Below are 109,987 nucleotides of genomic sequence, written 5' to 3'. Positions count from 1 at the left end.
AAACATAAATGTACACCTTGGACTGGTGTGAAGTAAGTAAATGCGTCTTAGTCATGGAACATAACCAGACCCCAAAAAATTCCTGAGCACCCAGATGTGTGTGTTGCTCTAATATTTAATTTTTTTTGAACAGGTAGTCCGGAAGATGAAAGTTTCCCATTCTTGACCCACAGCTATTCATTGTCCCCTGAGGTTACCCATTTCTTGTATTTCCTTCCAGAGCTATCCAGGCAGAGAAAAGCAAGTATTATTTTTCCCTTTGAGAACAGGTGGAAGCTTTTCTAGCTCCTGGTGCTTCATTCTAACAGATTAACTTGGAGATTTCATAATAGTAAAAATCCTTTTTTTTTTACAACTTCGTAATATTCCAGCAAATGAATGTGCCAGAGTTCAACCAATTCTTTATTGATAGTGTGAAAATTAATAAAGGAAACACTCACTAAATGGAGGCCAGAGGCCAGAAGGGGGAGTCCTTATACACGTAACCAGTTCACCTCGCTATAGATCCCAAGAGAAAAAATGTACTTTGGACCTCAGGCAGGAAGTGACAGGACTTTACTGCTGCCAGCTGGAGGAAGAAAGTTTTTCCCCTTGCCTGGCAATAGTGCAGCCAATGAGAAACTGTCCAACTAAGCCAATGAAAAGCTGCTATACTTCAAACTCCCAATTTCCTCCTATGGACTTTTTGTTTATAACAGCCTCTCCCAACTTCCCTTTTTCCTCTATAAAAGAGCTTCCTTTATAAAAAGTTTTCCTTCCTGCAGAGGTGTGTGTAGTTGGCATTAATTGCTGTCCCGTGTTGTAATTCTTTGCTGGTAAAATAATTGGCTCTTAAAATTATTTTAGGTTAACAGACTTTTACGACTGAAATGGAGGCTGCCTTCATCTAACCTTTTGCTTCAATTACAGACAACATTGATTCCCTCTGTGTCCAGGCCGAATCAATTCCTAGAAGTGGAATTGCGAGGCCATAGGGTGTGTGATTTTGTATAACTCAGAGAGCTCCAAATTTTCCTCCATGGAGGCTGTACCAGTTTACACTCCCACCACCACCCATCTTCACATGGCACTGAGGCAGGATATCATCCAACATTTTTTCCCCTCTGAAACATGACAAATCTCAGTGCCCCCACCGGACTCCTGTGCCCCTGCTGACCTCTGGCCTCTCCTCAACTGGGAGACCCACCCAGAATCAAAGTGGGGGAGGTTGACATTCCAGGTTGTGCACTTTCCTTGGAGGGCTCTCCAGTTAGCTCCTACCTGCCTCACACTACTAGACCATTCAGGTATGACCTAAATCAAATCCCTTATGACTATACAGTGGAAGTGAGAAATAGACTTAAAGGACTAGATCTGATAGACAGAGTGCCTGATGAACTATGGACGGAGGTTCATGACACTGTACAGGAGACAGGGATCAGGACCATTCCCAAGAAAAAGAAATGCCAAAAAGCAAAATGGCTGTCTGAGGAGGCCTTACAAATAGCTGTGAAAAGAAGAGAAGCGAAAAGCAAAGGAGAAAAGGAAAGATATACCCATTGAATGTTGAGTTCCAAAGAAGAGCAAGGAGAGATAAGAAAGCCTTACTCAGTGATCAATGAAAAGAAATAGAGGAAAACAATAGAATGGGAAAAACTAGAGATCTCGTCAAGAGAATTAGAGATACCAAGGGAAAATTTCATACAAAGATGGATTCAATAAAGGACAGAAATGGTATGGACCTAACAGAAGCAGAAGATATTAAGAAGAGGTGGCAAGAATACACAGAAGAACTATACAAAAAAGATCTTCACAATCCAGATAATCACAATGGTGTGATCACTCACCTAGAGCCAGACATTCTGGGATGTGAAGTCAAGTGGACCTTAGGAAGCATCACTACAAAGCTAGTGGAGGTGATGGAATTCCAGTTGAGCTATTTTAAATCCTAAAAGATGATGCTGTGAAAGTGCTGCACTCAATATGCCAGCAAATTTGGAAAACTCAACAGTGGCCACAGGACTGGAAAAGGTCAGTTTTCATTCCAATCCCAAAGAATGCTCAAACTACCGCACAATTGCACTCATCTCACATGCTAGTAAAGTAATGCTCAAAATTCTCCAAGCCAGGCTTCAGCAATATGTGAACCGTGAACTTCCAGATGTTCAAGCTGGTTTTAGAAAAGGCAGAGGAACCAGAGATCAAATTGACAACATCCACTGGATCATCAAAAAAGCAAGAGAGTTCCAGAAAAAACATCTATTTCTGCTTTATTGACTATGCCAAAGCCTTTGACTGTGTGGATCACAATAAACTGTGGAAAATTCTGAAAGGGATGGAGATACTAGACCACCTGACCTGCCTCTTGAGAAACCTGTATGCAGGTCAGGAAGCAACAGTTAGAACTGGACATGGAACAACAGACTGGTTCCAAATAGGAAAAGGAGTACGTCAAGGAGGTATATTGTCACCCTGCTTATTTAACTTATATGCAGAGTACATCATGAGAAAGGCCGGGCTGAATGAAGCACAGGCTGGAATCAAGATTGCCGGGAGAAACATCACTAACCTTAGATATGCAGATGACACCACCCTTATGGCAGAAAATGAAGAGCAACTAAAAAGCCTCTTGATGCAAGTGAAAGAGGAGAGTGAAAAAGCTGGCTTAAAGCTCAACATTCAGAAAACTAAGGTCATGGCATCTGGTCCCATCACTTCATGGGAAATAGATGGGGAAACAGTGGAAACAGTGGCTGACTTTATTTTTGGGGGCTCCAAAATCACTGCAGATGGTGATTGCAGCCATGAAATTAAAAGACGCTTACTCCTTGGAAGGAAAGTTATGACCAACCTAGACAGCATATTAAAAATCAGAGACATTACTTTGCCAACAAAGGTCCATCTCAAGGCTATGGTTTTTCCAGTAGTCATGTATGGATGTGAGAGTTGGAGAATAAAGAAAGCTGAGCGCCGAAGAATTGATGCTTTTGAATTGTGGTGTAGGAGAAGACTCTTGAGGGTCCCCTTGGATTGCAAGGATATCCAACTAGTCCATCCTGAAGGAAATCAGTCCTGAGTGTTCATTGGAAGATCTGATGTTGATTGGAAGATCTGATGTTGAAGCTGAAGCTCCAATACTTTGGCCACATGATTCGAAGAGCTGACTCATTTGAAAACACCCTGATGCTGGGAAAGATTGAAGGTGGGAGGAGAAGGGGATAACAGAGGATGAGATGGTTGGATGGCATCACTGCCTCAGTGGAGATGAGTTTGAGTAAACTCCGGGAGTTGGTGATGGACAGGGAGGCCTGGTGTATTGTGGCCCAGGGTGTCACGAAGAGTCAGACACGACTGAGCAACTGAACTGAACTGCCTCACACCCACCTCTCTGCACATCTGGAGCCAACCTGGGTGGAGCTGCCACAAGCACGCACGTTACCTAGGAGGGCCACTCAAGCCTGGTTTGAGCAAGGAGTTGGAAGTGCCTTGGCCTTTGCCAAGGAAGCAGCTGTCCTGAAGGAACACAAGCAAACGGGTAACGTCGGTTACATGTGACTCATGAAACTAGTGTCTTTAAAAGTCTGTACACTCTGCTTCCCCACCACCAGTACTGAGCAAGGCAAAGGGCAATCAGGTTCAGAGGGCTCCTTTCACCTGCCGAAAGTAGATAACGATCGACCAGTTGTTGCATTGATAATGACATACCACTGCCAGCGACATACCTGGGTTATTTCACAAAACATGATGGTGAGTGAAGAAACCAGTTGTGAAAGAGTTATAGAGTCACTGTCTGATTCTATTTATATAAAGGACAAAAAGAGGAAACTGAGCTAAGTTAGTGCCAGGGTGGTGCCTGGGTTGGGGGTGGGAGGTTGGTAGTGACTGGGAGGGTCACAAGGAAGCCTCTGTGGGTGATACTGTTCAGTTTGTGAAGGTTTACTGGGTTGTACTCCTTTGACTTGTGTTATTCTGTATGCGTTTTATAATAAATAGCATAGAGAAAGAGCTCTGTTTTGTCCTGGACTAATAATGACGATAATAATAAGAATAATAAACAATAACTAACACTTCAGGGCTTACTGTTCTACATCCTTTACTACAAGTTCACTTAACACTTTGTTGCTGTTTAGTTGCTAAATCGTGTCCGACTGTTTGCAACCCCATGGATTGTAGCCCACCAGGCTCCTCTTTCCATGGGATTTCCCAGGCAAGAATCCTGGAGTGGGTTGCCATTTCCTTCTGCAGGGGATCTTGTCTACCCAGTGATTGAACCCAAGTCTCCTGCATTGGCAGGTGGGTTCCTAACCACTGAGCCCCCAGGGAAGCCTTCGCTTAACTCTTAGGAGCACTCTAAGAGATGGGTGGTATAAGGATTCCCATTTCATTGATGATAAGACTGATGCACACAGCTGAGTGTCAGAACTGGGATGCCCACTCAGTCTGGCTCCCAAGCCCTGGCAGGAGAGCTACCAGCTATACATGGAACTACAATTTGTCCAACCCATTACAATGTGTCCTGTGAGCACTGGAACAGATGGAGAGCTCCATACTCCCATCTCCAGTCTCCAGCCTTCTCCTGGGTCCTCCTCTCTCTCCTGTTGATCCAGGTCAGCGCTTGTTTCTCATTCAGCTGGGACTTCCCTGGTGGCTCAGAGGTTAAAGCATCTGCCTGCAATGCGGGAGACCTGGGTTCGATCCCTGAGTTGGGAAGATTCCCCTGGAGAAGGAAATGGCAACCCACTCCAGTATTCTTGCCTGGAGAATTCCATGGATGGGGAGCCTGGCAGGCCACAGTCCCTGGGGTCACAAAATGCTGGACACGACTGAGCAACCAACACACAGCTGGGAAAGCAAGGCCACTTCTGATCCCTTGAGCCTCAGCTCCCTTCCCAAGCTTCATTTCATCCAAACCTCCCCAAACCTTAGGAAGGGGATATGGTCTCATTTCATAGATGGGGAACTGGCTCAGAGAGGGTAAGTAGCTTAAGGACATGTAGGCAGTGAGGAATTGGGGACCCAATTCGAGGGTCCCGCCATGCTGCTCCACGGCACTTCTGCTGGGATTGGCTTTGGAACCAGACAGGCTTGGTTCCCTGTGCCCCTCACCTCCTGGCTGTGTGGTTTCCAACAGCCTCCAGGGAAGTCCTCAGACAAACCAGGGGAGAGGCGCCACCCCCACCTCCTCCTTCCCACCTGTCCTCTTCCGCTTTGCTCACAAGGGCTGAGACCACCTCCTCCACCTGTGCGAGTCCTCTTCTGACTCCACACTCCCTCCCTCCCTTCCTCCCTCCTGAGCGATCTCCTCCTCTCCTGGCCTCATCCACCTCACAATAACCTTCACCTCCTTTGTTTGGGTCTTAACTGGGAGCCCGGTCCTGTGGGATGTTCCAGATTCTCATTGAATCCTTACGGTCCTCTGAGGTCCGCCCTATTATTACAGCCCATTTTACAGATAAGTAAACAAAGGTGCAGGAGTGAGGTCAGATGACCTGCAAGGTCACACAGCGGGTCACAGACAAAGCCAGTGATAAAGAGTAGGATTGGCCCGACTTTCAAAGGTAGGATGCTGAAGGCCCTCAGATGTAAGTCTCCAGACCAACTGTCTCCAAGGCCCTTAGAATTGGCAGCGACCCTCCCGCTCAGGCACCGTCCATCTGGCAGCCTTCCTAGTCAACTCACCCTCTCAGTGCCTGTTTTGGCACTCTCACCACCTCTTCCTGGACACCCCACTCCTCCACAGGGATTAATCCCGTTTCCAGAGCGCACCAAGTGCTTCCGTGTCTGCATGCCTAGCCACACAAATTGCTGCTCACAGTCCCAATATGAAAATGTTTTCTGAACTGAAATAGTCGAACCGCCACCATAAGCTCACTCTTCGAAGCACAATGTACTTAAGGCCAAGCTCATCCTTAATGGGCACAGGGTTAATCCATTTTCAAAATTTTCAAAGAGATCTCTAGGTATTTTCAGTGTGTGCTTGCTGTTGACTTCCTGTTCGAGCTGATTAACTGGATCATTGCTGCAGCCACAAAGCCCCTCTGAGCCATGGAAGTGTTGGCTCTGCCATTTTCTTCTGGTTTATTGGTGTTTGCATTATTAGTAGTATCTCCCCAATCCTTAGTTACTTGGCAGGAAACTTCATGTCGCTTGTCCATTTGTGTGAGTTAACTTAGCTAAATGGATAAAACACGCAGAAGCCCCCCCTAAACGGGCAGTCACAAAAGCATGCCTTCTTCCTAGGCAGGGGAAGGGCCTCCCAGCTCCCCCGATGTGACGTTCCCACTCCTTCCTTGGCACCCACTTTTGGTGCAAGATCCTGACCCACAGACTGAAGATCCCGGTGCCAACCCAAGTTCGAAACAGCAAAGCTTAATTTGTGATAAAAGATAAAGACGTCTTGGAATTACCTGTGGTCCGGTGGCTAAGACTCTGCACTCTAAATGCAGGGGGTCCGGGTTTGATCCTTGGTCGGGGAACTAGAGCCCACAGGTCACAACTAATAGTTCGCATGACACACGTGAAGATCCCACATGCTGCAACTAAGACCCGGCACAGCCAGAGAAAAAAGGATAAAGACATCCTGTGCATCAAACTCTTAAGGTGTTTTCCCTGATCCTAACAGGGTCAGCACCATCATTAACCCATTAACCACATGGACTCATAGAAACCTCGCAACAGATCAAGAAGGAATACTATTATCACCCAGTTGCCAGGAGAAACTGATGCAGAGCAGGTAAGTAATTTGTCCAAGTGCGACTTACTGGGGTTGAAGCTACAGTGGTCTCTAGAAGAGTAACTTTAGAACTCATGTCCATTGGGTCAGTGATGCCATCCAACCATCTCATCCTCTGTCCCCAACTTCTCCTGCCCTCAATCTTTCCAAGCATCAGGGTCTTTCCTAATGAATCAGTTCTTCACTTCAGGTGGCCAAAGTACTGGAGCTTCAGCTTCAGCCTTTCCAGTGAATATTCAGGGTTGATTTCCTTTATGATTGACTGGTTGGATCTCCTTGCAGTCCAAGGGACTCTCAAGAGTCTTCTCCAACACCACAATTCAAAAGCATCAATTCTTCCTTCTGGGTAAGCCCCTACTATTCCTCCAAGGAGAAACAAGGGAGCTTGAGTGGTCCAAGTTCCCAAATTCAGAGCATGTCTGTAGTGGGACATGCTGGAGGGCAAGTACAGAGGATGCTCCCCCAGGGTGTCTGTCCTGGGACCTGGCACTCAGCTCCTCCTCTGCTCCCTGTGCTAATCGGTGTCCTTCCAACAGGCCCTCTTCCAGCTCAGGCTAGGGGGTCTCCTGTGACTCAGGGCAGTGCCCTTGCCCCCACGAGGCTCCCAGGGCTCCCTGACTGGCCCCGGCATTTTCACTCACTTCCTGCCAACCACCCTTGGCTCTTCACTCGTTCCACTGTGAGGAGACCATTTCCTCGTGTGCTGCTGTGCCTCCGTGCCCCCCAGCCAACTCCTGGTCACCTCTCCTGTCCCAGCTTATGCCTTTTTTTTTTGGCTACTCCACAAAATGTGGGATTTTAGTTCCTTGAGCAGGGATCAAATCTGTGTCCCTTGCACTGGAAGCTCAAAGTCTTAACCAGGGAGGTCCCTCTAGTCACAGCTCAATGTCACCTCCCCAGGCACATTTCTCCCAGGCCCCCGGATTTCCCTCATCCTAACACTTCCCGCACTTGTAGGGACCATGAGTCCCACAAGGGCAAGGGCCACCTTGTCTTGGCCACCTCTGAACCTCAAGCACCCCGCATAGAGTAGGTGCTCGATGAAGATGGGTGGGGAACTTCATGGTGGTCCAGTGGTTAAGAATCCGCCTGCCAGTGCAGGAAGACACGGGTTCGATCCCTGGTCCGGCAACTAAGCCTGTGTGCCACACCCACTGAGCCATGCTCTAGAGCCTGTGCTCTGCAATGAGAGAGGCCACCGTAATAAGCCTTCGCTCTGCAACTAGAGAAAGCCCGTGCATGGCAACAAAGAGCCTGTGCGCCTCAATCAACACCCAGCACAGCCAAAAGTAATTTAAAAAACAAGATACCAGGTGGGTAAAGATGTAGGCCAAGAAGAATCAAGTCCCTGGCTTGTTGAGACCTTAACCTCCAGGCACTGACCCCACCTGGGTGGCTCCCCATAGTCCTTCCCCGAAGTCCAGGAGAAGCCATCAGGTCAACATCCTGTGAGCATCTTCCCCTCCTGACAGCAGAGAAAGGCTGGCCAGGAGTGGCCAGGGCCCTCCTACGGGCCCGCACCCAGGGATGCAGTCAGAGAGACTCAATTCGGTAACATGTTATCATTTATTCCCAAAGAGAGAAGGCATGTGGTGTTCAGATACAACCACGTACAGTTCGTGTATCTGATTCCAAATAGCTTAAAAGAACCCACAGGTTCTCCTGAGCACCAACCTGGTCCAAGGGATGGACCCCAGGGGGCAAAGGCAAGGAACCAGCTAACCATCGTTTCTATTTACATGGAAAAATCTCTGCACAAGTTAAAAAAAAAAATTAAAATCTTTGGACCAGTCTGGTGAAGAGGTAATAAGGTGTTTATTAAAAACTTTTTCATCCGGAGGCAATTAACATTTATAATTTAAAACCCAACCCACTACAAAAGGGGAGGGGGGGAAGGGGGGTTCAAAATTGTGCAACATTAACAAAGGAACCAGGAGAGTCAGGGCCCGGGGAGGGACAGCCCCGGGCTGTGGGGGTCCCCACTCTCCTGAGGCCAGGAGCAGCGGCAGGCTGGACCCTGGGGTGCCCCAGCCCCTGCACGGCCCCGTGCTGGGCTCCTCCAGGTAGGCGGGGCCCCGCGGAGGGGCCCTCAGTAGTGTGATCACTGTGCAGGCTGCACACGCGTCCCGTTCACTCCGCTGCAGGAGACAGAACACCAGAGCGTGAGCCCAGACACGGAGGCTTTCCGGCAAGCGGGGGCACGTGTCAGGGCTGGGATGAGCCTAAGGGTCCAGGAGGGCGGGGACGGGGCCTCCTCCTCCTCCCACGCCCCCCAAGCCCGCAGCAGCGCCCAGGGCCCCTACCTCCCCCATTGCTGAGGCTGTACCCCACAGCCACTCGCTGAGAACGCCAATCGCCACAGCTCCTGCATGGGCAAAGTCGGGGCTGTCACCGTCCATGGGACTCCGGATGAGGACCCTCACACCCACAGCTCTCCTGGCACCTGGGGCCCGCCCCGGCGAGGCGGACAGTCACTCACCCTCGGTCTCCCTCCAGCGTGCTCTGGATCTCCTTCAGAACCCCTGCAGGGCAGAGGCGGGGAGCAGAGGCCCGGTGAGGACAGTGCAGGTGGGGCCGGATGCCCGCCTCGCTCCCCCTTCTGCTGACCTGGTGAACTGGCATGCCCTCTTCAGGAAACCAGCTCGCGTTTCCACCCTGGGCTTCCGAGTACCCCCCACCCCCACCCCGAACATCCCTCCTGCCAGCCCACAACTCCTGCCCCGACTCACTCTCGTCATTGAGCAGAGCGTGTTCCATCACAGGGCCCGACCTCCGCTCTGAAAGGCAGAGGCCAGGCCACGTGAGCCGTCGGCCTTCTGCTGCCCTGGCTCCCTCTCTGTGGGGGCGGGGGTGCTGGAGCCGGAGCCCAGGACCGCAAGGGAAACTGTGTGACCCCCAGCCCGAATGCCGCATGACCACCTGGGCTCCCCGACCCTCCCCAGCTGCCCTCGCCACACCTCTGCCCCCACAGGCCCCTGGCCCCAGAGAGACCTGTCTTACCCTCTCCATCACTCTGGCTCCCTGAATTCCTGTGGGGAAGAGACCGTAAGGATCAGGAGGCCATGAGGCTCCCCATTCTGGCTGGGAAAGGGTGGGTGGGGTGGCTGGCTGAGTTTCGGGGGAAAGGGACTCTGAGCAGCCCCAGAGCCGGCACCCCAGGGAAGGCGGGGCGAGGAACGGGTGGAGCAAAGGCCACCTGCCCTTCCACCCACCTGGCTCGGCCCAAGGACTTCTCGGGGCCTGATCCGTTGCGTGGGCGGCTGCGGTTCTTTGATTCTGCTGAATCCACCAGACATCGGGGCTCAACTAGCCACTTGGTGGAAAGAGAGAAGCGCTCAAACTCGGAGGGTGAGATCAGGTAGAAACCTGGGGGTGGGGTGGAGAAGGCTGGCAGGTGAGGGCAGCCCGAGTTGGCCCTGCAGCTGCCAAGAGCACTGCACTACCCACCCCCAATCCCCACACTGGGGGGTCATTAGGGATCAGAGCCTCCGAAAGTTCTCTGCCTAAGGAGCCTGGCTTTGGCCGAAATACCCCAGGCTGTCCTTCCCAGCAGCCCCCATGACGCAGTGGGAGCCCCCAAACCTGGCCCAGGGGGTGGAGGCCCCGCTGGGCCCGCCCCCCACACACCTTGGCCGTATTTGGTGAAGACGCACGAGGCGATGCCGCTGACGTCCTCCCGGCGGATGCAGCTGTACCGCACCTGGGGCTTGAGCAGGGGCAGTGAGACCACCTGGACGTCGCCCAGGTTGGTGAGGACCGCCAGGTGATGCTCCCCATAGTCCTCAGCCCGACAGCTGCCGAAGCGGGCTGCGCTGACCCGCCGTACCCGCGAGCCCTCCAGGGCGGTCAGCTTCAGCTTCAGCCGGGCACTGACCTTGGGCAGCGTGAACACCTAGGGCGCAGGGCAGCCAGTCACACCGGTGGCCGGACCAGTTCTCAGTGCTTCATCCGGCCAAGCGAGGACTTCTCGCGTCCCTGCCCGGTGCTGCTGCTGGGCCTGGCCCTCTGCCGCCTGCCCAGCTTCCTGGCGAGGCCTGCTCAGCCCCAGTGCTCCTGCCCTCGGCACTCAGACGTGTGGTTACTGTGCTTGGACTGTGAGGAAGCCAGGGTCTCTTAATTCCCTGTCTGCATCTTCTCTCCCTTCCACAGACACAAGTCCCGCTTCAGTGTCCCTACCACTGACCCTGCAGACTCCACCAAGACCTCGCTTCTCTCTGGTGCCTCTGCAGCCCTCACATAACTACATACACAACTTTAAAGGAGTCCCAGTGGTTGTCCTTTGTGGAGGGATCCCTGGGGGCCCTGCCTCCTCCCGTAAGGCACCTTGAACTGCTCCTCCGACACGACGAGCAGCTGGTGGCTTCCCTGCATGTCCGGGCTCTTTGACAAATCGTGGGCCACTTCCAGGGGCTCGGGAAGGGGCACGCTGTGTCCGTCCAGCACCAGGATGCCCACCACGGGCGCTCGGTGCATTAGCTGGATCTCCTTGGCTGCAGGATGGAGGTAGGCGGTAGGGATGGAGATGAGGTTGAAGATGCCACCCTGCCCCCAGCCTAGGCAGACAAGCACCCTCCCCCTGCCCAGCACTCACCCTGCTCTGCCCGCACTGGCTCATCCATTCTCCGCTCAGCAGGGGGCACGCGCAGGGCAAAGGCGTAGACAGTACCGCCGTTGGTGCCAGCCCACAGCGAGGGGCAGTGGCGGGAACCTGCCAGGAGGCCAAGGTTTACATTTAACCCCTGGCTCTGGGGCTCAACGGGAGCTGGGAGACCTGGCTCACTACCTGTGTGACTCTAAGTTCAAGCCAGCGAACTTCACAAGCCTCACTTTCTTCCTCTGTGAAATGGAGCTGCTGTGGGCCCTGCCTACGTCCTGACAGGAAGGGCCTGCAAGGCTCCCTGACAACCAAGGGCCCTGAGCAGATGATCCCAAGCCCAGGACGGCTCAGCCCTCGAGATACAGCAGCAAAGAGCCCTCGGCCCACCCTTGCCCTGGCAGGAGAAGAGACACAGTCAGACAGCTTCCAGAGGGCCTCATGCATGTCCCAATGCATGCAACCACTCTAGGAGGAAGCCGCGCCACCATGTTATAGGGGGAGAAGCAAGACCCAGAAAGGCTAAGTGACACATCCAAGGTCACGCTTCTAGAGCACAGTGGGGCCTGGGTATGAAGCCAGGGCGACCAGACTCAGGCCGCATAGAGAAAGAGGCAGGCGCGGGGGCTCCAGCTCTGCCCAAGCTCACGAAGGGGCAACCCTCTTAAGGGCAAATCAGCCAGCAGCTTCCAACACACCCTCAAGCCAGAGGATGCTTGCCTGGGCTCCCCCATCTCAGACTGGCCACTCACTGTCCCTCAGGTAGGTGTCGGCGAAGTAGAGGGTCCGGACGAAGCCTGTGAAGGAGTCCTCTGCCGACCGCGCCTCGATCTTGCGCTGCACGGGCGCCAGCTCCATGTTCTGCAGGCCGGTCCGCTCTGCCCTGCTGCTCCCCTCCTGCACCTGCAGCGGGTGGGCATGGCCTGAGGGTGGGCAAGGGCCTTCCTTCCCGGGGGGCATCGGATTGCTCCATGCTTCCCTTCCAGGGAGGACTGGCCACCGCGTCCCCCACCACCCGCCATCCGCCTGGTCTCATGGACCGAGGATGTGACCCCGAGGTGTTACAGAGACTGCCGTTCACACTTGGGGACAGAGAAGCACAGAGAGGCAGGGCGATAGATCCGAGGTCACGAGGTCGGGCGGGGGTAGATGAGCCAGAGCCCGTGGCCGAAGCAGGCACGACCGGCCCTGGCCTCACCTCTCCCGGAGGGCCGGCGGGCCGCCGCTTTCTGCTGGATGCCCGGCTGCGGCGGATCCGGCGGAAGGACTGACGCAAGGACTTCTTCAGGGACTTCACGCGGGACAGTGGGCCCTCCAGGGCGAGCTGGTCACTGGGGTGCAGCGTGCACCTGGGAGCCGGGGGGGACGTGGGGCCGTCAGCACCGTCATGCTCTGGGGGACTCCCTGCCGATTCAGGCGCCGATCCCAGACCCAGGGCCCCGGCCGCCCTGGGTGGGCTGCTCACTTGACAAAGACCTGCCGCCGCTGCTGGTGGTCAAAGAGGCCGAAGCCGTGGCTGGTGCCGAAGGCCATGAGCCGCCACTCGGAGTGCAGGGCCAAGGAGGTGACCACGGCCGGGGGCTGGCACTGCACCAGTACGAAGGGCTGGAAGCCGGGCTCGAAGTGCACGGGCCCCGGGCGGGCACACAGGCGCTCGTGGCCCTTCCAGCGGTAGCCCTCCTGGTCCCGCAGCAGGTCGGCCTCCACCTGCTCCACTGCGTGCTCCGCCTCCTCGTCGTTCAGCTCCAGCACGAGCACCTGGGCGGACGGCAGATGGGCTGAGCCACCCCGGCTCCAAGGGACAGCTGGGCCCGAGGACCTTGATGGCAGGGGACCCAAGACACACACCAAGGCCCAGGGTCACAAGTGCCCAACCTCTGGCCCTTAATTCTGGCTTCTGGAGGAGAAGTCACCATCCCAAAGGCCTCCTTCTAATGGGATCTGGGAACTCCTATTCACTGGGAAAAGTCAAGGGCAGGTGATGTTCCTGTCAACACCATCAGTGGGCACTCAGGAGACTAGCTCCTGGCCCAGCGTGTGCATGCTAAGTCACTTCAGTTGTGTCTGACTCTTTAGACCCCATGGACTGTAGCCCACCAGTGTCCTTTGTCCATGGGGATTCTCCAGGCAAGAATACTGGCATGGGTTGCCATGCCCTCCTCCAGGGGATCTTCCCGACCCAGGGATGGAACCTGGTCTCATGCCTCCTGCATGGGCAGATGGGTTTTTTTTAACCACCGAGTCACCTGGGAAGCCCAGGCTCCTGGCCTTGCTGTCCCCAACGCCCCCACACAATGCTGAGAAGGAAGCTCCTGGCCCTGGATCCTCTGACCACTCCTCCCCGCTGCTCCCCACGCCCAGCCTGGGATGCTACCTGCCCTGCTGTGCCGGCCACAGCCAGGTAGCCGCTGTATTTGCAGAGGAAAATCTTCTGGATGCCCAGCCGAGGATCGTCACTATAGGGGTCAAAGGAGCCCACCTGCCGAGGGAGAGGAGATCCCGTGAGTGGCCTTCAGCTCTGGGCCTGACCCGCCCCCACACTCCCTGGGGCCCAAGCTCAGGGCCTCACCTTGCGGAGGGGTGGCCACTCTTCCTCGCCCTGGGCACTGAGGCTCTCGTTGGGGTCTGTGTCGGTGAGGAACACCCGCACGGTGCTGAGTTTGTAGAGCAGCCGCAGGCAGACGCCCGAGGCGTCCCAGAACCGCACCGTGCCATCCTCATGCCTGTGGGCGGAACCCGCCTGCCGCCCGTCAGAGGGCTGCCGGGCCGGCACGCAGCCCTCTAGGCTCTGCTCCCACCCCGCACGTCCCATCTGGCAGGAGAAGACTGCCATTGGCATCACCTACCCTGTTAGCAGCAGGTCCCTCTGCGGCGGGGCCGGGGCCAGGCTGGTGCCGCCGTCAATGGGCCACTCCTGGAGGAGATGACGAAGTTCACGGGCTGGGTGGAGCCTGCGGTGGGGCGGGGCTGGCCCTGGGGGCGGGGCCTGCCTTGGGCGGGGCCGGGCCGGGCCGCACCTACCATGGTGGAGAAGTGTGTGCTCTGCCGGCTGCCAGCTGCTATGATGCGTTCCCACAGCTTCAGCGGGATGTTGGAGACGTGGTGGGAGCAGGTGATGGCAGAGCAGTGAAGGGAGGCCAGGTAGGGAGGCTGGACTGGAGGCCAACCAGCCGTCTGCAGGTCAATCACCACCAGCTCTTCCTCGGCCAGCACCACCAGGGCATAGGGGTCATCGAAGGCTGTGGGGACAGGCCAAGGGTCAGGGGCTGCAGGAGCCACAAGGAAGCAGTGTGCCCGGCCTGGCCCGGTGGAATCTGAGGCTCAGGGGCTGCAGCCAGGGAATCTGCATTTTACAAACAGGCTCAGGGACTTCCTTGGTGGTCCAGTGGCTAAGACTCCATGCTCCCAAGACAGCGAGCCTGGGTTCAATCCCTAGCCAGGGATTGAACTAAATCCTGAATGTTGCATCTAAGGATCCTGCGTGCCACAACTAAGACTGGGCACAAAAAAATACATAGATTTAAATAAATATTTAAAAATAATAAATTATTTAAAACAGGCTCCAAATCCAACAATGCATAAAAAGAACTATATGCCACGACTAAGTGCGATTCATCCCAGGTATGTAAGGTATGTAAGCCTGGCCCCGGCCCCGCCGCATATCAGGTATATCAATATTTGAAAATCAATTAATGTAATGTATTATGTCAAGAGGCTAAAAAAGGAAAATCACATGAGTATAACACTGGGTGCAGAGAAAGTGTTTGACAAAACCTGATACCCATTTATGATTAAAAAAAAAAAAAACCTCTCAGTAAAGAAAAGAATAGAGGGGACTTCCTCAACTTGAGGAAGACTAGGAAAAAACCTACAGCTGATTTAATAATTGATGGTGAGAAACTTGAAGGTTTCCCACTGAGATCAGGAGCAAGGCAAGGAAGCCTCCTCTCACCACTCCTATTCAAGCACTAGCTAACGCAGTAGGACAAGAAAAGGACATAAAAGCTATGCAGATGATTGGGAAGGAAGAAGGAAAACTGGTTTTGTTCACAGATCATCAGTATAGGAAATCTAAAAGAACTGACCCAAAACTGGCCCTGGCTGCCAGCACGCTGTCAGATGTGAGGATGGAAGGGGCTGAGAAAAAGAGGAAAAGCAGGTTCACAGTCTCCCTCCAAAGAGCTGCCGGCGAGGCCTGGAGAGCACAGCCCAGGGTGACCGAAGCTGTCCCACAGCCCCCCTCACCCGGAGGCCTCGGGCCTGTCCAGGGAGGAGTCATCAGGAGATCTCCCGCCAGGCCTCTCCAGATTTCGACACCGGCCCTTTCTGGTCTTGCTTGTCACCGAATTTAGGAAGCTGACTCAGCGCTCTGTTGGCCTGGCTGAGCTCCAGGAGGCCAGCTCGAATGGCCCCACACTGCTATCTGCCCCACCCCACAAGGAGGGCTTCACTATGTCCAAGTGAGTGTTAAACCCAATAGTGCAGATCTGGCCCCCTTTGGGCTAAGTCCCAGGTGAGCCACTGAAGGGCAAGGAGAGCTTTAGGGTGGGCGGGAGGTGTGGCCAACAAGGACAAGCCCCAGGCCAGCAGGGAAGGAAAGGGAGCAGCCCCCGGTGGGGCTGAGGGACTCAAGGGCGGCAGCGCTGGGATCACCTGCAGGCCCCCTCTCTTTATTTATAGGTGGGGACCCATCCTCCACACCCACTCCTGCCCACCTACCAGCCGCAGGGTCCACCTCGATGAGGACAGTGAAGTCAATGACGCGGGAGGTGAAGTCGAAGGCTGTCTGCTGGCCATTGTGGACCACTGAGATGCAGTGGCGGTCCCCGTAGCTGGCCCGTGGCATGCCGCCCTGGAAGATGGTGAAGGGCAACCTGGCAGGCACAGAAGAGCAGGGGTGGGCTGGGGCTCACCTCACGGCTGAGCTGGCCGAGGGGCAGTCCTGTGACTGGCCACCAGGGCAGGGCCTGGGAGGGTGGCCAGTCTCAAGGTGAGTGTGCACTCAAGGTTCCCAGGAGGGGCTGGGGCGGACCCCTATCTTGTCCCAACTCAATAGCCTGGGAGAACGTGGGGGTGAGCAGCAGGGCACGCAGACTGTGGGCTGAGTCTCTGCTACCAGGCCCACTTCAATCAGATCCCATCACCCTTTTATGCTTCTGTATCAAGTTTCCCTGTATGATTCTGTTTGGTAAGACAGAGTTTGGAACCTGCTGATCTGAATTCTCTCTCCAGGAGGGTGAAAGGGAAAGAAAGGGAATATTTTTTTCAGGAATTTGCCAGAGAGAGGTATGAATGGCCCCCTCTCTGTTGCCTGGAGGCCCAGATGTGGGACCCAAAGGCGTCGTTTATGCACCACCTTCCCCAGGAAGAGGCCTGAGCGGCCTTTTTAGCTCCCCAGGAAGACTCTAGCAAGGGAATAGGACAGGGCACTGACACCTACCCCTGCTTGGTGGTCAGCCAGAAGATTTTGGTAATAGCTTTGCAAGGAAAAGGACCTAAAAGAGAAGGAATGAGCTCGAACGCTCCTCCCGCTTTCAGAGGCCCGTGGGCCACAGCACAGACCCCCGCGCACCCACGGAGCACATCTAGGCTTAGGAGTCTTGGCCGGAGCAGTCCCCAGAGAAAGCCACAGAGTGGGTGTCAGAAAACCCGCCGTGTGGCTGCCATCACTGCCTTCACCCTCCTCACCCTCTCCGGGCCCCGGCTTTTGCTCCTCTGAGCTGGGCACCTACACCTGGAAAGCAGGAGATCGCCTGGGGACGGGAGAGGACACTGCCCCGCTCACTGGCGGGAGGCCCCCGGCGGCGGGCAGAGCACTGACCGTAGGGCACACAGCTGCGCAGGGGCTCCGGCTGCGGGCTGTTGCTGGCCACGCGCCACTGGCAGTAGCTGCCGTCGGAATGGCAGCTGACGATCAGGCGGCTGTCCCGCTGCCAGAAGACGTTTTCCAGTTGCTTCGCGGCGGGAAAGAAGAAACAGCGCGCGTGGGCTGGGGTCGGGGGGCAGTCCCATTGCCTGCGCCCCCTGCCTCAGACAGGGGCTGGATGTGTCAGGTGGGCGTTGGGGAGAACTGGGTGGCACCCCTACCTGGCTGCTGAGGAAATGAGAGAGCACACGGCTGCCCTGCAGGTCCCAGATGACGACGAGGCCCCGGCTGTAGCCGATAAGGATCTGGTTGGGGTCCCGGGGATGCTCCTGCAGAGCCTCCACCATCTCAAACGCCCGCCGGTGGCGGGCCTCCTCTGGCAACCTGGGCAAAAGGACAGTGTGAGCCAGGTCACCAGCCACTGACGCAGCATGGCTGAGAGTGTTGGCCACCCATTAACTACATACACGGCACCTGCAAAGCAGTGGGCGCTGAATGTGTCAAGCATGGAAAGGCTGCTAGGACGCATTGTCAAGGGGAGAGAGAAGTAATGCATAGAGAGGGACAGTAATGCATAGAGATGGAGAAAACCCTCCAGGGATGCAGACACAGGGGGTACAACCACCAGGACAGGCAAGGACGTGGTTTCTAGGAAAGTCCATGTGGAGGTTACCTCTGGGGGAGGGAGGGAGCTGTGACTGAGAGGGGCAGGAGGGGGATCCTGGGGGAGGGGGGTGGGGCTGGCAAAGTTCTGTCTTTTCCCAGAGTTGGCTGCATGGACACTCGCTTAACAAGAATCTGTTAAAACGTACATTCAAATTTAGTGCATTTCTGTAAGGCACTTGCATTCCATAAAAATAGTTTTTGAGCCCCACAAAACAAAACTCTGTTATCAGTTCTTGTGGCCTTGAGCCCCTCCTTTTCTGGGCCTGGAATGCTGATGTGAAGTCTGGAGGTGCTGCAGCCAACAGAAGCCTATGAGGCAGCAGGCACGGGACCAAAAGCCAACAGCAAGGATGAAATGGAAACAGCCCGAATCCTGAGGGCGCTTCTATGCTCAAACCCAAACCTAACTTGCTACATTTAAAACAAGGATTTAGACTCATAGGAGGGATTCCCAGGGCACTCAGGCTAGGAAAGCCCAGCAAGGGCTCCTCCCTGACCGACTAAATGCCCACTGGTGTGGGTGAGGTGGGCGCTGACTCGGCCACACTGAGGAGCAGGTCCTTCCACTGTCCTGCCTGCAAACCAGGAGGCCCTGGTGAGCACCAGCCATGCCTGGCCCCCTGCAAACAGTCCTGCTCCAACCATGGTCACACTGCCCAGTGTGTCTACCCTGCCCAGTGCTCAGAGGGACCCAGCCCCAAGCAGGAATCTTCCCAGCCCAGCAACACCCAGCTCGGCTTGACCATCACTTGGGGCCTGAGGACTGCGAGAACAACAGGCCTGGGCCAGAGCCCTGAGGAAGCTCGAGCCTGAAGGGGCTGCACATCCCAGCCCTGCCGTCTCCACGGGCTCCTGCTAGACTCCTCCATTGCCTCCCTTTGGGACCTGGCACCCCCTCCCCACCCCCAGACCTGATCTGAACTCCTCTCTACTTCAGACACCACCGTCCAGGAGCAAAGATTCTGAAATGATCCCAAGAATCCTACAGGTTGTGGCCGTCAGGCGTCTGGGGCCGTGGAGCCTGCCTGTGAGCGAACAAGTAGCCGAGACTCCAAAACGCGAGCATCAGCGGAAGCTGCCCATTCGACCAGGGAAGTCTGGGCCTTGTCCGCCCTGCGGCGGAGCCCCTAGGCTTTGAAAGGGGCGGTACTGGTGCCAGGAACACCGGGCTGAGAGCAGTATCGTTACACGGTCTTTGTGAGCCTCCTTTTCCTCCCCTTTAAATGGGATGACAAATACTCCCAAGACCCCTTTTGGTGCTAGGGTGCTAATACTTTGGAGGACAAGATTCTCAGTTTGGGGGACAGGTTGGGGGGTGCTCAGAGTCTGCCCTCCTGTCCCCACAGACTTTCCAGGAGAGAAATGATAAGCTCCTGAGGCATCACTGGGGCGGAAGGGAGTGGGCCGTGTCCACCCCGAGGGCATGAGGGGCCTGGGGCTCACCGGTGCAGCACAGCATCCGAGCTGATGGCCCGGTCCTCCAGCGTGCGGAAGGCCGGCAGCTGCACCGCAAAGACATTGCCGCTCTCGGTGCCCAGGTAGAGCAGCTGCTGGGAGGAGTGTGGCAGGACCACAGTGATCTGCGTGGCGCTGGGGGCAGCCCTGAAGACAGGAAGGACAGCCTGTGAGCCGGCTGCTGCCCAGGCAAAGGGGGACCCACAGCGGGGGCAGGGGGCGGAATCCCCTGACTCCCTCAGTGGCGCCAGGGATGCCCAAGCCTGGGGTGCCCTTTAATGGCGTTCACGGCGATTCAGACTGGATAAACATATTTACTCTTTTCTGCCAAGGCTGCAGACCGATGGCAGAGAGCTGGGGCTCCGAGAGGATGGGGGGAGGCGGCCCGCAGCCCAGCCCGCTCCCTGGCTGGGGGCAACAAGACGAGTTCTCACCCTGGGGGGCCGCGCAGCGTGAACGTCTCCTCTTCCTGCAGCTCCGACACCCCGCCTTTGACCTCCAGGCTCCACAGGTGCAGGCTGTTGTCATCCAGCAGGGTGACCAGCTGGCACTGGGGAGGGAACGGGGCGGGGGTGGCCGGTCTCGTTAACCAGGGCAGGGCAGCGTTCCCGTGGCCTCGACACGACACACCGTCACACGGGGGCTGCCCAGGGTGTCATTTCAGAGATGCGGGTCATGAACTGCGGCCAGGGAAGGGCAGGTTTGTCCCGGGTTCTCTCATTAGCACCAAACCCAGTAAGAAGGGTGTGGGTTGGGCTCACCTGGCCAGGCAGGAAGTGGATCTGCACCACAGCGTTGTTCTCGCGGTGTAGGCCCATGAACTCCACACCTGGGGCGCCATAGCTAGGAGGAGAGGGCTCAGGAAACAGCTCCAGAAGGCAGGACCCCCAACCCCCGGCCTGCCCTCGGAGTGCAAATCCTCAACAGAGAAGGGCTCCCCTTCCAGGCAGCGGGACCCCTCTGTGGGGGGCGGGTGGGGAGGACGCAGCAGTAGGCCAGCCAAGGACAAGGTCCAGCAAGCTGACCCCGAGGGGGAGGCCAGCCAATCAGGGAGGGCTGCCCTGGCAACTGTCAGCCTGCCCACTGCAGCCCCCAGCCTCCCTGAATCCCAAAACCTGACCTGTAGGAGACCATCAGCCACCGCATGGTGGCACCGTGAGGAGACACACAGCGGGCACCTGTGGGCCCACCCACGGCAACCGGGGAGCGCGAGTCTTAGCACTGAGAGCTGTAACCAGGATATGGCCGTGGGGCGGCAATGATTAACCAGCTGAGGGAGGGCTGAGCCCTGTGGGACCTGGCTTCTGCCCCCCTGTTCGTACACCAGCCCCTGCCTAGCTCCCCGCCCCCATCCGGCAGCAGAGGAGCAGGAGGGAGTTTCAGCTTTGTCCAAGGAGGTGCCAGCTGGGCTCTCCCCATGTGAACCCTACCCCCACTTCCCAGTCCCCCTGGGTCCCACCCTGGGGGCTCAGGTCAGATCCAGGGTTGGGACTTCCAGACTTGTAGCCCAGCCCAGGCCAGACGGCCTGAGCAGTGATCCCCCGTCCTGGCTTCTGAAATAGACCCACTGGACCATGTCGACCCTCAGGCCAGGGAAAGACTGTAGGGACAACCAACCTGTGTGTGTGCGTGTGTGTCTGGGTAGACTGTCCGTGCCAGTGTGTGTGTGTGTGTGTGAGTGCACATGATCAGGGGTAGAAACTGGAAGAGCAGCTCCCTTAGCACAGCTCCTCTGACCCAAGGCCACCCTGTCTCTAGCTTGGGGCCAGTCGGTTGATTCTTCCGGGGTAGGGGTGGGGAAAGAAAAACAACCGCAGCAGCACTGCCTGGCCCACCCCTGGCCTGCACTCGCTGCATTCAGGGCTGACTCCTAAGAGGGTACTTGCAACGTCCCTGGAACGAGAGGGCTCATCTGCAACTTCTTTTTATATGGACAGTGGAGGAGTCTTTTCTCGAATCTCACCCAAGGCCAAGGCCCCCAGCCTTTCCAGGGCCTCCCTGGGTGGGAGCCGGGAGGACAGAAAGGATACAGCTTGACAGCTCCGGAGCGGGTGCCGATGGCCAAGATGCGCAGGGAGGGGCTGTAGCCGAGGGCGCTGGGCTGGTGGGGGAAGCCATGCTCCACCGTCTGCAACGAGAACCAGGCGTGCACGGGCCTGCAGACACTTCCCCTCTGCCCCTCCACAGCTGGGGGCAGGGGTCAGCGTCGGAGGGTGGAGCTGCAGGACAGAGCCACCCGTAGCAGGAAGGAGGAATTCAATCGCATCCCGGTCCCTAGCTGGACCCTCCTGGGCCACACCCTCTGTCCATTCCTGACCTGGTCCTTGGCCACGTGGCCCTCACTGGGAGCTCATTCTCCCCAGACGCCTCAGGGGCCCCCTGCTATCCAGGAACTCTGACACGGTTACTCCACCGCCTACACTGTGGGGAGCCCACCCAGCCCTCCTGCCAGGGTGTGGGGCAAGTCTGCGGGGCCGGCACAGGGGAGGCACCAGGCAGTTTGGAAGCCCGGCTGCATCACAGCTCCAGGTGGGCATGTGGGGTCCGGCAGAACCCACAGCCGCCCTTCCTGACTCTGGGTGACCCAAGGCTCCTCCAGGGCTGAACCCCTGCCACTGTGAGCTCTCTTCCACCATCTTCCCCCAGAGGAAGCTTCTGGAGTGCTTGTCACAGACACATGCCTTTGCTCATTTCTCTTTCTAGAAATAATACATGTGCTAGAAAACCTGGAACATACAAAGGAGCCTGAGAAAGAGAACAAAAGTCACCCACACTCTCACGACTGAGCAACCCTTGCTAGCAAGGCTGCGTGTCCCACTGAAGATGTGTGTGGCTCTATACTTGCAGACAGCGACCTCAGAGGAAGGCAAACACTCTATGTTGTCACTTATATGTGGAATCCAAAAAAATACAACCAACCAGCGGACATAACCAAAAGAAGTAGACTCACAGATATAGAGAACAAACTAGAGGTTACCAGTGGGAAGGGGTCAGGAAGGGCATTCAGAGGTGGGGAGTGCGCAGTACAAATGACTGAGTCTAAGACAGGCTCAAGGACGTATCATACAACGTAGGGAATAGAGCCAACAGTTTGTAATAACTGTGGCTTCCCCGATAGCTCAGTGGGTAAAGAACCTGCCTATAATGCAGGAGACCCCAGTTTGATTCCTGGGTCAGGAAGATCTGCTGGAGAAGGAATAGGCTACCCACTCTAGTATTCTTAGCCTTCCTTTGTGGCTCAGCTGGTAAAGAATCCGCCCACAATGAGGAAGACCTGGGTTTGATCCCTGGGTTGGGAAGAGCCCCTCGAGAAGGGAAAGTATGCTGGCCTGGCAAATTCCATGGACTGTATAGTCCAAAGAGTAGGACACAACTGAGCAACTTCAATACTTTGTCCAGTTCAGTTCAGTCGCTCAGTCGTGTCCGACTCTTTGCGACCCCATGAATCGCAGCACGCCAGGCCTCCCTGTCCATCACCAACTCCCGGAGTTCACCCAGACCCAAGTCCATCAAGTCAGTGATGCCATCCAGCCATCTCATCCTCTGTCGTCCCCTTCTCCTCCTGCTCCCAATCCCTCCCAGCATCAGAGTCTTTTCCAATGAGTCAACTCTTCGCATGAGGTGGCCAAAGTACTGGAGTTTCAGCTTCAGCATCATTCCCTCCAAAGAAATCCCAGGGCTGATCTCCTTCAGAATGGACTGGTTGGATCTCCTTGCAGTCCAAGGGACTCTCAAGAGTCTTCTCCAACACCACAGTTCAAAAGCATCAATTCTTCGGCGCTCAGCCTTCTTCACAGTCCAACTCTCACATCCATACATGACCACAGGAAAAACCATAGCCTTGACTAGACGGAACTTTGTTGGCAAAGTAATGTCTCTGCTTTTCAATATGCTATCTAGGTTGGTCATAACTTTCCTTCCAAGGAGTAAGCGTCTTTTAATTTCATGGCTGCAGTCACCATCTGCAGTGATTTTGGAGCCCAGAAAAATAAAGTCTGACACTGTTCCCACTGTTTCCCATCTATTTCCCACGAAGTGATGGGACTGGATGCCATGATCTTCGTTTTCTGAATGTTGAGCTTTAAGCCAACCTTTTCAGTCTCCTCTTTCACTTTCTTCAAGAGGCTTTTTAGTTCCTCTTCACTTTCTGCCATAAGGGTGGTGTCATCTGCATATCTGAGGTTATTGATATTTCTCCCAGCAATCTTGATTCCAGCTTGTGTTTCTTCCAGTCCAGCGTTTCTCATGATGTACTCCGCATATAAGTTAAAAAAGCAGGGTGATAATATACAGCCTTGACGTACTCCTTTTCCTATTTGGAACCAGTCTGTTGTTCCATGTCCAGTTCTAACTGTTGCTTCCTGACCTGCATACAGGTTTCTCAAGAGGCAGGTCAGGTGGTCTGGTATTCCCATCTATTTCGGAATTTTCCACAGTTTATTGTGATCCACACAGTCAAAGGCTTTGGCATAGTCAATAAAGCAGAAATAGATGTTTTTCTGGAACTCTCTTGCTTTTTCCACGATCCAGTGGATGTTGGCAATTTGATCTCTGGTTCCTCTGCCTTTTCTAAAACCAGCTTGAACATCAGGAAGTTCACGGTTCACGTATTGCTGAAGCGTGGCCTGGAGAATTTTGAGCATCACTTTACTAGCATGTGAGATGAGTGCAATTGTGTGGTAGTTTGAGGATTCTTTGGCATTGCCTTTCTTTGGGATTGGAATGAAAACTGACCTGTTCCAGTCCTGTGGCCACTGCTGAGTTTTCCAAATTTGCTGGCATATTGAGTGCAGCTCTTTCACAGCATCATCTTTCAGGATTTGAAAGAGCTCAACTGGAATTCCATCACCTCCACTAGCTTTGTTCGTAGTGATGCTTTCTAAGGCCCACTTGACTTCACATTCCAGGATGTCTGGCTCTAAGTCAGTGATCACATCATCGTGATTATCTGGGTCTTGAAGATCTTTTTTGTACAGTTCTTCTGTGTATTCTTGCCACCTCTTCTTAATATCTTCTGCTTCTGTTAGGTCCATACCATTTCTGCCCTTTATCGAGCCCATCTTTGCATGAAATGTCCCCTTGGTATCTCTAATTTTCTTGAAGAGATCTCTAGTCTTTCCCATTCTGTTGTTTTCCTCTATTTCTTTGCATTGATCACTGAGGAAGGCTTTCTTATCTCTTCTTGCTATTCTTTGGAACTCTGCATTCAGATGCTTATATCTTTCCTTTTCTTCTTTGCTTTTTGCTTCTCTTCTTTTCACAGCTATTTGTAAGGCCTCCCCAGACAGCCATTTTGGTTTTTTGCATTTCTTTTCCATGGGGATGATCTTGATCCCTGTCTCCTGTACAATGTCATGAACCTCATTCCATAGCTCATCAGGCACTCTATCAGATCTAGTCCCTTAAATCTATTTCTCACTTCCACTGTATAATCATAAGGGATTTGATTTAGGTCATACCTGAATGGTCTAGTGGTTTTCCCTACTTTCTTCAATTTCAGTCAGAATTTGGTAATAAGGAGTTCATGATCTGAGCCACAGTCAGCTCCTGGTCTTATTTTTGTTGACTGTATAGAGCTTCTCCATCTTTGGCTGCAAAGAATATAATCAATCTGATTTCAGACTGTAAATGGAAGTAACTGTTCTAAACAATTTTTTTTTAATTTTGGGATTTCCCTGGAGGTCCAGTGGTTAAGACGCTGTACTTCCACTGCAGGGGGTACAGGTTTGGTCCCTGGTTAGAGAATACATATGTATACATATAAGTTTAAAATTTTTTTAATAAAAATATAAAGTATAAATTAAAAAAAAAAAAAAAAAAAAAGCAGAGACTTAGGTGGGACCACACCACATGGATATATGCACACACATACAGCTCTGTATTCGGTCTTCCTACCTAAAGCCAGCCCAGGCTGTTCAAAGCACCCAAATGACTTTTAAAAAAATTATTATTTTATTTAAATTTTTGCTGCACTTTGCAGCTTGTGGGATCTTAGTTTCTCAACCAGGGATTGAACCCAGGCCATGGCAGTGCCAAGTCCCAACCATTAGACCACCAGGGAACTCCTAAAATGACTTTTAAATGGTTGAAGAATAGTCTTCAGGGGGAGGAACCCTAACTCACTGGGCCTCTATTATTGAGTATTTACTTTGTTACCCGAGGTTTTGCAACTGACGGTTACACTGATGACTCGTCTTGCTCTCTTATCTCTGCCTGTAACTAAGTATTTCCTTAGGCAGATGTCCTGGGGTGGAATTACAGGTTAAAAACCTATGGATGTAAACACTAGAGACTGAGATTGACAAACCATCTTCAGGAGGGTTTTCACCTGTTTCTTAGTTGGCAAACCTCAACCCCTGGTCCCCACCCCAGGGGATACTGAACCTGTAGAGCTAGATTAGAGTGGGACACAGGATGTTAGCCAGCTAATTTGAAGATTTTTTTTTCTTTTAAACCATGGAGACTGTCCTGCAGAAAAAGGCTTCCCCAGTGAGGCAGCTCTCTGTAGGCCCAAGGCTCTGCTCTGGGCTTCACTTGGCCTGCAAGGAGCAGAGAGAGATAAGTCCTGGTGACAGGTGGGGCGATAGCTTAGCAAACCCAACTGCTGCTGCCTGCCCGCCCCGACCAGTGGATCCAGGAAGGAGGCCCTGTGCTGGGGTCGACCAGGGGACGAGAGCTCCAAAGAGTGGCTATTCTGGGATACATAGATGTGGGCCCCCGCAGGCCCGGTTCTCTGCCAGGGACACAGTCTGCCCTCTAAGTGGCTGTACCTGGAAGGGGGCGGCAGTGGGACGGCAGGAACCCCCACCCGCTCCAGTCCAGGTTCCTGTTCAGCTATGTAAAAAATGCAGAGCCTGGAAAAGCCTTGGGGAGATAGCAGGGTATCTGGAATGTAAACATTTCCCAGGAAAAGGAGGGTGATGCGGTGTGTGGGAAAAGCTGCCCCAGAAGCCCCCCTCGGCCGGCCCCAGGTTGCTGGGGCCTCCCTGGGCTGACAGCATTTTCCCATCACCACCACCAGCAGCAGCTCAAGGCCAAAGCCTCTGGAATTTGGAGGACTCTGGAGGAAGCACCCAGCAGGAGCCTGGTGGGGGGCCCAAGCCCTGACGCCCTGTAAAATACGCACAAGCCACGAGTAGATCCTGCGCCCTCGCAGTGTGGCTACCGCCACTAAGGAACTGAACTTCTAATTGTATTTAACTTCAATTCAAGGATGGGCCCTCACAATTCAGTCATTAGAAAACTTGCCAGGTTATGTTCTTGGGTTCCAGAGCAACAGGGGCTGGAGTCAGGCAGACCAGAACCTTGAATTTCCTTTTTCAACTGTAAATCTTCCAAATGCTAAATATAGATTACATATTCGAAAAGAAAACGTAATGGCCAAATTGAGATGAGTGGTAAGTATAGAATAATCCTTTTTATTTTAAAAAATAATTTAAGAAAATCTAATATCTGTTGACTACATGTTGAAACAATAACATTTTGGATATATTGGGTTGAATACCTCATCAAAATTAAATTCACTTGCTTAAAAAACTGTAATGTGGCTCCGACATCATTTTAAATTGTGTACGTCTCATATTCCCATCGGACCAGGGTGCTGCCTTAGACATGTCTACCTTGGGACATTGGCAGGAAAGTCAAGCCAAAGAGAAAACAGCTTTCCGTCAGGGGCTCAGGCCACACGTTATCCTATCAATGCATCAGCAGGAAGTTCTCCTAATATCTCACCCGAGTCACTCCTGCTGCAGGTCACTCTTTCCTCCAACGCAGCGGGAGATAAAGGTCAGGTCTACGGTTCAATCACTTGTACTCATAGCTCATTTCCTTTCGGGTCCTGAGGACACTATGCCACCCTTCCCTCCCAAACCACATTCTTTCTCATAGGCTGGTTTAGAAAGAACAGGAACTGAGTCAGGCCCACGAAACTTAGAATCCTCAGCTACCACTTAAAAGGTGTTTGCAGCTGCGCGGGCTACATTGCCTCATCTCACGTGTGGTCCACAGGACAACCCTAAAGACTGCATTGAGCAGGGCTGCCTTTGGCTTGGACAAGATAAGCCTTAGGGCTCAGCTGGCCTCACAGGGCAGAGGCCTGCTCCTTAAGGCCCCTGCCTCCTTCAAAGATTCTCTCTCATTCCCTCATATCCCTCAAGGCGTCTTCTCCAAGTTGACAACTTGGGAGGGACCAAAGCTCCCTCAAAAACAAATTAATGGAGGAATTCCCTGGTGGTCCAGTGGTTAATACCCCATGCTTCCAGTGTGGAAGGTGTGGGTTTGATCCCTGGTTGGGGAAACAAGATCCCACATGCCTCACAATGTGGCTGAAACAAAACAAAATGGGAGAGAATTTAATGGTGACCCTAACTGGCTCAGTCAATCCTAAAGGAAATCAATCCTGAACAGTCATTGGAAGGACTGATGCTGAAGCTCCAATACTTTGGCCACCTGATGTGAAGAGCTGACTTATTGGAAAAGACCCTGATGCTGGGAAAGACTGAAGGCAGGGGGAGAAGGGGACGACAGAGTATGAGATGGTTGGATGGCATCACCGACGCGATGGACATGAGTTTGAGCAAACTCTGGGAGATGGTGAAGGACAGGGAAGCCTGGCGTGCTGCAGTCCATTGGGTCGCAGAGTCAGACTGAGCAACAACTAACTGGCTGGGGCCAAGAGAGTGGATTCGAGTGTAATTAGTGTGGAGACGGGGGCTTCCTCAGGTCCGGGAGTGGGCACAGTGGCCCTGCTTCCACAGGAAATATGACCCACGAACCCCTGACTGAGGCAAAGCAACATGAGAAATATGTGCTCGGGGACCCAGCAGAACAAGGAGCCGTGGGGACCCCAGGCCAGTTATGAGGGGCCCTGGTGGTCTTGCTGGGGTTTGGATATGGGGAGAGAAGAGAGGTCAGTGAAAGCCTGGAGGGGAACAGGGAGGGGGTGGACCCTCAGGGCCGGAGACACTGGGAGAAGCAGAGGCTTCCACGAGGCACCGTGGCCTGCGCTCTGGCTGCCCCTCATGCTCAGGTGCCCCTCCCTCCAACTCCTCTCAGCCTTTGAAGACTCGATTCCCCCGCCTGGAGCACCGGGCCCAGGTGGGCAGCGTTCCCCCAGGCTGGCGGAGGGTTTAGGCACAGTTCCAGGACCCCAGAGCACAGCAGGTATCAGACCTCCCTTAAGGGAAGCAGCCCCCGGGTACGGGAGGGGCTCAGCCCTGGGGTTGGGGGCCCCTGTGTGGACTTATAAGGCACAGAGCAACCTCCATCAGCCCTCCGCCCAGGACGCAGGCCCAGCCCTCCCAGCCGCCTCCAGCTCCAGTTCAAAGCAGAGGCTGACCAGAGCCTGGCAGCCGTGGGCTGTCCTCCCCTACCTCCCGGGCCCAACATCCAGCCTACCTGGCACTGTCCCCGCCCTGCTACCTGCCTCAGGTGACCTCTGCCAGGAGAAGGGAGAACAATGAACGCTTTTGACAGGGAGTTGGGAAAGGAGAGATTTGTAGGAGCTGCCAGACTGCAACATAAGCCTGGTGCAGAGAGAAAGCCTGTCTGTCTCATTCGGGTTCCCCGGAAGGGAGAGAGCAGAGGTCCCCCCTGCCCCCAGAAAGGGAGGACCCCATCCAAGATCGAGGGCTGAGGAGCCCCTAGCACTTGCTGGGGGCGGGGAGGAAGGCTGCCCAGGGGCGCCTGGGGGTGTGCTGGGGGGCGGAGTGGGGGACAGGGAGGCACTGGCCCAGACTGGGTGTGGTCAGCCCAGATTCCTGGCGCTGGCAGCAACCTGGCCCTCCCTGGGAGCCTGTCACCTGACACCAGGGGCCCAGCCATGCAAAAGCCAGGACCAGACCGCCCTGGACAGGGGCAGCTGGTCAGGAACACACTGTTTGTTCAGAGCCTGGGGTGGGGGAGGGTGGTCCCAGGCAGGAAGGGCCCGGGTGCCCTTATCAGCCGGCTGGCAGGTCTCACTAGGGAGGCCGGGCCTCGAGGGATTTTTCAAGGAAGAGATTTTACTTGAGTGACGTGCCCTCGGGGTCCCTTCCTCCCTCCTGTGGGTCCCACAGTCCCTACATGTGGTCCCCGGCGGCCCTGCTGGCATGGCCAGCTGACTCCTCTGTCCTCCGACTGGCCCGAGGACCCAGCACGAGGCACGAGTGAGAGTCAGGGCCAGCACCCTGAGGCCTCGGCTGTGGGCAGGTGGAACTGGGTGCTGTGTTCCGAGTTGGTGCCCCTCCAGGTGCTCAGGCCGTGCAAGCATGGAGCCCTCAGTTTCACCTGCAGAAGTGGGAACACTACCACCTGAGTTGTCAGGAGCAGGCGAAGACGAAGCTGACTCTGTAGGGCATCAGCCATATGTGGGCGCCATTCAAAGCAATTTAACTCAGTCAGCATACCACCTGGGGTGGAAGGGTTACTATAATACCCACTTTGCTATGCTATGCTATGCTATGCTATGCTAAGTCACTTCAGTCGTGTCCGACTCTGTGTGACTCCATAGACGGCAGCCCACCAGGCTCCCCCATCCCTGGGATTCTCCAGGCAAGAACACTGGAGTGGGGTGCCATTGCCTTCTCCAATGCATGAGAGTGAAAAGTGAAAGTGAAGTCGCCTAGTCGTGTCCGACTCTTAGCGACCCCATGGACTGCAGCCTACCAGGCTCCTCCGTCCATGGGATTTTCCAGGCAAGAGTACTGGAGTGGGGTGCCGTTGCCTTCTCCGATAATACCCACTTTACAGATGAGGAAACTGAGGAGCAGAGAGAGACGTTTCTGCAGTCACTCAGTGAGCTGGCATCTAGACCCAGACCACCTGTCTCCAGAGTCCTGGCCCTGAGCCCCCGGTGAACCGGAGCTACCCTTCAGACAATCAGCCCCCAGCAGGGGCTTTCAAGCATCTGTCCACAGACAGAGCTCCTTCCCCAATACACAGGACATGCTGCTCTCTCTGAGGCACCTCCCTGGCAGCGAGTGTCAAAGAGTTTCGCCAGAAGGTGCTGGAGGGAAAGACCCAGCACTGGTTTAGAAGTGGGCATCTGCAAGCCGCCTGGGACTGGCCGATGATGGTGCCAAGTCCCACTTCCCAGCTCGGTGCCCTGCAGACCAGCCCCTCCAGGGCAGACATTGCCTGCTTCCCCAGATGTGAGGCTCTGAGCTCCAGCTCTGTGCATCCCACTGTCTGCTGGGACCTGGTCACACACCTCTGCTGGAGGGTGCCAAGACCCTTCAAATTCAGCCTTGAGCCAGATAACATTCACAGCTGTGCTAATACTGGAACCACCAGCTACTTAGGCCCCTCGACTTACACACTAACTCATTTAATCCGCACACCAACACTGTGGGGTAGTTTCTACCAGCCTCTCCATTTACGGATGAGGAACTTGTCCAAGGAGGCGACAGAAGAGATGAGATGGCTGGATGGCATCACCAACTCGATGGACAGGGGTTTGAGCAAACTCCAGGAGATGGTGAAGGACAGGGAAGCCTGGCATGCTGCAGTCCACAAAGTTGCAAAGAATCAGACACGACTGAGTGACTGAACAAGAACTTGTCCAAGGTCACCTGGCTGGTGATGAACCCAGGAAGGTACCTGACTGGCACCACGTCTGGAGACGTTTCTGGTTGTCATGTCTTGGGGAGGCAGGGCCGGGCATGCTGCTGCTCCTGAAGGCCCCAAATGTCAACAGTGCCAAGCCTGGCGCCCCACCGCCACTGCTGGGCCCCACCCAGTCAATGCAACATCTCCTAAGGGCTCTAAGCTTACCTGCTTCAGAGTGAAAGGTTGAAAAAAGTCCCAGAAGCACCTTAGCTAATGTCATAAATGAGATCGCTCACACCCCAGCTCAAAACCCACCAGGGTCTGTTGTAGCAGACCCGCCCTCTCTGGACCTCACGGCTGGGGGCGGGGCTTGGGCTCCCCAATCACCGAGGATCCGACCTCACCCTCCAATCCTGACCCTCCAGGCTCCACCACTCACCCAGAGCCTAGATGAGTCTAAGGCCCTCACCTTCCCCAAAGATCTCCCAAGACTTCCCCCACTTCAGACCATCAGCCCTCTTCCCTCCACCAGATTATAAACATCCTGGAGGGCAAAGGTCTTATCTGAGATTCTCAAAGCCTCAGCCCTGGGCTGTGTATACAGTAGGTACTCAAAGCATGTTTCTCAGAAGTGAATGGAAGTAAGAAGGAATTCCAGAAGCCTCCTCTCCCTCTCCCCAGCCAGGCCTGGGGGTGGGGCAGCCGAATTTGGGGGCACGGTGGGGGGCCGATTCCTCTACCTTGGCCCCACCCCAGCTCCACCCTGTTGCTCCACAGTTGGAACTTGGGGCGGGGGTTCATCCCTCTTCGCTGAGCCTGTCTATCCGGTTTGCACTGGAATCAGCCACCTTTTTGGGGTGTAAGATCCCAGCGTCATCAGGGGCAATGGAAGGCAACAGCGATCACACCCAGGCCCCGTGGTGGGTGCTGAGGTTCTGAGACCCGCACTCAACACCCATGAGCTGTTCCCTTGGGAATGAGAATGGCAGCTCCCCCGTTCATAACACCTGCATGTGCACACACACACCCATCCCAAGGCCTAAAAGCCCCGCCCACGGCTTCCTTACCCCAGTGGGAGGAGGTGTTCCTTTGGGGAAGCCCTGATCCCAGAGGCAGGTACCCTCAGAGCCACAGGTCAAGAAAATTAGAGGAAAACGGCAGAGCACAATGGGACCCTGACCAGCCTTAAACACGCCCCTGGGAGCTCCCTCTCCCTGGGAGGCATGCAGCCCCAGAAAGCAGCAGCTGGCACTCCCGGGCCACTGTGCCCAGCCCTTAAATGATCTAATTCCACATGGTCCACATGATGGGCCTATGCAGTGTGTGATGGGCACTAGCTCCCCCCACTTCTAAGAGGCTAAGCTGGATTGAAAGCCCACCAGTCAGCATGGCCTGGAGGGATCCTGGGTGCCCCTCTGAGGGGAGGAGCACCTTGCTGCTCCCTTTCCTGCCGTCCGCCTTCTGGAGGGGAGGCCAGGGCCTAGATCAAAGCAGAAGTGAGAGGGGCTAATTACCCCGGATTGGCTTCAGATTGCTAGGTGGCCTTGGAGCTAATAAACCACGCTGTGCTCCTTCCCTTTTACAGCCCGGCTCCAGCCTTCCCAGGCCCAGCCTTCAAGGAAGCCCTGTGATCTTGGGAAAAGGACACTCACTTTGGGGAGCGGGGGGCTTAGGAGCAGGTTAGGGTGGGGACAGTCAAATGTCAACCCGCACCTTCTCACAGATGCCTCTCCCCACCCGCCCAGGCCTAGAACCTGCCAGAAGGAACCATGCATCTCCCCTGCAGGGAACACCGTGTTTTCCTTTGGGGATGATTTGAGGAGGGAGGACACAGCTGTAGCCTGTGGCCCCAGGGCTCCAAGGAAGCTGGCATCATGGGAACAGGACTACACTCTGCAGGACTCACTGACATCTCATCCTCCCTAGCCCTAAGCCTCCCCTATAACCCCGGGGGAGGTAGGCGGGGTGCATGGTTTTATCCCCACGTTACAGGTGGGGAAACTGAGGCTAGGAGAGATGGAGAGACTTGCCGAGGTCAGAGAGAGATGAGGGGCAAGGAGAGCCCACTGCTGGGCATCCTGCTCTCCTCGCCCAGGAAAGCTGCCACCCAGACCCCATTTCCAAAACCTAGGTCCCGGGGGCACGGTGGGTGGCACCAAGTAAGCACTCTAGTCCAGGTAAAGGCGACCCCAGTGCCAGCCCCCGCCTGGGGGGAGGGTGACACCTTTTGTTCGTTTGTTTGGCTGCGTTGCACTTAGTTCCCCAACCAGGGATCAAACCCGCACCCTTGGCAGTGAGAGCACGGAGTCCTAACCACTGGACCACCAGGGAGGTTCCTGGGGGAGGGATACTTTCATGCCCGCCATCCACACCCGGCCGGCCCCGGCTCCCCTTACCTTGTTAAACTGGAAGAGGTCCCTCTTGAGCCTCTCCCTCGCAGGGTCATGTCCCGGCCTCAGGAACCTCCTCATCGTGTTGTGCAGCCCCCTGGGGAAAGCAGGGAACAGCTGAGTGCCCGGCGAGGGAGGCCCCAGTGCCCAGTGCGGGCAGCCTCTCTCCCCGAGCCTGCAGGTGGCCGAGCCCCGAGCTGGGCCTGCTTCACTTCACCCTGGGCTTCCCCATGGCCCATCCCTGGAGTGCGCCTCCCTAACAGGAGACCAGAGGGAGGGAGCCCTGTACCCGGAGGCCCACAGCCAGTTAACACTCTGACGCTTGCTCCCGGCCACCTGCGGCCCTTGTAAAGTCAACGGGAGAAGCTGGGGGAGGAAGCCATTTAGCCCGGCTTTATAGCAACAAGAAGGGCCAGAGGCCCCGAGGTTAATTAAGCTTAATTGTTAACCTGTTTTCTGGAGAACCATAAAACTCTGGCTACCCAGAAAGGGAAACTTCACAAGCCTCTGTCTCCAGAACCAGGGGGAAGTGGGAATGCAAAGGCGGTCCACCTGGGCTCACAGATCAGAACCCAGATGGGAGAGAGGAAAGGTCCAGGGGAACTCCCGCGGCGGGTCAGCACCCCTGCACAGACTCTTCCTTCCGACTTCAGGGAAGGCTGTCCGGGGGCTCTGGGCTGAGGCTGCTCCCACCATCCCACCCTACACCAGGGACCCACGCGGGAGCTGGGTCCACCCCCACAGCTGCCGGGGCCTGCGCGGCCCCAGGCTTCCGCCCCACCTCCCTGTCTCATCTCTGGCTCTCCCAGGTCCAGCACCCCTGGGCTCTGATGGGGTGCGCTGGTTTTCCCACGGGCCCAAGTGGAGGCTAATCAGGAGAAGAAACCTGCTCCCAATAAAGAAACCAGCTCAAAGCCCCCAAACCGCCTGCCCACCACAGAACGCATTCCCCAGTCCAAGGGGAACTATTTCTGGCTCATCCTTGGGGAAGAGGGTGGGATCACATGGGCTCCCGCTTCCGGCTTCCAAGAGCACAACCTCCCACTGACACAGGACGCCAGGGCCTGTCCTTGGAAACACAGGGACTCAGGCCCACCCTGGAAACGGCTTCCCATCTGGGGGGAGCCAGAGAAGGCCCCACTCCTCCAAGGACCAGCAGGCAGTCGGGAAACTCCCAGGTGCCTGCTTGACCCGAGGCCCTGCAGCAGGTTTGCGGAACAAACATGGGAAAGTCCCGCAGGCTTCTGGGAGTGAGAACAGACCGGGTGCCGGGCTGCAGCAACCTCCTGGACAAACAGCTGAGCTGGTGGCCAGGCATTCCAGCTGTGGGGGAGGGTGCACCAGCTCATCAGCCGGTTGCCCCGGGTTCCTGGGGGTGGCACGCCCCCTCCCCCGGCCCTGGTCACTGAGTCAGAAGTCAGAGGAAGCCAGGAGGGTCGCCCCGGAGGAGAGAGGCCCGCAGACTCCAGGGCGAGGCTGCCTGGAGACTCTTGTAGGGGCTGGGGTCAAGTGGGCACAGGGCCGTCTGTACCGAGGACCCACACAGGTGCAAGGGTCACACTGCACAGCCCCGGGGAAGACGTGCGGGGGTGGGGTGGGGTGGGCAGCCCTACCTGGGAAGGGAGGACGGACGCTCCATCCACCCAGCTGCCCCTCGGGGCCCCAGCTGCCTTCTAGCACTGAAACACACTTTTGTGAGTTAGAACAAGGTGTACCCGAACCTCATCCTGGGTGTTCACCTCCCAGAAGACTCCTTGGAAGGTGAGTGGAATATCCCCACTTGGCAGACAAGGAAAGGAAGACCACAGAGGCTGGGCAACTCATCAAATTACTGGGAAGGGATGGACAGAATGCAGATTGCCCCCAGGAGTGGTGGATTCCCAACTCTTGGGGCTCTGGGAGGCAGCCAAGGAGGCATACGACAGGACAGAGGATGCCTGGTTACAGCCCCGGGATCAAAGGCACAGATGCACGTAGACACACTCCCACATGCCTTCAGCTCGGGGCCAACCAGGCAGCAGCGTGGCCGCTAGCACGCTGTGGCTGGGCCGGGCTGGGTGGCCTTGCCTGCCCCTGCCACTCACTCCACCGTGGGCTGGGACACCCGTGGCCTCGGGGGACGGAGTCAGGACCTCAGTAGGTACACACCGCATGTGCTCCTCACTCCAACCCACTCTTCAGAGGAGCTCCCAATACAGAAGCACCGCTCTAGACGAGGCCTAAAAAGAGCCTTCGCATCTCGAAGGAGGACAGCTCTGGGATGGGCTGGACTCAGCTCCAGGCAAAGCCTCGGCTCCACTCACCCCAGACAAGCAGGTTCTCTGCGGAGAAGCTTCAGGAACCTGGGCCTGCCTGGAGCTTCCGGGGGTGGAACAGATGCTATCGACTCAACCCAGTCCTGAGCGGGAGAAAAAGACGTCAGGGAAAAAGCCCAGGGCTGGGGACGCAGAGCTAGGGCTCAAAGCTGGGTGGCCCTCAGGCAGTTCCTGGAGGCCGAGAGCACTGGTCTTCTGTGAGCAGTGGGCGCAGTGCCAAACTCCAGGGCCTGGCACAGGGCAAAGCCCATCCTAGGACTGCACATACAAGATCCTCTGACAGCCAGACGAGATCCTCTAGCTCGCCAAGCTTACACTCTGGCAGGGGGGTGCGGTGACTCACAGGTAGACGAAATCAGTCAGCGGGCTGGTTTCAGGTAGAGATCAGAGCCTCCAGGAAAATAGGGGAAGACGCTTCGATGGAGGGACCAGGGTGGTCAGCAGGACCCGGTCAACCTTCCCGGGTCTGGGTCTCTGTGTCTGCTGTTCCTTCTGCCTGGGACGCTTTTCCTCCAGATGCTCTAGCGTCTCCCACCCTCGCCTCCTCCCCTGTGGAGCTCGCTGAATGAATGAATGGAGGTGACAATATCTCCACCCCGTCCTGGATGGCAGGAAGCAGTCAGCCAAGGGAGGATTCGGGGCAGGGCGTGTCAGGCAGCCAGAACAAGCTTGCGCGTGCCTGGGGGGGCCGGGCGCAGGCAACAGGAGGGATGCCATGGGTCGGAAGGGGGTCCTGGTGGGCCACAGCAAAGAGCTTCGGTTTGTGCCCACTGGGAACTCCCTGACAGTCCTGGGCAGGGGCCTGACAGGGTCCGCCCTCTCCTCCCCCACTGTGTCCCCCTCTGCTTGGCTCTCTGACCATCTATCTGCTAGGCACCCCAACATGAGTCCCATTCACTCTGGTTTCCATGCTTTTGTCTTCACGATTCTCTCTGAAATAACCTTCTTGCCCCTCAGGCAGCATATTAAAAAAATCACCTTCCATACAGCACAGGGAACTCTGCTCAATGTCATGGAGCAGCCTGGCTGGGAGAGGAGTTTTGGGGAAAATGGATACATGTATCTGTACAACTGAGTCCCTTCGCTGTTCACCTGAAACTATCACAATGTTGTTAATCAGCTATCCCCTAATATAAAAGAAAAACTTTTTTTTTTAATCACCTTCTGAAAGCATCTGTATTTGAACCCATCTTGACCATGCTCGCTCACTGTGCTCCCTCAGCGCTGGACCGCACCTTAGGCTCAAATGATGTCTAAAACCACTGGGGACTCAGGCACCCATTGAGCTCCATGGATGCCCTCCCCCACCTTGTCATGCTGGTCATTAAGCTACTAGGAAAAATCAGAGGCCACCTAAGCGGCCAAAAGCAGGGGACAGGTGAGGGGTGCTCAGCCCCATGATGGGAGGCAGACGGTCACAAAAAGGGCAGGAGATGATGGCTGTGGAAACATGTGTCCAATGTATCCGGGAGTCGGGAAGAATCTATTGAAAATATTTACATAAGTTGACAACACACTGGAGGGGTTATAGGATTACCAGCGATGTTTTTTCTCCTTTCTGATTATCTGCCTCCCAGAAAGGGTGATAAGAAGATCACACGGAGTGGGGGCCCAGGCAGCGGTCAGGTGTGAGGACAATCCTGTGCTCACAGCAGGCACTCAGTCCTGTTGGGGGACGATCGCCCCTGCCACCTCCCATCCCCCCGCCACTGTGGACCCCGAATTGAGAGCAGAGGCAGGGAGCAGACAGGTGGGTGGAACCAGCTGTGTGACCTCAGGCTTCAGCGGCCCAGGCCTGGGGTGAAAGGATGTTACTACTTTGCGGGCTGTGATCAAGGGTGGGGGCGGCCGTGAGCTTCAGCAGGAAGGCCTGGGAGGGGACTGGCGAGCTCTCAGGTGCTACATACATCAATGCCGCTTCTCCTGCGAGGGAGGTGGGAGAGGAAGTCGGGGCTACTCTAAGCTAAGGAGCCCCCTGCCACGTCTGATGCAAAGAAGAAAGTCACTCAGTCGTGTCCGACTCTTTGCAACCCATGGATTGTAGCCTGTCAGGCTCCTCTGTCCATGGAACTCTCCAAGGAAGAATACTGGAGTAGGTTGCCATGCCCTTCTCCAGGGGATATTCCCAACCCAGGAATCGAACCCAGGTCTCCTGCATTGCAGGCAGATTCTTTACCAACTCACTGGGGATGGAAGAGCTCTGAGGGTCCTGGTTTCCTGCACTGGGGGAGCTACCTGGCTAGAGCATGATCCCTGGCGGGGGCGTGGTGGGGAGCAGCTTTTTGAGAAGAAACACCTTCTCCATCCCCTGAACTTTCTGAAGACTGCCCAATAGAACTTTCTGAAGGCTCTCAAGAGGAGCCTGGTGGGCTACAGTCCATGGGAGGCAAAGAGTCGGACACGACTGAGTGACTAATACCTTCTTCTTGGCATCAGACGTGGGAGGCGCCTTAGCATTTAGGGGCCTCGACTTCTTCTCCCACATCCCTCATGGTAGAAGCAGCTCTGATGCGTACGGCGCTTGGTCTCCAATCCTGCCCACCACACCCTCTGTCTGTCACCCGACCCACCTGTGGGCCACCCTCCCTGCTCTGCCCAGCTCTCTGGCCGCTCGAGGGTGGCCGCTCAGGGCTTAGGGCCTGCCGGACCACGAGGCTTGCCAACCTGGGGCTCATTTGTACTCACTCTGCCCTGCAGGTCTGTGCCTCATGCCTGGAGCTGGCCTGAGAGGCCCCCACAGGCCACTGGCCTGGAAATCCCCTCCCTTTCACTGCCCCAATCGTCCAACACTACTTCTGGCTTAAAATTGGTCTCCCCTCAGCCTGATGCCCACCCTGGGAAAAAAAAAATAGGAGAGCTGTCTACTTGGCCAGATGTTTGTTGCTTAGTCGCTGAGTGGCATCTCTTTTGCGACCCCAGGGACCGTGGCCCGCCAGTCTCCTCTGTCCAAGGAATTCTCCAGGCAAGAGTACTGGAGTGACTTACATTTCCTTTTCCGGGGGATCATCCCGATCCAGGGATCGAACATGCCTCTCCTGCATTGGCAGGTGTGTGTGTGTGTGTGTGTGTGTGTGTTTAACCACTAGCCACCTGGGAAGCCTGCCTACTTGGCCACAGGCTAGTAAAATCACACCTGGTCTTCCCTTCCCATCCTCTGCTCAGACCCCACATGGGTGGGGGACCCACACACACCTGCTGAAGGCAGAGAAGAAATACACGCATGGGGGTGGGCTTGTCTTGGCTCCCTGCCCGAAGCAGCACTTCTGATTGTGTCACAGGGAGGAAGAAGGGGGTTGGTTCTCATAACAGACGGCTCGGCCCACGCTGGCATGGTTTGGGGCACCTGGGCTCATTTATCCCCAGGAAACAAAGGCTTGACCAAGCCGTGCCAGCCTGTCCTGGAGGTGTGTGATGGGCCAGCCCCCCCTAGAAGGTCCCTCCATGGCCTGGGCTGCTGGGAGAGCCTACATCTGGAAGCAGCACTCTGGACACCCGGGGCCCACGAGAAGGCTCCTGGAGCCCCGGGAGCATGTTTCCCCCGTTCACAATCGCTGGGAGCACGTCAGGTGTGGGGCACAGCCCCGGCTCAAGCCAGCTCCCCACAGCCTGCTGCTGCTGAAACCGCCCTCCCTTCCCCGATATCCTGTGTGAGGCCCGCGTGTGGCTTTGGCCTCCGTCTGCAGGGTGTGAACACGCCCCTGCACCTCCCACCCCGGGGGAATGGTAAGGCAGGGCTCTAAGCGCCCGGGGCAGCTGCTGACCCCTCCGGCATCTGCCCGTGCCAACTCAGATGCCCACGGCTGCTCTGCTGGCGCCTGAGTTGTCCTGGGAAACCCAATCCCCCAGAGGCATCAGGCAGCCCCTGGCCAGCAGCTTAGCAACCAAACCTTGGCTCAAAGGGCACCTCTGTGGAGGTGGGACTAAAACAGAGAGGAGGCGGCAACCACAGTACTGTCGTCGCTGCTGCTGTTAGGTAATAAAAGCGACAGAGGGAACTGTGGCCAGTTACTGCTTGAAGCACTCGACAAGCATCGTCTCATGTAATTCTCCCAACTACTTATGAAACTGCTAATTCTGAGCGCTAGCAAGCCTGAGAGGAGTCCAAGTCCCAACCTGAACTCCAACCAGACTGCACAGCGTCTGCTCAGTTCAAGCCTCACTCCCAGGACAATGGGGCTCCCCAAGAGCCCTCACCCTCCCTGGCTGGATCCAGGTCAGTCACATCCCAACGGAGCCACAGGCCAGTCCTCCAGCCCTGGGCGGGCCCTCCTGCTGGGTGCGGGGGTGGGAAGTCAGAATGCCTGCGTCTCTCCACATCCCCATTCTGGGGGACTCAGTCCTCACCTGCAATCTAACCCCAGCCTCCCTCCAGGGAAGTGACAGACTGGGACTGGCCAAGCACGGGGAAAAGCAAAGCCATTCTGGGGAGAAGACAAACGACTTGCCTGGGGTGGAGGTGGGTAAGCTGCCTGGTTCATCCCATCAAGCTCCATAACATGACCTCCAACTTGTCTAAAACTTGAAAGGCCAACCCATGGAGCTTTCAGGATCTGTCAGCCCCAGGACGGACATGCCTCACCTTCTATGGTCTTATCTCCAGTGCTTAGAGCCCTGAGACATGAAAGTGAAAGTGAAGTCGCTCAGTTGTGTCCGACTCTTTGCGACCCCGTGAACTGTAGCCTACCAGGCTCCTCCATCCATGGGATTCTCCGGGCAAGAATACTGGAGTGGGGTGCCATTTCCTTCTCCAGGGGATCTTCCAAACCTAGGGATCAAACCCAGGTCTCCCACATTGCAGGCAGACGCTTTAACCTCTGAGCCACCAGGGAAGCCTCCCTGACACATGAGAGGCACCGAATTTTATTTAAAGAACTCCCTCACTTCCTGTCGGGCTTCCCCAGTAGCTCACCGGTAAAGAATCTACCTGCAACAAAGGAGATGCGGGTTCCATCCCTGGGTCAGGAAGATTCCCCTGGAGGAGCGCATGGCAACCCACTCCAGTATTCTTGCCTGGAGAATCCCCTTGGACAGAGGAGCCTGGTGGGCTACAGTCCATAGGGTCCCAAAGAGTCAGACATGACTGACTGAGCAAGGCAAGGCACCTTCTGTAAGCCTGTACTCATGTGTGACCTTTTTGATGAAGCCCATCCTGACCCCTTTTAAAGTTGCAACCTGCCTCCCTCCCAAGGGGTCTCAACCCCCCCTCCTCAGTTCTTCCTCTATAGCTCATATTGCCTTTTAGCAGATTATTTATTACCTACACTTATTCCTGGCCACTCAAGATTCCCATCCTTTAGAACAGGAGTCCTGTGACAGCTGAGATCTTTGCTTGGTGCAAGGATTAGGCCTGGTGTCTAAGCCACACCGCACATACAGAGACACTAACAAATACCTGTTGAATAAATGAACAGCTGGGACTGAATGGGGATCAAGTAGGCAAACATGTTCTCCAGGTAGGAGCCACTGATCCCAAAGAGCACTGGGCTGGGGCCCCAGGGGAACTTCCTGTTCTCAACTCTGGCCAAGGCCAGGGCCATGTGCATACTACACCTGACATGGGGCTGGGGATACCCTTATGGACCCTGTCTTAGCCTGAAGTTTCAGAAGACCCGGCTCCTTGGCAAGGAGAGCCAACATTATTTACTAGAATCAAACAGTCCTGCGCCCAGATATCCCTCTCATCAAACCCTGGGAACACTGAGTCAGGTGTCTAGAGAAAAGTCTCCGGTCTCTGCTGGATTCCTGAAGGGTAGAGTCAGGTGCCTAGCTGCTTCCCTGTCCCCACGCCCAGAGGAGCCTCTCCTAGCTCAAGAATTCACTGTGGCTCCTGGGGAGGGGAAGGAATGGGGTGACTCCTCCGAGGACCAGTTTCCTCTGAGAGGCGGGGGGTGGTGGGGAGAGAAGGCCACCCCCAAGGGAGGTGGACAAAGGCCCACAGGGACAGCCCACAGGGAGGGGAGGCTCTCCCAGGGAACCCTGGGGAGCCGGGGCTGAAGAAGGGCAAACAGTGCCGGTGGCCCCATGGGGACCCCATCTTCTGTCCCACACCCCACTTCTCTCTGCAAAGGACTCCAGGGCCAGGAAAAACAATGTTGCCAGAGACCTGCCGAGCCTCGAGCCAGAAGGAGCCCTGATAGTGCTATCACCCGAGTGAGATAAGAAGGCCTCTCCGGGCTGAGTACTCAGGATAAGTGGGTCCAGGCGGCCAGTGCCGCTCAAAGCAGCCAACCCAGGGGCAGAGGCCATGGGCCTCCTGGGCCTTCGCCGGGCCCCTGATTCATGTGTCTCAAAAGCTGCGGCTGACATGTCTGTGAGGACCCTTCTGCAGACGCCACATTGCCCCTGACTCCCGCCAGGGATGCTCAATGTCTCCAGTGGGGTAGACGGTGGGGCGCAGGCTGATGGCAGAGGATCCCACCCTTCCCAGCTCTGCACACCAGCTTCTCTATGGGAGGAAGGGTCCCGGGGCCAGGAAGTCCTGGCAGGAGACATCTCTTCCCTGAATGAGGTTGACAGAATGCACGACGGAGTTCAGAGAAAAATCTCCTTAATGGCAACAGAGCAGCCCAGGAACACGCTTCCCCTACCCACTGACCCTGCCACCCACCCACCCACCCACCAGGCTGCAGAATGTGTAACAGTCAAGCCCTCCCCAGAGCACAGAGCAGAGGAGATTAGATTGTACACACACACACACACTCCCCCCAGGAAAGGCTGCCCCAGCTGGGGTCTGGCCATCAGGCCTCACTCCCGGCTTTTCTAAGCAACAGCAGAAATACCGAGAGCCACTGGAACCGAAGTGAAGTTAGGAGAGACCTCAGCTCTCCAAGAAGCAACAGCCTCATTCTCAAAGTTCTCATTCTCCAGAGGTTTTCAAAAATTGGGATTTCTGGACTGAGAAGCCAACTGCCCTCATGACCCGTCAGGGCTCAAAAGGCCCCGGCATCTGCCCTAAGGCTTGCTGCAAGTGATCTATGACTTTTATGCTTTGTGGGGAGGCTGAGCAGCCCACCCTCACCTGGCACCGGCCAGGACCAGGTGTCTATGATATTTTTCATCCTCTTGTCAACATCTGTAAAAACAAGGCTCACCGAGGTTTGGCATGGTTAAGTAACAGAGTCAAGGTCATGTAGTGAAAAATCAGCATGGCACAATTCAAAACTATACCTGAGTCTGGAAAGACACTAAAAACCTTACTGAGGGCTTCCTGGTTGTTCAGTGGTAAAGAATCCACCTGACGGAGACACAGGTTCAGTCCCTGGTCTGGGAAGATCCCACATGATGCACGGCAACTAAGCCCATCATTGAGCGTGTGCTCTTGACCTCAGGAGCTGCAATTACTGAGCCCACGTACTGCAACTATTGAAGCCCGTGCACCCTAGAGCCCGTGCTCCACAACAAAAAGTCACTGCAACAAGAAGTCTGCACACCACAGCTAGAGAGTAGCCTCCACTCGCCACGACTAGAGAAAAGCCCATGCAGCAGAGAAGACCTAGCACAACCAAAAAAAGAAAAAGCAAGCACTACACCTGAGGCAAGACTATGAAGCAAGAGGGAAGTTTTTCCCTCTTATTTTACTCTTTCTAAAATGCTTCATTTGCCCCAGGGAGCTCCTGTTACCTTTTAAATTTTTGAACCTATTACAGGTTATCTGGGATTAAGACACTTTTTAAACGCTACTAAGAAGTTGCGTTTCCCTTGTGGCTCAGCGATAAAGAATCCACCAGCCAATGCAGAACACGGGTTCGATCCCAGGGTCTGGAAGATCCCCTGGAGAAGGAAATGGCAATGCACTCCTGTATTTTTGCCTGGGAAATCCCATGGACAGAGGAGTCTGGCGGGTTACAGTCCATGGGGTGTGAAAAGAATCCAACAGGACTTAGCGACTCAACAATAACAAAGGACTAAGTTACTAAATGAATAAAACTATATTAATCTGCTGCTAAAGGGGATGCTTCTTTGACTTAGGTTAGGGATGCAGGATGACCCAGACCTTTTAAACAACTGCCCAGGGGCTCCCACCGAGACTAGCCCCATCTAACTTTAGAGAACAGTAGCAGGCACTTGAAGCACCCAGAGTTTGGTTTGAGTCCTCACTGATGAAAGTGAGCACTGTGTGCAGATGGTTGAAGAAAACCAAATCTGAATGCCCTGTGCATAACATAAAGAAGCTGGCCCATCTCTTCCAGGACCATTCCCACGCTTCAGCTCACAAAACCCAGACAGTCTTCCTCAGAAGCCACTTCTGCCCTTGGCTCCCCGCTGAGCTGGGCCAGGGCTCTTCAGTACTGCTGCTCTGAGCCTCCCACCTGGGGTTTCCTGTCTCCATGACACACAACCCCTTCTTCTTCCCCTCTCTGCTCAGAATCCCCTCCCCAGATTGAAAAGACCCTGAGTTGTAAACTCCGGGAAGGGTGCCTAGAGCCTAGGTTAAGATGCCCTGCATCTGGCACAAGGATCCCCAAGGGAAGGGCGCTGAGTCTACGCCCCGCCCACCTCACCCAAAGCTCACCTGTCTCAGGTGAGAGCCTCAGGGGGCCACTACCACAGCTCCTGGTAACCGTCAGTTCTCCCCGCAGCCCAAGCTCAGGGTGCCTGAGAACCGTCCAGCCCCGAGAAAACCAAGAGCAAACTACACTTTCTTTGACACAACAGAATTTCTCACTTCTCGCCAAGTCCCAGCTTCCCGCTGCGCAACCGCACCCCCGTGACTGTGGAAAAGAGGCTGGGTCTCCATCACGTCCCCCAAAGGGATCCAAAGCTGCCTGGGGCGGAGAAAGGCCCCAAGACCCAAGTACCTCCCGCGGGCTTCCTGCGTCCGGGGATTAGGAGGCACAAAGGGCCGGCAGGCAGAGGGCCCAGATGGCAGGGGCAGGGGCTAAGCCGCCGACGTAACGCGCTCCGGCCCCCGCGGGCGGAGAGAGGGCCGCCGGGGGCGCGCGTCGCCGGCCTCTCCGGCCAGGCGCCTTACACGTGGGGCCCGGGGTCCGGGGGCTCCGTCTCCGCCCGCGGTGACCCTCGCACTCTGCCGGGCCGAGCACCTGTTCCTCGGCTCTACCAAGCCAACACGATTGTGCAAGCCCGAAACCCAAGTTCTGCCTGTGATCGCCGGCGGATCGGGCACGGAAAAGTTCCCAGCCGCACTTTCTACAGGTGTCTGTCTCCCAGACGAGCGGGGCGACGGGATCCGGGGCAAGGCGAGCGGACCCGCGCGCAGCCCTCCCCGCCCGGGGAAGCCAGGGGTCCCGGCCCTCCCCTGCCTTCCCGCTCCGGCCGGCGGGCGCCCCGAGGGGGCGGCCTCAGCCAGGTGGGCCCCGGCCCGCGCTCACCTGGAACCCCAGGCCGGCCCCCGCCCGAGGCCTCCGAGTCCTCCTTTAGTCCCCGCCACCGGCTCCGCACGCTCCGCCGCGGGCCCGCAGGCTGCTGGGCGGCCGCCTCCTTCCTGCTCACCTCCGGCGCGGCGAGCAGGGGCGGGGCCGCCGCTATTTACATAAAGGGCGAGCCGGCCCTGAGCGCCGGGCCCCAGCGGCCCCGCCCCCCGAGCCTGGCCCCGCCTTCGGGAGTCCACGGCCGTCGAGGCGGGGGCGCCGCGCCGGCGCCCTCGGGGGGGCGGGGCCGCGCTCGGGCCAATCCGCGGCTCCGTCCCGCCTGGGGGCGGGGCCCCAGCCCGCGTGAATATGTACGAGGCACTGCCGGTCCGCCCCCAGCCTCACCTGCGCGCACCTTGGACCGCAGGACTCCCGCGCCGCGCCCAGTGTCCCGCCGCCTCCCGGAGGAGGAAATAGTTCCCGGAACACGCGCCTGCCCCGGGCTACCTCCCAGGCCCGGCTGCAGAGGGGAGCGGTCCCTCCCACGACCCGGCCCCGGGCTGCCCCGGAGGGAGGGGCAAAGCCCTGCCTGCTCTTCCTGAAAGCGCCCAACCCTATCAGGGAGGGTGGCCGGTGGACACAGGGCCAAGTTTCGGGACCGAGAGCTAGGTGCTTTGGGAACAGGGGCGTCGCCGAAGCACCTCCTCTCCGGGCGGGCCCCAAGCCTGAGCCCTCCTCCGAGTCGTCGACAGCGGCAGCAGCAGCAACCGGAGTTTTTAGCACAACGAGGGAGGGCAATTGGAACGACGAGAGGGGAGAAGAACGGGGGTGCGGAGGCCAGGCCCGAGGCCTGGGTCGTGGATGGCACGCTCCGCCGCACAGTTTGAAACGACTAGCGTTCGAGCCACGCTGACGTGGCGCCTCTCCGCCGCCCCTCTACCCGGAGCCGGCTGCGTGGTATAGTGCCAACCTCCCACCTCGGACTACCTTTCAGAAAGCCAAACTAACTAGAGGTCAGTGATTTCCCGGAGAAAGGCTTGGGGTCGCATTTCTGCCCTCCCACAGGCTGCTCCTAGATGTTGCACCAGAGAAAGCAGCGCTGTGGGTGGGGAGGGCCTGGGGCCCAATTCCGAAGGATGGTGGGGTAGGGAGGACTCTTCCAGTAAATCCAGCTACAGCAGTAAAAGGATATATATATATATGTATTTTTTAATGGCTTTGGCTTTATCGCATGAAGCAGGCACACTCTCATTTAAAGGCACAGAGTCTTCTCTTCTGCCCCACCTCACTGGCCTCTTGGAATCTAGTCCTGAATTCCAAGGGGATTACTGCAAGGCAGCAGTCTCAGACCTGGGGCTTGGAAGTGCTGCAGCGGCCAGGTAGTGGGGCAAGGCTTTGCTCTCCTGTGGGCATCAGACACCCAAGGCCAAGGCCCAGACTAGCCTCTGAAGCTACAGGTCACAGTCTGGGTGTAGGAGGCAACTGCGATGGTCCCTGAGAGTGGACAGTCCAGGTCCCCCAGGGCAGACCCCAGCTGGGTGGTCAGTGTTCCAGATCCCTGGGCAGCGTGAAGTCCCTGAAGCTGTAGAAGGAGATGTCTCCGTGATCCACCAGGGCAAAAATCAGAGGGACATCCCCACTCTGGTAGGACAACCGCTTGAGGGTGTGGAGGTCTGGGACCAGCTCATCAGATCTGCAAGAATCAAGGTTAGACTGAGACCTGGCCAGAGCCCACCCATAAGTTTGGGAAGCCAACCCTCCTAAACTCCCAGGGAAGGCCGATGTATGACAGGAGTTGGGGGGACGAGAAGTCTGGCCCCGGGCTCTCCTGTCTGTAACACCCAGGGCCCTGGTAGGGTAAGGAGACTGGGAATAGTGAGGGTCTTGCCTCTCTTTTAGCCCGGAAACCCCTTGTTCACATCCTTCTGCTGGCTGAGCCTGGAACTGAAATGGCCCAGGAGAGAAGCTACTCGAAAAGGACAGGAGTGAGAACTGAGGATGAGGAAGCTTGGGTTCCCGTAGCACTAACTGGCTGTGTGACCTCTCTGGACCACTGGTTCTTCTCAGGGACTGACAGATTAGCAGGGGGCATGGAGGGGACGTCCACGTGGTTTACAAGAGGACTCGCAGCCATGCTCACTGGTCTCGTACCCGCTAATGCACAGCCGGACATAGGGCTTGCCAGGGTTATTCTTTCGGAAGGTGGCCACGGCGTCAGCCTGGTAGACATCAAAGCTGATCTCCAAGCCACCGGGCTTCTCCAGCAGCCTGAGGACAGAGTGAGAAACCTTAGGAGACAGGGGCACTCCTCTCCCACCTCTTCTTTCCATACCACCTTTTTCCTCCCTGTTTCAGGGAGCAGCCTCCTCCAGGGAGACTAAGGAGGGGCAGTGACCCTATCTCAGAACCGCTGGGATAAATCATCAATCTACTTGGCTCTTACTCCTGCGGACATACAGGAGTATTATTACCAGGGTAGGGGCCCCTGAAATGATCCCCCAGCTCGTGCCCAACCTCAGGAGTCAAATCCCAGCTGCCAACTCCTGCTGGCGCCCCAAGTACTATAGAGGTGGGCACTACCTGGAGACTCACCGGGCACCTCCATCAGCAAGGTGCGCTGTCTGCAGCACAGAGATCTGCTGAAGGACTGAGGCTACAAGGACGGTGAAAACAAGGCGCTCGTGAGGAGAGTCAACCATCCAGACCCCCTGACATCTCTGAATCTGCCATCTTGTTCGGGGTTGCCAGATTTAGCAGATTTTTTATTTTAAGTATAGGTATGTCTCATGCATGGAGAAGGAAATAGCAACCCACTCCAGTATTCTTGCCTGGAGAATTCCATGGACAGAGGAGTCTGGCGAGCTCCAGTCATGGGGTCACAAAGAGTTGGATACAACCGGGCGACTAACACACACGTCTCATGCAATATCTGAAACATACTTATACTTAAAAAAAAAAAAAGTTATTTATCTGAAATTCAAATTTAACTGCTCTGGCAACCTCACTCTAGTTCCTTACAACACACCACATTCCCATAAGGATTGTAGTCCTGAATATATTAGCACTGTTCTTGTCTTATTCTCTACTCTTAACATGTAGGGTATATAGATCTTCCTTTCATTTGGCCAACATATCGCCCCCTCGTTCCCCTCTAACAGAGGTGGGAGAGCAGAGGACCACAGCCATCCACATGCATCTCGTTTATGATTTTAAGGATGCGGTTGTAGTTTACATTCCTCCTCGCCTCTCCTCAGGCACCGACCAGGCTGTTTCTAAACCTTCCCAGGAGCCTCTTCGCTGCTTCCCACAGTGGACAATCCCTGTGGGTTCCACTCCACCTACCGCTCTCTCCTCCCCCATCTTCCTTAAGCCTCCATCAGCTGCAGTCAATGCACGCCGCTTTTAAAGGCGTGTGATCCCTCAGCTGCCCGTGGCCTATGGCAGGGTGATGTGGTACCTGGGGAGTCGGCCTGACCGGGACTCAGCAAGGGGGTGACAGGCTGGTCCCACAGGTGTGGGGGACGGCTCTGGGTCTTCTGCAGGTGCCGCCTCTGCAGCAGCTGCTTGTACTCCCACCAGCTGGAGCAGCGCTGCACCTGGGGGTCGGCGTTCACATCCTCGCGGAAGTGCTGGGCCTCTGCCTGCCGCTCCCGTTCCCGCCGAGAGAGCTTCTCCTTCCGCTGGTTGAGCCTCTGGCACCAGGACTCGGCGTCCGTCTCCCGTCCAGCCACGTTGGCCGGGAGCAGCTCAGGAGCGGGGGCGAGCAGGAGGGTATGGCGGCTGTCTGCAGCCATGTTGGGGAAGGAGATCTGCTCAAAGTTCCAGCGGGGCTTAGGAGCCCCCGTAACCCCGTCCTCTATTTTGCCATTCTCTGGGCTGCATTGCGCCCCCTCCCTGCCCAGACTAGGGCAGGGTTCCAGGGACCCCAGCAGCTGAAGGGGGCCCATGAGGCTCTTTATGGGGCTTGACTCCTGGGGTTTCTCCTCTGGGCGGCAGCTGTTCTGGTTCTGGGGAGGTGGGCTGCAGGTTGCTGGGCTCTCGGGTGTCCCATCCATCCCCTGCAGGGGGTTCTGCAGGGCCTTGGGCTTCTTATTAATGGACCTGAGGGAGAGGAAACACAGCCCATCTGCTCCTGACTGCTGAAGTGCACGTGACCTCCATAAGCCCTACTGCCTCCCTGAGCCCCTGCGGGAGCCGCCCCAACCCAACTTTTAAGCCCAGGCATTCTCCAAGGTCCCGAACACCAGTACTTCCACAAAACTCTCCCTGTGGGGTGGCCACGCAGGGAGCATTACTGAGAGCTGGAGCTCCTCCTCTTCCTCTTGCCTTCCAGGCACTGGGCACCACCGTCCAAGTTCAGCTGCCGCTCGTAAGGGGACAGGACGGAGCTGTGGGTGAGAATGCGGTGGGGGGCAGGCAACTGATCCACCTCCTCAATCTGGTGCTCCCCTTGGAATGTGTGAGGGACTGGCCCAGAGTAAGTCAGCGGGCCAGGGCTGGAACCATAACCAAGGGCTGGAGCCCCAGGCAGACCCCACACAGAGTAATGGGGGCAGACACAGGGGCCTCCCTGTGCATCTTTGTCCAGGCCTCTGGGTCTCATCAGTGGTACCTTTGAACAGAGGTTCCCTGACACCAGGGCTCCTGGAGAGCCGGCAATAAATAATTAACACTGGTGAGAAAAGTCAGGAGAACTGGAAAACTTGGAAAATAAAGAAAAATGAAAATAAAACCCATGGATACCAAGGTAACATTTTGTTTCCTACAAACACACATATTGACTGTCTTTCTCCATATCTTTCTCTGTCAAAAATGACTGTACTAACATACTGCTGTTTGGTCCTTTTTATACTCAACAATATAGTATGGCCCTTTATTACAGCATTCTTCCCTGCCAGCATTTTTTCTTATGGCTGTGAGGCTGTACTGTCCATTATACTAGCCCTAGATACAAGGGGCTATTTAAGTTAAATTTAAATCTAGTAAAATTAAAAATTCCACACAAGCCACATATACTGGACAACACAGACAGAATATTTTTGTCACTACAGAAAGTCCTATCAGATAGTGCTGATCTAAGGGATAAACTCTAATCTGTGTGACCATGTTTTCCCTGTTTGGCTTATACGAGGTTTCCAAGATCACTGATTTTGCAAAGTGATGGTGTTTTGTGTAAGCTCCCCTCAACACAAGTTCTGTGGGGTAGTGCTTTTGTTCTCTGCTCTTCCTCAGCAGCCAGCAGAGGGCCAGCACCCAGTTAGTAGTCAGTGTTGTGCTTAGTCGCTGGAGACTAGGATAAATTCAAGGGAAATAAGACAGGGATTTACCTTGGTTGGAATCGTCGAACCACATAGCCGAGTCTCTTCAGGTGGCTGAAGACCTCAAAAAAAGAAACCAGAAGTCAGACGTCCACTTATGGAAAAAAACTGTTCTCCAGACAGAAGCCATTCACCACACCCCCAGATTCCAAACCCTGCTACCGGCAGGACCATACTCTCTAATAAACACCCTCCCCACGCTGAGGTCTCAAGTCTCTGAGTTCCTGTCTCTCACTGGCCTTACTCTGGGCACGAATGAAAGCAGTGTCTTGATTTAAATGCAAATCCCCAAAAGCTGATAGCTGATGGACCAGGGAAAAAACTATAAGCCAGAATATTTTGATACCAAAGCTGTCACAAGTAAAGCTCCTGACTACAATACAGACAAGACAACAGAGGGGGTGGACATCCTGCCGCCCCACAACACTTCCAAAGATGGCTGGGTTTTTGGATGAACCACATGTTCCTCCATGTGGCCCTGCGTCCATGTATGAGCGATGTACGCAGGTATGACCCAGCTTGCTTGATCTCTCAGTAGCATTCAACGTAGCCAAGCCCTTCTTCCTGAAAAGACCTTCTTGTGGTCTCTCTGATGCCCCCTCTCCTGGTTTTCTCCGTTGCTGGACACTCCTCACATCCGTTATCTTCCCCCTGACCTCCTCATGTTAGAGTGCCCCAGATTTCAGACACAGACCTCTACTCTGGCCACACCTCCCTACAGCCCAGTGGAGTCTGAAATATCCATGCCATCAAGATCTCCACATTTATGTCTCTAGCCTTGTGCCCCTCCTCCTCTGTGTTTTTCTTGGCACTCAACTCTGAAGTCAAACATCCATTTGCTTTCTTACCTATATATTACCCAAGTGCCCCCACTAGGATATAAGCCCTTGTCAGTCTTGGAGCCTCAGCACGTGGCTCTGTGTCCAGCACCTTGTTGTTGTTTAGTCACTGAGTTGTGTCTCTTTTGTGACCCCATGGACTGTAGCCCACCAGGCTCCTTCTGTCCATGGGATTTCCCAGGCAAGAATACTGGAGTGGGTTGCAGTTTCCTTCTCCAGGTGACCTACCGGTCGAACCAGAGTCTCTTGCATTGGCAGGTGGGTTCTTTACCACTGAGCCACCAGGGAAGCTCTTGTAGGTACTTATAAACGGTGGCTGATACCTGGTACTGCAGGAAAGTCACCGTGTCCTCAGTCAGCAGCAGCTGGTAGGCCTCTTGGATAGACAGCGGAAGGTCTTGGTGGAAGAGCTGGATGGAGCCCTGAAAGTGCAGCCCACAGCTCGGCTTGCGGCACGAGCCAAGGGAGCAACTTACCCACTCTGCTATCTGCATGTTACACCCCCCACCCATCACGGCAAGAATCAGGCCAGCCAGGAAGGGGATGGGGGAGAGGGAGGCAGCATCACTAACAGACTGGAAAGCCTGCTCCCTGAGTGACATTCTTGTCTCCTGCTCTAGAAAGCAGATTACAAGACCCACCCCCCCCACCCCCCACCCCCCCCCCGCAACCCGAATACTCGGTTGTAGATACTTTTTCCCCCAGAAGAAATGCCCTTCCGGTTCTTTGGTCACAATCCCCTTTCCACTCTCCCAGGGGCCCCACTCACACACTCCAGCAGATACAAGGCCTCTTCTGGATGAAGCCGCTGCCGGCCCTGCTCTGAGAAGCCCATGGTCTGCCAGAATTTACCCTGCGGGGGACCCAGAGCAGATGTCACAAAGGAGCCCGGGAAGGCAGAGGAGGCGGGTCCCCGGTCTCTGAGCCCCGCCGCTCACCGCAGGAGACTTCAACTCCACGAAGCCTTCTTCTGGTCTCCACTCGGCGGCCACCAAACTGCCCCTGGCGAGGAGCGGGGAGAGGGGTCCGTCTCAAGCCCACCGGATCAGACTTACGGGGTCCAGCCGCCCAGTCCGCGCCGGCTCCGCCCCCACCCCGGCCCGCCCCTCTCACAGGCGCTCCACGCGCTCCTCGGCCAGCAGCTGCCAGAGCTCCTGGCGGCACAAGCGCAGCCGCTCGGCCTGGGCCTCCGAGCCGTCGGGGAGGAAGTCCTTGGGGCCATGCGAGCGCTGGGGTAGCTTCTGGGACCGGGAACGTGCGGCGAAGAGTTCCGGGGCACTGGGGGAGAAAAGGCCGCGGCGTTAGCGCCGTGCAGTCAGGGCCGCTCAGCCCAGGCTGGGGATCCCCGGCCCGGGTGCCCCGGGCCCGCTTCCGCGCCCACCCCGTGGCCACGGCTCCCGCCCCACACCCACAACCCCGAGGCCCGGCCACGCCGCACCTGAGCACGCGCCCGGCCGGAACCTCCACGGAGGCCGACTCGGGCTCGGGATCCATCGGGTGGGGCTGGCCGACGCTGCGCGCGCACCGCCCTGCCCCACCCCACCCCCGCCCCGCCCACCGCCGGGAGTCCGCGCGGCCCTAGCGCGCGGGTTCCACCGCCGCTCCCCGGGGCTCCGGTCCACCCACCTGCTTCCCACCTTCCTGGGTGTCCTGGGTCCTAGCGCCCGCCGACAAATATGCGCGGCGATTACTAAGGGGCGGAGAGCTTGTTAGTTTCTGGATTTGTAGAAGCTCCCCCTCTCCTATCCCCCGCCCGCCTCTGGGGCTCCTCTCTAGTAGTTCTCGAGAAGGCTGGCGTTTGAAAGCGTCGTATGAAGAGTTATAAGCGTGACCCTCCCCTCCGCAACCCCGGACTGCCTAGTCCGCACCACCCAGGCTGGACCGGGAGGAAGGCGGGGTTAGAGAAAGGAGAATGCTGGGTTCCCCAATTCGGCTTCGCACACTGAGGGCCACCACGGGCCGCCAGGTGCAGGCTATGGGGGCCCGCAGTTCCTTCAGGTCCTTCTGTTGAGTCCCTGCCTGGGGGCTCGGAAGCCGGGCTTCCAGGACTTGGGGGGGCGGCGGGAGGCGCTGTCCGACCCACGACGGTGCTGAAGCGCCACCCCAGCCGGTCGTTAGCGCCTCCCGGAGCCTGGGGTCCCCGCCGCCGCCGCCTCGGGCCGTCCCCACACGGCCCACTAGGTGGCACCATCGCTCCGACCAGGGGCCGTCGGCCTGTGACTTCGGGTCGCGGGCGGAGGTGGCCGCGGGAGTCCCGGGAAGGACGAGGGGCGAGAAAGAAGAAAGAAGGGGGGCTCCCCAAGTGGGATTCCTGGGTCTCGATTCCCGGCTCCCATCACATCGCGTCCTCTCTAGCACCCCGTCACACACAGGGTGTCTCTCCCGTCCTTCTGAACTCCAGAGCCCCAGGTCGCGCCAGGACTCCAGTCTGGATGCCGAGGCTCGCTCTCTAGTCCCCGCCCCCTCCCCGCCTCCACCGCTTCACCTGGACGCATGCGCGGACGCTCGGGCCCGGGGAGGTGGGGCGGGGCCTCGCGCGGACCGGGGCGGGGCCCCGCGCGGATCGGGGCGGGGCCGCAGGCTTTGATTGACAGCCCGGCTGCGCGGCCGGGACGGTCCCTCCGCTCCCGATCCGGTGGGAGGGAGGGGGGAGGGGCGGGATTTCCTGCGGGAGGCGCCGAGCCGGCCTTGGAAAAGGAGGAGAAAAGGGGTGGGGGGGGCAGTGGGAGCCGCCGTCCAGGGGGCCAGGGACCGAGCAGGACCGGCCGGACCCCCGGCGGGGCGTCTGGGAAAGGTGAGACTGCGGGGCCTGATCTGGGGGTCAGCACTCTTGAGGGCGGGCACAAAGTAACTTTTCTTGCGGGATCCGCGGGCGCCTTCATCCGTCGGGTCTTTCTGTCCTCCTCGCTCCAGTACACCGTCTCCCCGCATCAATCCCTCCGGGCGCTTGGCCCTCCCGGTCCTTCTCGCCGCTTTGTTCCCCGGTCGGCCTGGGCTGGGCTGGGTTGGGGGGTTGCGCGGCGCTGGACTGGCATTCCGGGGGGCGGGGGAGCCAGCCCGACCCCATGCACTGCCAGGGGCGCCCTCCCCCAATGTCGGGCCGCGGGCTTTGAGCTGGAGTGCCATCTGGTTTGGGCTTGGGACTTCTGGGGAGTAAGAGGACCCCAGCTAGGGCCCCAGGCCTGCCGCGGGTCTCATGCCACGGGACTCGGGCAACAAATTCTCGGCCACTGAGAAACTGACGTAAGCTTTTCTAAAGTGAAGTCGGGACTGTGGGACTCAGATTCAGGCTTGGGAGGGCGGACAGCCCCATTTAGCAGCGGTACCCCAGCTCTCATCTCTGTTCTCTGCCCTGCTGCTTCTTCATCCCACACTAGGGGTGAGGATGGGCCAGCAACAGGTGCTGTAAAGCCTCACTGTCCTGCAGGCAGACCCTCCGCCAGAGATGGGGGGCCATAGCTCCCCACTCCACCTTCTGAATTCATTAAGAGCCCTGGGGCTAGGGCTTCTGGTGATCAGGGCAGAGCCTAGATGGGGAGGGGTGACCCCTGCCAGTCCGCCTGTGCCTGACCCTCCCAGGCCCCACCTTCTGGCCCACCACTTGTCTGTGGGTGTCAGAGCCTCAGGCTGTGGAGAACAGGCTGCTGGCCCGACCTGCCCCCGTGCGTCGTGCTGCCAGGGCCCCTCCTGCCCCGGGTTGAGGTGCTGCCAGGTGCCCTGGGGCCTCGATGACTCAGCCTCCCCCTCCCAGAACACCCCCTCCCCCCCTCCCAATACTCCTCTCATGCATGGCGGCTCCCTCCCGCTTAGAGTGGCTCAGCCCCTCCCTTGACTCAGAAGGGCAGCCAGGGTAACTTGGGGGCTCCCTGGAAGCCCTGTCCTGTTCTTTTTCTGAGCCCTGCTTCTGGAACCCTTACAGACCCAGCCTTCAGTAGACCCTCAGTGGATCACACCTTCTCCAGACCCCCGAGACCTGGCCGCCCCTGCTGCCCAAGGCACGAGGGAATGCTGGCTTCTCTCTCGGTGAGCACTGGTGCTCCTGAGCCACGTCGGGAAGATTGGCGCCCCCAGTCCCCGCAGTCCCGGCCCATCCCTGGGCTGTCGGAAGCTGCAAGCTGATATCCGTCCAGATTTCCACACAGCCTCCACCCCTTCAGAGATCAGCTTTCCTGCTTGTGGCGGCAGCTCACGAAGCACTTTGAAGGAGTACCCGTCAACGCCTACCAAGAAGCCCACTGCCTGGGACACCAGACACACTCCCCCGCACCGGACGCCTGGCCCTCCAAAGGGCCAAGGGATGGCACCCTGACACCTCAGCTTAGACCAGTTTCCCTGCCTCTGCCCTGGACCCCTGAGCCCAGAGTCCAGCCCAGGGACCAGGAAGGATGGGTCGAGAACAGGACCTGATCCTCGCCGTCAAGAATGGAGACGTGACTGGTGTGCAGAAACTGGTGGCTAAGGTCAAGGCCACAAAGACAAGTGAGTACTTGGTGGGGTGACTGTCTACCTGAGACCCTCCTCTGAGTGCCAGGCTATAGAGAGAGGCCTGGGGGGAGTGGTCACTCTGATCTGGGGACTTGGGGTGGGAGTGCCTCAATGTGGGAACGTCAGAGAGGAAGTTGGGTCCCCCTTGCTGTGTATCCTTAGGCAAATCTCTTAACCTCTCTGGGCCTCAGTTTCCTCACCTGTAAAGTAAAAGGGTTGAAATACATTCATTCTAATTTTGGGAGAGTGCCTACTGTGTGCCAGGCTCTGTTCTATGCTCTGAACTCCAGCAGTGAACAAAACCAACCCAAATTCCTGCCCTTGTGGATTTGCCTTCAGCAGGTGGTTTTTCCAGTGTGTTCTTTGGAGCCATGGGGTTTCTGGCAGTGGGTTGGGAAAGACTGAATAGGTAGCGCTCCTCCCCTGGCCCCTCAGTTCAACCAGAGCATCTCTGTGTTTTTATCAATTTGATGATAACATTTGTGAGATAGCTTTTTTATTATTATTTAGTCACAGCAGTGGGACACGTTTATTGTGGGCTCCTCTGAGTGTAAGATAGCTTTTTTAAAAGGGAATTCTGCTTAAAAGAGGGGTTTTCCTGGTAGCTCAGCTGGTAAAGAATCTGCCTGCAATGCAGGAGACCCCGGTTCGATTCTTAGGTCGGGAAGATCTACTGGAGAAGGGATAAACTACCCATTCCAGTATTCTTGGGCTTCCCTGGTGGCTCAGCTGGTAAAGAATCCACCTGCAATGCAGGAGACCTGGGTTCGGATCCCTGGGTTGGGAAGATCCCCTGGAGAAGGGGAAGGCTTCCCACTCAAGTATTCTGGCCTGGAGAATTCCGTGGACTGTATAGTCCATAGGGTCGCAAAGAGTTGGATACGACTGAGCAACTTTCACTTTCTGCTTAAAACAAAGTTCATTATCTAACCGGTTACTGAAGCCTGCTGGAGGTTGTGTGTCCAAAGTTAATTTCCTGAGAGAGCGGTCTCTCTGCAGCCTGGTGTCTCTAGTCGATAGGGCTGTGAGGGCTCCGTGTACAGGTGGCCACACCTGACTTCCAGCTCCTGAGTACCCCTGCAATGAGACTCCCCCCACAAGAAGAGTAGACCTCTGGGTTCAGGGCAAGCTCCCTGGACTGTCCCAGGAGGACACTGGACTTGTCCCCTGAGTTCCTCGACCAGCAGGGACAGGAGGGGAGGGAGGATCCTTCTCAAGTGCTGGGGCTCTAGCCCCAAGACACAGCTTGGGCCTTGCACAGGAAGGAGTCCCCTGGGCTACCCGAAGATGTCTAATTATCCCCACCCACACCTGGGAGTATGGGTGCCCAAAGGAAGGATTTTAAGGGCCTGGGAGTTGTGCACATGTATGAGTGCCCCCGTTTCCACACCAGGGCAGGACACCCAGGTTGTCGGGAGATGGAGAGGGTGCTCTCTGTGCCCTGGGGAAGTGGGTGCAGGGTGAGCCCAATAAGGGGAAGGTGCCAAGAAGGGCCCTAGAGACCCAAGAGTGGGAGCCACTCCCCTCCTCCCTGCACCTCGGTGTTGTTTTTGGCGATCTGCCCAGTGGGGCCTTGGCCTCGTAGCCCTGGGGCCTCAAAGTGAGGGCCTCAAAGTGAGGCCCTCAGGGAGGCAAGTGGCTAGAGGCTGCAGGCGGGAACTTTGCAGCTGGGGTCCTAGGCTCTGGGAAGGTCCCTGGTGCTCAGGGGGGAATGTCTGTGGGGGAAGATGACCATTCCCCCACCCCCACCCCCAAGGGATTTGCACAGACATAGAGTCATAGGGTCCAGGGACTCCCTGTCTCTCTGGGACTCCCTGTCTCCTCCTCTCAGAGGGAAAGCTGGTGACAAAAAGGAGATCCCAAAGTGACCTTTGCAGACCCTAGGGCTCTTCCCTCGTGGCTCAGTTGGTAAAGTATCTGCCTGTAAGGCTGGAGACCTGGGTTTGATCGCTAGGTCTGGAAGATCCCTGTATTCTTGCCTGGAGAATCCCACAGACAGAGGAGCCTGGGAGGCTACTGTCCATGGGGCCATATTGTAGTTGCCTCTATTCCCTGTGAGACAGGTACTTCTATATCCACTTTACACATAAGGAACTGACACTCAGAGAGGGTTAGTGATTTGCCCAAGGTCACACAGCTGTGGCATGGCAGATCACACCACAAGCCCGAGCCCCTCTCCCTGTGCTACCGCACTCGGCTGTCCCTCAGAATCACCCAGGGGTAGTTCTGAAAGTGCCGACTCCCTGGTCTCCCCCAGAATTACTGAATCATCACAGATAGCCCGGGACTTTGGAGAACCAGAAAGTTCTTCAGGTGATTCTGAAGCCCAGAAGGGTGAAGGGAACTGCCGGAAGGGAGGCGTCAAGGGCTCCCTCTTTCCCCTCTGGGCAGTGGCTCGAGCTTCCTGGCTGTCCAAAGAGGGGTGCTCCCTGAGCCTCCTCCGTTGGGTAGCAGGTCCTCCCTGCCCGCCCGGGTCCTCAGGGTGCAGGTGCCTGGGAGGAGAGGGCGACCGATGCCCGGGCCTGGCCTCCGCCCTTCCTTCCTCCTCCCTGCTCTGAGCTGTCCCCTTCTCCGACCAGAGGAAATGGAGCGGGCTGGGGGTGGCCCACTGAGCTCACATCCTCCGCCCGAGCCTAAATCAGGAGCGCGACCCTTCCACCCCCAGAGCCCGGGCCTGGGAAGAAGGTGGTGGCGCAGGGGAAGTGCCTGGAGCCGCTGCCAGGAACCTAGGACCCTCCGCCCTCCCCTCCAAGGTCCCCAGCCCAGTCACTCAGAGCCTCTCCCCCACCACCTTTCCGGCCATTGTTCTGGAAAAAAAAAACACACAGAGCCACCCAGGCTGGCCCTACCCTTGTCCCCGTCATGTTGTCCTGCCACTCCCTGGAGGGGCTGCCTCTCGGACCGTCCAGGCGGGCAGCAGGTGGAGGGACTTCCCTGTATTGACCTCCTTGCCCTCACCGAGGCCCAGAGAGGTCCAGGGCTGGCCAAGGTCACACAGCTGGGCAGAGGGAGAAGAATCTGAACCATGTGCTTCCTGCTCCTCGGGCCTCTGTTCTGTCCACTGCACTGAGCGGTTCTGTGTGACGAGGACTTTCCAAGGGGTCTGCAGGATGGCTGGGAGCAGCCTCCACCCCCTCGCGGCTTCGTCACGCCTTGGCTCTTACCTTTCTGGTGCAGCGCCATTCGGCTCGGCCCTAAACGTAGCTGTCCCCCCCTCCCTGTCCTGTGCGCCTCCTCGCAGCAGGCTTGGTCCCTCCCTATTGGAATGAGGCCCTGTCTTGCTGGGGTATTCAGGGGCCCACCGGGGCCTGGGGGGCAGGCCTGGACCAGCATGCTTGGCACTGTGCCCGGCTGGGTTGAGCCGGGCCTGCTCCTCCTCCTCCTCCTTCCCGGCAGGGGTGGGTTCCAGCAGGAGGCAGGGGCCGCCCGCGACAGCACTCTCCTCTCCCTGAGGACCGCCGCCCCCGGCCTCCTGCGCCCTGGCTCACACGTGGAGCGCACCTGCATGAACCCTGTCCCCGAGAGGGGACTGATCCGGTGTCCTACCCCTGCCCCCTGTTCCTCTTGCCACCCCCTGCCCCGGGGCATGGAGCTGTCTGCCAGAAGCTCATGGGGTGCAGAGTCTGCAGTTCCTCTCCTGACGGGGGCCGGTGGGGGGAACAGTACCAACTTTCACTGGAGACACCGCATCTCGGGAGTACGGGCTAACGTGTAAGGAGCGCTAAATGCTGATAGCTCCCGTCTTTTACGAGGATCAGGCGTTGTACTCACAACTCTCGTGCGTGGCTTCTGTGATCAGCCCGTTTTACAGATGAGGACCCTGAACCGAAGAGGTTAAGTGACTTTCCGCAGATCACACAGCGAGTGCCTGGCAGAGCTGGGGCATGGTGTAGGTCTGCATGATGCCGCCTTCCCCTCTAGCTCCACTCAGGGATGCCCCCTGGGCCGGGCACGTGGCCCTTGGGTTCAGCCCTGGCATCCGCCCTCTCACCCTCAAGCTTCTGGCCCCTCTGTCTTCTCTCTCAGCCCCCTCGGCCCATGAAACAATGAGACTGGCTCCTCAGCCCATTCAGGCAGGAATGCTAACCATGCGCTCGTGGGCCTGTCCTTTGAGGGCACGGCAGGCTGGGGGGCCCCCCATCTCCGCCCCCTTCAACTATAAACAAGTGGGGCCGGGGACCTGGGGAAGCTAGGCCACTGCGGCAGCAGCTCCTTGCAGTCAGCACCCTCCAGCTGATGGGCTGGGGCGGAGGGCCACAGGGACCAGACAGCTTGGCGGGCCATGGGACAGGTGCTTTTCTGCACTCCAAGAGGTCAGCGGAAGCCGAGCGGTGGGCAGGAGGGACCCTGGGTCAGGGGTGGGTACGGGTGCCCTGACACCTCTGCTCTAACCCCCAGAGCTCCTCGGCTCCACAAAGAGGCTCAATGTCAACTACCAGGATGCTGATGGGTGAGTGAGAGCCCCCCCCAGTCCCTCTTGAAAACCGCGTGGTGGGGGAGGGGCGGGGAAGGATCAGGGGCCTGGAGTCCCTTTCCTTCTCAAACTCGGCCCTGGAAGCGTGTTCGCTGAGTGCTCTGGCCTGTCTGCCTGCGTGTCTGCCCGTGGGGCTGCCCCTGAGTGCAGGGAGGGGGCCTCTCTGAGGGGCCTCCTTGGGTCCGATTCCTGCTGGGCCCCATTTTCTCCCTGGAGGGTAGGAGCCCTGGGGCTCCTGCTCCCACGGCCCCCTCCCCTGGGCCCGCTGAGGGGGAGGCCAGACAAACAGGCCTCTCAGCCCAGACACTAAGCCCTTTCATGCCGCAGCCCAGCAGCTCTGCGCTCCCACGGCATGGCTGGCAGGGTGTGTGTGTGTCGGGGGGGTGCGGGGGGGCTGCCACAGTGGGCAAGTAACTCAGCCACGCCAGCCCCCAGGATGAGTCTGCCCTGGAAGACCAGGATTTTGGGGGTGGAGACTGCTCCCTGACACCCCTGACCTGTGTCCCACCACGCCAGCTTTTCGGCTCTCCACCATGCCGCCCTGGGGGGCAGCCTGGAGCTCATCGCCCTGCTGCTGGAGGCTCAGGCCACCGTGGATATCAAGGACAGCAACGGTGAGAGCCCAGTGTGCCCCCCACCCCAGACCCTGGGGTCAGCGTGCCCCTGCCACATCACGGCAGTGCCAAGGGATGTGGGCGTGGCTTCTCGGAGCTTGCAGTCGCTGGACCTCGTCAGTCTTCACAGCCTATTGGGGTCGTGGGTGGTACTGACAGCCCATTATCCAGCTGGGGAAATTGAGGTTACAAGGCCACCAGATCCTCTGTGGTGGGCATGGTGGGCTTCTGGCTTCAGCCAGGCCTCTCCCTGGCCACATCAGCTTCCTCTGGGTCTTCTACCCTCCAGCCAGGGCTCAGTTCTTTCCCCCGACCCCAGGCTGTCCCAGGACCTCCCTCAGAAACCCGTCCCCTCCTGCAGGCATGCGCCCACTGCACTACGCGGCCTGGCAGGGCCGCCTGGAGCCCGTGAGGCTGCTGCTGCGCGCCTCTGCGGCCGTGAACGCTGCCTCGCTGGATGGGCAGATCCCACTGCACCTGGCTGCCCAGTATGGACACTATGAAGTGGTACGTGAGCCTGCCAGCCTACAGGGCACTGGGGCTGGGGGCAGGGGCCGGCACAGGGGGCCTGGCCAGACCAGACCCCTCATCTGGCTCCCCCCACCCCAGTCAGAAATGCTCCTCCAGCATCAGTCCAACCCATGCCTGGTCAACAAGGCCAAGAAGACACCCTTGGACCTGGCCTGTGAGTTTGGACGGCTCAAGGTGAGGCCTGCTGCCCTTGGGGTACTGGGTTCTGGGCGTGCGTGGGGTCTCTGGGGGGAGGCCCTACCCAAGTGCCGGTTGCTGCAGGTGGCCCAGCTGTTGTTGAACAGCCACTTATGTGTGGCGCTGCTGGAGGGGGAGGCCAAGGACCCTTGCGACCCCAACTACACCACGCCCCTGCACTTGGCTGCCAAGAATGGCCACAGAGAGGTCATCAGGTACCCACCGGGGCCCCCCAGCTTCCTCCTCCTCTTCCTATGGGACTGATAACGTCCCCTCAGTGCCCTGCCCTGCTGCCCCCTTCACCCTTGCTCTGGATTGCTCTCCCAGCCCCCAGCGATCAGCTTCCTCTCCTTCCGTACCTGCTGCCCCCCACGCCAGTCACTCGCCCTCCTGTCCGCAGGCAGCTCCTGAGAGCCGGGATTGAGATCAACCGCCAGACCAAAACAGGCACGGCGCTCCACGAGGCCGCGCTGTACGGCAAGACCGAGGTGGTGCGGCTGCTCCTGGAGGTGGGTGTGGACCCTGGTCACCCCGCAGATGTATACAGATCCCTGCTGGGTGCCGGATCCAAGACTGGCTGGGGAGGCAAGAGAAGGAGTGTCCTGCATGGGTTGGGGCCCAAGTGGCTAGAAAGCAGACAAACGTGGTTCGAGCCCCAGTTCTGCCTTTCACTGGCTGAGTGACCTTGAGCTCGTCCCAGAACAAATTTGAGCTTCCATTTCCTCGTGTAAAATATGAAAACAGTAGCTACTTCCTGGGTAGCTGTGGGAATTGGGAGCAGCAGCCAACCCGGTGCTCAGCACAGGCTGGCCCTGCTCTGTACACCTAGGGCGGGGTGGACGTGAACATTCGGAACACGTATAACCAGACGGCGCTGGACATTGTGAACCAGTTCACCACCTCCCAGGCCAGCCGGGAGATTAAGCAGCTCCTGCGGGGTGCGTGTGGTGGGGAGAAGACCCAGCCCAGGGGCTTCAGAGCCACTCCAGAGGGTCCCTGGGAGTGGAGGAGGAGCGGATGTCACATTCCTGGGGCTAGCCGCGGGGATGCTGTGGGGATGAGGGGGCAGGGACCTGGGGAAGGGTCATGAAGGGGCCTGGAGGGGTGGGAAGATGCCCTGGGAACCCTCAGATGACACCCGTCATCCTCCTTATCTCAGAGGCCTCAGGGATCCTGAAGGTCCGGGCGCTCAAGGATTTCTGGAACCTCCACGACCCCACTGCCCTCAACGTCCGGGCAGGGGATGTCATCACGGTGAGGACCTGATGTAGGCGTTCCTCTGAGAACACAATTGGTTGCCGTCACTTACTTGGGCACCTGCTGTGGATCAGGATTGGTGTTAAGGTCTTTATTTGCACGATCTCATTGAATTTTTTCCCGTCTAAGTAAGGTAGGCGTTCTTACCACTTTCTTTTTTAGAGCTGACAGAATTGAGGCTTAAAAGAATTAAAGTGATTTGTCCAGAGTCACAAGCTAGCCTGCAGTGGAGCTGGGGTCTGAACCCAGGCTGACTCCAGACTCTTTGTTTGCCCTGGAGGCAACCCTGAGGTTGGGCTGGATGCTGGCAGGGGCAGGACTGTAGGCCCACTTGAGCATCAGGGGGCGCTCCCTAGGGGGAGGGGAGGAGCTGGACCACGGCTGCAGGCTGGCCGCTTGGCGCAGGAAGTGACCATGCCCCCCTGCCTGTCTGCCACAGGTGCTTGAGCAGCACCCAGACGGCCGCTGGAAGGGCCACATCCACGAGAGCCAGAGGGGCACTGACCGCGTGGGCTACTTTCCCCCGGGCATCGTCGAGGTGGTCAGCAAGCGGGTGGGTGTCTTGGCACCCCGCCTCCCCTCTGTGCCCACCCCCCTGCGCCCAGGCTTCTCTAGGACGCCGCAGCCCCCTGCCGAGGAGCCCCTGCACCCCCTCACCTATGGCCAGCTGCCCCGGGGGGGCCTTAGCCCAGACAGCCCAGGTACGTCCTCCCCAGGAACGGGTAGGGTGATGCTAGGCGCCAGCATGAGCGTCTGGCTCTGGCCAGCTGCCAGCCAGCTGTGGGCAGGGCCCACCGGGGTTCTGACCGCTTGGCTCCTGCCCCCACAGCAGGTGACAGGAACAGCGTGGGCAGCGAGGGCAGCGTGGGCAGCATCCGCAGCGCCGGCAGCGGGCAGAGCTCCGAGGGCACCAACGGCCACAGCACCAGCCTCCTTATTGAGAACGCCCAGGTGGGTGGGGGGTGGGGGGCTCTTGGGACCAGGGCTGGACCCCTTCTCCTCCCCTTCCCCTGCTCCTACTGCCAGTTCCCCAAACAAGAGACATCGCCTTCCCGTCTCCAGCCACTGCCCTCTGCCGGAGAGGACCAGGTGCCTCCAGGACTACAGCCCGCATCCCTGGCAGGTAGGAAGGGAGGCAGGGGCCTGGGTGGGCCAGGAGAGATGCAGATGGGGCAGCCGAGGACCTGGCACCCCTGCATCCTGCCACCCTGAATGCATTTCTCTCTGTCCTCAAAGACAACCCGAACCACCGCCCTCTGGCCAACTATCGCTTGGGGGAGCAGCACTTCACCCAGGATGTGAGGCCTGAGCAGCTGCTGGAGGGGAAGGTGTGACCTCCACTGGGGAGGTGGCTATGGGCCCAGAGGAGGGGGCGGGATGGGCCTCAGGATGGACTTGAGTTCCTGTTCGGACCAGGCCCCTGGGGTGGGGCTGGGGTCGATGGCGGGGCTGTGGCCTTGGGACTCAGCCCCCTCCCACAGCAGGCTCAGTACCATTAACAGCACCCCCTCCCCCCAACTTGCAGGATGCTCAGGCCATTCATAACTGGCTGAGCGAGTTCCAGCTGGAGGGCTACACTGCCCACTTTCTGCAGGCCGGCTACGACGTGCCAACTATCAGCCGCATGACGCCCGAGGTCGGTGCCACAGCGGGAGGGCAGGGCAGGAACCCGTGGCCAGGGGAGGGGGCCTGACGGCATGACTTTGTGTGGCAGGACCTGACGGCCATTGGGGTAACCAAGCCTGGGCACAGGAAGAAGATCGCCTCGGAGATCGCCCAGCTGAGCATAGCTGAGTGGTTGCCCAACTACATCCCGGTGAGTGGGCTGCAGGCACAGGCTCCCACCGCCAGCTGAGCCCTCCTGGCTCAGGGGCTGACGGTGCGGCTCTTGCAGGCGGACCTGCTGGAGTGGCTGTGCGCTCTGGGGCTGCCGCAGTACCACAAGCAGTTGGTGAGCAGCGGCTACGACTCCATGGGGCTGGTGGCTGACCTCACCTGGGAGGAGCTGCAGGAGATCGGCGTCAACAAGCTCGGTGAGGACCACCCTGGGTCTTCTGGCTGGGCCTCCGCATGCCTCCAAGGGCCCCCAAGATGTTTCGGGGTCCAGGAGGGATGAGGGGCACCCTCTCCAGCCCCAGCTCACCCTGCCGCCTCTATCCGCCTGCTCTCAGGTCATCAGAAGAAGCTCATGCTGGGGGTGAAGCGGCTGGCTGAGCTCCGGCGGGGCCTACTGCAGGGGGAGTCCTTGGGGGAAGGCGGCCGCCGGCTGGCAAGGGGCCCAGAACTGATGGCCATCGAGGGGCTGGAGAACGGGGACGGGCCCCCTGCGGCCAGCCCACGCCTCCTCACCTTCCAGGGCAGCGAGCTAAGCCCGGAGCTCCAGGCGGCCATGGCAGGGGGTGGCCCCGAGCCACTCCCCCTGCCCCCTGCCCGCTCCCCCAGCCAGGAGAGCATTGGGGCCCGCTCACGGGGGTCCGGCCACTCGCAGGAACAGCCTGCCCCCCAGCCCAGTGGCGGGGACCCCAACACCCCACAGGAGAGGAATCTTCCAGAGGGCACAGAGCGGCCCCCAAAACTCTGTTCCCCACTTCCCAGCCAAGGGCCCCCGCCTTATGTCTTCATGTACCCCCAGGCCTCACCCTCCAGCCCAGCCCCCGGGCCACCTCCGGGCGCTCCCCGGGCCTTCTCCTACTTGGCCGGCCCCCCGGCCACTCCTCCGGACCCCCCGCGGCCCAAGCGCCGGTCCCACAGCCTGAGCCGCCCCGGCCCGGCTGAGGGGGAGGCCGACGGGGAGGCCGAAGGGCCAGTGGATAGTGCCCTGGGCAGCTACGCCACCCTCACTCGGCGACCAGGACGCAGCACCCTCACCCGGACCAGCCCCAGCCCGACCCCAACGCGGGGGGCTCCCCGCAGCCAGTCCTTTGCCCTCCGGGCTCGCCGCAAAGGCCCCCCGCCCCCACCCCCCAAGCGCCTCAGCTCCGTCTCTGGCTCCACCCCGGAGCCCCCACCACCGGATGGAAGCCCGGGGCCCAAGGAGGGGGCCGCAGGGCCCCGGAGGCGAACATTGAGTGAACCCGCAGGCCCCTCGGAGCCCACCGGCCCGCCCACCCTGGCCGGTGCTGCATCGGACACAGAGGAGGAGGACCCAGGACCCGAGGGGACACCCCCGTCTCGGGGCAGCTCAGGGGAAGGGCTCCCCTTTGCGGAGGAGGGGAACCTGACTATCAAACAGCGGCCCAAGCCGGCGGGACCCCCACCCCGGGAGACGCCGGTGCCTGCCGGCCTCGACTTCAACCTCACAGAGTCAGACACTGTTAAACGGAGGCCCAAGTGCCGGGAGAGGGAGCCACTGCAGACGGCACTCCTGGCCTTCGGAGTGGCGGGCACCACGCCCAATGCCCCTGCCCCCCAGCCCTCACAGACCCCCAGTGAGCCCCCCGTGGCCTCTCCCAGCCCTCCCCAGCCTGACCCAAGCAGCCTTCCCACCCCCGGAGCTCCAGCCCCTCTCTCTCCCAGCTCCCCGGCCCAGCCCCTCGGGCCCGCCCTGGAAAACAGTCGGCGGCCCGGGGAGACGGAGCCCCCGGCTGCCCCCGCCGCCCTCATCAAGGTGCCCGGAGCAGGTATGAAGCCAGGGCCTACAGGGAGAGGGTGGCGTGGGCAGGGCCTGTGTCCGGCTCAGCTGAGTCACAAGCCAACCTCTTTGTCTCTGCAGGAACAGCCCCCAAGCCTGTGTCCGTGGCCTGCACCCAGCTGGCATTTTCCGGCCCTAAGCTGGCTCCCCGGCTCGGCCCCCGCCCGGTGCCCCCTCCAAGGCCGGAGAGCACGGGGGCCGCGGGCCCAGGCCGGGCCCAGCAGAGACTGGAGCAGACCAGCTCGTCCCTGGCAGCTGCGCTGCGGGCCGCGGAGAAGAGCATTGGCGCTGAGGAGCGAGAGGGGTGAGGGTGCTGGGAGAACGGGAAACAGCTTCCCCACCCTCCGAGTCCTTCCCCTAGGGTCTGGGCATGATGGGGAGGGGACATCGGTGTCATGGCAATCAGATCCTCAGGCTGGGGGGGCGGTCCCCACGGGGAGGGGTCACGCAGATCTGGCCTGCAGGCAAGTGGCACTTAGAGGCAGGCGAGCTTGGACCAGTCACTTCTTTCTGTGAACCCCAGCGCCTCTGTGGGAGGAAGGGTCCGTGACTCCCATGACCTTGGGAAGTTGTGAGAAACGGGACAAGCTGCACACCCGGTGCTCACCCCAACCAGGCCCCATGCCCAGGGCCAGCAGGGTGTGCCCAGGGCCAGCAGGGTGCAGACCGCTGGCTCGTCTGACCTGGCCCTTCCCTGCCGCAGCGCCCCCGGCGCCTCCACCAAGCACATCCTAGACGACATCAGCACCATGTTCGACGCCCTGGCCGACCAGCTGGATGCCATGCTGGACTGAGCCGGACCTGCCAGCGGCCCTCGGTGGTGCCAACTGCCACCTCCCGCAGCGCCCACCGCCTTTCCCCCCCCAGCGCAGAAGACGCCCCCACCGCCCGAGCGGGGTCCCTCCTGCCGCCCCCAGCCTGTGGCCATCCCCACAGCAGCCCCGTGCAGAGCGGAGGGGACTTTTCAGAACCTGATGTCTCAGCAAAGCACCCCCACCCTACCCCCAGCATGTAATCTGAGGGGAGGACCCTGCTTCTCAGACAGGGACCCTGGTAAGAGCTTCCTGTCCTGGAAGAGTGGTGGCCGGGCTTCTGGGGTGCCTTCTCTGTACCCCCCCACACGTTCCCAGTGTCTCAAGTGCCTGTGCCAAGGTCCCCTGGCCGTCCACCGTGCGGTCCTGGCACCCTGAGAGGCTGGAGGCGGCAGTGTGTCTGGCCCGGCCCCCACAGGTGCACACAGGACGTGTCAAGGGCCGGGGCCTGCTCTCGCCATCAGCGGCACCCAGCCAGCCTCGGGCCCCGCCCCTGCCTGCCCTCAGCGAGGCAAAGCTGTCTGCAGCGGGGCCGGTGGGATTAACAGGTCCCTAGAACAGATCCCCAGAGTCCGAACGTTTCCAACTGTAAATGTTATTTTTTAAGCAGAGAGAAATGCATATATTTTAAATGGAATTTATTCTATCTATAACTGCCTGTGAGGACACAGTGGGGGAGGGGCTTCGGACCACAGCGAGAGCACCCACTGCCCGCCATGGGGCTGCAAGCCTGACCTGCCTGGCCCAGGCCCCAGCTCTGTAAGCATTTAACCTCTTCCCCCAACTAACACCAATGAAAGTGTCATTCCACGAGACCGTGCTGTGTGTGTTTGGATGTGCGCCGTGAACCTCTGAGCCCAGGGGTTGCGCCTGAGCCAGATCCGAGCGCCCCCGCCAATGTGCAGGGTGGGGAGAAGGCCTGGGACCCCCCAACTCACCTTCAGGAAGGGGCTCCCTCACTGGCCCGACCCTTGTGTGGGCCCTTTCGTGGCTGCCTCAGGGACCAGCCACAGGTTTTGCTTCAGGAGTTTATAAGTTTTAATACAAACCAGTCTGTATTCATTCCCAAAAGGCTCATTTCCAGTAAAAAATATACACCAGTAAAAACATTCTCACAGGGTAACTAGGGCTGAGGCTGGAAGGAGGTCCCGGGCCATGCCCCCAGGACTGGCTCCATGGCCTGCCCAAGGGTGGCCCAGGAGGAGGTTCTCGGACCAGGCGGGGGCTCGGCTCCATCTTCGGGCCCCAGCATGAGGCCCCCCACAGAGGAGGAGCGGGCTTTGCCCCAGGAAGACAGGACGACGGGAGCCCGGGGAGGGCGCCCTGCCGCCCCGGCCTCCAGTGGCGCCCTGGAGGACTGCGGGCACATCCCAGGACTGCCCTCCCACCAGAGGCCCCACAGTCCACGGCTCTGCCCAAAGGTCAGGGGTCCCTGGAGGGGGCAGCCCACAGGTGGAGGGGGCCGAGGGCCCCTCTGCTAAGCACACGAGGTCATACATTCAAGAGCCCGGGGGTCTCCCCCTGGCGAGGAAGAGCCAGACGGTCCTGGACTGAGGCTGCAGCTCCGTGTCTCCGCAGGAAGCCATGGGGCGGGGACCACAGCTGGGTCTGACACCGGGAGCTGGGGCTCCAGGGCCATGCGGCGCAAGAGCAAACCCTGAAACATTCATGATATCAACTCCCCAGACGCAGAAATGGGTGTGGCTTCAGCCCCAGAGACCACGGCATCTATGGCCACCATGGCCAGAGGCTCAGAAAGGAGAGTTCATGCCCAGCTTAGTTTCAAACTGCAGCTTCTGTCGCTTCTGGTAGCGGACACGGACTCTGGTGGGGTGGAGATTGAAGACCAGGTTAGCGCAGACGCCGAGGCCAGGGATGGACAGGATACAGAGGATGGGGTGCGGGCAGCAGGAAGGCTGTGGGGGGGTGAGGCAGGAGATGACCAGGGAACACGCCCGAGCCCAGAGGGGACACACGCCCGGTCGGTGGCTCACCGGATCTCGTGCAGCTTCACAACCTCATTGGTGACCACCACAAGGACCAGGGACAGGCAGCCCAGGAGCCACGTCAGCAGAGGCACATCCTCCAGGCCGAAGTGGACGTGGCTATCCTTGTGTGTCCACAGCTGCAGGTCCACTGCCGTCTGGGCCACCTGCCCCAGCAGCCTGCAGGAGGCGGCAGCCCCACATCAGCTGGGGCCCCCTGCTTCCTTCCCTGCCCTTCTTGGCAGGAGGCGCGCCTGGAGGGTGCTGTTCAGCCCCTGGCCCAAAGCCCACCTCGCATCACAGCCCCTCCCTGGCTCCCACCCTCCACCCCAGAGACTCACACCACGGGCACAGTCATGGCCCACCACAGGTTCGTCAGGGGGCTCTTCCTCCACAGGGGCTTGGTGCGGTGCACATGGGTGATGGAGATGAAGACTGGGGAAAACAGGGTCGTGGCGCGTGTCAGACCTCCCATGGCCAGAGGCCCTGTCCCCAGGGAGTCCCCCCAGCCCCCACCCGGCTCCAGGGCACCCCTCACCAGTGTGTAGGACGATCAGGGCAGCGGCAAGCTTCTGAGCCGACAGCAGCCCGTTGGTGAAGTTGTCAAACCAGGCTGGGGCCTTGTCGACGTGGCTGCCAAGGCAATGTGTGGGCTCAGCCTCCTCGGGGCCCCGGGGAGGTGGCCCCAGGGGTGAGGGTTCAGGGCGGGACCCACCTGGGCAGCATGATAGAGGAGCAGTCGGTGAGGTTGCGGGCCCGGGACCTGTCGCAGAAGCTCTGAAGTGTGAAGGCAAAGCAGATGAGGCACGAGCTGATGGTGAGGCTGAACTTCAGCAAGAAGCACAGCAGGAAGTAGTGCTGGGTCTGTGGGAAGCAAAGACCCATCACTCAGGTGCCTGGGTTCACAGGGTCCTCGGGAAGTGGGCAGGCCCGGGGGGGATAAGAGCAAGGAGCTTTCCCCACTCTATACCCGCCGCCCCCTTGGCCTGATGGAATCCCTCCTCGATCCCCCAGGGCTCAGCCCCCTCCACACTCACCTTCCTTGGGAAAAGCCCAGGCCCATGGGCTCCGTGTCGCTTACCTTCTTAGGAATGGACTGAAGGTTCTTCCCCGTTGCCATAGACATGATGGAGCTATGTGGGGGCTTTCCCAGTAGAGAGATGCTAAAAAACAGGGACTCGGTGAAGGATAGGAACTGTGACCCTGTGTCCCCCAATTCTCTTTTTTTTTAAATTACGCTTTTCTTTTTTAAAAATATTTACTTTTATTTATGTACTTGGCTGCACCAGCTGATCTAGTTCCTCAACTGGAATTTGAACCTGGGCCCCCTGCACTGGGAGCATGGAGTCTTAGCCATTGGACCTTCAGGGAAGTCCCCATGTCCTCCAATTCTTCCCTAGGAGAAGCTTTTCAGGAGTCCCAAGAGTGAGGGCAACTCTGCTGGGCAGACAGGCTACAACAAGGAAGGGAGCCCCCTGGAGCTGGGGGGCCCCCACGGTGGGGGTCACTAGCATGGCTTCCTGAACCTGGGCTCCTGGGGACACTCGGGGACATCCTGACCCTGGACATGGGGGGCGGCCCGGCCTCTCACCTGAGCAGAGGGTAGCAAAAACAGGACAGCCACAGGATGTCGGTGGTGCTCAGGATTGGCGGCAGCTGGACGAGGCAAGAGAGGAACTGGGCCAGGAAGAGCCGGGAAGCCCGATTAGGTTCCAGCAAAGAGTCAGATGCCAGGAGGCCTGGGGCTGCCTCGCCCTGTACCCAGAGGGCTGGAGGGGACACGATTCTGCCAGCGGGGGTTCTCAGAGGCTCTGGGGGCCCCTCAGGCTGTGCTGCCTCCTCCCAGCCTCTCAACTGGTCCCAGGGCACAGGAGCCGGCGGTGGCGGGGGGGTGCGGTGCCAATGCCCATGCCAGCCCCACCTCACCTGGATGACCACAAGCGTCAGCTGGCACTGCAGCAGGAAGAGGAAGCACTTGCGGATGCCGTAGGTGGCGTGCCGGGCCTAGGGAGCGGGAAGGGAGGGGGGTGGCCGCGCTCAGACCCTGCGGCTGATACGCTTCGGCCAGATATGGCAGATGTTCACATTAGTGAGCGGCCGGGGCAGACTAAACCTCCTGGGAGAGCTGCACCCGCAGGTGAAGCACCCCCGGGAGCCCAGGCGGGTCCTGCACAGCGACTCCCCACCCTAGCAGGCTCTGACCTCTGCCCCCGGGCATGCGAGAGCCCCCACCTGCTCAATGAGCCGGATGATGCTGATGGTCTCCTCCTGGCGGAAGGTCAGCGAGCAGGGCAGGCTGTTGAGCTGCCCCGAGAGCTGCAGGGGAGAAAGGCCATCCGAGGCCTGGGCCATGCTGGTGCTGGTGGCGTAGCCAAAGGTCTCCCAGGAGCAGCGAGACGGGTACAGGGGGTCCAGGGCGATGCTGCTCAGCATGGGAAGGGGAAAGCGTGTCCATCAGCTGGGGTCTGCCAAGACCCCATCCATCTCCCAGGGGACGGAGCCAGCGCCCCACCCCACCCCTGCTTCCTTCTCTCCCCGCCAGGCCCAGGCCGGTTATGGGGAGTCCTGGCTCTGGGCTGTTGCGCTGACCTGACGTCGCTCTGGAGGAAGAGGCAGCTGTTCCGCAGGTTGGCGGAGCTGCCCAGGCAGCAGGTCACCTCCCCGTACTCCTGCATGATCTTGATCATCTCACACATGGCTGAGGGGGCAGAGTTGGGGGCACAAGGGTCAGGCAGGTGGAGCCCCACGTGGGGCGCTGGGCAGAGACCCACAGGCCAGGGCAGGAGACGACAGAAATCAGGCCCCTCTTTGGAGCCATCCTACCCGCAATGTCATAAACATCCTACGAACACTGTCACTTCTGAGTCCCTAGAATGGGCTACGCTGGGCTCCTGCCCACGAGACTCCCCAGCTCCTCCCAGCCCAGCTTCCTCTGCTCCCTGCATGGGAAACCAACACCCCTCCGGAGCCCGTGGGGTGCCAGGGGCTGGCAGTGCTCCACCCAGGGCCGGGCTGGACAAGCGCCCAGTCACAGCACTCACTCTCGGGGGTACAGTCGGTGAAGAGGGGCACCAGCAGGGGCACGTTGTCGATGTTCTGCAGGTGGGGCCGTACCTGGTGGATGCCCCGGGGCAGCTTGGCCTGCAGGGAGCAGAGATGCGCATGGCCTCAGGGCCCCACCTCCCTCGCTGGCTCCCCTGCCCTGGACCAGCCCCGTTGCCAACCCCAAGGCTCCAGGGGCACAGTAGTACCCGGTTGCAGTCTTCCAGGAAGCTGGGGAGGTCGCTGTCCGTGGGCTGGAAGCTAATGAGGTCCGAGTGACCCTCCTCCTCCATTAGAAGGAGTCCTTCTGCGTCGTCTCGGGACGCTGCAGGGACAAAAGCCTGACCCTCACCATGGGGCCAGCCTTCTGGGGGCCTTTCCTAGCCCTGAAGATGGCGCAAAACTTCCTTCTCAAGCTCTCCTCTCCCCGCACCCCGTAGACTGTTAGCTACTGCAGGGGATCAGAGCCAGGTTCCCAGGAGGGATCCCGGGAGGTTCTTTCTAGCTGTTGCTCCAAGGAAGGGGGACGGCCCACACCCACCTCGTGTCCACACCAAACCTCTGCCCTCACCCTGGTTCAGGTCGTCGTGCAGGGAGCCAGCGTGGCTGGGGCTGGAGGGGGGGATCTCGGAGCCGGGCATGTCACCGTTGGGCGTGAGGGAGATGTGGCAATTCCAGCCCGTCTCCAGGCCCATCTTCTCTGCAAACACCTGCACCAGGCAGACGGTGATGACAAGAGGGGCCCCAGAGGCCGTGGGGAAAGGGGCAGCGGGAGCACAGGGGTCGGTGGCTCCCCAACCTTGCTTTTGAGCTCATCCTCCAATGAGAAGTAGACGAAGCGGATGCAGGCGTTGACCAGCCCGTCGATGAGGCGCACGATGTCCAGGCGGGCCTGGTACTGGGAGGACACCATGCCCATGAAGATCTGGCCGCTCAGGGCCTGCATGCAGTCTTCCTTCTCCAGCACCTCCCCGATCCCTTCTTCAGGAGGCAGCAGGCGCAGAGCCCGGCCAGGACACCCAGGAGCCGGCGGGTTCCAGGAGGCAGCCCGGGGCCACACACGTGGGCGCCACGCCCAGATCAATGAGCACACAGGCCCCAGGGGACCACACACATGTACAACCAAGACAGAAAAGGAGCCGACAGACACGGGGGCGGACGGGGATGGTGGGGGAGAGACAAGGAAAGGTACTCATCAGTCAGGTGACCATCCCTGGTCCAGGGCCAGGAGGCGGGCCCCACCCTCAGCCTTGGCTTCAGTTCACGGGCTCTTGGGTCACAAGACCCCGGAAGGCTGTGTGTCTGACGGAGTGGGGAGGGGTGCATGGAGCTCTGAATCCCTCTGTTGTAGCAGTGTTTGTGACCAGGTCTTTTGTCTGATTCCAATCAGGCTAAGGCTCTATACACACTGCTGCTGCTAAGTCACTTCAGTCGTGTCCGACTCTGTGCGACCCCATAGAGGGCAGCCCACCAGGCTCCCCCGTCCCTGGGATTCTCCAGGCAAGAACACTGGAGTGGGTTGCCATTTCCTTCTCCAATGCATGAAAGTGAAAAGTGAAAGTGAAGTCGCTCAGTCGTGTCCGACTCCTCGTGACCCCATGGACTGCAGCCCACCAGGCTTCTCCGTCCATGGGATTTTCCAGGCCACAGTACTGGAGTGGGCTGCCAAGACTACTGCTTTCCAACCTTCAGAGAAAGCGCTTTTCTATACGTCACCCAACTGCAGCAGTACCACGAGCCGTGAGCAGGGCACAGGTGACACTAAGGAACCTGCCCACATCACCAGACGGAGCCACCACGGTGCTCCAGGTCTAGTGCCTGCTGTCCCCTCTGCTGGGCTCTCATCCAGGCCCCCGCAAGCTCTCCCGGCCCCTGGCCCCTGGGGACGGGGCCCACAGTACCGTCTGAGCTCCAGCTGCCGCGGCGGGCACTCAGCTTGATGGGAATGGTGCTGGGCAGCTCGCATGTGGTGAAGATGCTGTTCTGGCCGGGCGCCTGCACCAGCTCGATGCACTTGCCGTTGAGCTGGGAGGACAGGGCACAGCTCATGGGCTTGTAGGCGAAGGCAGAGCAGTAGCCAGACAGGCAGGCTCGCTGGTAGAAATCCAGCACTTTCTTTCTGCCGGGGAAGCAGGGCGCAAGTGAAACGAGCAGTCCCAGGGTGTCCCGACCTCTGGGTACCCAGCCAGAGCCGATGGTTCTCACCTCTGGCCATGTGCCTCCTCACCTACCTGTCGGAACCCGAAAGAGGGTAGATGTCAGCTCCGTCCCAGAAGTCTGTGCAGGCCTCCAGGACCACGTCAGCTGTGCCGTGGGACAGCATCTGCTCTGTGCCTGAGGGCAGTGGAGGACCAAGCCCTGAGTGCCCCAAGCCACTGCCCCTCCCGCCAACCTCCAAGGACATACCGTCACCCCTGAGAAGGATGTTAAAAGGAGCCCCTGGGTGGGGGGCGGGCTGTGGGAATCCCCCAGGCATCATGGCAACAAACCTATCGGCAAGGCCACTGAGTGCGTAACATGGACATGAGGCCGCCAGTCCTCCAGACAGTCCCACAACCCACGGCGTCCACAGTCCCAGCCCCCATCCCCAAAGCCCATCTCTGTCACGTGTGAGGTCTCAGCGAGGAGCTAATGCTCCCTAGAGAGAAGACACCCTAAAAGAGCCCCGCCCCACCACATTCCCAGAAGGCTCACTGGTGGTGGTGTCCTTGATGAAGAGGCTGATCATGTGGCTAAGCGGGGGCCGCCGCTTGGTGACGCAGGAAAGCCTCCCCAGCGAGGTCTCCTTCATGGTCTCAGCGCTGGGGAGACGGTAGAGTGCGAGGTGGTTCCCCTGCTTGAAGAGCTCCTTGGCCCCAGGAGTGAAGCCTGCAGGATGGGTGGATGGATGAATAAAGAAATAACATGCAGATAAAGGGGCTGATCAGAAGCTCAAAGGGATGCTGGTGCTCTTGACCAAGGCCACACCTGGCCCCGGTGTTTGGAGCTGGGGTCTCTGGGGGGGATCCCCACCCCACACACCTCCCTCCCTTCCTGGAGGGGAGAGAACCCCAGTCAGGCCAGGCTGCTTCCCTTCGTCCGTCCACCCCACCGGCAGTTATCTTCCCAGATAAGGGAGCGCCGTCAAGCGATGGTGCCTGGTTAAAGGGGCTGATCAGGGAATTCCCTGGTGGTCCAGTGCTTAGACTCTGGGGTCTCATTGCTGAGGGCACAGGTTCAATCCCTGGAGGGGGAACTAAAATCCCACAGGCCACATGGCACAGCCACAAATAAATAAATGCATGGATGGGTAAATAAACGAATACATAGATGAATAGATAAAGGGGCCGATCAGAAGCGCAAAGGGTTGTCGGTGCTCTTGACCAAGGCCACACCTGGCCCCGGTGGCCCAGCCCCTGGGAAGAGTCGCCAGGCTGCATACCGATGAGGCGGGCGAGCTCGCAGAGGCCCCAGGGCACGCGCACGGGCAGCACGGCGCTGCGGCTCTCCTGCAGGGCGACGTTGCACAGGTGGTCTGAGAACCGGCAGAGCCGCTCAGTGACGCTGGCATCGCACAGGTTCAGCAGCACGTTGAGGCCCAGCGGCTTGAGCGAGGTGAGGTGCAGCTGCCAGTTGGAGTCGTCAAACTGGATGCAGGAGGGGTTCTGCTGGTCCTGGGACAGGCTGAGCATCTCCAGGTGGTAGTCACACACAAAGTCCTCGGCTTCGTAGGGCTCGCCCTCCGGCCCATGCTGGGTCTGGAGGAGAGGAGGAGGGGAAGGCGGGGAGCTTAGACTGAATTTGGAGGGGGTGGTACAGGCAGCTCCCCCGAGAGAAGGCACCCCCCCCAAGCAGGGCGTGCTCTCCCGGCCCTCCCCACACCCCTCTGCACCCATCTGTGCTCAGCCACACTGTCACCAGCTCAGAGGAGGCTGTCGAGACTGGGCAAGAAACGGAGAAGCCTTTCAGCCAGAGGAAGTATCTTTAGAGGGATATCTTTATTGGTTATCTGTCTCTTGAAGGCTGCGATCAGGAGGAAGGGTCTTGCCCCAACCAATTACCACCAAACCCGAAAAAGGGGGAGGGGTCTACTCTGCGGGAGAACCAGGCACGAGGCCTCCGGAGCTGAGAACAGGGGCCGGGATGTCTGAGCCCCGGGCTCCACCCACCCGGGCTGGGCGGTACCTCTGCAGAAGAGGCCAGGGTGCCCCCACGACGGATGAGGTGGCCGCTCCCCAGGACCCCCTCACCTTGCTGGGGTCGTCGTCTTCGCCGCCCTCAGTGTCCCTGCTGAAGCTCACGCTGGAGCCAGACAGGTGTTTGCTGCGGCCGTGTGCCCTGTGGTGAGGGTGGGGCTCGGGCGCCTTGGGACCGTCGCCTGGCCAGTTGCCGCCGCGCTCCTGCTCATTGGAAAGGTGCAGCGGGGCATTCAGGGAGCCAGCCAGGAGGGCGTCGCGTTCGTGGGGCTGAGGAGAACAAGGAGCACAGGCTTCGGACCCCGCTCCTGACGTCGCCTCGGGCCAGGAGGCCGGGCCGTTACGGCCCCCTGGGGCCCGTCTCCTGAGGCCTGAGCCCTCCTCCTCCTCCCGTCTCGCCTCGCCCCGCGGGAGGCCGCCAGCCTGGCCCAGGCCGCACCTCCTCCTCCACCTCGGGATGGCAGAAGGAGCGGGTGGACAGGTCGTCTGTGAGGTCCTCGTGGCTGCTGTGCGGGGGCTCCACCTTCCCGCTGAAGAACAGCACGGTCTCCGGGCTAGGGTTGGGCCACGACAGGATCCCCTGTTTGTCCACACAGCACAGGACCTGCAGGGGGAGATGGGGGTGCGGCATTCCCCAGGCTGCTGGGGTACTCCGGAGAGCCGCCTGCCGAGGCAGGGTCCTCCCACGGGGCCGCCCTCACCGTGACGGAGCCCAGGCTGTGCAGCAGGCTGGAGCTGTGGCTCAGTGTGGGCGACGTCCCCTGGATCACCCGCAGGAAGTGGCCCCAAATGCAGCGCAGCATCTCCTGGGGGCAGAGACAAGGTGCTCGGCCACATTTCCCTGGAGATGGCCTTGGGGACCGACAGAGGAAATGGTCTGGGGGAAGCGTGTGCCCCCCCCAGCAGTGACATGTTACCCACATGGGACGGGGGGCCAGAGGGGCTCTGAGAGGGAGGCTCAAGGCCATAATGCAGGGGCACCCGGGGGCTCCAGAAGGGGCCTTGGAGAGCTCGGGCTGGGGGTACAGGGCCAGCATCCATCCGGGTGAGGGTACCTGAGAGGACACGGCTTCCGTATAGCTGCTGAGAGTGTCCTCTGAGAACTTGGCCAGCTGCACAGAGAAGAGGGCGTGAGACTTGGGGAGGAAACTGCCACCATCCTGCAGGCCTTGGAGCCGGCAGGTGGGGGCCTCGCACCTCTCTGTGAAGGACACCGGGCAGCCCGGGAACCCCTGTCTGCTGAGAGCAAGGGTGGATGGACACCTGGCCGTCCCCGGGGCCTAGTCTGGAGACCCTGCTGGCTAGAGAGGCAGAGCCCTCAGAGAGCTGCCCAGAGCCGGCCATGTGCTGGGCTGCAGGGCAGGAGGTGGGGCGGCTGCACTTCTGCCCTCTTTGCTGGGGGCACAGCCCACTCTGTCTTTCTGTTCCTATCTTTGGCTCTTTCTGCACTGTCCCACACCCCCTCCTCGAGGCCCGGGAACTACTGACCAGGGAGCTGGGGGAGGCCTTGCTCATCTGGGCCAGGACGCGGGCTTCTCCACAGGCGGTTGCCAGGACCCAGAGGACCGGGAAGAGCAGGGGGAGGATGGGCAGAACGCCATTCACCTGGGAAAGAGCGAGCCCCGCTGAGGCACCTGGGGCCCTCCCCAGAGCAACAAGGACCGCTGGGGACAGCAGGCAGGAAGGGGGGAAGGAAAGCAGGCACTCCAAAGCGGAAGTTTGGGAGACCCCTGGGCTGGGGGTGGGAGGGGCAGTCAGGGCACCACGAGGGGACCCAGTCTCCGGGGAAAGAGGAGAGGGCAGTCTTACCTGCAGCTGGAGGAGAGTGTATTGCCAGGTGGTGACGCCCGGGGCGTTGAGCATGAAGCGCAGGGCGTTGGTGATGAGGAAGCTGGCCTGTGGGGGACAGGAGAGACACTGCCTTAACGCCACCCCCCCCCAGGGGGGACTCAGGCTCTAAGGCGCCCCACCTTCTGACCACTCACACTCCCCCACCCCCGGCGCTGGCCGGCTCACACCTGGACCCTCCCGTCTTTGCTCACAGGCTTGCCTGAGTTTGGCTCCCAGGGTCCTCGAGCCCCCGGCCCCCCGCTGCCCCCGCCACGGCCCCACCGCACACACCAGGACCACGGGCACCGCATAGCGCAGCATCACCGACTGCACTGTGAACCTCTCGTTGTCCAGAGCGGTCACCGGGCGGGACAGGGCCATGTCCAGGCACCACCTGTAGAAAGAGATGGTCCTACACTCGGGCGAGCCTTGGGTCCTGCAGTTCCCTGCTCCTCTCCCAGGCCCTGGCCCTGGGAGAATGGCCTGCTGGCCACTGTGGCCCATGGCCACCTCTGAAGCTGTCCCTTCAGAGTCCAGACTGAGAGGGGGTCAATCACCCAGTCGAACAATTCTCACGAAAGGGACTTCCTTAACAATCCACCCTGCAGTGTAGAGGACATGGGTTCGATCCCTGGATGGGGAACTAAGATCCCACATGCCGTGGAGAAACTAAACCCGCACATCGCACCTACTGAGCCTGCAAGCCACAACTAAGACCTGACACAGCCAAACAAACAAACTGGAAAAAAAAAAAGAATCCTCACAAGAAGCTAAAGCGAAGGCCCCGCAGATGCCTGCTCTAAGGGGCCCGGGTACGAACCAGGCTCCTTCCTGTCGCCATCGCCGGCTCACGGCTCACAGGGGGAGGCTCTGGGGGGAGAGGCTGGGGGACGGCGCAGCGCCCCCACCTGATGTTGTCGATCACGGGGGTCTCGAGGACACGGAAGAGCCGGTGCTGCTGGGGGCTCTGTGGCCCCTTCTTCACTTCTCCCCGGGGGGACGGGGGTGGTGAGAAAGGGGGGAACAGGTCTCCCGGCTCCAAGACGATGTGCTCGTCGTCCTGCCAGAGATGAAGAGGAGCAGGGGGAGGGTAATCAGTGGGTTCCGGGGAAGCCACTCTTCCTTGACCATTCCAGCGAAGCAGAGACATCTCACCAGGTTAAGGACCATCAGTGAGCAAGGAGTGACCTGGGGTGGGGTGGGGAGAGCCTGGAGGATGGGTTTCCTAGCAACTTAAGGATCACAGGGAAGGAAGAACATGATGAAGAGAAAGATGTTCCAGCTATTCTCCATTTTTCCTAGAGCGCATGCCAGGAAACCTGCAAGCTGGGTAGCAAGCGTCAGGATTAAGCCCCGGGACCCTCCCACCACTGCTGGTGGACGTTCCCACAAAATTTCCAGGGAAGGAGAGGAGCCCCCAGCTACCTTGATGCCCCGCAGGGAAGCAAAGGATTCCTGGCCTGGCCTCAGAGCTATGATGTCTCCTTCTACCAGCAGGCTAACCGGCAGGTTGACGAGATGTCCATCTCTATAGGCCCAGTGCAGAGACCAAGATGGTGCGAAGGGCATGTGGAGGTCTGGATACATGGCATCTGGCCACTTGACCTCCTTGCCATCCCTGAGGGCATCTGATGAAGGTGGAAAGACAGACACAGCCTCACCCAGAGCCCCGCACACACCAGCTGGATCCAGCACGCACCTCGGGATCCGGGTCTGCTCTCCTTGCTTCCCCAGAAGGCCTGTGTCAACCCGCACCACTCATTCCAGCACCGGCCCCTCTGCAGGTCCACGCCCTGCCTGGCCTCACCTTGGATTTGGTCAATGACGCCCCGCAATCTCCGTTCTACCTCCCGACGCTTCAGCCGATCTTGCCGCCCAATGAGGACGAGGTTAAGGAGCAGCAGGAGGAAGAGCGCTGAGGCGTTCACCAGCTCCACCCCGTGGCTGGCAGCGAGAGGGGAGGGCATCTTGGGGGTCCTGGCCAGTGGGGGGCGGGGGGCTCTGCAGCCCAGCCAACCCAGGGCCCCACACTGCCCTCCCCACTCCCTTCTGCTTCTGACAGCAGCTGGCCAAGCAGACTCTCTTTTGACCCAGGCTCTGACTGTGGGGGGCAGTTCCCTGTCTCCCGGGTGGGTACGGGGACAGGAGAAGGACAAGCCCAGACCCTGTGCTGCGAGAGGCAGGAAGAAACCCCACCCACCCACCCACCCAGGGCCGAAGGCTGCGTATACCTGCCAGCTGGCTGGCCCCCGCAGCAGGCGAGCAGCAGGAGCACGGCCAGGAGCATGAGCAAGGCGCCCGGCCAGTGGAAACAGGAGCAGCGGTTCCCATGGTGCAGGAAGCTGCTTCTCCACATCTCCTGGAGGGGAGGAGCCGGGGAGTGAGAGGCTGGGGGACAAGCGGGGGGGGCAGGAAGGGGCTGGGACTCTCTGACCTGCTAGGATCTGACTGCTTTCCTCCCTAGCCCACCCGATCCTGCCCGCCGTGGCTGCCTCCGTCATCTTGCTTCAGTCCCGGCTGGGGATCGGGACACCACTCTGAAAGGAACCGTGACTCCTTTTTGATTTTTAGGGATGCCTCGGTCTGGTCATGCTGCCCAGGAGGACAGGGTGAGTCCCGGCCCTGAGAATGGGCCTCCCAAGCTTTTCCGCCACCCCAACTGTGGAGCCCTATACCACGGCCACAGGTGTGGAGCCCTGGACCAGGGTCACAGGATAAAAATCTCTGGGACTGACCAAGCCCCATAGCAACTGTTGCCACGAGCCTCCGGATCTAAACCAGCCAGTCCCCTGACCCTGTATTAGGTCAAATACCCACCCTATTATCAGCCCTATGGCGTCCCATCACCTAACGCCATCATTCCAGTAGGAATTTTCTCTGTCTTGAGGGTATAAAAATTGGCTGCCAGCCTTTGAAAGGGTTCAGCTCTCCGTTGAGCCGGCCCGCTGTGCTCACAGCGGCTCCCACTCTAGAAAACTCTCTTCTCCTCTCATTCTGCCTCACGTCTGCAAATTCTTCTCCCACCCGCACACGGACCAGGACACCAGCTAGGCTCTGGGCTTCCGGGAGGACGCGTCACCTTCCACGTGAGACATTTCTTCCGCTCCTTCAGGTGTCCGTCCAGCACTGCCTCCAGCTGCTCCTTCAGAATGCTGAGGGCCTTCCGGGTGGACAGGCCCAGGGCCAAGGGCGGCTCGCCCTGGAGGGGAGAGGGGTGGCGCTCAGCATCCCACGGGAGGCCCAGGCCCCCTCCCCTCCGGCCTCCCCAGAACCTTCCTCCCTCCTCCCAAGGCCTCGCCCTCCCTCCCCCTCACTAGCCCCTGGCAAGTGGTAGGGGTCATGAGCATGTTCCCCACCGAGTGAAAAGATGTGCAGGTACACAGTCCCTGCTCTTCAAAGCCCAGTTTAACACAAAACTAGAGGGACTTCCCTGGCAGTCCAGAGGTTAGGACACCACGCTCCCAATGCAGACGGCACAGGCTTGATCCCTGGTCGGGGAACTAAGATCCTGCAGGCCACCTGGCGCAGCCAAAAAGTAAAATAAAACAGGACCAGAAACATACCTTTCTAGGCTCAGCGTCTTCTAACTCTCCTTTCACTCAACTCCTGACCCACTGCCATCAGCAGCCCAGCACCACTTGGGCCGTGCTCACCGCCCAGCTCCCCTTACTGCACTGGGGCCATCTTTCCCAGTTCTCTGGCTGGAAAATGTGGATTGTTTAAGTGTGAGGGGCTTCCCTGGTGGCTCAGCTGGTAAAGAATCCGCCTGCAATGTGGGAGACCTGGGTTTGATCCCTGGGTCAGGAAGACCCCCTGGAGAAGGGAAAAGCTACCCACTCTGGTATTCTCGACTGGAGAATTCCATGGACTGAACAGTCCGTGGGGTCAGTTGCAAAGAGCAACTTCCGCTTTCTAAGTGGGGAGAAGAGAGCTAATCTAGAGGTACTAGCTTAAAGTTCTCCTAGTAAAAACGTGAAGGAGAAAAACCCCACCAACGTCTGTTATCACCAGTTCATTAAAGGGAAGCTACTAATACTGACGGCAGGAAGAACACAAGCTCAGAAAGAGGTTGCCCCCAGGCTGCTCCCTGCAGCAGCCGCTCCCAGGAAAGGGCCTGTGCCGACCACAGCCCGCACTCCCGCTCGCTGAGGGTGGGCGAACGAGCCACGGACCAGGTGGTTGCTGGCACGTTTTCCTCTGTGGCCCCACAGCCTGACCTCTGCCGTTGAGACCCCCTCTCCTGGGCTTCTCGCTTCCTCCGTCCTGTCCACCTACCCCGCAGTCCCTCCTGTGACATCCACAACACTGTGTACATTTCCAGGGAAACATCAGCCACAGGGATTCGCCTGCCAGCAATAAGCTTCCAACTCCTAAATCTGACCTGTAGCCTGACCACTGTCCTAAATTCTGACCCGTTTCTGAACTGATCCACAGATCGTTCATAGGTATCTGTGAGTCGACACGTGCGAAACCCCGAAACTGCCGCCCAGCTCTCCCCACCAGAGCCAGTAGCCCTCCTGCAAGTTACCACCTCACCCAGGCATTTCAGCCCCTCCCCTCAACCCCTGCCTCCCCTTCCCGCCTCCCAGTGCCTACCTTCTATCCCAGCCAAGGAGCGCGCATCTGATCAACTGACACTGTTTCCCTTTAAAATCCAGCCCAGACTCCTGAGCATGGTCTGGGATCTTCTCCAGCCTCTTCTCCTGCTGTTCCTGCCACATGCCCAGCTCCGTGAGCTCATGTGCCAACATCTTCCTGTATTTTCCTAGCCAAGAACACACTCCCTGCCTCAGACAACTCTTACTTCTCTGAGACTCGGCTCAAACACCACCCGCTCTGGGAAATTTTCCCAAAACCCAGGGCTGCACGTACTGCGGGAGGCTTGTATTCCCACGGCACCCCAGGGCGACCTGGCTCACAGGCGGCGCCGCAGAGCGCTGCCATCGTAGGTGTGCCTGTCTGGCTCCCCCACCAGCCAGCCAGCCAGTTCCTTGAAAACAGGTGGTGATTTCTTCCATGTCTATACTCTCCTACCAGACACAGGGCAGCAGCTCAATGAATACTTGCTGAATGAATGAATGAACAAACGTACACGTAGCTTCACGGGTATCAAGGACACCTTAATGAGGGTTGTTAAGTGTTCAGCCACTCAGTTGTGTCTGACTCTGTGACCCGATGGGCTGCAGCCTGCGGGGCTCCTCTGTCCATGGGATTCTCCAGGCAAGAACACTGGAGTGAGTTGCCATTTCCTATTCCTGGGGATCTTTCCGAACCAGGGATAGAACCCGCACCTCTTGCGTCTCCTGCGTTGGCAGGCAGGTTCTTTACCACTAGTGCCACCTGGCAAGCCCAACCCAGGACCTATGGCAGAGCTGCCTAGAGCTTCTACAAATGTGCAAGTCTGGGTCCCCACCCCAGACCTACCCAATCAACACTTCTGGAGGTGAGGCCCACTCTGGGGGGATCTGAGGCACAGATCCCCAGCTGGGGGTCCACGGGAAAAGAAGGCCCCCGGGAAAGACAGGGCCTGGGGGAGCAGTGAGTCTTTCCCAGGGCAACCTGAAGAGCATCAACGTGGGCTTTCACCAGGGAAAGTTCTGAGCAAGGAGAGGGAAGGCCTAGCCCTGGGGCGCCAAGAGAGGGTCTGGGTTTATTCACTGGGTCCCGGCCAAGCGTCACTAAGCCAGTGGGGCCCTGGCTGCCCGGGTTCATAGCCCTGCCTCTCCGTTCCTACCCTTGGGGTCCTGCCCTGACTTTGTCCACTAATGTTTCTGGATTTCCTCCTCCCTGCGGTCTCCATATTCCCTCCACTCCATGGCAGCCTAGCCCCTCACCAGATACACATCTCCACCACTAGGGGTTGATGGCCTGAGGTGGCATCCCCTGGCTGCAGACTGGGCGCCGTGGGCCTGTCGCCAGCTCTCTCAGCCTGAGGGGTGAGGACGGACCCCAGAGCGGGTCCCACCCAAAGACCTCCCAGCTCCTTCGCTTGAACCTCAACCCCCCATCCCTGCTCTCCACAGAGGCTCTGGAGGATTATGAGATGAGAGCCGCCTCTTCCAAGAGGGAAGAACTGGTCATTTCAGCTCAGGAAGAAATGGGCCTCCAGGCAGGGAGCTGGCACCCCCTTCAGGGTAAACACCTCCCTCTGGCAGGGATCCGGGCCGAGAACCCATGGTCCAGAACAAAGGAGTACCAGGTAAGGCCAGCACCTCTACCTAGACTCCTGGCTGGAGAGAAGAAAGCCTCCAGGGACAGGAAGGAGGAAGAGAAAAGCAAAGGGTGACCAAGGGTCTGTCCAGGGCCAAGGGGCTGGCCCCGGAGGGGGATGCCTGCCCCTCTCGTCCCCAGAAAACCCCGGAAGAAGAGAGTCTGGGAGGCCCGCCTGTCCTCCCCCTGCCCCGTCCTCCCCCGGGCTCAACCCTCCGAACTCCCTTCCCCAGCAGGGAGTGCGAGTTCCCAGGGTGGACTTGCCTAGGCCAGGTCTCCAGAAACTAAAGTGAGTACACCTCCTGCGGGCAGGGGAGGGCTGGCTGGCAGAGGTGGACAGGCTGTGCGCCAAAGGGCAGGAGAAAGCAAGGGCTGACAAAGCCCATGGGGCTGCGGAGTCACCCGGAGAGCTGCTTGGGCCGGAACAGGTGCCAGGCTCAGGAAGGCTAAGGGAGCAGCCGGGGCGCAGCCTTCCTCTGGCCGGGCCTTTAGACCATGAACACTCAGCAACTGCCCTCTGCCTGCCCTGCAGCTGGCCTGTACCCGCTGCCTTATTTCAGGCACCCCAAACCCCCTGAGCCCCCCACCCAGCGATCGTTTAGCTCCTTCTCTGCCTCCAGGTTCTTGGAACCTAGAGTCTGCTCCCCTCCAGTGGTGGGAGGAGGGGCCAGAGGGCGGCAGAAGCTCCCGGGGCAGCGGGAGGTGAGCACGGAGCCCCCGTGAGTCAGCCCCCCGCATGTTGTGTCTGGTCTGGAGCACCCACTCCAGACTGGTGATTAAAGGCAACACAGCAAGGGGAAAATGAGCCATTGTAATTATATGTCTCCTGAGGAAAGCACCTGCCCGCACAGAGGCCCCAGGGCCCGACACCACCCTTCAGTCGACCCTCCGTAGCCCGCAAACCCAACTGTTGTGGCTGCACACGAGGCCTGATGACAACCCCCTCTCCAGCAGGAGAGCCCGGGTGTGGGGAAAACCACTGCTTCTCTGCTTTTCCCGAGGCTCTCCACCCACGAGGTGTGAGAAATGAAGCGGAGGAAATTGGTGAAAGAAAAGGCTCCCGGCGGCCCTTCTCAAAAGCACTGAGTGAGGCTGGGCACCCACAGCGGGTTCGGTGCAAGGCTGGGGCTGGTGTGAGAGATAAGAACCCAGGTCACACGCACTCCATCTAAGGTCTGCTCCTCTCCATCCACCAAGGCCAAGAAGGGCGAGGAGAACCTGTCCCGGAGGGATGCTCAGACGCTCCTCCTCCCCGCCCCCAGGCACCTCCAGGAGGCTTCGGGGGTCAGCAGCCAGGTCTCCACGCCAGAGGGGAGGGGCGGACCTGCTTCTTCCCCGACACTGAGGTTTTCTGGGCAGAAGCAACCATGTCCCACTCTCTGAGCTGCTCAGCCTCCACTCCCGAGGCCCCAGCAGGGGTGGGCTCAGGAGGGCTGCCACCACACCCCTCACTCCCTCTCCATCTCACCACCAAAGGAGGACACGGGTCAGGCCCGGGGATTCAGGGAGCAGCAGGTGGTGACGGATCTCTGTCTGGTCCAATCAGAACCTAAGGAACCTGCTCCAGAACCGAATCTGCTCCCCAGGGCCCAGAGCTAAGCATCTGGGTCAGTCTAATGAGGCTTCAAGAGCCAGTACACCTGGGCTGCCCTGTGCCACCATGGTCAGGCTTCTCCGGTGGCCCAGAAGCAGAAGCCCTCAGCCGCCCACTCCGCCCTGGCCCCCAGACCCGTCAGGACTCCTCTGAGGTTCCCTCAGCAAAGCAGCCGTCTTCTTTCCTGTTTGACCTGTTTCAGGAAAAAGTGGACTCAAGGTCCCCTAGACTCAGGGGACCAATGATGAACTGGCCTCGGCCACAGCACAAAGCCACTAATCGGAACCAGCTGACCCTCTGCCAGGTCCCCTGGGTCACAGCCTTCATGGCCGGTGCAGCGGGCAGGGGACCCAAATCTGGACTCCACAATGTTGGAATCACCGGAGCAGAGATTCGGCCACTGTCCTCCAGGACATATGACAAGCATCACCACGAATCTCATCTGAGCTGGGCCAGACAGACCCGAATCGACTCCACCGACAAGCAACTCAAAGCCTTAAGCGGCGGCCCCTCCTCCTCTTCCTCATACGGACCGGACACTTTCACCCATCTTCTTCCCCACCTCCTGCGGACAAGACCCAGGAAGAAACCCTTTCCCCCTCCCAGCCCTGGCGGCTCCTGTCTCAAGACCCATGTGGTCCAGGGGGAGACGCCTCCTTCACGGCCCCGAGGACGGGCTGGCATCCAAGCCTTGTACGTGGTGACCTGGGTCCCGGCATGCCGTGAGAGGGTGCCCCACGGGGAAACGTGGGCTCCCGTCCCGCTCTGGGTGACCATGGGTGACTCAGGGGCTGGGTGGGCGGGCTCCACACCCCGGCTTCCTGGTTCCCACTCCCAGGCTCCTTCCACAGTCCTTGCTCCCTCTAATGCAGGTCCAGCCTCCACCTTCGACCCCACCGTTAATCCAAAGCCTCCAACACAAAGCGGGGAAGCCGGGCGGGCGGGACGGGGCTGTCAAGCCCAGCCGGCATACTCACTTTGCCGCCTTTGCCCTGAGGGGCCGTCCACAGCTCTGCCCGCTTAAAGAGCATGGGGCAGCACCTGGGCCACAAGCGAGTCAGCTACCGGGCTGCCAACACTGCCCCCAGGGAGGGTGAGAAGGAGACGGGGAAACGGAGAGGGTGAGGGAGGGCAGGGGAGAACAGGGGAGAGGGCTGGAGCGCGTGTGAGCGAGGAGGAGCCGGTGCCGCGGTGGCAGCAGCGGAGTGGAGCTTCAATCTGCTGATTAATTCAGCCTGTTCCCAGTCATGCTGCAGATCGAGGGAGGGAGGAGGCGGAGGAGGAGACCGCCGGTGCAGGAGGGCGGGGCAGGGGTGGGAGAGAGGGGAAAGCTGGCAGCGGCTCTGCCAGATGTCGGGGGCTTGGCCCATTCAGCAGGGGAGGCACCGCGGGGAGCCCGGGGCTCGGGAGGCGCCCACCGGAGGAGAGGCTGGGCAGGAAATGGTTGCTGTCGGCCCGCAGCCCCCAGGGCAGCTGCCGGCATCAAGGAGGACCTGGCCTCTCACCGCCCCAATCCCTTTCCTGGGGCCCGTGTCACTGGGCGAGGTGAGGGCCCCTACCGGGGGAAGTCCCCCAGATCCCTGACACTCCAGCATGGAGCCACGCCAGCCGCAGCCCTCTCCTCTGTTCGAGCTGCGGGAAGGAGGGGAGGGGGACTTGAGAGTTATTAATAGCGGCACGTCCTAGGGGAGGGGAGAGGGCTGACAAGTGAGAAGACGAGCAGTGACTTCCAGGAGGGCAGAAACCGGGGGACCGGAGAGGGAGGGAAGAGCCCTGAAAGGAAGCCTCTGTGGATCCCAACAACGGACCAAACTCCTTCCCACCAGGTGGGGGGGCCTCCAAGAGCCACTCAGCAGTGCCATGCAGAGCTCAGCCAGCAGCCGTCCGCCAACTGCATGCAGATGCTCCTGCCCAGGTGCTGCTGGGACAGGACACCGGGCCTCGTCCCCGGAAGAAAGTGAGGCTGCGGACCTCCTGGGGCTTCATTCAGGGCCTGGGCATCACGCCGGGACCCCGAGTTTGACACACAGGAAGCTGTCAGAACGGACCCCCTGGATGACGTGGGGGCAAAAGACCCTGGGAATGGACAGGAGAGTTCTCTGCCTCCCTCCAGGCCACCCTAAGGCTGGGGCAGGAACACCTCGGCAGAGATGAAACGGCCTAACAAGTCCAAAACCTGAGTGCGGGCTGGACCTGAGACAGTCTCTCCAGGGCTCTGCTTCCTAGACAACACCATCTCCTCTGCAGCCAGCCTCTGCCCTCCCCATTCTCTAGCACAGTTCCCCGGGGGGCCCCACCCCAGGCCCCGCCAAACCCAGAGCTGAGTGGGGATAGGAAAGGAAGGGCCTGGGCTGTTCAGGGGTTAAGGAAAGGAAGTCTCCCAGAGGACGGGGGAGGAGGGGTCGGCTTCAGAGGCAGTCACACCGATTTTGGACAGCAGCTTTAGCAAAGTGCCCAGGAAACTCCTGACCCCCAGCCCCGGCTCCCAGGGCACACTCCCCTTTAGCTTTCTAAAAAGACACTGCTCTGGGGGAACCACAACTAAGCAAGCACTGTCTCTCCTGTGCAACAGCCCACAGGGTTTAACTCAGGTGCTCCACCGCCCCCAGCACAGCCTTCCGGTGTCCGGTCCCCCCTTTCCAACACTGTCCGCTGCAGCAAGTGCAAGGGGAACTTCTGAGAAGTTCTGAGAAGGAGAGACCCAGACCGTCACTGCCAACGGCACATCCACCACGGGCTGGAGACGGGAGAGCGGTGCCTGCTGAGCACACTGAGGACAGGTAGGTCACAAAGAGGAGGGGGGCGAGATGCAAAGGATCAACTGGCAACAGCCAAACGGTTGCCAGGCAATGACAGGCAGCCTCACCAACAACTCCCAGCATGTCAGCTCACCCACTCCCGTTGGAGGCCCCAGGGATCCACTTTATAAGCCTACATTTACACAACTCACAAGGAACCTCAGGTAGAAATGTCATCAGATCTATTACTTAGCTGCTTACCCTATAAATTCCTCAACTAGTCTGTCTGTAAGCCAAAGGCCATCCCCCGGGGGCCTAGAGTTCTACCAACCACAGGGAGCATTCCATGAATACAACTGATGATGGTGGTGATGGTGCTTTCTAGAACAGGAGAGCATCTATCCAGAAAGAAAAAGAAGACGATGAAGGAAAACAAACCCTCCCCAACAAAAGGCATCCAGCCTGGGTTCACAAGTGTTCTTTGGGCTTGAGAGAGAAGCCAGCCCCTGGACCACAGAAATCTGTTTCCCTGATTCAATAGTAATGGATGTTTCAGCCACAGGCTGGAACCAGAGGAAGATACTGTCCTCTGTTTTGGGGACATTCGACCTCACCTAGGCAGGCCACCTCATCACCACATCGTAACCTTTGGAGGGAGGGCGCTCCCTGGAATTGAGCAGTGCACGGCCCTTGCGACTGTACGCAGCAGCCTTGCACCCAGGCTGGGCGTGGGACAAGTGCAGCCTTGCCTGCGTGCCAATCCCTGCTAGGATGGACGCTTGCACAGCAGCCAGAGGCCTCTGTGAGCAGGAGGCTGAACACACCTGCCTTAAGCTCAGGTCCACAAGCCTGCTCCACCGCCCATCAAGAGGCACGTGCACCCTGGAGCTGAACATGTCAGCAGTCAGCCAGGTTCCAGTGTGTGGAGCCACGGCTCCTTCCCCAGACCTCCCAAGGTCTCTTTGGCAGGAAGATCACTATCATAAGTTCAAGTCAATAAATATTTACTAAGCCCTTTCTACATGCCAGGCTCTATGCAAGGAGCCAGGGACGCTGAGATAAAGCGGGACAGACAGATGGTGTCAACACGGCATAGCAAGGGCGACGGTGGAGGGGCTGTGAATGCTGGAAGAAGGGACTCTGGAGGGAGGAGCAAGTATCTGGAGAAGGTCATGCTTAAACCAGATCTTGAATGAAAGAAAAGTAGAAGTCTGGCAGGAAAAGGAGGGGGAGGGGATTAGGTAACAGCCTAAACACGAAGTGTGTACCCAGACTCTAAAGCGCTCAGAATTACCAGTGGTGGGACCTCCTTGGCAGTCCAGTGGTTAGGACTCTGTGTATCCACAGCAGGGGACACAGATCTGATCCCTGTTCAGGGAACTAAGATCCCAGAGGCCGCACAGCACACCCCCCAGAAAAAGAATTATCACTGGTAAAGGCCAAGGCAGGGGAGGTGTGGGATGCTGGGCCAATGGGCAGAAGTGGGAGTGTGGAGGGCTCTGGACCCCATAGTAAAGGTTTTGGCAGGCGACACAGTGACTTTTAAGCAGGAGCAACTAAAGGTCAGCTCTGTATTTTGGGTAGCTTTCCCTGCCCACCCAGTGGAGACAGGGGGTCAGAGACAGGGGGACCTGCTAGGAATGTGTGATGGGAGTCCAGGCAGAGATGTAGGGGAATCTTCGTCCCAGGAGAGGGGTGCTCGGATCGACGACAAATCTACCTCCGCATAATGAAGGTATATGTGGAGGCCGGGGGTGCCCGAGTCAGGCTGGGCGGCGGCCGCCTGGACCCCTGGGGGGCTTGCCCCCAGCTGATTCAGCAGCTGTGCCTGGAGTTTGACTGGGGAGCTCTTCCCTAACCAGAGAGAGGGCGCCGGACAATACTCAACAGGGCTCGGCAGGCTGGGGCAGAGAGCAAACAAGCGAAATTACACAGCCCTGGGCGAGGAGTGGAGACTGGCTGGGAGCCAACCCCGATCGAGAACTGGCTCCATGTGGCCACGTTCACTGGTCCACCCTCTGCCCTTGAGTCACAGCTCCCGGAATCTGTGCGTTCCGGCAGTCAATGGCCTCGTCGAGGGATCAGATCACGTGCTCCAAGCCCCAGAGCCACACACCCCACCTCTCACTTTCAGTGTCAAGCCCCCTCACGAGGACCTTCCAGGCAAACACAGTCGGGAAAGTCCAACAGAAACACACACAGTCCCCAGGAGGGCAACCATCACGGCCTACCTCGTGCTTCTCTTTCAGGTCCATGGGCCCAAAGTTCTGCAGGCATGCCCAGAGGAAGGTGGTCACCCCCGGAAGGAAGGTTCCTCTGCAACATGTACGAACCCCAGTGACTCTGTCACAGTCACCGTGACATCTGGGGGAAAAAAGAAGAAAGAGGTTCCATGGGGCTGTTTCTGTGAAACACAAGAGGATCACCTCAACAGTCGAGCAGGACATGGAGCAGACGGTGCCCTGACCGCTGGGCCCCAGCCTGTCCTGGCAGCTGGCAGCTTTGTGAAGTCAGGAGGGAGACAGCTACAGAGGGGATGCTGGAGGGCTGTAAGCTACCTCTTTTAACCTTCATTTTTGGAGGCATGTACGCTTTGTTCTTTGACTTGCTGCCTTTCAGCGAGTAGGAAAAGCCGTGGCTCGTTAGCTCTTTATTTTTGGAAGCACTGCATGGCATGCGAGATCTTAGTTCCCCAACCAAGGATGGAACCCGCACCTCCTGCAGTGGAAGTGCAGAGTCTTAACCACTGAACCACCAGGGGAGTCCCTCCTCGGCTCTTTAAAAGAGAAGGTATGGGACTTCCCTGGTGGTCCAGTGTTTAAGACTACGCGTCCACTGCGGATGGTGTGGGTTCGATCCCTGGTCAGGGAACTAGGAATCCTGCATGTCACATGGTGCAGCCCCTCCCCCCAAAAAGTGAAGGTAAACTGGAATCTAGATACAACTGGAATAATCAGGCAAATGGTGGAGAGAGCAGCAGAGATGATCGGGGTAGAGACATGCTTGCTCCACCTTGTGGGAAACACACACCGTAAGCAAACGCGTGCACGCCCAGGGCCGCGGGCCTCTCTTGCACCTGGTCATTGGGGCAGTGCTCAGTAGGCACCTGGGCGGGTGCCCCAGGCTGCGGGGTCCAAGGCAACAGTAATGCGGAAAATGAAGATTAGTCTCACCTCCCCACCTCCTACTCCCTCCCCATATACCCCTGACCCTCACCCATACACACTTTATAATTTCAGATGAGTGTTTGGGTGAAGAGTGTGTGTATGCGTGTGTGCAGGCTAAGTGGCTTCAGTCGTGTCCAACTCTGCGACCCTATGGACTGTAGCCCGACAGGCTCCTCTGTCCATGGGATTCTCCAGGCAAGAATACTGGAGTGGGTTGCCATGACCTCCTCCAGAGGATTTTCCCCACCCAGGGACCGAACCCGCGTCTCTTATGTCTCCTGTATTGGCAGGCGGGTTATTTCCCACTAGTGCCATCTGGGAAGGCCAATTAGCTGCGGAGAGAGCAAACTAACCTGCTCTCTAACAGTTCTCTTGGGGCCGACAGCACAGCCTTATTAAGAGGAGCTGGTCAGAAGCCCAGGAGAACTGTCTAGAAACAATTAAAAAAAAAAAAAGCTGTGTCCAGAGGACCCCAGGCAGGAGGCCCAGGCGCTGCAGGCACTAAATCCGACCCACGATCCCATCCGATCCCTCACAGGCCTGCATGGCTGAGTCTGCCCGTCCCTCTGCTCTGCCAAGCAGGGCTCACAGTCCCGGAGGTCCGAGGCAGCCAGCTGACATGGGATCCGGGGAGGCTGAGTGTGCATCTCCCAGAGGCCGCTCTGACTCGGGCACCCAGGCCCTGTTTACAAGGACAGCTCAAGGTCCCCATGACAGCCCATCCCAGCGGGGGCTGGAAGAGGCAGTCACTGCACAGAGAGAGGCATCAGGAGCCATGCGGAGATTCTGCTCAACTTCCCTGCCAACACTACCAGGGTGAGACGACTGTGCGGCCAGCTGGAACCGCAGCAGCTCCGAAAGGGCAGCCAGGGGCACGACATTCTTCTGTGAGTCTCTGTGTTCCCATCACTCCATACATGGGATTCTGGGAGACAGCCGGCCCTAACTGCCTAATCTGAAACCAGTAGCTGTGTCCTTAAAGGGCCAGGTCTACTCCCCGCCCATGGTGAAAAAACCCACAGGCTTCAAAGCCAAACACCGGTGGGTTCAAATCCTGGTTCCATCATGTGCCAAGTGCCAAATGACCTTGGTGAATCACCTGCCTCTCTGAGCCTCAATGTACTTGTTCAATGAAAGGGAGTGATGATGCCTATTTCACAGTATTAATATTGATACACACCCATACGTGTGTGTGTGCTAAGTCGCTTTACTCATGTCCAACTCTGCGACCCTATGGACTGTAGCCTGCCAGGCTCCTCTGTCCATGGGGTTCTCCAGGCAAGAATACTGGAGTGGATTGCAGTGCCCTCTTCCAGGGGATTGTCCTGGCCCAGGGATTGAACCCACGTCTCTGATGTCTCCTGCACTGGCAGGCAGGTTCTTTACCACTAGTACCACCTGGGAAGCCCAACACACATCCATAAAAATAACTAAAATGAAAAATACTGACAGTACCTACTGTTGGTGAGGACACGAACTTGAAAATTACTGGTGGGACTATCACATGGTATAACCACTTAGGAAAACGTTTTGGCAGTCTCTGATAAAGTAGAGGTGACTGCTGAAAAAGGCGGGGGTTAGAGGCACCAACCTCTGACACCACCACCTCACCCTCGGAGTGTAGTGGCAAGTCCACGTGTAACTTTACAGTCAGCCCTCCAATTTACAGTCCTGCCTTTATGGATTCAACCAACCATGGATCATGTAGCATTCTGGTTCGTATTCAGTGAAAGAAATACATATATAAGTGGACTCATGCAGTTCAAGGGCCAACTATAAACACTTATTAAATGACCAAGTAATCAAAATATACACCCTCACAAATATTCATAGCAATTTCATTCAAAGCAGCCCCAAATTGGAATAATGCAAATGTCCACTGAACATTGAAAAAACTAAGATCATGGCATCCAGTCCCATCACTTCATGGCATATAGATGGGGAAACAATGGAAACAGTGAAAGACTTTATTTTCTTGGGCTCTAAAATCACTGCTGACGATGACTGCAGCCATGAAATTAAAAGACGCTTGCTCCTTGGAAGAAAGGCTATGACCAACCTAGACAGCATATTAAAAAGCAGAGACATTACTTTGCCGACAAAGGTCCATATAGTCAAAGCTATGGTTTTTCCAGTAGTCATGTATGGATGTGAGAGTTGGACCATAAAGGAGGCTGAGCACCGAAGAATGGATGCTTTCAAACTGTAGTGTTGGAGAAGATTCTTGAGAGTCCCTTGGACTGCAAGTAGATCAAACCAGTCAGTCCTAAAGGAAATCAATCCTGAATATTCATCGGAAGGATTGACGCTGAAGCTGAAGCTCTAATGCTCTGGCCACCTGATGTGAAGAGCCAACACACTAGTAAAGACCCTGATCCTGGGAAAAGTTGGAGGCAGGAGAATTAGGGGATGACAGAGGACAAGATGTGGACATGAGTCTGAGCAAGCCTCAGGAGATGGTGATGGACAGGGAAGCCTGGTGTGCTGCAGTCCACGGGGTCACAAAGATCCGGACGTGACCGAGTGAATGAACAACTACCACTCACAGGTGAATGGATGAACGTGTTATGGTTAATGCGTATAATGGAATTCTACCCAGCAACAAATTCATACATGCAACTGATACGTACAACAATGTGGCTGAATATCAAAAACATCTGATGAGTAAAAGAAGCCACTCACAAAAGAGTGCCTACTGTATGATTCAATTTACATAAAATTTATTGTTGTTGTTTAGTCATTAAGTAGTGTCTGATTGTTTGCGACCCTATAGACTGTAGCCCACAAGGCTCCTCTGTCCATGGGATTTCCCAGGCAAGGATATAGAAATAGGTTGCCATTTTCTTCTCCAGGGGATCTTCTAGCCCTAGGGATTGAATCTGTCTTTCCTACATTGCATGTGAATTCTTTACCACTGAGCCACCTGGGAAACCCATATAAACTTTAGAACAGGCAAAACTAATCAATCATGGCAGCAAGCAGATCAGGAGTTGCCTGGGGTCAGGGAGAGGGAATGACCACAAACGACACAGAGATCTTTTGTTTAATATTGTGACTGTGAATGGTGGTTATGGGATGTATACATTTGTCAAAATTCTTTGAACTATATACTCAATGGGTTGGCAAAAATATTTGTTCGGGTTTTTCGCAACATCTTATTTTTTGGCCAACCTGATAAACAGGTATGTTTTATTGTATGAAAATAGAGTGCTTCCATAGAGCTGATTCTCAGAAAGTACAGTGGAATCTGAGGTACAGCCGATCTTTAAAATGAAGCATTTATCCAGGGCCGACAATGGCAGATACTTGGTAAGTCTAAGGAATGGTCCTGTTTTCAAAGAACTGTAAGATGAGGTCCCTTCCCTAGAGGGATTTAAAATACAGTGGTTTGGGCTATTCTGAAAAAAAGATAACTAAAATTCAAGTTGGCCTTGAAACACTAAATGAGAACTGCCAACAGGTACGTAGGAGGAAGACTTACTTAAGCAAGGGCCAGGAGTCCAACCAAGGCACCGAGGAAGAAATGCAGAAGCCTTTTTGAAAGACAGAGATCTGACCTATTCGGTTAGAGCAGAAGGCCTGAGTAGGTCAGAGTGAAGAAATAAATGAAGGACCACACAGGACAGGGAAGGCGGGAACTCTTGCAACAAAGGCACCCCGAGGAGTCACTGGAGGTTTCTGAGTAGGCCTCGGGATTTTAAGAGGGTAGAGAATGGATCAGAGGAGAAAGGGAAAGAAATTACAGGCAGAAGAGTTAGAAGAAAATGACAGTCACCCTGGTTCGCTATGACGAGTGTCTCAACAAAGGAGGCAAAGAGAGTGACTTGGTGGATGCTTCCTGGCTCAGAACCAGCGTCAAAAAGAGCTAAGTAAGTGATGGGGGCTTTCCGGGGGTCCAGTGGATAAGATTCCCCCGACAACGCAGGGGACATGGGTTCAATGCCTGCTCCAGGAGGATCCCGCAGGTCTCAGGGCAGCTAAGTGTGTGTAGAGCCCGTGCTCCACAACAGGAGAAGCCACTGCAGCGAGAAGCCTGCGTGCCACGACTAGAGAAGAAAACAAGAGAGCCCGCACACAGCAGCGAAGGCCAGCGCGGCCAAAAGTAAACGAGATGTTTTCTTTTTTAAAAACAGAGCTTAAGTGGGTACCCGACGTTCAGGCTGAGGACTAACTGAGGAGCTGGCTGTCCACATCTCTGTTAGCTATGGTGGCATTCTAGGCACACCCAACCCATCAAAAGCATAATTTGGTGGACTTCAGCTAAACAGCGGTGCCCAAAGTGTACTGACTGATGCGGGAGGGAGGGAGGCTTTTAATCACAAGTCTCAGAGTTCTATCCTTGGTGGCATCCTAGTCAGTGGTTTCATCAGTGACTTGGGTGAGGAAACAGACGGTATGCTAATCAAATTCTCAGGTAGCACAAGCCTGGAAAGGAGATCAAAGCCAAGCTCCAAGAAGATCTCAACAGGCAGAAATGATGGGCCAAATGTAATAGATTCAACTCAACTGTAAGAGATTCAATATTAATTCCTGTCCTTAGGTTCAAAAACTACTGTATAAAACATTCTAAAGCAATTATCCTTCAGTTAAAAATAAAAAAAAATTTTTTTAAACACTACTGTAGAAAACACTGTAAAGCAATTATCCTTCAATTAAAAATAAATTAATTAAAAATTTAAAAAAGCTACTGTATAAAACTACTACAAATGGCTTGTGTGCTAAGTTGTTTTGGTCGCGTCTGACTCTTTGTGACCCCATGGACCATAGCCCGCCAGGCCTCTCCCTGGGAAGATGGGATTCTCCAGGCAAGAATACTGGAGTGGGTTGCCGTGCCCTCCTCCAGGGGATCTTCCCGACGCAGGGATCGAACCTCCTGCACCAGCAGGCAGGTTCTTTACCACTAGCGCCACCTGGGAAGCAGTTTCAAAATAAATGGCATGGCCACCCAGAGTTCATTCATATTTAGGTCAAAGAACTGATGCTTTCAAACTGTGGTGCTGGAGAAGACTCTTGAGAGTACCTTGGACAGCAAGGAGATCAAACTAGTCAATCTTAAAAGAAATTAACCCTGAATACTCATTGGAAGGACTGATGCTAAAGCTGAAGCTCCAATACTTTGGCCATCCGATGAGAAGAGCCGACTCAGTGGACAAGACCCTGATGTTGGGAAAGACTGAGGGCAAGAGGAGAAAGAGGCAACAGAGGATGAGATGGTTGGATGCTATCACCGACTCAATGGACATGAGTTTGAGCAAACTCTGGGAGCTAGTGACAGACAGGAAAGCTTGGTGTGCTGCAGTTCATGGGGTTGCAAACAGTCGGGCATGACTTAAGAGACGGAACAACGATAACAATAGACATGCTGCTGCTGCTGCTGCGAAGTCGCTTCAGTCGTGTCCGACTCTGTGCGACCCCATAGACAGCAGCCCACCAGGCTCCTCTGTCCATGGGATTCTCCAGGCAAGAACCCTGGAGTGGGTTGCCATTTCCTCCTCCAACGCATGAAAGTGAAAAGTCAAAGTGAAGTCGCTCAGTCGTGTCCGACGCCTAGCGACCCCATGGACTGCAGCCTACCAGGCTCCTCTGTCCATGGGATTTTCCAGGCAAGAGTACTGGAGTGGGGTGCCATTGCCTTCTCCGATAGACATGCTAAGTACCCCAAAAGAGAATAAGTCTCCTGCTTGCACATTTCAGAGCACACCTGAAATAATTTGCTCATTTGTGTATCATACACTGAGAAGGACACTGACAAAGCCGAAGGTTTCCAGGCAGAAACCGCCAGGTTGGATAATCTGTGACATGAGAAATAGTGGAAGGAGCTGGACACCCTTAGCCAGGACACATACCAAAAACATGTCAGGTCTGATCAGGGCTTAGAAGGGCCTGATGGCTGCCAGGGGAAAGAAGGGCCAGGCTCACTCTGGGAGGCTCCAACGACAGGGCCTAGACTCGGGTGAGGAAGCTACAAGGAGGCAGACTGGGACTTAACATGAACAATATCTTTTCTTCGTTTTTGTTTTTTGGCCACAAGGCTTGTGGGACTCTGAGTTCCCCAACCAGGGATTGAATCCAGGCCACGGCAGTGAAAGCCTGGAATCCTAACCACTGGGCCACCAGGAAACTCGTGAGCAATTTCATTACATAGTTAAAATTGCATTTAAAAAATGAGGAGGCTACCTGAGAGGCAATGGGCTCCCCATCACCAGAGGGATCCAAGCAACGGTGGGAAATTATGGAGCTAATAAATACATCAGGCAGCAAATAAGAAAGAGATGAGCTTCTATGGTCTCTTCTAATTCCAAGAGACTATGAAATCAAGAAATCCAGGAGCATTTACCTATGAAAAGATGCTCAACTCCACTCACAGGAAGAGACATTCAAATTAGACTACCCCAAGGGAACAAAGCTGGAATATTTTCACCACCGGACTTCAAGGTTTTGTAATGCTACACTAATCGATGCAGTGTGGTATTGGCCTGGTAATAGAGTCTAGAAATAGATCCAGACAAATATGGTTGATTGATTTTTGAGAAGGGTACAAAGGCAACTCAGTGGAGAAAAGACAGTCTTTTCAACAAATCATGCTGGAACTAAATAATCAGATATTAAAAAAAAAAAAAACCCAAAGTTTGTAAATATAGCTTGCACCATATACAAGAATTAACCAGTAATGGCTCATAGAGGTAAACGGAAAAGTAAAAAGAAGAAATAATAAGAGGAAAACCTTTGTTAACTTTGGGTTGGGTTTCTTAGAGTCAATACCAAAAGCTGCTGCTGCTACTGCTGCTAAGTCACTTCAGTCGTGTCCAACTCTGTGTGACCCCATAGACGGCAGCCACCAGGCTTCCCTGTCCCTGAGATTCTCCAGGCAAGAACACTGGAGTGGGTTGCCATTTCCTTCTCCAATGCATGCAAGTGAAAAGTGAAAGTGAAGTCCCTCAGTCGTGTCTGACTCTTAGCGACCCCATGGACTGCAGCCCACCGGGCTCCTCCGTCCATGGGATTTTTCAGGCAAGAGTACTGGAGTGGGGTGCCATTGCCTTCTCCAAATACCAAAAGCACAACCTACAAAAGATATTAATAAATTGGAACTGAGTAACTGATGACAGGAGTGGGAGGAAGAATTTTCACTGTATATACTTTTGTGCCTTTTGAATGTACCACGTGAATGCACCACATGTATCTTTAAAAAAAAAAAAACAACAGCAACCTCTCACTTCTGGGTATATACCCACGAGATGTGACATCAGGGATCCAAACAAGTGTGTGTATACTCGTGTTCACAGCAGCATTATTCACAACGGCAAAAGTGGAAGCAACCCAAGCGTCCGTCAACAGATGAACGGATATACAAAATGTGGCTGATGCATACAATGGAATATTAGTCCATCTTAAAAAGGAAGAACATTCTGACACGTGCTGCAACATCAAAGAACTTTTAAGGCCTACACTGTGTGAAATAGTGAGTGAAAGTCGCTCAGTCACGTCCGACTCTTTGTTTGACTCCGTGGACAGTGGCCCACCAGGATCCTCTGTCTGTGGAATTCTTTAGGCAAGAGTACTGGAGTGGGTTACCATTCCCTTCTCCAAGGGATCTTCCCGACCCAGGGACTGAACCAGGTCTCCCACATTGCAGATAGATTCATTACTGTCTGAGCCACCGAGGAAGCCCAAAGTGAAATAAGCCAGTCACAAAAGGACAAATACCGTATGTTTCTTCTGACACGAGGTTTCTAAGGAGTCAAATTCCTACAGACAGAAAGTAGAATGGTGGTTTCCGGGGACTAAGGAGCAGGGAATGGGGGGTAAGTGTTTAGCAGGGACAGAGTTTCAGTCTGGGAAAATGAAACAGCTCTGGAGATGGATGGTGGTGATGGCTGTGTAACAATATGAATGTACTGAACACACCGAACTGGTTAAAATGCTAAGTGTTGTGCTGTGTACATTTTACCACAATATATTAAAAAAGTCAGCAACTTCTGATTTTGCAATTGGCTCTGGCTTTTATTACAAGCAGTGCGTTCCATGACGACTTTAGGGATGTTTATGCTCAAATTCAATAAAGGCTTTAAAAAAAAAAGAAGATACTAACATTAAGAAAACTAAGTTCATATTATATAATTGTACTATTCATATTCATACTATTCATTCATATACTATTCACACTATAATATTCATATTCTTAACTGTAATATTTCTAGTTTCCCAAAGGCCACTGTGAGCCCTGAAAGTCTCCTTCCCTTGGGGCCCCCTCGTTCCCCATCACTTCAGGCCTCTGGATGCGGGCACCAGCTCAGGTCTAATCTGGCCCTTAACCTACTTGCCATGCCATGTGATCCTGTTTACTACTGGCTCGGCAGCCGCAGGCAAAGCTTATTATTAAGCTGGTCACCAAACCACACATTCGGCTGGCCAGTCCATTCGGAAGAAAAACATTCCTGCTGCGGCTTAGCCTTTAGTTCACCTGTGTACTGTAAACAAATCTGGGCCTGCTCAGAAACCGGGGTTCAAAAAATGTTTTTAAAGGAGCCTATCTTTCAGGTAGGAAAAGATGCTCTCATGAAAACAAGGCTGACACACAGCAGAAACTTACACAGCATTGTAAAGCAACTATACTCCAATAATAAAAGTTTTTTAATTAAAAATCTCATTTGGAGAACAAAAGGCACTTAGCAACTTTTGGAAAAAATGAAATAAATTATGATGTATGGATTAAAAAAAACAAAACAACCAGGACTTCCCTAGTGATCCAGTGGTTGAGAATCCGCCTGCCAACGCAGGGGACACGGGTTCGATCCCTGGTCCAGGAAGATTCCACATGCCTCTGGGCAACCAGGCCCATGTGTCACAATGACTGCAACCACTGAAGCCTGAGTGCTCAAGAGCCCACACTCTGAACAAGAGGAGCCAGTGCACTGAGAAGCCCTCACTCAGCAACTGGAGAGCAGCCCCTGCTTGCCAGAACTAGAGAAAGCCCTCAAACTGCAACAGAGACCCAGTGCAGTCAAAATAAATGAGTACATAAAAACAACAACGCTGACACGATACTCAGATTTAAAAGATCAGCATCCACTGATCAGCAGAGATGTGCCCACTACGACTGGGAACCTTCACACTTCAACACCAGGAGTGAGTGGATTTGGGAAAGGCTATTATCAGAACTCAAACTTGAGTTGGGTGAGGTTCAGTCGCGCCTTGGGTCGTAGGTCATGGTCTCCAGCCTCCAGGGTCTAATGCTCGATGATCTGAGGTGCAGCTGATGTAATAATAATAAAAATAAAGTGCACAATAAACATAATGCACTTGAACCATCCCCAAACCATCCCCCCATGATCCATGGGAAAACTGTCTTCCATGAAATCGGTCCCTGGTGCCAAAACGGTTGGGGACGGCTGGGTAGCTCATTTTACAATAGCATGCTTCCCTCTCTATACAGAAACTGTTTCCCAAGCTCAACATTAGGGAAGGACCAGTGGGAGGAACCAAAGGATTGCAACCTGCCTTTCTCATGAGTTCTGCAGGAGTTAGGCTTTCCAAAAGGCTGATTCTCAACCCTTGGAGCTGGTACTCCCTAGCAACTTCTCAAAATAGAAATGTGAAGGGCTTTCTGTTGGCTTCCATCTCACCGCCCAGCCCTGGCTCTCCCGGTCGGGTCACCACAAACAAGGAGGGGGTGGAGGCGGTTCAAGGGCAGTTAACTCTCACTTCTTTGGCAGCTGGTTATCAACGGGATGGTTTGTACTCCACCTCCCTGGGCAAGGCACTTCTCCATGGTCTCAGCCAGTTTCCCTACTTGTCGTTCTGACAAAAATCAGTGAGAAAGGAAGCTGCAGCTGAAATAAGCCTTCCAGGGTATGTGGATTTTATGTGAACGTCTAGCCCCCGTTTCACACTTAATGACAGTCTACATCCTGGTGTCTTCTGATCTTTAGAGTGATTTTTTTTCTATTCCATGGATCACTTTTACCTTTTTCTTTTTTTTTTTTTCTTTTACCCAACTTTTTAGATAATGAACCTGGTGCCCTTTTTTCTTATTTAAAACTACCTCACTGGAACACCCTCGCTCTTCTTTTGCCCAGATCACCATAAAGACATACCACCATAATATTTCTTCTTCAGTGCTTCTTGACTTTTTTCTGTTTCCACACTGCTCTTATACACAATCACACTCTCTTAATAACACCTCTAATTACACTGCCGAGGTCCCTGAAACCAAGAAAGTGCTACCTTGCCCTGACTCCACCCGCCCCACCCCCGCCTCCCCTGAGAATCACTAATTTACACCCACAAAGACAGACCACAATAACTATTAATCAGCCAGTGAACTACCTGTTGGTTACTTAAAATTAATAAATGCAAAATATATTAAGTAAATGCTAGACCCCATGAAAAGGGATTCCCTGGCGGCTCAGATGGTAAAGAATCTGCCTGCAATGCAGGAGACCTAGGTTCCATTCCTGGGGTGGGAAGACACTGGCTTCTACAGTCCATGGGGTCACAAAGAGTCGGACATGACTGAGCGACTAACACACACACAAAGATCCCATGCAAGGGATCCTATACATACAGACCACCTCATTTAAGGCTCACAACCACTCTACAAGAGGCTGAGAAAAAATAGGGAACTTGGTTTTCTCAGATCACACCTAGGAAAGGACATGCTCTGATGGGTAAAGAGCTCAAGAATCTGGACTTGATGACCTTGGTGACCCTGGCCCTGGCCCTTTGCTTCTCTCAACAGTTAGTCCCAGGCCTCCCAGGTGGCTCAGTGGTAAAGAATCCACCTGCCAATTCCAAGACACATGGGTTCGATCCCTGGGTGGGGAAGATGCCCTGGAGAAGGAAATGACAACCCACTCCAGTATTCTTGCCTGGGAAATCCCATGGACAGAGGAGCCTGGCGGTCTATACAATCCATGCGGTGGCAAAAGAATAAGACACGACTTAAGGACTAAACAACAGTTAGTCCCCATATCTGTAAAATAAAACGTTAAAACTCCCTCTTGACTTCCATCTTCTAAGAGTGCCCAGGCTTAACTGAAGTGAGTGTCTTGGATAAAGCAAGAGAAAACTAGCATCGTCCCGGTGGACAAAATCACACACCAAGAAGGAAAATAGGATTCAACACAGAACTCCCTGCCTTCCCCGCCCCCCCACCCCGAGAGCCACACACACACACACACACACACACACATACACACACAGAGGGTGGGATAGAGCAGCACGTGACCATATCAATGAGCACTCCGAAGTGCAGCCGGTGGTTACACACCAATGAAAGAGCAGGGTTTCCCTCGTGTCTGGCACCGGGCAGGGGCTCACGTCGCTGCACACGAGGGACTCTAAGTACTGGCTTCAGCGGTGAGCCACTGAGGAGCCAGAGCACAGCAGAGGCAGCAGTTTAAAGGGTGGCAGTGACTCCTGCTGCTTCCAAGGAGTCTTGAAACCTTCGGGAAAGGTAGAAAGGGGCGGGGAGGGGGAGGCCGGGCACGCTCCAAAATGCAACGTCGCCGCCGCTCTGCGCGGAGAAGCAACCTCCGGCTCCGTCCACCTGGACACCGGGGTCGTGATCAGCACGAGGGCCCGGGCGGCATTTGAGAGCGCGCGCAGGGGAGACAACCGTCCGAACTGAGGCCGGGAGGGGGGGCACTCCCAGACACCCTCTGAATAAACTGGACGCCAGCGCTGGAGGCCGTCCGGGCCAGGGCCCAGGCACGGTCATTCCCGGGGCAGGGAGTCTTTTGTTGGCGGGAGGCTTCGATTTTTGACGCGGGACCCCCAAGGGGCCAAGCCAGGGCCGAGGGGCAAGTGTGAGCCCCTGAGAGGAAGGAAATGGCCAAGAGCTGGAGGCAAAAGCCAGTTCCTTGACTCCTCCACTGAAAGGGATTCCCTCGAGGCCATTCCCTGGGTGCAGACCCCAGACTCCCCTCCCCTCGGCCAGGAATCCCGAGGAGGCGGAAGGCCGGGCCCCACGCCCCTGTGCTCCCCTTGCTTCGGGCCATGGGCCTTCTCGTACTTACCGGGGCCCGGGGACCGGTCTTCCTCGCCCGCGTCCTCTCCCCTCCCTGCCCCCTCCTCACTTCACGTCCCCTCCTCCAGGGGCCGCGGCCATGCCCGTTACTGGCAACTCCAAAGGGGTTTGCCTCCTTCTCCGACAATGGAGACCGCTAGCTCGCTCGCTAAAGTCCTGGGCGCCGATTGGTCAAAATCCGAGACGGGGAGGATTTCCAGCTTCTTATTGGCAGAGTGGAGCGCGAGGCTGTAGCCACAACCGCCCCTCTGGGAGCCTGGCGGAATTGAGTGCCAAATGCTGCCGGCGGGAGAGCTCACAACCGCTGTCCATCCTTGAGCGTCGTTCTCCGGCGGTTTCTGAGCCAGCGGTCTCAGTCAGGGAGGGGGGCACGGCTTTCAGCTCGATTCGTTTTCCCACGGAATTATCCTGGGAAGATCGACAGGACCTTCCGCCCCCCGCCTTTCTTTTTAAAATAAGCCCTTTGCAGAGCAGAGCAGAGCGCCTGTGTCTCCGACTTCTAACTACCCTCCTTGTTGCTGGGAACAAATGCCTAGAGACACCTCGACGCTCAGAGACCTTGGAGGGAGTCCCTGGGGACCACTACTGCTTCCAATCAAAGCTGGAGAATCTAAGGCAATCCTGCAGTTTTCTCCTCAGCTTAACTGAACTCTAAGGGGAAAAACAAGTTAAAAAAAATTTTTTTTTCTAGATAATTAGAGACATCGCTTGGGAAACCTCTCTTGGGAAAACAAAGCAAGCTGTGTCAGTATTTGCTCCTCTTTTCCCAGAGATCTAAGTCTGGAGAGTTAGGGTTTTGATTTTTGGTTTTGTGTCTGTTTATAAAATTGAAGGACAGTCATGGCTGGCCCTGGGAAGTAAGAGCCCCTTTTCCCTATTAATGAATTTAATTATGTAATTAAAATCTCTCTTTCTTTGCAGCTGGACAAGAAGGTGCCTTTTCGGTGCCTACTCTTGTATGTTTGAACTGTTTTATCTGTGTCTAGAACTGGTAGACTTGAATCTTAAATAAAACTTGTGGAATTGTGTCACTTTCCTGCAAACAAAAATCTGCAGTTTATCTCTGCAAATAGAAAAAGTCCAAATCTCTCTGCCTGACGTTCAAAGCCCCTCATAAATCGACTCAGACATACATTTCCAGGCTTAACTCCCACAAACTGAACTATTCCTGCAGCCACAGATTTACCGCTATCCCCTAGATGCCTCTGGGACTCTCCCACCTCTGCTCCTTTGCCCAAGAGGATTCCTGTGCTTTGCAGATTCCTTCCTACCAATAAAGCCAGTGTTCAAATACACAACCATCCTAAAAGTCTATCTCAAACACTACCTGCCCAAAAGACTTCCCAGACTTTTAGTCATTGAAACTCTCTCTATAGCCTTGTGCTTTTGTACCCTCATTGCATCGCTGCCTTTACAAAAGTATGCTTTGCGCAGAATAATTTTTGTAGGACTTCAGACTCCTTGAAGGCAGCTTGGTTATCCTGGCAGTCTCCACAGCACTTTACTTGAAGCCTGGTACCTAGTAAATGTTTGCTGAATTGAACTAGTCCATTGTCTGTATCTTACTTCTTTTCACTTCATCCTAGAAGGCTTTGTTGTTGTTCACTCACTAAGTCATGTCCAACTCTTTGCCACCCTGTGGACTGTAACTTGCCAGGCTTTGCTGTTCATGGGATTTCCCAGGCAAGAATACTTGCGTGAGTTGCCATTTCCTTCTCCAGGGGATCTTCCCGACCCAGAGATTGAATCTGCAGAGATTGAATCTGCATCTCCTGGATTGTCAGGCGGATTCTTTACCACTGAGCCACCAGGGAAGCCCCCACCCCCACCCCCCACATAAGCTTATATAGCCGCATTGGTGTTACCCGAAAGATGTAGGGTTCAGCTGCTTGCCACTCAAAAGCCAATAAACCAGCCAGGTTGCTGGAAAGGAAAATTTGCTTATTTCAGATATGGGCAAGAGGTGGGGAGAGCAGTTCAGTTCAGTTCAGTTGCTCAGTCATGTCCGACTCTTTGCAACCCCATGAAGTGCGGCATACCAGGCCTCCCTGTCCATCACCAACTCCCAGAGTCCACCCAAACCCATGTCCATCAAGTCGGTGATGCCATCCAACCATCTCATCCTCTGTCGTCCCCTTCTCCTCCTGCTCTCAATCTTTCCCAGCATCAGAGTCTTTTCCAATGAGTCAGCTCTTCGCATCAGGTGGCCAAAGTATTGGAGTTTCAGCTTCAACATCAGTCCTTCCGATGAACACCGAGGACTGATCTCCTTCAGAATGGACTGGTTGGATCTCCTTGCAGTCCAAGGGACTCTCAGGAGTCTTCTCCACTTGGGGCTGGTGCACTAGGACGACCCAGAGGGATGGAATGGGGAGGGAGGAGGGAGGAGGGTTCAGGATGGGGAACACATGTATACCTGTGGCGGATTCATTTTGATATTTGGCAAAACTGATACAATTATGTAAAGTTTAAAAATAAAATTAAAAAAAAAAAGAGTCTTCTCCAACACCACAGTTCAAAAGCATCAATTCTTCTGCGCTCAGCTTTCTTTATAGTCCAACTCTCACATCCACACATGACCACAGGAAAAACCATAGCCTTGACTAGACAGACCTTTGTTGGCAAAGTAATGTCTCTGCTTTTTAATATGCTATTTAGATTGGTCATAACTTTCCTTCCAAGGAGTAAGCGTCTTTTAATTTCATGGCTGCAGTCACCATCTGCAGTGATTTTAGAGCCCAGAAAAATAAAGTCTGACACTGTTTCCACTGTTTCCCCATCTATTTCCCATGGAGTGATGGGACCAGATGCCATGATCTTAGTTTTCTGAATGTTGAGCTTTAAGCCAACTTTTTCACTCTCCTCTTTCACTTTCATCAAGAGGCTCTTTAGTTCCTCTTCACTTTCTGCCATAAGGGTGGTGTCATCTGCATATCTGAGGTTATTGATATTTCTCCCGGCAATCTTGATTCCAGCTTGTGCTTCTTCTAGCCCAGCATTTCTCATGATGTACTCTGCACAGAAATTAAATAAGCAAGGTGACAATATACAGCCTTGATGTACTCCTTTTCCTATTTGGAACCAGTCTGTTGTTCCATGTCCAGTTCTAACTGTTGCTTCCTGACCTACATACAGGTTTCTCAAGAGGCAGGTCAGGTGGTCTGGGGAGAGCAGAGGTCTGTCCAAAGGCTGACTTCCCCACCCTGACAAACAGGGAGTGAAAGCTTTTGTAGGCTAAAGGAGGGGGCTACATGCAGAAACCACACAGTCACCTCTGACAGTCGTCTTCACATTGGTCATCGGTGGTCTGACCAGCGTCATCTTGGTTGTTATAGGTGCAGTTAACCTTCGGTTTCAGAGGCAGCTTGTTTCCATTTCTTTGAGGCCAAATCTCAGAGCTGTGACAGCTTATTCCACAGTTACAGTCTGGTCATCATGTAGTTAACTTCTCCACCTGGTGAGGGTTTCAGCATCTATAAGACAAGTCACAGGATATGGCTCAGAATATTATCTGTAGCCCTTGAGGAGGAACTAAAGGTCCTTGACTATGCTTAATGACTAGACTATTATTACTCGGCCTCCTCTGACTGTTTTCCTTTGTTTCTACATGTTCTCACTTCTCTGACAAACTTATTCTTTGACTAAAGTGTTCCGCAGACAAAAGGCAGGCAGAGGACATGGGGGGCAAGGACCATAGGGTCCTGCTCTGTTTCATTTGGAAGGTTAGCAAATGTGACGCAGTCATCCTGCCTTGTTCCACATTGTACCCCAGTCACCTCTGCCCATACTTAGTTCTCTCTTCTGTTAGGTTTTATGAACATCACTCAACAAATCTGAGCTTTATTCTGAGAAATCAAAAAGCTACTGGAGTGTTTTATGGATTTTTAGAATTTTTTAATTTATTTTATTTTTGGCTGTGCTGAGTCTTGGTGGGCTTTCTCTCTTTGCAGAGAGTGAGGGCTACTCTTCTGCTGTGGCGTGTGGACTTCTCATTACAGTGGCTTCTCTTGTTGCGGGGCACAGGCTCTCGGTGCCAGGGCTCAGTAGTTGTGACCCAAGGGCCCTAGAACACACACTCGGTAGTTGTAGTGTACAGGCTTAGTGCTCTGAGGTGTGCAGATTCTTCCCGGATGAGGAGTTGAACCTGTGTTCCCTGCATTGGCAGGTGGATTCTTATCTACTGTGCCACCAGGGAAGTCCCCGTTGGAGGGTTTTAAGTGAAAGAGTGTCCACGATCTGACTGGCATTTTTAAAATCCTCAGTTTGCCTGCTGAGTAGAGAATGGATCATAAGGAAGCAAGAGTGGCTTTGAGAGGCCCAGAAAGGAGGCATGGCACTAACCCGAGCAGCCCCTTGCTAAGGTGGTGGCAGCTGGGCAGCAAGAAGTAGACAACTTAAGAGATCTTTACAGGTAGACTAGGAAAAACTTAGTGATCAATTGAAGGTCTGGGGAGAAAGAAGGTTTCTACACCCTGGATTTCATATGACTGTCAATTATTTTTTTAAATCTTTATTGAAGTTGTTACAGAGTTGCTTCTGTTTCATGTTTTGTTTTTTTTTTTTGGCCAGAAGGCATGTGCGATCTTAGCTCCCCAACAAGGGACTGAACTGCACCCCGTGCATTGGAAGGTGAAGTCTTAGCCACTGGGCCGCCGGGAAGTCTCGCATATGGTGTCAGTTGTAATGACAAAGTATTTGTTCAGCTCCAGTTGCCTCCAAAGGGGTAATTTAGAGCAAAGTACTGAACAAACCATCAGCCAGAAAACATTCCTCTATTTATTTACGACTTCGCTTCATCTAGATGGAGATACGAGAGGTGAGTCAGGAAATGTGAGTAACTCAGCAGGGCTGATTCAGGGTTTTGAACAAGGAGTGACACGCCGAATCCCAGCCACACAGCAGCGCACTCCTCCTAGCTCGTACTGGAGCATCCTTCGTCTTGCGCCATCCTTTCAGCCTGATCAGGTGTTTAAAGGTGACAGGGTGAAATTGTTTAAGCTTTAACTTGTCCGAGCTAAACACCACAATTGGAATGAGTCCCTTGCCAGAAATCACAGTTTCGGGATCCACCTTCTGCAAATGGTTAGCTGCTGCCAAAGTCTCAGACCACCCTATGGACACTTACAGGCTCTTTGAAAGTATGGACCAAATGATCAAAGGATGTGGACAGTTTACATAAGAAACTACATATTAGGGCTTTTAAAATTTTTATTGGAATATAGTTGATTTGCAATGTTGTATTAGTTTCAGGAGTACAGCAAAGTAAATCAGTTATACATATACATATATCCACTCTTTTTTGCATTCTTTTCCCATATAGGCCATTACAGAGTATTGAGCAGAGTTCCCTGAGCTATACAGTAGGTCCTTGTGAGTTATCTCTTTTATCTACAGTAATGTATATATGTCAGTCCTAACCTCCCAGTTTGCCCCTCCCCCCGCTTTTCCCCTGGTAACAATAAATTTGTTTTCTACATCTGTAACTCTATTTCTATTTTGTAGATAAATTTGTTTGTACCCTTTTTAAGATTCCTTATATAAGCGGCATCACAGATATTTGTCTTTCTCTGCCTTACTTCACTTAGTGTGACAATCTCTAGGTCCATCCATGTTGCAGGAATCGTTACTTTGGCAGAAAGTTTCAATCTCGCTAATAACCAAAGAACATTAAATTAAACCCAGAGGAGCCATTTCTCATCTCTTCTGTTAAATAAAATAATAAAATTTAATAATGCTGAAACTGTAGTGAAACTAAGTTTAAACATTAATTTTTTATTGCAATCTACATTGTTATAATATCTGTGCTGGGCAATCTGACAGCAGGTGATCAGTTCAGTTCAGTCGCTCAGTCGTGTCCAACTCTTTGCGACCCCATGAATCACAGCACGCCAGGCCTCCCTGTCCATCACCAACTCCCGGAGTTCACCCAGACTCACGTCCATCGAGTCAGTGATGCCATCCAGCCATCTCATCCTCTGTCGTCCCCTTCTCCTCCTGCCCTCAATCCCTCCCAGCATCAGAGTCTTTGCCAATGAGTCAACTCTTCGCATGAGGTGGCCAAAGTACTGGAGTTTCAGCTTTAGCATCATTCCCTCCAAAGAAATCCCAGGGCTGATCTCCTTCAGAATGGACTGGTTGGATCTCCTTGCAGTCCAAGGGACTCTCAAGAGTCTTCTCCAACACCACAGTTCAAAAGTATCAATTCTTCGGCGCTCAGCCTTCTTCACAGTCCAACTCTCACATCC

At 56.6% G+C, this 109,987-nt stretch overlaps 4 protein-coding genes across 15 annotated transcripts; 1 reads left to right on the top strand and 3 right to left on the bottom strand.

The window, feature by feature from the left end:
- Positions 1-8,508: 8,508 nt before the first annotated feature.
- LLGL2 (LLGL scribble cell polarity complex component 2) lies at positions 8,509-44,982 on the bottom strand. 3 transcript variants are annotated; one of them, XM_055575145.1, is made up of 27 exons: positions 44,854-44,969; positions 35,513-35,607; positions 33,216-33,306; positions 21,324-21,421; positions 20,055-20,136; positions 19,728-19,843; positions 19,282-19,440; positions 17,394-17,556; positions 17,128-17,260; positions 16,747-16,801; positions 16,026-16,180; positions 14,328-14,545; positions 14,153-14,220; positions 13,876-14,029; positions 13,681-13,785; positions 12,772-13,064; positions 12,505-12,655; positions 12,059-12,209; positions 11,304-11,420; positions 11,036-11,202; positions 10,340-10,604; positions 9,925-10,078; positions 9,713-9,741; positions 9,442-9,489; positions 9,192-9,234; positions 9,016-9,077; positions 8,509-8,850 (listed from the first exon to the last, which is right to left on the bottom strand). In XM_055575145.1, exons 3-27 carry the CDS (start codon positions 33,288-33,290, stop codon positions 8,843-8,845), a joined length of 3,069 nt encoding a protein of 1,022 aa, XP_055431120.1. In that variant the 5' UTR covers positions 33,291-33,306; positions 35,513-35,607; positions 44,854-44,969; the 3' UTR covers positions 8,509-8,842. The 3 variants fall into 3 exon arrangements, with proteins under 3 accessions (XP_055431120.1, XP_055431119.1, XP_055431121.1); XM_055575144.1 differs by lacking the exon at positions 35,513-35,607 and having other exon boundaries at positions 44,854-44,982; XM_055575146.1 differs by lacking the exons at positions 35,513-35,607; positions 44,854-44,969 and adding an exon at positions 33,499-33,597.
- A 1,041-nt stretch (positions 44,983-46,023) lies between these two features.
- Positions 46,024-52,725, bottom strand: TSEN54 (tRNA splicing endonuclease subunit 54). 6 transcript variants are annotated; one of them, XM_055575143.1, is made up of 11 exons: positions 52,616-52,725; positions 52,103-52,267; positions 51,928-51,991; positions 51,759-51,842; positions 51,313-51,435; positions 50,160-50,212; positions 49,128-49,220; positions 48,290-48,933; positions 47,425-47,485; positions 46,984-47,100; positions 46,024-46,525 (listed from the first exon to the last, which is right to left on the bottom strand). In XM_055575143.1, exons 4-11 carry the CDS (start codon positions 51,822-51,824, stop codon positions 46,375-46,377), a joined length of 1,308 nt encoding a protein of 435 aa, XP_055431118.1. In that variant the 5' UTR covers positions 51,825-51,842; positions 51,928-51,991; positions 52,103-52,267; positions 52,616-52,725; the 3' UTR covers positions 46,024-46,374. The 6 variants fall into 6 exon arrangements, with proteins under 6 accessions (XP_055431118.1, XP_055431112.1, XP_055431113.1 ...); XM_055575137.1 differs by lacking the exon at positions 52,616-52,725 and adding an exon at positions 52,428-52,529; XM_055575138.1 differs by lacking the exon at positions 52,616-52,725 and adding an exon at positions 52,428-52,529 and having other exon boundaries at positions 51,313-51,411.
- Positions 52,726-53,670: 945 nt separating this feature from the next.
- On the top strand, positions 53,671-67,781 carry CASKIN2 (CASK interacting protein 2). Of its 2 annotated transcripts, XM_055575135.1 has the most exons (20): positions 53,671-53,783; positions 54,909-55,468; positions 59,873-59,924; positions 60,465-60,562; positions 60,924-61,069; positions 61,172-61,267; positions 61,355-61,485; positions 61,671-61,779; positions 62,100-62,208; positions 62,430-62,524; positions 62,967-63,228; positions 63,357-63,478; positions 63,590-63,650; positions 63,764-63,855; positions 64,053-64,163; positions 64,242-64,343; positions 64,422-64,560; positions 64,699-66,147; positions 66,240-66,462; positions 66,862-67,781. In XM_055575135.1, the coding sequence occupies exons 2-20, from the start codon at positions 55,375-55,377 to the stop codon at positions 66,950-66,952; spliced, it is 3,582 nt and encodes a 1,193-aa protein (XP_055431110.1). In that variant the 5' UTR covers positions 53,671-53,783; positions 54,909-55,374; the 3' UTR covers positions 66,953-67,781. The 2 variants fall into 2 exon arrangements, with proteins under 2 accessions (XP_055431110.1, XP_055431111.1); XM_055575136.1 differs by lacking the exons at positions 53,671-53,783; positions 54,909-55,468 and adding an exon at positions 58,143-59,787.
- A 203-nt stretch (positions 67,782-67,984) lies between these two features.
- TMEM94 (transmembrane protein 94) lies at positions 67,985-104,073 on the bottom strand. 4 transcript variants are annotated; one of them, XM_055575133.1, is made up of 32 exons: positions 103,732-104,073; positions 90,776-90,908; positions 81,082-81,201; positions 80,234-80,361; positions 79,810-79,946; positions 79,428-79,630; positions 78,911-79,062; positions 78,294-78,396; positions 77,982-78,068; positions 77,661-77,777; positions 77,228-77,284; positions 76,874-76,978; positions 76,612-76,776; positions 76,227-76,442; positions 75,419-75,734; positions 74,692-74,865; positions 74,229-74,331; positions 73,899-74,116; positions 72,797-72,978; positions 72,569-72,707; positions 72,207-72,322; positions 71,997-72,096; positions 71,545-71,653; positions 71,188-71,377; positions 70,882-70,959; positions 70,547-70,632; positions 70,037-70,118; positions 69,671-69,819; positions 69,494-69,588; positions 69,297-69,390; positions 68,965-69,135; positions 67,985-68,794 (listed from the first exon to the last, which is right to left on the bottom strand). In XM_055575133.1, exons 2-32 carry the CDS (start codon positions 90,797-90,799, stop codon positions 68,722-68,724), a joined length of 4,089 nt encoding a protein of 1,362 aa, XP_055431108.1. In that variant the 5' UTR covers positions 90,800-90,908; positions 103,732-104,073; the 3' UTR covers positions 67,985-68,721. The 4 variants fall into 4 exon arrangements, with proteins under 4 accessions (XP_055431108.1, XP_055431107.1, XP_055431106.1 ...); XM_055575132.1 differs by lacking the exons at positions 90,776-90,908; positions 103,732-104,073 and adding an exon at positions 86,784-87,038 and having other exon boundaries at positions 72,797-72,975; XM_055575131.1 differs by lacking the exons at positions 90,776-90,908; positions 103,732-104,073 and adding an exon at positions 86,784-87,037.
- Between the last annotated feature and the right edge of the window lie 5,914 nt (positions 104,074-109,987).

The sequence above is a fragment of the Bubalus kerabau genome, chromosome 4 (assembly GCF_029407905.1).
Source record: "Bubalus kerabau isolate K-KA32 ecotype Philippines breed swamp buffalo chromosome 4, PCC_UOA_SB_1v2, whole genome shotgun sequence".
Taxonomy (NCBI): Eukaryota; Metazoa; Chordata; class Mammalia; order Artiodactyla; family Bovidae; genus Bubalus; species Bubalus kerabau.
Note: the sequence above shows the minus strand (reverse complement) of the source record. Positions and strands in the feature narration are given on the sequence as shown.

Coding starts and splice junctions, on each gene's coding strand:
- CASKIN2 (XM_055575135.1), top strand. CDS start 55,375: ATGGGTCGAGAACAGGACCTGATCCTCGCCGTCAAGAATGGAGACGTG. Junction 59,925..60,464: donor AACTACCAGGATGCTGATGG/GTGAGTGAGAGC, acceptor CCACCACGCCAG/CTTTTCGGCTCTCCACCATG. Junction 62,525..62,966: donor GGGCAGGGGATGTCATCACG/GTGAGGACCTGA, acceptor TGTCTGCCACAG/GTGCTTGAGCAGCACCCAGA.
- LLGL2 (XM_055575144.1), bottom strand. CDS start 33,290: ATGAGGAGGTTCCTGAGGCCGGGACATGACCCTGCGAGGGAGAGGCTC. Junction 12,656..12,771: donor CGGCGGCAGGTCTTTGTCAA/GTGAGCAGCCCA, acceptor CCCGGCTCCCAG/GTGCACGCTGCACCCCAGTG. Junction 9,235..9,441: donor CGCTCTGCTCAATGACGAGA/GTGAGTCGGGGC, acceptor TCTGCCCTGCAG/GGGTTCTGAAGGAGATCCAG.
- TSEN54 (XM_055575137.1), bottom strand. CDS start 52,483: ATGGATCCCGAGCCCGAGTCGGCCTCCGTGGAGGTTCCGGCCGGGCGC. Junction 50,213..51,312: donor TGACTTTCCTGCAGTACCAG/GTATCAGCCACC, acceptor TCTTTTTTTGAG/GTCTTCAGCCACCTGAAGAG. Junction 49,221..50,159: donor GTTCGACGATTCCAACCAAG/GTAAATCCCTGT, acceptor TCTCACCCACAG/CTCCGTCCTGTCCCCTTACG.
- TMEM94 (XM_055575131.1), bottom strand. CDS start 86,837: ATGCTCTTTAAGCGGGCAGAGCTGTGGACGGCCCCTCAGGGCAAAGGC. Junction 81,202..86,783: donor CTCAGGGCAAAGGCGGCAAA/GTGAGTATGCCG, acceptor TCTCCCCTCCAG/GGCGAGCCGCCCTTGGCCCT. Junction 78,397..78,910: donor CCCGTGATCGACAACATCAG/GTGGGGGCGCTG, acceptor CTCTTTCTACAG/GTGGTGCCTGGACATGGCCC.